At 34.7% G+C, this 138,624-nt stretch overlaps 18 protein-coding genes and 1 long non-coding RNA gene across 23 annotated transcripts in view; 9 read left to right on the plus strand and 10 right to left on the minus strand.

Annotated features, from left to right (window-relative positions):
* The window catches only part of LOC111790418 (transcription factor HBP-1b(c38)-like), a 6,181-nt gene extending 672 nt beyond the window's left edge, over positions 1-5,509 (minus strand). The window contains exons 1-10 of the mRNA XM_023671303.1: positions 4,598-5,509; positions 3,679-3,779; positions 3,143-3,216; positions 2,833-3,027; positions 2,578-2,655; positions 2,425-2,484; positions 2,177-2,254; positions 2,024-2,075; positions 1,679-1,950; positions 123-371 (exon numbers count right to left, since the gene is read on the minus strand). Coding sequence (XP_023527071.1) covers positions 123-371; positions 1,679-1,950; positions 2,024-2,075; positions 2,177-2,254; positions 2,425-2,484; positions 2,578-2,655; positions 2,833-3,027; positions 3,143-3,216; positions 3,679-3,779; positions 4,598-4,698 — 1,260 coding nt within the window. The 5' untranslated portion in view covers positions 4,699-5,509. The remainder of the gene's footprint in view (positions 1-122; positions 372-1,678; positions 1,951-2,023; positions 2,076-2,176; positions 2,255-2,424; positions 2,485-2,577; positions 2,656-2,832; positions 3,028-3,142; positions 3,217-3,678; positions 3,780-4,597) is intronic.
* A 1,594-nt stretch (positions 5,510-7,103) lies between these two features.
* Positions 7,104-11,734, minus strand: LOC111790416 (amino acid transporter AVT1A-like). The gene is made up of 12 exons (XM_023671302.1): positions 11,502-11,734; positions 10,385-10,629; positions 10,065-10,285; positions 9,816-9,839; positions 9,379-9,559; positions 8,783-9,008; positions 8,548-8,683; positions 8,409-8,428; positions 7,959-8,104; positions 7,839-7,882; positions 7,455-7,517; positions 7,104-7,285 (listed from the first exon to the last, which is right to left on the minus strand). The coding sequence occupies exons 1-12, from the start codon at positions 11,729-11,731 to the stop codon at positions 7,181-7,183; spliced, it is 1,641 nt and encodes a 546-aa protein (XP_023527070.1). The 5' UTR covers positions 11,732-11,734; the 3' UTR covers positions 7,104-7,180.
* A 3,883-nt stretch (positions 11,735-15,617) lies between these two features.
* On the plus strand, positions 15,618-37,615 carry LOC111789977 (ferredoxin-dependent glutamate synthase, chloroplastic-like). Its single transcript, XM_023670723.1, has 33 exons — positions 15,618-16,178; positions 18,580-18,892; positions 19,598-20,040; positions 20,169-20,300; positions 21,842-21,940; positions 22,362-22,432; positions 23,092-23,188; positions 23,560-23,652; positions 24,756-24,901; positions 26,618-26,777; positions 27,766-27,876; positions 27,997-28,212; positions 28,696-28,853; positions 30,666-30,795; positions 30,953-31,011; positions 31,120-31,225; positions 31,504-31,600; positions 31,894-32,009; positions 32,132-32,329; positions 32,461-32,571; positions 33,071-33,313; positions 33,435-33,521; positions 34,213-34,308; positions 34,391-34,588; positions 34,764-34,838; positions 35,003-35,131; positions 35,261-35,359; positions 35,553-35,695; positions 35,794-35,887; positions 36,233-36,471; positions 36,568-36,646; positions 36,751-36,834; positions 36,926-37,615. Exons 1-33 carry the CDS (start codon positions 15,870-15,872, stop codon positions 37,085-37,087), a joined length of 4,893 nt encoding a protein of 1,630 aa, XP_023526491.1. The 5' UTR covers positions 15,618-15,869; the 3' UTR covers positions 37,088-37,615.
* Positions 37,616-45,184: 7,569 nt separating this feature from the next.
* LOC111790936 (kinesin-like protein KIN-7O) lies at positions 45,185-64,006 on the plus strand. The gene is made up of 32 exons (XM_023672067.1): positions 45,185-45,457; positions 45,578-45,667; positions 45,799-45,917; positions 46,278-46,391; positions 46,487-46,568; positions 46,832-46,899; positions 46,984-47,058; positions 48,593-48,738; positions 48,834-48,936; positions 50,094-50,174; positions 50,338-50,406; positions 50,497-50,556; positions 50,634-50,795; positions 51,199-51,255; positions 51,715-51,960; positions 52,034-52,096; positions 52,203-52,358; positions 52,969-53,073; positions 54,125-54,196; positions 54,405-54,554; positions 54,631-54,744; positions 54,825-54,911; positions 54,999-55,202; positions 55,283-55,471; positions 57,072-57,275; positions 57,367-57,456; positions 57,921-58,061; positions 60,857-60,954; positions 61,429-61,507; positions 62,292-62,411; positions 62,507-62,578; positions 63,578-64,006. Exons 1-32 carry the CDS (start codon positions 45,334-45,336, stop codon positions 63,803-63,805), a joined length of 3,768 nt encoding a protein of 1,255 aa, XP_023527835.1. The 5' UTR covers positions 45,185-45,333; the 3' UTR covers positions 63,806-64,006.
* Positions 64,007-64,488: 482 nt separating this feature from the next.
* Positions 64,489-66,594, minus strand: LOC111790937 (ribosomal RNA small subunit methyltransferase nep-1). The gene is made up of 7 exons (XM_023672068.1): positions 66,246-66,594; positions 65,979-66,071; positions 65,728-65,872; positions 65,521-65,631; positions 65,357-65,439; positions 65,194-65,251; positions 64,489-64,802 (listed from the first exon to the last, which is right to left on the minus strand). Exons 1-7 carry the CDS (start codon positions 66,513-66,515, stop codon positions 64,723-64,725), a joined length of 840 nt encoding a protein of 279 aa, XP_023527836.1. The 5' UTR covers positions 66,516-66,594; the 3' UTR covers positions 64,489-64,722.
* Positions 66,595-67,410: 816 nt separating this feature from the next.
* LOC111791765 (haloacid dehalogenase-like hydrolase domain-containing protein 3) lies at positions 67,411-70,137 on the minus strand. The gene is made up of 6 exons (XM_023673235.1): positions 69,710-70,137; positions 69,513-69,619; positions 68,568-68,676; positions 68,311-68,472; positions 67,922-68,095; positions 67,411-67,704 (listed from the first exon to the last, which is right to left on the minus strand). Exons 1-6 carry the CDS (start codon positions 70,037-70,039, stop codon positions 67,675-67,677), a joined length of 912 nt encoding a protein of 303 aa, XP_023529003.1. The 5' UTR covers positions 70,040-70,137; the 3' UTR covers positions 67,411-67,674.
* A 3,410-nt stretch (positions 70,138-73,547) lies between these two features.
* Positions 73,548-77,179, minus strand: LOC111789964 (rRNA-processing protein FCF1 homolog). The gene is made up of 10 exons (XM_023670705.1): positions 76,937-77,179; positions 76,497-76,587; positions 76,344-76,409; positions 76,139-76,244; positions 75,915-75,957; positions 75,747-75,819; positions 74,908-74,995; positions 74,480-74,536; positions 74,322-74,400; positions 73,548-73,768 (listed from the first exon to the last, which is right to left on the minus strand). The coding sequence occupies exons 2-10, from the start codon at positions 76,565-76,567 to the stop codon at positions 73,755-73,757; spliced, it is 597 nt and encodes a 198-aa protein (XP_023526473.1). The 5' UTR covers positions 76,568-76,587; positions 76,937-77,179; the 3' UTR covers positions 73,548-73,754.
* A 1,548-nt stretch (positions 77,180-78,727) lies between these two features.
* LOC111791711 (protein STRICTOSIDINE SYNTHASE-LIKE 10-like) lies at positions 78,728-81,982 on the minus strand. Its single transcript, XM_023673181.1, has 3 exons — positions 81,594-81,982; positions 80,354-80,617; positions 78,728-79,497 (listed from the first exon to the last, which is right to left on the minus strand). The coding sequence occupies exons 1-3, from the start codon at positions 81,890-81,892 to the stop codon at positions 78,927-78,929; spliced, it is 1,134 nt and encodes a 377-aa protein (XP_023528949.1). The 5' UTR covers positions 81,893-81,982; the 3' UTR covers positions 78,728-78,926.
* A 5,444-nt stretch (positions 81,983-87,426) lies between these two features.
* Positions 87,427-89,214, plus strand: LOC111791023 (two-component response regulator ORR9). 2 transcript variants are annotated; one of them, XM_023672198.1, is made up of 5 exons: positions 87,427-87,710; positions 87,801-87,916; positions 88,002-88,079; positions 88,628-88,698; positions 88,801-89,214. In XM_023672198.1, the coding sequence occupies exons 1-5, from the start codon at positions 87,491-87,493 to the stop codon at positions 89,090-89,092; spliced, it is 777 nt and encodes a 258-aa protein (XP_023527966.1). In that variant the 5' UTR covers positions 87,427-87,490; the 3' UTR covers positions 89,093-89,214. The 2 variants fall into 2 exon arrangements, with proteins under 2 accessions (XP_023527966.1, XP_023527965.1); XM_023672197.1 differs by having other exon boundaries at positions 88,804-89,214.
* Positions 89,215-90,334: 1,120 nt separating this feature from the next.
* On the plus strand, positions 90,335-94,806 carry LOC111790839. Of its 3 annotated transcripts, none has more exons than XM_023671927.1 (8): positions 90,335-90,544; positions 91,797-91,930; positions 92,105-92,210; positions 92,464-92,643; positions 93,463-93,930; positions 94,095-94,163; positions 94,239-94,338; positions 94,562-94,806. In XM_023671927.1, the coding sequence occupies exons 2-7, from the start codon at positions 91,883-91,885 to the stop codon at positions 94,307-94,309; spliced, it is 942 nt and encodes a 313-aa protein (XP_023527695.1). In that variant the 5' UTR covers positions 90,335-90,544; positions 91,797-91,882; the 3' UTR covers positions 94,310-94,338; positions 94,562-94,806. The 3 variants fall into 3 exon arrangements, with proteins under 3 accessions (XP_023527695.1, XP_023527693.1, XP_023527696.1); XM_023671925.1 differs by having other exon boundaries at positions 94,536-94,765; XM_023671928.1 differs by lacking the exon at positions 90,335-90,544 and having other exon boundaries at positions 92,504-92,643; positions 94,536-94,765.
* A 152-nt stretch (positions 94,807-94,958) lies between these two features.
* Positions 94,959-102,535, minus strand: LOC111790838 (condensin complex subunit 1). The gene is made up of 17 exons (XM_023671924.1): positions 102,216-102,535; positions 101,796-102,118; positions 101,511-101,671; positions 100,238-101,426; positions 99,916-100,107; positions 98,644-99,300; positions 98,345-98,521; positions 97,863-97,930; positions 97,539-97,761; positions 97,353-97,452; positions 97,129-97,244; positions 96,944-97,001; positions 96,151-96,302; positions 95,872-96,073; positions 95,473-95,625; positions 95,298-95,370; positions 94,959-95,152 (listed from the first exon to the last, which is right to left on the minus strand). Exons 1-16 carry the CDS (start codon positions 102,346-102,348, stop codon positions 95,309-95,311), a joined length of 3,966 nt encoding a protein of 1,321 aa, XP_023527692.1. The 5' UTR covers positions 102,349-102,535; the 3' UTR covers positions 94,959-95,152; positions 95,298-95,308.
* A 574-nt stretch (positions 102,536-103,109) lies between these two features.
* On the minus strand, positions 103,110-105,552 carry LOC111790952. Its single transcript, XM_023672086.1, has 2 exons — positions 105,315-105,552; positions 103,110-103,518 (listed from the first exon to the last, which is right to left on the minus strand). Exon 1 carries the CDS (start codon positions 105,497-105,499, stop codon positions 105,353-105,355), a length of 147 nt encoding a protein of 48 aa, XP_023527854.1. The 5' UTR covers positions 105,500-105,552; the 3' UTR covers positions 103,110-103,518; positions 105,315-105,352.
* LOC111790951 (pentatricopeptide repeat-containing protein At2g35030, mitochondrial) lies at positions 103,114-108,759 on the minus strand. Its single transcript, XM_023672085.1, has 4 exons — positions 108,567-108,759; positions 106,418-108,522; positions 105,315-105,889; positions 103,114-103,366 (listed from the first exon to the last, which is right to left on the minus strand). The coding sequence occupies exons 1-2, from the start codon at positions 108,617-108,619 to the stop codon at positions 106,626-106,628; spliced, it is 1,950 nt and encodes a 649-aa protein (XP_023527853.1). The 5' UTR covers positions 108,620-108,759; the 3' UTR covers positions 103,114-103,366; positions 105,315-105,889; positions 106,418-106,625.
* A 3,999-nt stretch (positions 108,760-112,758) lies between these two features.
* LOC111790682 (uncharacterized protein At3g28850-like) lies at positions 112,759-115,940 on the plus strand. The gene is made up of 2 exons (XM_023671693.1): positions 112,759-114,037; positions 115,859-115,940. The coding sequence occupies exon 1, from the start codon at positions 112,979-112,981 to the stop codon at positions 114,020-114,022; it is 1,044 nt and encodes a 347-aa protein (XP_023527461.1). The 5' UTR covers positions 112,759-112,978; the 3' UTR covers positions 114,023-114,037; positions 115,859-115,940.
* Positions 115,941-115,961: 21 nt separating this feature from the next.
* Positions 115,962-118,054, plus strand: LOC111790683 (ganglioside-induced differentiation-associated protein 2). Its single transcript, XM_023671694.1, has 3 exons — positions 115,962-116,279; positions 116,595-116,859; positions 117,616-118,054. The coding sequence occupies exons 1-3, from the start codon at positions 116,030-116,032 to the stop codon at positions 117,848-117,850; spliced, it is 750 nt and encodes a 249-aa protein (XP_023527462.1). The 5' UTR covers positions 115,962-116,029; the 3' UTR covers positions 117,851-118,054.
* An 8,475-nt stretch (positions 118,055-126,529) lies between these two features.
* Positions 126,530-128,792, plus strand: LOC111790076 (regulatory protein NPR5-like). Of its 2 annotated transcripts, none has more exons than XM_023670874.1 (2): positions 126,530-127,127; positions 127,758-128,792. In XM_023670874.1, the coding sequence occupies exons 1-2, from the start codon at positions 126,669-126,671 to the stop codon at positions 128,739-128,741; spliced, it is 1,443 nt and encodes a 480-aa protein (XP_023526642.1). In that variant the 5' UTR covers positions 126,530-126,668; the 3' UTR covers positions 128,742-128,792. The 2 variants fall into 2 exon arrangements, with proteins under 2 accessions (XP_023526642.1, XP_023526644.1); XM_023670876.1 differs by having other exon boundaries at positions 127,761-128,792.
* Positions 128,793-130,563: 1,771 nt separating this feature from the next.
* Positions 130,564-136,100, minus strand: LOC111791350 (probable methyltransferase PMT7). The gene is made up of 8 exons (XM_023672643.1): positions 135,697-136,100; positions 134,068-134,482; positions 133,543-133,832; positions 132,735-133,115; positions 132,079-132,325; positions 131,634-131,772; positions 131,236-131,431; positions 130,564-130,988 (listed from the first exon to the last, which is right to left on the minus strand). Exons 1-7 carry the CDS (start codon positions 135,866-135,868, stop codon positions 131,273-131,275), a joined length of 1,803 nt encoding a protein of 600 aa, XP_023528411.1. The 5' UTR covers positions 135,869-136,100; the 3' UTR covers positions 130,564-130,988; positions 131,236-131,272.
* Positions 136,101-137,181: 1,081 nt separating this feature from the next.
* Positions 137,182-138,624, plus strand: part of LOC111791012 — a 14,126-nt gene continuing 12,683 nt past the window's right edge. The window contains exon 1 of the mRNA XM_023672182.1: positions 137,182-137,740. Coding sequence (XP_023527950.1) covers positions 137,375-137,740 — 366 coding nt within the window. The 5' untranslated portion in view covers positions 137,182-137,374. The remainder of the gene's footprint in view (positions 137,741-138,624) is intronic.
* The window catches only part of LOC111791013, a 2,667-nt gene continuing 2,292 nt past the window's right edge, over positions 138,250-138,624 (plus strand). The window contains exon 1 of the long non-coding RNA XR_002814606.1: positions 138,250-138,624. This exon is cut by the window's right edge and continues 695 nt beyond it. This is a non-coding gene — a long non-coding RNA (uncharacterized LOC111791013).

Raw genomic sequence — 138,624 nt, forward strand, 5'->3', positions numbered from 1 at the left:
GAAGAGTTGAAACCTGAGATTTTTATTTTATTTGAAATAATTTCTTCCATTTGCAAGTGATCTCCAGTAATGAATTACAGGTTTTTCGATAATAATGATTCCAGCTCGATAGAGTGGCATACCTGGCGTAGGAAGCCTTCAAGAGTTCCAAGCTTTCCCATTGCCATGGCCATTTGACCCATATAGTTTGCGACATTCCCAGACGATCCCGACGTTGCAGGTGTGCCACTGGCCAATGTTTCAGCCAAGGATTGCTGCAATGCATCCATTCCTTGCGAGAGAGCATCTTCTGCTTGTTGTGATAATTGTTGCAGGTTACAGATGCCCATTAGCTGCTGCTCAGTCAAAGGCTCTAATTGGTTTATAAGAAGCTGCATTAACATAGATGCAATTTTAGGTGAGGATGCTATAAAAGAAACCATGCCTACATAATTAGGTGGACAGTTAAATTGACAGCAATTTAAGATAGCGGTCGCGCCCTTTAAAGATTCATCCAAACCGAAAGAAAATACGAACCCTATAGGTATTAGAAAGATTAATGGTGAGTAGTGATAACACATTACATAAAAGGACAGCATTCTTTAACTACAGGAATGATGTGCATCAACATGATATTGTGCCAAGATGCTATCAAGCCCTATTCATTGAAAACCAGAATGAAATGGTATCTGAGTCGGACCCCAGACGATGTGCCAACAAGGACGCTGGGCCCCCAAGAAGGGTAGATTGTGAGATCCCACATTGGTTAGAGAGGAGAACAAAACATTTCTTATAAAGATATGGAAACCTCTCAAACGCATTTTAAAACCTTAAGAAGCCCAAAAAGGAAAGCCCAAAAAAGACAATATTTGCTAACAGTGGGCATGGACTATTACACTAAACTTCATAGATTTGAGGACTAACATCATTGCTAACCCAATCTAAAGACAAAAATGGATTGGGCCTACAGTAAGAGGTATCACCATACGAGGACTGAGTGGAGCTCAAAGGTGAAAAAGAAGCAGACAAAAAAAGGTGAGGTGGGAGGCGGGTGAGTGAAGTTACGAGAAAGGTAACTGCAACGATGCCACCAAAGATTTAACAACCCAAGCCCACCACTAGCAGATATTGTTCTCTTTGGGCTTTCCCTTCCGAACTTTCCTTTAAGGTTTTAGCAGACAAAAAAAGGTGAGGTGGGAGGCGGGTGAGTGAAGTTACGAGAAGGTAACTGCAACAATGCCACCAAAGATGTAACAGCCCAAGGCCACCGCTAGCAGATATTGTCCTCTTTGGGCTTCTCTCAAGGTTTAAAAAATGTGTCTATTAGGGAGAGGTTTCCACACCTTTATAAAGTATGTTTCATTCTCCCCCTAACTGACGTGGGATCTCACATGAGAACTCCCTATCGAGAATGCTAATACCTTACTAACCACAACAAGGATACTAGTATTTATTTAACTCGAATTATCACAAAAGATGAACGGGGTAAATTGCAAACGATGATTAAACTCGGTGGCTGGTGGGACATGCTGAATCAGTTTTGGACTTGAGGTTCTTAAAGGCCAAACCGATCAACTGAAGCGTGGAATATAGAGTTGGGGAGCAATTAACTTTTTGTTCTTATACTCTTAGACGTACATGCACCATACAAACATTTTCTTCTCTATTTTCACATGCAAATATACAGAGAATTTCGTACCTTCAGGATCTCTGATGAACGGAAGCCACCAATCCACAGGAAACACCGCTCTGCTGGTGTCTTCCACATTCCTGACAAGATGTGGAACACATCAGCTTTGGCTGCAATGCCTTTCAACCTGAAAATATCGTCGAACTGTGTAGTCACGTTATCAACGACAGTTCGAAGTTCAGTGTCGCCCGCATGTGAATTCACTGCAGCTCTAAGCTCATTTATTAGCCTGTTATGCTCCTCTAACCAACGTGAATATTCTGCATCAAACGCTAGGGCCCCTACAAACCCCCAAAAAAAAAAGATGTGAAAAAGAATCACATGCCATAACATGCAAAGAAAAAAGCTTCATACCATTTCCACTCATTGAATGAGCTTGATCTCCAGAATTTGAAATAAATATACCCTGCACAAATTGTGACAGAGATTTATGCATCTTAACACTTTCCTATAAATTGAAAGATAATGTGCTATGATGGTCAAGCACAAAAATAAAGATAACTCGACCTGCTGGCGGGCCCGCTGGAGTTCTTGCTCAAGTTGAGTAAGCTTCAGCCTGCTACTTTCTAGCTGCTGCACATACGCCTACAAAAGTACGGAAATTCAATGCATAATACGATAAAACTCGTCGAAAATTTCTAAACAACTAAGTCAATGTCAGTTATAAAGCAGGACAGCTTTTTCAATACTAGACAGTTTATAATTTTAGAGAATTTGTGAATGAGACATAGAGAGCAATGATAATGGAAGCTTACTTTTTTCCTTAAACGACTTTTTCTAGCAGCTTCACGATTTTGGGCAAGCCTTCGTAAGCTCTGAAAAGGATGCTAAACAGCATATTAGCTGCTGCTAATATCCATCAAGATGTTCAGCTAACAATGTAAAAATATTTTAGTTTAAAACATAACCTTCTGATCAGGTGTTTTTTCTTTCGATTTGTTGCTAGAATCGTACACGACAAGTGAGTTTCCTTGATCCTTGTCAAGCTACAGAAGACAAAAGAACGTGAGGTTACGACCCAAGAATACTAAACAGAAAGATAGGCACTATTACCTGGGATATGAAAACATTCAACCACATTGATTATTGATATCAGGAAACTTGCACACATTGATTATTAAACAATGTAAACCTAATCTCATAACATACTCAAGGGACATTACCCTTTGACTTTTGTCATCTGTGTCATCCGTGGAGGTATCAGTTCTTGTGCTGACGTCGGCCATGTTAGACTCTCCCCAGTTTTCATGAGGACCACCCGACGTAGAAACCAAATTTGGATTTGATTCTTTCTGTAATGGCAATGTTTGAGAGCCCATGATAGCAGTTGGCAGATTTACATCAGTGGATGCAAGTGGCTGAATTCCATTATAGTTATGTCAGGTGGGTGTTAATGTTCATCAAATACAAGTACGAAACAAAACCAAATGAAGCTTTCTATTAAAAAAAAAATGAGAACAGGTAAAACAGTACCTTAATTAAAGAACCAAACTGGATGTTGTTGTTCAGAGTCGAACTATTTGACTTTATCTGATTATACAAAGGATCTAAGGCAAGTAAATTTGGAAAGAAAATATATCAGCAGAAGAAGAACAACAGGAAGAACAGAGAAGAGAAAAGCAGCAAGACTTTCAGAGGCTTAGATTTTATGAACCAAGAGAAAATGTAGCTCTTGCTCTTCTATAATAATACATCAGCCTACGGTTTTAAACGCGTCTACTAGGGAGAGGTTTCCACACCCTAATAAGGAATGCTTCGTTCCCCTCTCCAACCGATGTGGGATCTCACAGCCAATCAAAACATTTCTTAGCACACTAGAAACCTAGCATAGGAATTATCCAAGATAACTTTGTCAAAATCATAAGAAGTTCAGAATGCAGAGTGTGTACTCAATAATGCAACATCAAGAGTGACATGAGATGAACAGATGATTAGTGAAACTACTTTGGAAGTAAACAAATAATCGAAAGGCCTAAAACTCCATAACAAAATAAAACATTGTTGCATACTTCTAGTAAGGTCTACATTTTCTATGTGAAATCCAAGAGTTTGCTCGAGCGTTCTTAAGTCCGAAATCCGAGATGAAGGAATAGAGCTCCCCTCTGCACCCCTGAAAATCAAAGTGAAAAAAGACAATCAAAGCGTGAAAGAGAAAATTCCAACAATAATGCAAAAGATGAACAAAAGATCCTAGCAAGGAAAGGGATGCCCATGCATCCACAAACCTATAACTAAGGTCAGGAACAAAATGTTTCTTGAACTCAAGGATGTGAATTGACTAAGAAATTCTGTGTTTGAGTCATACTTGACATTCAACTAAGGATTTAACATAACAAAGTTGGAGATGCTCTATGTAACGGTCCAAGCCCACCGCTAATAGATATTGTCCTCTTTGGGCTTCCCATTTTTAAAACGCGTTGGCTAGGGAGAGGTTTCCACACTCTTATAAAGAATGTTTTGTTCTCCTCCTCAACCGATGTGGGATCTCACAATCCACTCCCCTTCAGAACCTGACGTCTTCACTAGCATTCGTTCCTTTCTACAATCGATGTGGGACCCCCCAATCGACTCCCTTCGAGGCTCAGCCTCCTCGCTGACACATCGTCCAGTGTTTCGCTCTGATACCATTCGTAACACCCCTAATTTTCTTAACCTAATTAGTGACGTAACCCATGAAAAAATTCTTCAATGTTGCTATAATCAACTCATGGAATTAAACAAAGTGCTCCCATTGAAATTAAAGCAGGTATTAATGAAGTCTTATGGTCCTATTCCCCTCCATGAATTAATAAACCATCAAGTAAGGAGTAAGTACAAGCAGAAAGACAGACTCATCAAGAAGCCAAGTACATATACTGCAAAGTTAAATTCAAACAGTGAACACTACATAGTCTAGTAATTCAAATTAAATAAGATAGAGAAAGTTACATGGAATTATTGGCTGTGGGCATCGAAGAAACGAAGCTAGGCATCCCGTTCACCTTTTTGTTTATATCGTCGGCACCAACCTTCACTGTTCTACTACCCATCAATCACCATCATCACCACCACCACCACCACCACCAGTTCAACAAAAAGAAACAGAAACCACTGAACAAGAAGAACAGGAAGAACAGGAAGAACAGGAAGAACAAGAACGAGCTCTTCAAATTCAAACAAAATAACTCAAACTCAGTTCGCTGAAACTCCTAAATCCCAAAGCCCTAATCAATTTCTCCAACCCAAATCAAAATAATCCTAACAAAAAATTAATNCGAAGAGCTCAAAACAAACAAGAACCCAGCAAAACTATGACCCGTATCGAAGTCAAAAACCTAGCGAAAACAGGAATCGCGAGATGGGAGTTCAGTTTGAGAAATGAATCGATGTCGGGAAGGTGGAAAAATCCGAGGAACAGAGGAAAGAAAACCCTACCCAGAAGGGGTGTGGAGATAAACAGCGAAACTTTTTTTGACTTTTTGATCGAAATTCTTAGGTAAAGGCATTTAAAACCATGGGGGAAAAAGAGAATTCCCTTTCTCCCACCCGCACAGAGAGAAATTTCAACAGGCCCACATTGAATTTTGAGCTTTGGAATAAACTTGTTTTAAAATCAAACTCGGCCCTGCACTTGTTGGTCTGGTCAGGTCAGGTGAGAGAGAGAGAGAGAGATAGCGTAGAAGATGCGTGACGCTTAGACCATTCCAAATTCTAACCCCTTCCTCACGTCCTTTTCCTTCAAAACCCCTTTTTATAATCATATTTCATTGATGATGCTACCACTTTCTTCCTTCTTCCATCGCTGATTGTGATTCTTGTGTAGTGGGTACACCACCGCCTTCCCCACTGCAACTCCGCCACACCCTCCACTGAATCACTTTCCCATTGCTTTATAAACCCTAAACCCTCTTTCACGATTTTCTCTTTGATTAATGATATATATTCAAATGATTGAGCTTTAAATAGGGTTCAAAGACAAGTCTACCTTAATGTGAGGACATGTTCTTGATACTCACTGCGACATAGTGTTGTCTTGTCGAGATGAGTCAGGGTAATATGCACTTCGCTAGTGATTGTTTGAGCTGAGCCTGATTTGCTCGTGTTAAGTCTCGATTTTTCAGTTCCATTTAAACGAGTAACATGGGAAGTAATGGAAATATATTTTTTTCCTTGTTAGCTGAACAAGTCCAAGGACGGAAATCTCCCATCCTCGTCTCCACCCTGCCCCACTACACTCTACATACATTAAAAAAACACGAGCAAATACTTCTACTTGATCATGTAGGTGTCTACGTGACCTATAAATAATAATAATAATAATGATTCTAAGTACAAAAATGTCTTCATGCTAATCAATAATTGGAATAGGTCATGAGGTCAATTATGGAATAATTTCCACCATAGGATAAAAGGAGTCAAATTAAGTATTTAAATAAAAGATTCTATTATAATGTTCTTCAAACTTTATATTATTTTCGTATAGTATCTTTCCATTTAATAATAATTCATTTAATTAACGAATCGAGAATAATTTTTAATCTCCAGAAAATTAGAAATATCTGTTAATTAAAAAGACAACAAACCCGTTTTACGTAACTCACGGGATTGTTGTAATAGATACATATCGCGATCACATGACGGGTCAGATCCTTCTCAAAGTTATTTTAAGTTCGAGATTGAATAAAATTTATAAAAAAAATATAATGGGTGTGATTCGAAATACAAATATGAGTTTTATTCAACAGTGATCGAGATAAAATTTAAGAACTAGATATCAAAGGTCGTAAACCGATTAAACCCTAAATTTAATAAATAAATAAAAATTAGGGTTATAAGTTTCTCGAAAATCAATTATTATTATAAAATATATATTTTATAAAGTTATTGCAATAATAACCTTAAACTAAAAGAAAACGAAGGATACCAGGATGTAGAATTACGTATATACCCTTAGTCAAAGGAAAAGTCAAAATTGGTGACGTTGTCGTCTTGGCTTGGCCTTGAAGAAAGGCTATAATTGTCAATTTCTTACCCACCCCCAATGGGCCCCACTGACCAAATAAATAAATAACTAATTAAAAAGCTTTTAAATTTTATATTTATTTTCTAGCGTTTCAATAACATCTTTAAATTAAAGAAAAAAAATTAAAAATGTTAAATGAAAATGGTTAGTATTTTATTTTTTAAGTATTTAAAAAATATCTTTTAATCTTTTAAATTTTTTCTTTAATCTTTACTTTTAAAAATAACTCAAAAATAAAAATTAAATTAGTATAAAATATTTCAATAATTTGATTTAATAAAAATAAATTAACTAATTAATTATTAATTATTAATTAGTTAATAATTGGCTAGTGTATCTTCGTGGAATAACCATAGCCAACGGTAACGAAAGAGCTTCAAACCCTTTTTTGATAGTGCACCCGACGTACAATTATTCATAACATTGTCACTAGCAAAACTAAAAACGAATCAATACATGAGTTTAACATGTACTAAGAAAATAAAACGAGAATAATCTTATTATATGTTTCACCTACTGATCTCTGGTTTACGAGCCATCTGTGAAAATGAAGAGTACGTTCCAAGCACGGCTCCAACTATGCCCACCAAAATTACCACCTTACACGAAATTACCTAATTTTCATGCAACCACACGTCACCAACTTCAATTATCGATTAAATTATCAATTTAATCTCTAAGCCCGTATTTAATAACAACGTCTAATTTAATAGCTTTAAAATTTTAAAATTTGTATTTAATAGCTAAATTAAAAAAAAAAAAAAATGCTTAGAACATAATTACCTGTAGTCTAGAAGCTTCCTTCCCCATGATCTTCAAAAAGCAGGAGGCTGGTATTATTATTGCCTGAGCCAAATGTCATTATATTTTTTAGGATATGGTATTTAAAATAATGTTTTATATGTAAATATTTATCCTTATTAATACATCACAATTTAATTTAATTAGGGGAATAATTCAAATTATTACAATTTTATTATTTATTTAATTATATATATATATATATAATTTACCCACTAATTTTAATAAATCCCTCCAAATTTATTAATTTCAATAATATTTGCATAAATTCAAGTTAAAAATAAATGGATATTTTTTTTTATATTATTTTAAATTATTTTCATCCCTAATTTTAGATTTAAATTTTTTTTCCAAAAAATGACTTACAATGAGTATGCAGAGAAGGGATCCAATTAAAGCCAACACAAGACCTGCAAAATAATAATTAATTAATTAATTTAAATACAAAAATAGAAAATAAATAAAATAAAAAAATCCAAACCATACCAAAAAATGGGAGAAGAAGAGCCACAGTAAGGGAAGAGAGAACAAGTGCAGTTCTTATAAGAATTGAACACCACAAGCTATTTGAAACTCTGGCTGGTAACCTCTCCTCTATACTCTTTGCCAATGGAGTCATCAATAGTGCATATTTGAGCCTACGTTAAGGATTCCCGATTCATTTCAAAACGATTACGATTACGTAACAGCCCAAGTTCATCACTAGCCGATATCGTTCATTTTGGCACCGTTACGTATCGCTATTAGCCTCGTGGTTTTAAAACACGTCTACTATAGAAAGGGTCTAGCCCTACTCCAACCAGTGTCTTGCACCGTCCGGTGGCGAGCTCTATTACCATTTGTAACAGACAATAGCGATAGCTGTGATTCTTTTATGGACAGGGTCTAGCCCTACTCTGACTAGTACATATAATTTATAAGATTAGAAAAGGATATTTAGTCAATGGAATGATAACCTGCGAAGAAAATGCAACACACGTCAGTTTAAACATCGAGTATGCGAATATCGATCCATTTTTAGTGATGGGTTTTCTTAATACACGTCGATCACCGTTAAGTCGAGTTAGAAACTGACCGTGGTCCACTTTGCAACATTGGAGGCAAGAGCATGTTGTGGCATGTTCAAAGTTATTTGGGACAATATAGTTTGGCCAAACATGAGGAATCCCATCACAGCAACACCTCCATATATTAGAACACAAAATACAAAGCTGCCAAATATAAACACAATTTGATGGATTAGGATCACTTTCGAACGACGATGAACGAGTTATGGACCGAGTGATATGGGATTCGTAACGCGTACGTACCACACTAAGAGAGCCTTAGTAAACTTGGTTTTATCTGCCATGGAATGGTAAAGATTTGGGAAAAGAGTATGACCAGAGAAGCAAAATCCATAAGCCCCAATGGCAAATGGAATGCCCTTCCAATTCACTACTTCACCAGCTTCAACTTCATGAAACCCTATTCCTCCAAGTGTTCCCAAATATGCTATGGTTAGGATTATCACTGTTGTTGCTACCACCCCACCAGCTGAAATATGATATACTAAACGTGTGTGATCATTTTGGGCTCGTTACTATTCTACTAGGACTCGTATAACGACTCAAACCCACTGCTAACAGATGATGTTCTCTTTGGACATTCTCTCTCGGGCTTACTCTCACAGCTTTTAAAACACGTATGCTAGGAAGAGGTTTCCACATTCTTATAAAAAATGTGGGATCTCACAATCTACCTGCTTCGGAGTCCGGAATTGATGTGGGACCCTCCAATTCATCCTCTTTCCAGACCCAGTGTGCGTGAGAGGAAGCTCGAAAGGGAAAGTCGAAAAATGACAATATCTACTAGCGGTGAACTTGGACTTTTATGACTCGGTCTCTGTAAGGGTATGAAATGTTACCGGAGAGATACGAGATCCAACGGAGATCCCTGAGGCAAACTGTGGGCAAAACAAGAAGAGCAGTAACGATTCCAAAGAGGTGGTTAGAGTCCAAGTGAAGGCCGCCCAGATTCAACCGCGCATTCGGAAATAGACTGCTAAGGTTGTCCTCTTCCAAGATTATGAACTCAATGCAGCAACACTGTAAATTTTTACTTTCTAACCCATTAGACACTTTTACCGTGTTTAAAAAATAGTGTTGAGTTTAAAATAATTTAAAAAATCCCTTTTTGTAATTTTAATAAAACCTTTAATTTTTTTAAATAAAAATAAAAATAAGAACCGAAAATAATAAAAAAAATTAATGTTTAAAAATATTTTTAAAATAAAATATTAATGCTTTTTAAAAACAATAAAATTTTAAGAATATTGAGAAACAAGAGAAGAGAGAGACTTACATATAATTCCAAATATAAAATGATCTGAAAAAAAAAAAATAATAATTAGCTAAAAGCAAAAGCAATCTTACAACTAAAACAAATAAAAAATTACTAAATTTTATGGTAAATTTTTTAATTTTGTAATAAAATTTTAATATATTAAAAAATATAAAACTTTTAATTGATTAAATAGACGTAAATAAAAAAAAATTAAAGAAGTAAAGGGGTAATTAAAGAAAAGGGGAGGGTTAAAAAGGTAAAACTGACCGATACAAAAAGACGTCCAAAAGTTCCGAAGGCAGCTTGACCCAAATCTGGAAACGTAACGATATTGATTTGGCCTCTGTTCTCAAAGCAATGTTTCATAAGCATAGCTGTGAAATAGCACATAATGGCAAACACAAGCAGCACTCCCAAGCTTCCCCATCCTCCTTCTTTGACCGTGTATGGTGTGGACAGCAGCCCTACTCCAGCCATGAAGTTCATTCCTGCCGCACCCGAACCCGAACCCGAACCCCAATCGTTTTAATAATATTCTTGAATTTCAAAACTTGACTTAAATTTTTAAGAATTAGAGGTAACTTTACCGTTAAATATGGTTTGTGTGAAGGTGCAGCCGTGAAGAGAAGATACTGATGGGGTAGACGAGAGTCCCTCGTCGTCGTAATAATTGGTTAATAATGGAGTCTTTTCATTGGAATCGACATCGTCATTGATCTCAGACTCTAACAAACTCTCGATTCCATTTTGAAAGCTTGATTTTATGATCGTTGGAATCCGTAGAATCCCGAATGTTGGTGAATTTGTTATTGCGTATGAATCGCTTGCTTCCCTACCATTTTTACATAAATGCTGATCATTATTTAAAGATTCTAAATTTAAATCTTGTGATGTCCCATATTGGTTGGGGAGGAGAACAAACCACCCTTTATAAAGGTGTGGAAACCTTCCCCTAACAGACGTGTTTTAAAGCTTTGAGAGGAAGCCTGGAAAAGTTCAAGAAGGACAATATCTGCTAACGGTGGATCTGGGTAGTTACAAATTGTATCAGAGCCAGTCACCGAACGATGTGTCAGCCTTCTCGCTGTTCCCCGAAGGGGGTAGACACGAGGCGGTGTGCCAGTAAAGACGCTGGCCCCAAAGGAGAGTGGATTTGGGGACAGTTCCACATCGATTGGATAAAGGAACAAGTGCCAGCGAAGACACTGGGTCCCGTGGATTTGGGGGCGGTTCCACATCGATTGGATAAAGGAACGAGTGCCAGAGAGGACACTGGGTCACGAAGGGGTGAATTGTGATGTCCCATATTGGTTGGGGGAGAGAACAAATCCTGGCCCCAAAGGAGAGTGGATTTGGGGACAGTTCCACATCGATTGGATAAAGGAACAAGTGCCAGCGAAGACACTGGGTCCCGTGGATTTGGGGGCGGTTCCACATCGATTGGATAAAGGAACGAGTGCCAGAGAGGACACTGGGTCCCGAAGGGGTGAATTGTGATGTCCCATATTGGTTGGGGGAGAGAACAAATCACTTTTACAAGGGTGTGGAAACCTTCTACTATCAGACTGTTTTAAAGGTTAGGGAAGCACAAAAATGACAATATGTCTAGGTGGTTGCAAGTAGTGAATTTTGAAATCAAATTATAAAAAAGACAATAAATTAATTAAAAAAAAGAGAGAGAACATTAAGCAGTTTCAAACGCACCTGAAACTTTGCGGCCATTGTTGAGAAGCGGAGGCGGAGCTGCAACCTCGACGGAGGCACCGATCAACGGCGGCGGAGGAGTTATCTCCGTCGCTGAAACTGCCGCAACTACTACCACTACTTTCCGTTCCCTTATTGTTCATCTCCATATCGTCTTCTTGATTTTCTTGGCCGCCATTGTACGGTGGCTCGAGGAAAAGCTCCGAGTCTTGGTCGCGGCGGTCCGCCATGGAAATTATTTGGAGCTTTATTAATGAATTGGTAGCTGCTTAGTTATTTTATTAGTTATTTTAATATCAACCGGACTTTCTTAAATTCCCATCTCTTTAAGGTTACGTATGGGATCCTTATTTATCTTATTATCAACATTATCCTGTTTGGACGCCCTCTTTGTCCCGTTATCTTATTTGGGTCATTTCATCGTAACTATTAGATACGTGTTTAAAATTTGTATGTTTGTCTTGAAAAATTTGACAATAGTTTATGTGACGGCTCGGTGGAGCTATTTGTTAGTTGGTTGATGTTAAAAAACTCATATTTGTCAGTCGGTGGAAATAGACTTGTAACGTCCCAGATCCACCGCTACCAGATATTGTCTTCCTTGGGCTTTCCCTTTCACGCTTCCCCTCAAGACTTTAAAATAGGTGAAGGTTTCCACACCCTTATAAATGGTGATTTGTTCTTCTCCCCAACTAATGTGGGACATCACAATCCACCCCCTTCGAGGCCTAGCGTCCTCACTGACACTCTCTTCTTCCTCCAATCAATGTGGGACTGCCCCAAATCCACCCCTTTGGGGCCAACGTCCTTACTGGCACACCGCCTCGTGTCTACCCCCTTCGAAAAACAGCGAAAAGGCTAACACATCGTCCGATGTCTGGCTCTAATACCATTTGTAACGCCCCAGATCCACCACTAGCAAATATTGTCCTCTTTGAGCTTTCACTTTGGAGCTTCCTCTTAAGCTTTAAAACGTGTCTGTTAGTGGAAGGTTTCCACCCCTTATAAAGGCTGATTTGTTCTCCCCAACCCATGTACGTATATAATAAATATAAAAAATAAAAAAATAAAAAAATAAAACATCTAGATTTGGGATACTTATCCCTTTTTCAAATGTCTTTATAATATATAATAAATGCATATCTTTAGTTATTTTTCCTTCCTTGTCGTTTAGTACACCGCGACCTTTTAAAAAGTCCTTTTTTTCTCCCATTTTTTTAGTCTTTATCTCGTAATTAAATTAATATATTTATCTACACAATAAAATAATATTTGACCATTTATTAAAATTTCTAATTTAATTTCCTCCTTTATCATTTATATCTAAAATAAAATATACGAAAAGAGAATAATTAGGATAACATTTAATTTTTTTCATGAGGTCATCGACCTTCGCCATAGTTATTGTTAAATTCATTAATACATCTGTATATTCTAAATTAAAAGCCTGTTTCGAATGCTAAGTGTTTAAGTGCAAAAAGAAAGTAGTTTTAAGTACTTAGATTAGTCGATCTAAACTGACCCTAAATTAATAACCGACAACTCTCAATAATGTAAACCTTTTTATCTTTTATGCTTTATATCTAGAGAGTGACGGTGTTTGTACCTTTTGTAAAGATAAACGATAAAGAAAATGTATAAGAAATCAACTTCGACATCATTAGCCATATAAAAAAACATGAGAATTAAGCAGGCAAATAATAAGATTAATAATAAATAATACAATATATTCAAATAGAAAACAAATATTTTTATAAGTGTCTTTCTTTTTTATAATTAATTAAGTTTTAGTTTTATAATTTTGAAAAAATGGGGTAAATCTTTTTTTTTTTTAACACAATTTTTTATAATTTCTTATAAATTTTAATGTAATTTAGTTTTAAAAATATTATTAAATGAGTCTGAATCAAACTCAACCTATGGGCTTAGCTATCGGAAGGTTGGATTTGCCCAGGCCCAAACAACATCAAGTCGGGTTGGGCCGGGTCGGCCCAGTAAAAATTGGTGCATGATTTTCTTTTATCTTTTTATAATAAAGAATATTAAATAAAAGAAAATCAAGTGCTCCCAACATTATTTAAGTTTATTCTTTAAAATTATTTCTTGAATTACTATTTATTTTTCAATATTTTTTTTTAATGGTAATTTTAATGTTCGTAATTGATGTTAGTAATAAATTATGACCGGTGAATATTTGATATTTGAATTTTTTGAAATTTTAATTATTAATGTATCACGTATATATTATTTTTATAATAAAATTGAAAAGAGAGACCTTTCAAGGGTTGAAAGGGCAACTGGATCCCAATTTGTATGGATAGGTTGGTTGGTTCTCCTCCACACCCACAATATAACATATTATACCCCACAATAATAATAAAATAAAATAAAATAACAGAATTTAATAAAATTATTTTTATTATTATTATTATGGGAAGTAATTTTAAGTTTTTTTTTTTTTAATAATGTAATTATTAAATTTTTATCTTTTGTATTTTATTTTTTAAAAATGACGCTTTTGTTTTAATATAAAATATAGATTATATGATATTTAAATAAATTAGGACAAACATTAACAAGTGATTATGTCACGTCACGTATACGATGAAGATATGATTAATGTCGTAGGAACTTTTTGAACCATGGGTAANTTGTATTTTATTTTTTAAAAATGACGCTTTTGTTTTAATATAAAATATAGATTATATGATATTTAAATAAATTAGGACAAACATTAACAAGTGATTATGTCACGTCACGTATACGATGAAGATATGATTAATGTCGTAGGAACTTTTTGAACCATGGGTAAAAGCGTAAAAGTGATCCTATTTTTGTATTTTTGCTATTTCACTTCTCTTGTGATCTAAAAAACGTAATTATTGCATGCTTTAATTATTGAATTTTATTTTAATTAACATAATATTTTTAAAAAGTTAAAATCGCACCAAATATCATCTCGAACCCAAATAGTTTTATCCATTTTTACATCTACTAAATTAAATAATTTAACTGGACAAGCTTTTACTTTAGATATAATGTAAATTGTATCATATATTTATTCTAATTTTTACGTCATAATGAAAAAAAAATATATTAATTCTAATTTTTTTTTTCATTTAATAAAGATTTTCACGCATTTACGGTACTCATTCTCTCTCTGTGACAATCTCTTATTTCTCTCTCTTAACTAATATATTTCATATTTATCAGTAATTCTTAAACCTTAATTATGATTTTAATTATGATTAAATAAACTAAATCATTTCATATTTACCATTAAAAAGAAAAAAAGTATTTACTTTTTATCTTNAACCAGATATTTCATATTTACCATTAAAAAGAAAAAAAGTATTTACTTTTTATCTTTTTAGATTTTACACTGGAAAAAATATATTGAAAAATACAAATTATACCATTAAAAAAAATCGTAAAAATATAAAATGATTTTTTTTACAGTTAAGCTATTAATGACGTCATTAACTTTCTCAAACCAATTAATTAAATACATTTAATTTATAATAAATTTTATTTTTTTATAGGTTAGGATTGAAAAGTTTGTGCAGTTATTTTAAGGCATAGATAACGACAACAAATAGTAGGAAATAAAAAAATAAAATCAATTTAAAAAATAAAGTGGTTTATTGGATGACCAATTCCTTACAAAATTAAATAATGCAATAATTTCCCTAATTTCCCTTTTAATTATTACAAATTGGGATTAAATTCAGTTTAATAAGTGATTTAGTGGTTGATTGGGACCATGAATCATCTACTCGGTAGTCGTTATTACCTTGTGTACCAAGATCGGTTAGGGCTAGTTTCGTTGTATTCACGATGTCGTTCTATTTTTCACCATCTTTTTTTAGTTTTTCTCGCATTTTACCCGAGCTTAACTTCATAATCACTTAAGTCAACGAAAATTGTCATTGTCGCCAATGAACGACATCATTGCCAAAATATTCCTGAACAGAACAATTCGTTTATTCTCAAGTGAGTTATACTTTTGAGAGTTGAATGTGTAACTTTTAGATGGGGTTAGTCTGATGTTAAAAAAAGAATATAATATATATTTAATTATTTGAAGAAAGGAAAAAAAAAAAAAAATTGAAGATAATTGTGAGGGGAGCCAAAAGGGAGGGATGAAGGCACGTGGAGGCAGAAGAACAGTAATGGAAGTTTCCACCGTGGAAAGCGGCCATTGAGAGGTTGTCCACGGCGAGATGAAAGCGTCGGCATCAACGGCACAGAAGCTCCACAACAATTGAGTACAAACCCATCAGCTACAAGAAGACGAGGTTGAGAGAGACCAAATTCCGCACTTCTTCTACCAGCTGACCCTCGGGTGGTTCTCCTCCTCCTCCTCCCATGGCGCTTCCCTCTGCTTCCTCCTCCATATCCCACCTCCGTCCTTCTTCTCCGTCGCTCTCTCCTCACTCCCCTCTTCTCTCCCCCAATCACGGTCTTTCCCTTCTCGATTTCGTCGCTTTCTATGGCAGGTCCAACAGGACAAGAAGGAAATCATTCCTCTCATATTCATCCTCATCCCTGTCTAATCGGAACATTCCTCACTTCAGTTCTAGGAAGTTTTCTTCCTCGATCAAGGCTGTTCTCGATCTTCCACTCCCTGGTTCTGCTCTGGACAACTCCGATGCTCCTTCCGAACCCGTACCTCAGGTTTGTTTTTCATGTTTGCGTGGTTTCTCATCTGGATTTCCGTTTTTTAGTGAATCGCTTCAAGTATAGATGGATGCGGGATGATGGTTTCCTCATTTTGTTTATCATTACTGTTTCCTTTTGTTTTGTCTGAGGTGGTTGAAGTCTGTGGACTAAATATTGGGAAACGTCGCGGAGAACGCTTAACTGGGTCTTATTATGAGTCTCTTACGTAGTTAATGAGTTTGTAATAATAGTCATTTGTGGATCGTATTCAATTTTAAGTATCGGAGTTGAGATGATTCAATGGGGAAGATGATCAATGCATTTTTGCAGTGTGTATGTGAGGGGTGGTTTTTTGGACTGTCGGGATGTACTGTAAGGTAGCGGCTATTAGTTTGTTCTGCCTCTACATTGTATGATAATTGATGTGTGTGAGCGTGCGTGTCTCTTTTCCTCCGTGGAAAAGAAGAGAAAGTTGATTATTCTATTGAAGAGATATTTGTTTGAGTATTGGCATTGATGTCAAAAGTTATTTCTTAATGTTGCTATGGCGGACCATTGCCTGTCAAGAATTTTTGGAGTAGCATTAACTTATTTGCAAGTTTTTGTTCCACAACAATTTCTTTGTATTAGTGACTAGAAAGCCTATTTTGGTATCCATACTTGCCAAGATTGGTGCTTAGATGAAGAGGTCCGTTTAGGAAAAAGACAATAGATTATATGTGTACGATCCGGAAGGTTGAAAATTCCTAGGTCAGGGTAACATTTTGGTAGTTTTTGACAACTATATTCAGAAATAATCATAGAGGATGTGATAAATTCTTGTTGTAGAATTTGAGAATCACATGACCATCAATTCTATCAAATAATTTCATGGAACAACCGCCTGACACTGTGATACTTGGATGTCAAGAAACTTGTATGATTTTAAAATCTTAGGTAGGTAGCCCCCAAGGCGTTTGAACCCATTTTCTCAAAGTCTCTTTACCTTTTTCACATCTCCCAATGTCACTAGGCCTCAACCCATGATGGTTCATATGGTCATTAATTATATCGCTAATAAAAAGGATATTTATCTTACTTCTTTAAAGAAAAGTTCTACACCAATGTCCGATTTCAATCCAGTTCATTCGAAATGTTTTAGGACACTCAACTGGAAGACATTCTTAGGAGGAGCCCTCTTCCCCTATCCCTCAGGTTGTTCTTCCTTTGTTGGATAATATATTGTGACACTTGGGTAAAAGAGAGGTACATGAACGATAGTGATCCTGAGGTAAGGAGGTTAAGAAGTGCTTAAAAGAATTGAAAGTTTCTTCCTATACTAATAAGGCGCACTTTCCTTTTCAATGACTCAATCATAAGAACTCCATAATCAAACGTGCTTAGCTTTGAGTAATCCTATGTTGGGTGATCTTTTGGGAATTTTTTTAGGAAAAAAGGAGTGAGTACAAAGCACATTGAGAGGATAAGTAAATAACTGGTCATGTTGCAGGGGATGCAGAGAATGGTGAGGCCATCATGTGTTGAATTGTGATTCCAAATTTAGCTCTAAATCTTGGGTCAGAGGCATTACATATATTCTCCATATTTCTTACATAAAAAAGAAGTTTTAGGATAGGTTGTGATTGCAAGGAAGAATTGTTCCTTCGGGGATTGACTTTCAATGCCATTAAGTGTTTGTGGAGGTAGACTCTTTTCAGTTCTAATGGAAGGTGTGCGAAAAAAAGTGTCCCTACAACTGGCAATGAGTTTTTCTAAGCAAGCACATGAACTTCTTGATCATCTATTATTATGTCCTTGGACTTGCAATCCAAGAGTAAAGTAGTTCAAAGTTTTTAGCTTAGCTTTGGGATTTGAGGCATGTGAGAGGCTTGCTTGTATTGGGTATCAGCAGTAGGTCATGTTTCTTACAAGTGCAGTAATTCTTTGAGGCCCAAAAAATGCAAAGCGAAAGAAAGGCCAGGACTATACTTTTGAAGCACAAACTAGAGAATTGTGAATAAATTTGTCATATATGAAAAGTATTTGAACATTAACAAAGATTTTAAAATAGTTTAAGAAATCAGGATTCTTTAGAGAAAGATATTTGGACATATTTTAAATTAATAAAATTCTCCTTCCTCCCCTTTTTATTTGTTTAATTTTTAAGTCACTGTAATTGTTTTTATTAAAAAGATAGAAAAAGGTGCGAAATCATGTAGGTATTTGGGACTTGGGAAGATGTTTAATCCTTCACTTTAATCTCTGTATTCTTTGTTCAAGTTAATACTAATTTCTTATGAATTTGTTTAAGCTTTCTCAGAATGTCACACTTTTGAAAATCATTTTATGTTATGCCTTTAATCAAAGCATTTAGTTATGTCTGTAATCAGAGCATTTAGTTATACCTGTATACATGATATAATTTGGTGCTGATCAGGTTGCAAATTTGAATGACATAATATCAGAAAGAGGAGCGTGTGGAGTTGGATTTGTTGCCAACTTGGAAAACAAAGCATCCCATAAAATTATACAGGATGCTCTTACAGCACTAGGCTGTATGGAACACCGTGGTGGATGTGGAGCAGATAATGATTCTGGTGATGGTTCAGGATTAATGACTTCCATCCCATGGGATCTTTTTGATAATTGGGCCAACGAGCAGGGGATTCCTTCATTTGATAAGTTGCATGCTGGCATTGGCATGGTTTTTCTGCCCAATGATGATGGTCAATATAAAGAGGCAAAAGAAGGTGATTGTTCAATTACAATTGATCTAGTTGAACCAGATTAATTGTTTCTTTCTTTTATCGCTGTTACTATTTTAACTCAAATGTCTTGATTTACTTATTTACTTTTTGACAATTAACAAAGACTTTCGTTGAGATGCGAAAAGTTACAATCAGTCAACTTTTGTTTTAACTGTTGAACTCAGTGCTATTATTTTGAACTCTACATTTGTAAGGGTTTTGTATTTTTATCACTTTAGCTCAAAAAACAATATTTTATTTTTTTGATCACCTTATGGATAATATTTCCTACATAGCTATATCTTGGTGTAAATTGTTACTATGTTTTAAATCTTACACTTTTGTATCTCTTAATACCAATTAGAAAAGTCATTTGTCCTTTGGTTTGAGATTTCTTTCCCATCTTTTTGTAATTTCATACATCAATGAATTTTTTATCCAAAAAAATAATACATCAATGAATTTCTTTCACATCTTCATAAAAAAAGTTAGAAAATTAAAAGAAGAAATAAGAGGCGTGCTTCAGTCTTTAGTGAGGGGGCCTCGCTTCTTTGAAGTGAGGAGCTCACCTCTTGTGTTTCCGGGGGCCAGGCCTGCTCTTCCAATGAGTATATCATACTGATAATTTATTTATCCAACTTTGCTTTATGTGGACATCATTTTTAATGCACGTATAATTTGGTGACACTATTGATCCTTGTTTTGTAGTTATTGCAAGTATCTTTAGACAAGAAGGTCTTGAGGTGCTTGGTTGGAGGCCCGTTCCTGTGAATGCTTCTGTGGTTGGTATAAATGCAAAGAAGACCATGCCTAACATTGAGCAGGTATTCGTCCGAGTAGTTAAAGAAGAGAATGTGGACGACATTGAACGAGAACTTTACATTTGTAGGAAATTGATTGAAAGAGAAGCAAACTCTAAGATTTGGGGAAGTGAGCTATATTTCTGTTCTTTGTCGAATCAAACTATAGTTTACAAGGGAATGCTTCGCTCAGAGGTTCTTCGGTTATTTTACGATGACCTTCAGAATGATCTCTATAAATCCCCTTTTGCAATTTATCATCGAAGATATAGTACAAATACTAGTCCTCGATGGCCTCTTGCCCAACCAATGCGATTATTGGGTCATAATGGAGAGATCAACACAATCCAGGTAATTGTTGTTTGTTTTTTTGTTTTATTTTTTGGGGTTCTACTAATTGTCTTTAATCTTATGTTGTTAATATGTTTGTGGTATAAGTTCAGTAAATTCCTTGAAGCTAACTATGTACTGTTAATCAGGGGAACTTAAATTGGATGCAATCTCGAGAAGCCTCCTTAAAGTCATCTGTATGGCGGGGTCGTGAAAATGAAATTCGTCCGTATGGCAACTCAAGGGCATCGGATTCAGCAAATCTTGATAGTGCGGCCGAAGTAAGTCTATATACATTATTGGTGAAAATGCATATCCATGGAGATGAGCAATATTAATTGTCTTATATTTAATTTGGTTATTTGCATATTTTGAACGTATTACTTGTAAGTTTGCATGTGTATTGTTAAATAGATGCTTCAGTGATTCGACATTTGTGCCAGAGTGTCATGCCCAAAGGTCTGTATAATAAGAAATGAAGGATGCTCCAAAATTAGCAGCAACAAAATTGTACAAAATAATTTAAGAGGCCACAAATATTGAAGAATCTAACCATCGAACGATGAACAATTTCGAAGAATCAAGAGATCAAGCCCAAGAATCATGTGAATTCCCCAAGGTGGCCAAAGATAAAAGGTTACATAGATGAGCCCATTCCAAAATTTCAGCTTCATTGAGATTCCTTTGAAGACCTATATCACAAGCGGATTGTGTTGGATTGCTAATTGGAGCAACCCTTTTTAAATAAGAGTACGAATGAGAGCAATAATGGAGCAATACCTCGAAGGTGATTTTGAAAAACCCCTCAAAATAGGAGACGACCCCATACAATCAGAACTTGATGAATAATATTTAGCCATGATAAGTTGTCGTCAAGAGCATTTTCCTCATGGAGCAATGCCAAATCCATTTAGCTCCCCTAGGCCTCCTACAGGTTATTTTGCAACCAACATTTCTAACTACTGTTTCTATATCCTCCACAGAATTATTAATGCCCAGTAGTTCACTGTTCCCAAAATTGATATTCAATCTGGAGGCTAACTCAAAGACTTTGGTAAGATTAAAAAGATTATCCAAAGCAAAAGACTCCATAATAGAGAACAGTAACGTATCATTGACAAATTGTTAGTGATTTAGGCAAGAAGAAGAGGCACCAATAGGATGTGTCAAGGTTTTGTCCAAGAAGTACCATGGGAAAATAACTAAGGCAATCCGAAACAACAATAAATTGGAATGGAGAAAGTGGATCACCTTGCTTAATGCTCCTTATTGGAATGATCCACCTCTAAGCCTCCCATTTATAGTTACCAGGTAATTAACACTAGAGGTGCATGCAAGGATCATTTGTGCCATAAGGTCCCGAAACCTTTCACTCTTAGAACCACATCTGCAAAACCCCATCAACCTTATCAAAAGCCTTTTTAAGACCCAACTTGATAGCCATACCTTGCTTATGAGAGCTACGCCAATCATCAATCAACTCAATTGCCATCAAAGAAGCATCTAGAATTAGGCAATTAGTAACCCAAGTTATTGGGTAGACTTAATTATTTTGTGTAATATTGATTAAAGGTTGTCTCTTGTTCACAAAACTATTGATCAAAGGTCAGTTTTTTAGATTTTAGTATTTTATTTGGTTCTTTATGGTTTGACTTATAATGTGCATTGTATTTCTATTATTATTGGCAATTCTGTGTTTCTCTTGTAGCCTGAAAGATAAGATATCCTATGCTAGTTTATGTATTTGCTGAATTTCTGCTTAGTCTGATTCTACATCCTCCTCCTCCTTTATTTTACTAGTTGTTGTCTTCTACTTGTTTAGTTGTTAATAAGAAGTGGCCGTGCTCCTGAGGAGGCTCTCATGATCCTTGTTCCTGAGGCTTACAAGAACCATCCTACGTTGATGATCAAATATCCTGAGGTACCATTCCTTTTGACCTAAATACGTTGATGATCAAATATCCGCAATGTACCATTCCTTTTGACCTAAATACGTTGATGATCAAATATCCGCAATGTACCGTGTTCACACCTTCTTTTGCATCAAAATAGAATTCACAGGACTCACTATCCATAAAATTAAGTTTAACATGTTAAATTCCATGAGGGTTAGGCTACTTCGGTTCTTTTCTTAGGGATGGATTTCCATTTCATGGACTGCATTCTTCCCTTATATTCCTGTGTGCTTTTGTAAGAATGGGTCTGGTTTTTTTTCCCGTTGCCTTTTTGTATAATTTTAACTTACCTCTCAACTATATTTTTCACCAATCTTAATTAGTTGTGTAATTAGATTAAAATTACATTGCTGATAATTTTCTGCTGCCTTTTGAACGTTCTCTTAGGTTGTTGACTTTTATGACTATTACAAAGGTCAAATGGAGGCTTGGGACGGACCTGCTTTATTGTTGTTCAGGTAATATCTAAAAAAGGTTTCTAGTAAGTTTTTGGTTGTTATGATATGAAGAAGTGAGTTAATAAATTAAGTCTCACCTTGTAGTCTTAAGTTTTTTATTTTTCAGCATAGATGTAGAATACAAGCTTTGAGTTCAAATTGTTGCATCCCTTTCATCGCTTCTAAAGCAGATAGTCTTCATGTTGGCCTTTATCAACTAAAACGTTTAACAAAATCATCTTTTAAACTTAGTTCTCACCCTTATTTGTTTTCTATTTTGTTACTCTTCCTTTTCTTTCATTTATTTATTTACATTTTCGGATAAGGAAGAAAACCTATTTTATTAAGAGAAAGGAATATACAAACGTGACCAGAGGAGTTACTAAAAGGTCTGCAATTGATTATGGAGGCAAGGGTGTAACTAAGAACTCTTTGCAACTTGAAGGTCAAAAGTGAAGCCAACTTGGCTTTTTGGTGGCGCTCATATCTCACAGATTTCTTCTGTAATTATAGTTTTTCCGTTTTGATTGCAAATTAGAATGCCTTTTTGTGATAGTGAGATTTCTCATCTTTAAATGTTAACTTTATACATATCAATGGAAAGACTTTCTAGCTTTTCTGAAAAAACTATAGGTTCATGCTGATGTCTGATCATCGCTAATGCAATTGATATTGTGCAGTGATGGAAAAACAGTTGGTGCATGTCTTGACCGTAATGGATTGCGCCCAGCTCGGTATTGGCGCACATCAGATAATTTTGTTTATGTTGCATCTGAGGTGTGTTCTCCATCTTCTCTTTGTTTTCGTTGCACAACTTTAGATGTCAGGTTTGAAAAGTTAAAACCAATTTCAGTATGAATGTAAGTACCTTATTGTTACTTGGCCTTGATGACACCAAAATAATTAGTTTGTTTGGTAGTTGCTTCAATATTTTGTTAGGATCTCAATTGAAGTTCTTGTTATTTCGTTTATTTATTCATATTTAGTTTGTTCCTTTGTGCATGTACATCCAAATTGTGGAATCCAAACACTTTTAACCTTGTATGATGCATTTTCCTTATGAAACAGTGAGAGGAACATGTTCTTCCGAATTTTTTGAGGCACTATCGATATTCCAACTTTGTATTAACTGCCATCTTCTTTATCAGGTTGGCGTCTTACCAATGGATGAGTCTAAAGTTACAATGAAAGGCCGTCTTGGTCCAGGAATGATGATTACTGCTGATTTGCAGACTGGACAGGTTTATTTTGATTTTTTGCTGGTTTAAACTTTTGCATTCAGAGTTTAGTTACGTGGTCTTGTTTGTGAGTTGTGGCCATTATTTGTTCAGTGGTGCATGATAAGAACTGCTAGACCTAGTTATCTCGTTGGAGAGTAATTTTCATGTTTAATCTGTTGCTTTCTTAAATTACAATTATTATTATTATTTAATAAGAAAAAAGCTTCTTAAAAATGTTCAAAGGAATAAGCTGCCATAGGAAGTGAGAGGAGAAGGAAAATGACAAAAAATACGTAATGAAAGCCTCCCAATTCCAATTCATACAAATATAGCCAGGAGAATAAAGAACGAACAAATTAGAAAGAGAGTGCTATTTGGAGGCTTTGAATATTGCGAAGTCAAAATGCTCCAACCAAATGCTGGACTTGTCATAAAAAATTCTCTGGTTCCTTCCAATCCAAATGTATGAGATTTTGGACTTAACTGCATTAACCCATAATATGCGCTCATTGAAGCCTGAGAATTAAGTTTGTTATATTTTAATTTAAAAAAATATAAACTCAGGCTTCTTCACCACTGACTGAACACCAATCTTTCTCCTCCTCTACCCTCCCTCCTTTCCCCCTTCAATACAAACTTAATCTGCCTCCCGGATCTGCCAACCCCTAAAACTCGAACCCAGGAATCCGATACAGTGTGTCTTTCTCCGCAACCTAAACCTTTCTTCCTTTTCTTTTTTTTCCCTCCTATGTTTCACACTGGTCTTCAAACTTCTCTCTATGACTTTCTTTTCCCTAATTTTCGAACTTCTCTCTCTCAGAATTTTTTCCCCATCTTAAAAAGCAACTCATACATGGCAATCATATAAGGTCTAGCTAAGTTTTCAGTTTCATTTCTCAAACAAATTACGAGTCTAAGTTGCACTCTAAGGAATTCCACCCCAAATAATAACCAATGAAGAATAATTTTTGAACTCCTTTGAAAGACTACATGAAGAACCAACGATACATTTTATCAAATCATATCTATCTTCTCACGAAGATATTTTTCATTTAAAATTCTATTGTTTCTTTCACCTCAAACTTCCAAAGTAGTGCTTTTATTGAACTGATGTCAATTTGCAGGTCTTTGAGAATACAGAAGTTAAAAAACGTGTTGCTTTGTCATATCCATATGGAAAGTGGATCAAGGAAAATATGCGCTCATTGAAGCCTGAGAATTTCCTTGCATCAACACTATTGGATACTGATAAGTTGCTGAGAAGCCAGCAGTAAGTTTCTTTTCAATGTCTCTTTGATGTTTTCAGACAGATTATTCAGCATGTCCTGTTCATAAAATCTGTAAAGAAAAACTTTATTCAGATCCTATTACTGGAATCTAGATGAACTATGTGGTTTTTTAATAATTCTCCAATAGTTCAACTTTGGCTATTAGTGTGGAAATGTGCGGGTTGTTAAGCATGCCTCTCTACAGGGCATAGTTTGGGCAATTGACCACATTTAGATCTTGGCCTTTCTTTTGGGGTAATCCTTCTTCTGTGTAATTGGTAGCTTGTCATTGATTAGATTTGTTAGATAGGATTTGTTTAGGGTTTGATTTGTCTCCTCTGGTTGGGCTATCTTGCAGGCCCATATCTAGGAGTCTTACGAACTCACTAACATTAGTTGTTGACTAACTCATGCAACTATTATCTAGTTGTTAGTAATGGAATGAATAACTAAGTACAAAATGATTCATATATTGGGTACAAAATGGGGTAAAGAATATAAAGATTAAACTATAAATAGGATTTCAAATGATTTGAATTTCTGTTTCTTTGTTTTACAAAACCTTCCTTTCTATTGACATTCTATCATATCATTCAGTTTCCTTTAAAAGTTAAAAAAAAATTTGCAATTTCTTTTGAACAATTTTTTTTGGTCCCTTACCTTAGCTTGGGCCTGAATACTAACGATAGTCTTACCGTAGCTTGGGGTTTATCAATAAATTTCCTTCAAAAATTAAAAAAGAAAAAGAAAAAAAAGAAGCAATTTCATTTGAACAATCTTTCTTTGGTTGTCCACTAAAAGTCAACACAAATAATCCCCAACTTCCCTAACGTCAAACAAGGTTCTTTCTAAAGGAACAGAAGAATGTATGGAGAGTACACGGTTCATTGGGCCTATTGGACAATAGGTTCACAATATAAGTTTTTTTTGGTCATCGAGCCATTGAATACTTCAGTTTAGTGAAATGGAGTACTTTTAGGAAAGTGATTCACTGATTCTGGATATTTTCTAATATCTCTTTTTCCTTTTAAGTTTCAATTGTGTGCTTTTTGAGTGTGCAGAAATAGTTTGGTTTCTAAAGATGTTATGGTTGCTTTTTCATTGTAAGAGTTTATTGAGGTTCTAGTTCTTTTAGGTATCAACTTATTACTTGCGTTTGTCTGTTAGAATAGGACAATTGGAATAAAAACTCTACATAGAGGGAGGTTTGGAGGAAACTAAATCTACAATTAATGTCGTATCTTTTCTTACTTTTTGTAGTTCTTGTTGCTCCTTTTCATGCACATCTTTGTATGGTTTAGAGTTTCAGAGTTCATCCAGAAGTTCAGAGTTCTTAGAGTCCTTTATAACTTTGTCACCTTTCCAATTTTGTATGGTTTGGGTGGAGTGGGGGGTTCTTATAGAAGTTAGACTGGTTTCAATCTTTAGCTTTGGTAATAACTTGATATACTTGTGATTTGTTGCATAAAGGTATAATTTATTCTCTTGTTATACTATAGTCAGGTTCCACATTATTGCACCGTTTTTATTGCTTTTTCACTCCTCTTGGAGTTTATATCCTTAAACATTAGTCTCTTTTCATTTCCTTGATGAAAAGTTTTGTTTCTTGTTATTAAAAGAAAAAGTCAGGTTCCACATTATTTCAAGACTTTTTCCTTCACATGTTGAGATACTTCGCTATTTTTAGTTGTTCTAATTAATTCAAATTGTTGCATCAGGGCATTTGGCTACTCCAGTGAGGATGTCCAAATGATTATCGAGAGTATGGCTGCTCAAGGAAAGGAACCTACGTTCTGCATGGGAGATGATACTCCTCTGGCAATATTGTCTCAGAAGCCACACATGCTCTATGATTATTTTAAGCAACGGTTTGCACAGGTTCACTGGAAGTTTCCTTTTCCCGATTATTGAAATACTTGTTAATGTCCTTCAATCTGTTGTGGGCTGTACCTTAGTGCATGTTTTCTTGTTATTCTTACTTATCATGTCCAAACATTATCATACGGCAGCTTGCAGCTGATGGCTTGGCCAACCACAAAATTATGGAACCATGAAAAATTATAATTGATATTGTTGTCATGCTTGCTGGTTGGTCAATGCTCTCTATTTAAAGAAATTGAGTCAAAACAGCGTGGATGCTAACATAACATACATGAACACAGCTTCATTTCATCTTTTTTAAAAAATAAGACCCAATTTAATTGTATGTGATGTTCACATTTCTGTTTACTTGCTTGTTCTTCACTCTTTTTTTTTTCTTCTTTTTATTAATTTTAACTTTATGCAATTAAGTTTTATAACTAAATTGTTCTTTTATATCTTTTTACTTCTTAACAGACATGAACAAAAATTTGAAACCTTAATTATTTACTTGTACTCGATGTGGTTCCTAGACATGGCTTTATTCTGAAATCCAAAAACAAAAGGCATGCTCTAGATGAGTTTGATACATATCAGATGTTTGTTTGCGCATGTTTGTGTTGTGTATGTTTACAATGACATTTATCATAATATAGTGTTACTTGTCGTAGAACAACGTTGTTGAGAGGAAATCTGAAAATGGCTTCTCTAGTAGTTTCATCTACCATTGACATGATAAAATTTGCAGTCAATGTCAACTGGCACCATCATTTTCTTCTCCTTTCAACTTATAACAAAAGCAAATTAAACTGTCCATCTGCTCTGATTTCCGTTTCCTCTATGTTGCCTGACTTCATTTTATTTAAAGCTCTTGAATATATATATATATATATATATATATAAACATTTTATGCCCCTGCCTGTTTCTCCAAATTTTTTGTGCTTATGGTTTTACTAATTATTAGTACTTCTCTAATGCAATAAATTCACTATGTTGTACTTTTAGGTGACAAATCCAGCAATTGATCCTCTCAGAGAAGGACTAGTCATGTCTCTTGAAGTCAATATTGGAAAGCGAAGAAATATATTAGACATAGGACCCGAGAATGCTTCACAGGTTGCCAAGCCTTCTTTTTTCATTCTTTCTAGTAATTTTATATTTTATAGGTATCGGAGAGTTCTTACAATTGAATCTTTGTTTGTGTTTTCTGATTGCCGACTGAATATCATCGACCAGGTAACTTTGTCTAGTCCTGTTTTAAATGAAGGAGAGCTTGAATCATTGCTAAAGGATCCACACTTGAAGGCCCAAGTATTGCCGACATTTTTTGACATACGTAAGGGGGTTGATGGTTCTCTGGGAAAAATTTTAAACAGACTTTGTGATGCTGCTGATGAGGCTGTTCGTAATGGTTCTCAACTGCTTGTTCTATCTGATCGTTCTGAAGAGCTTGTAAGATCCATTCTGGTTTTTATTTGTATCTGGAAGACTTTGTTGATATAATTTCCGACATTAGAAATAGAAATAAAAATAACGCACTTGAACCTAATATATAATTTGTGAGAAGAACCTGAAATTTTATTGATAAATTGAAATAGAAAAAAGGGTGGGACCTTCCAACCACCGAAGGTGGATTACAAAAAACTATAATGCACACGAGCTATTGAAGTAAGCTAATCTTTTCAATTTTTCTGTGATTCTGGCTTCTGTGTACTTGATATACTTGTGCAAGGAACAAAAAAATTAATATGCATTGCTAATGTTGTGCTTAATTCTTTTTTGACATGCTTAATATATTTGTTTGTCATGTTCATTTAGTGCTAAAATTTTTCTGCACTAGGTCCTTTCTTTTTCTGCCTTATTTATAATTATTATTCGTCGTCATCATCATCGTTGAAGGCCTTTTCCTTATTTGATGCTGTACCCATCTTCTAGGAAGCAACTCGCCCAGCTATTCCAATTCTTCTTGCTGTTGGGGCTGTTCATCAGCATCTTATTCAAAATGGCTTGCGAATGTCAGCTACTATAGTAGCAGATACTGCTCAGTGCTTCAGTACTCATCAGTTTGCTTGTTTAATTGGATATGGTGCAAGGTAATTTTCATTCACTGGAGTTTTTTAGATCCCTTAATATATTATGTTTCCTTTTAAGGTGATGGAATCTATTGCATTTAGGATTGAATTAGGTGTAGGAGGCAGACTAAATGGTTTTGAAAAATAATGTGCATCAGTCAACGAGAACGAACTGTCTTTGGTTTTAATTACTAATCAGATCATTGGTGAGTACTCAAGTATGATGAAAAGGGGGATTGTATTTAACTCTGGATAAGCCCATGGTCAAGTGAAACATAGAAAATATCAGAGAGGAGATAGAAAAGAAGTTAGAAAAAGTTAGAAGTAAGATGTTGAATGCTAGGAATAGAGAGAAAACATGAGAGAGAAGAAAAGTTGTTGAGACAAGAAGTGTAAAGAGGTAAAACTGTAGAATGAAGGAACCAAAAGAGAAGAAGAAAAGTTGTGGAAGAAGAGGTATAAAAGGGGAAAAGACGAAATTAGAAGAAAGAGAAGATGAAGTTGAAAATTTATAGTGGACAAGCCCATGGTCAAGTGGATTTTGACATTCCTAGACCATATATCAAGTTGTAGTTGTAAAGGATTCGTTAATTGGATTTTGATGGGATACTGGATGTTAAATTTTCTTTATCTATCTGGCTTCCTTTTTTACATTATGATAGGCTTGAGGGTAAACAATTGCAGGATTTTATGCGTGTGTTGCTACATTTAGTTTTGTAATGTGTTTCTGGCAATTTGATACGTAGATAAACTTCCAAATTGGTGTTTGGTGGTTTGTCCAATGGAGAAAGGGGAGTGGGTGGTTTCTCATCTTCAATATGATGATGTTAAAGTTTTCTTCCGCTTGCGAGAGCAGAGGACAGGAAACTTAGTAACAAAGACACGAGCAAGAGCTGTGAGAGAGATCTGTAGTTAGCAAAATGAAAAAAAAAAAAAAAAAAAAAAAAAAAAAAAAAAAAAAAAAAAAAAAAAAAAAAAAAAAAANAAAAATAGAAAATAGGTTCCAAATATAGAACTCACTTGAAAGCTATACAACACGGCAAGAAGCTATACAAAGGCTTCAAACATAGGCTCCAAATAGTTAACAAAATTAAGGTATCTTATACATGCCAATAGTTGTAGTCCTAAGCAAAGTTTTGCAATTAGTCGAGCTTGGTAATTTTTTATAGCCATCTCCTTTTTAGAACTTAATATATTTAAAATGTTTGGTTCCATCATTAGCGTGGGCACGGAAAAACTTCTTATATTTCATTCTTGCATTGAGGTGTTGCAACTAATATAAACCGAGGTGTGATTTTCCTTCACATAGTGATCAATATGGTTCATGTATTAGGTATCTGGGGCTGGATGCTAGATATTGATTAAAATATTAACGATGCTATTAGGACATATATTATAGGATGCTAGAGGCGTACTAGTCAAAGCGTTCTAGTCATTAATACACCATGTTGAGGTTAGATGAACAAATGGTGGGATTAATTTTGGGAGAAAACTAAGCCTTTCAATTAGCTAGTACTAGTTTATTTTATATTTGATATTACAAAAGATATCTGGAAGGAGATTTGTACGTGGAGATAGTTAAGGAGATTATTTGAACTAGTTTGAAGGTCATATGATAATCTGGACCAGGTGAACATTGTTGGCTTATATCTTGGCGAGAAATCTTGAGTAGTTTCGTTCTCTTCGTTTATGCTTAGTCATATTAATTAAAATATAAATATTTCTTATCTTGTAAATAATTAATTTGAATAGAATTATTTCTTTAATAGTTTTGGCATAAATTGGTTCATGAGTAAATATGCAGCATATTACAACCTAAAATCATCTTTTCAGTGCCATATGCCCATACCTGGCTCTGGAAACCTGTCGGCATTGGCGCCTTAGTAACAAGACTGTTAATATGATGCGGAATGGAAAGATGCCTACTGTAACAATTGAGCAGGCTCAAAAGAACTTTTGCAAGGTTTGGGCCTTTGTATTTCAAGACATTTTTAAATGGGTTGAACTATTATGTTTTAATCGAATCCTTGAGTTACTTTAGATTTTATGACTCTTTGTTGAAATGCTGTCTTTGGAACTGAACGGTGTTGTGTTGTGCTTTGGATGCATATCCAACTCAGGCAGTGAAGTCTGGTCTTCTCAAAATTCTTTCCAAAATGGGCATTTCTTTACTATCAAGGTATGCTAGTTGTCCTTTCCCATTTTCCGTCTGTTTCCAAGTTGTTTCCTTCTTTTTCCCGGTAACCCTATGAAGTTTTTGACAACTTTTCTTGTTTTCTGTTCTTAGCTATTGCGGGGCACAAATATTTGAGATCTATGGATTAGGAAATGAGGTTGTAGATTTTGCATTTCGTGGGAGCATATCAAAAATTGGTGGATTGACGTTTGATGAGGTAAGTAGTACTGTGTGAGGTTAACCCATAATTTTCTTATGTATCTGGAAGGAATTCGTCAGGGTAGGGTAGCCCTTGAAATGCTGATCCAGAACTTCAACTTTTTGCTCATATTTATATATTTACATTTTATACGCAGTAGCAATGAGTGTCTATTGGTTGTTGGAACACTTATAGCTTGAGTCAGTATGACTGGCATTATTGAACTTTAATTTAGAGTTTCAAGTTTTCTGTGTCTCTTTCATTCTACTAAAAGATTTTTCAATGCCTTGCTGCAGTTGGCCAGGGAGACTTTGTCTTTCTGGGTGAAGGCATTTTCTGAGGATACAGCCAAGAGACTAGAAAATTTTGGATTTATACAATTCAGACCAGGAGGTATGTGTTAAAGGTCAAACTTGACAGAACTGTAATCGACATTTGTATATTGGGTGCAGATCAATTTCATGTTATTAGTGCCTTGTGTACTTTCTTCATATAATAATGATACCTAGTTGATAGACAACTTAAATAGTTGTTGGAGTGCTTTTCATCGTTATGCTTAAAAGTCAATTCCAAGTTCAACGATTATTCCTTTTCTTTTCTCTTGTGTGTTGACACATGGTTATAGCTCTTTTTGGTTGCGTGGAGGAAAAGAAATGTTCTTAAAAATCGTCTTTTGTGTGATAAAGGAGAGTATCATGGAAACAACCCTGAGATGTCAAAATTGCTCCATAAAGCAGTGCGCCAGAAAAATGAAAGTGCTTATGCAGTATATCAGCAGCATTTGGCCAATCGGCCTGTGAATGTAAGTGCTGAAGCCATATTTTAACCTTTTCTTTCAAGATTTTAACGTAAGTTTCTGAGATTAAAGAAGTTCTATGTTGAAGTTAACTGGATTTCTAATTTTCTTCTCCTTGAATCATATAGGTTCTTCGTGATCTTCTGGAGTTCAAAAGTGATCGTGCTCCAATTCCTGTTGGAAAGGTTGAACCAGCTGCATCTATCGTTAAACGCTTTTGCACTGGTGGAATGTCACTTGGAGCTATTTCAAGGGAAACTCATGAAGCGATTGCAATTGCAATGAACAGAATTGGTGGTAAATCCAATTCGGGAGAAGGTGGTGAGGTAGTTCATTATCCTTTTACAGCAGTGTTTCATAAAAGTTGCTGTATTATTATCTACTCTTTTAGCTGCATTAAAACCATAGGGAAAGTACTTCCAGACATGCTGACATGCCCAATATTGTTATTATTCAGGATCCCATTCGTTGGAGACCTCTAGCAGATGTTGTTGATGGGTATTCCCCAACACTGCCACATCTTAAAGGTCTTCAGAATGGCGATACCGCTACTAGTGCCATTAAGCAGGTAACACCTCTAAACTCCTCCCTTTTCATTCAATAATTTGTATCAAAACCTTGATTGTGTAATATTTTTCTGACCTTAATTAATACTATTCATTTAATGCTGTATCTATTGTGTTGAGCTCGAGGATATTATTATTTATATTTTACTTTGTATGTTTTATTGTCAGGTGTAGCAGTTTTGTTTTAGTTAATACCGGTTAGTTAAGTTGTTAGTTGAGGGTCGGTTATTTACATCGGTTCTGTATGTTTTTGGGCCTTGGTTTTAGCCTATAAATACTTGGCTGCTCTGTATTTTGAGGGTTAATCTGAAATTGAATAAAATTATCCATTTGTTCTACACCATGGCCTAATCTTGTAGCTCTCTAGTAAAGAACATGAATGTACACTTTTATCCTATGTTGAGGTACCTAGTCAATGTGCAGTTGAAAATTGTTGGATTGTCAGTAAGGAAATTTAGCTGCACTTTCTTTCTAAAATGTGGTTTATTTTATCTTCTTCAGGTTGCTTCTGGACGTTTTGGTGTCACTCCAACATTCTTGGCCAATGCTGATCAATTAGAAATCAAAATTGCACAAGGTGCAAAGCCTGGAGAAGGTGGCCAATTACCTGGAAAGAAAGTTAGTGCTTACATTGCAAGGTTGAGAAATTCAAAACCTGGTGTTCCACTTATATCTCCACCTCCACATCATGACATTTATTCTATAGAGGATCTTGCACAGTTGATCTTTGACCTTCATCAGGTAGTTCTTTGCGGCTTGCTCAATTTAGTCATTTATATTTAGTTAGTGATGAGATGCGCCTGGAATTCTGATGAAAACCATCGTCCATTTCACCAACAAAAAAAAAAAAAAAAAAAAAAANAAGGCTAAGGTATCGGTAAAGCTTGTTGCTGAAGCTGGAATTGGAACGGTGGCTTCTGGGGTTGCTAAGGGTAATGCTGATATTATACAGGTATCTATATTTCAAATTTCCATCAATTTATGGAGCAGTCTGTAATTTATGTTCTACAGTATAACTGATGTTCTATACAAGTTGGCTGGTCTCAATCTCTCTACATTTGGTAGTGTTATAGTTTTTGTTTCCAGAGTTATAATAGTATAGAGCATTTCGTTTTATAATTCAGAACATTGATGACTTGTGCATGCTAGACTTGAAGCATTGATTATTTTGAGAACTAAATTGAAACCGTTCAGAATTTCCCTGTGTTTTGTCTACTAAAGTGCACTTTTCTTTTTGAAAGCTTAACCCCTTCCCCTCGGGTTGCATTGCTATAGAAAACACAAGCTGACAATTTTCTTCTCATTTTGTCAAGCTGCAGGCAGGAAAGATATATTAATTTGAAGAATAGGAAAAGAAGAATGCTAGTTGATTAATTCTCTTAGTAGTTTGAATCTTTGAATAATGGTTATGGCCTGCAATACCATAAAATATATTGTCAATATCATATCTTTTCAAATGAGCGTATGTACTTCTATCATCTTCCAACTCCTTTTAATTTAAAGCTTGCAAGCATTAAATTTGTAATCGGCAGAATAGGGAAAGATGAACGTGGATGATATTCAGGCCTAATTCTCTTATTAGTTCTGAATTTTTAGTATTTCAGTCCATTCATTTGGTTGATTTTATCTGATATGCCTTACAGATATCCGGGCATGATGGTGGAACAGGAGCTAGTCCTATAAGTTCCATTAAGCATGCTGGTGGCCCTTGGGAACTTGGACTGACAGAAACACATCAGGTTCTATTCATTATCTTATTTGTAATCATTACTTTGTTCTTTTTGAAGACATGGTTTGTGATCATTGAATGATAATATACAGACCCTTATTGAAAATGGACTTAGAGAAAGGGTCATTCTTAGAGTCGATGGTGGCTTTAAAAGTGGAGTTGATGTCTTAATGGCCGCAGCAATGGGTGCGGATGAATATGGTTTTGGTTCAGTTGCCATGATTGCTACTGGTTGTGTGATGGCCCGCATATGCCACACTAACAACTGCCCAGTTGGTGTTGCTAGTCAGGTAATGAATACGGAGTTTCAGAACTTAGATGCTGTGAAAACTGTGTGAAGTGGCTTGTAAGAGCTAATTTTATTGTGGACGTTGAAACCATTCATATAGTTGCGGCTTAACCTCATGTTCATATTTGTATGTATTTGATATGTGACCGGCAGCTGCTATTTCGTTCTTTTTTCAGAGAGAGGAGCTACGTGCACGTTTTCCTGGTGTACCTGGCGATCTTGTCAACTATTTTCTTTATGTTGCTGAGGAGGTTATTTCTCTTCCTGCCACTGTAGTTTTACATTTGTTTATAATTTCACTTGGTCATCTTTATAGATCTTAATCTTGGAAGCTTCCTCGTTTCATTTTGGTAATTTTATCTTGCTCAGTTTTTGTTTCTATGGTGAGTAATCGAATTTTTATTGTTTGTTTCAGGTAAGGGGTACACTGGCGCAGCTGGGATATGAAAAGTTGGATGATATAATTGGAAGAACAGAATTATTAAGACCCCGAGATATCTCTTTGATGAAGACACAACATCTCGAACTTGATTATATACTTTCTGTATGTATTTATATGAAACCATTTGAACTTTTGATTTTGCATACTGGGTGGTTTATAGGATTATATCACTATGCAGTTATGTCCTTGATTATTGGTGTTCTTATATAACCATCTTAAACTTATTTCTAGAATGTTGGATTACCAAAATGGAGCAGTACTGAAATCCGCAGTCAAGATGTTCACACAAATGGTCCTATTCTTGATGATATCCTACTTTCAGACCATCAGGTATGAATGAAGATGATAAATGATCCTCATGTGAAAATGTAGTAGTCTGTGAGTTTTGTTCGCCATTTGTTCTATTTGCAACCACTTTTACTTCGTACGAACCTGTGAAAAGTGAAATGATATTAGCTGGACTTATTTGACCATGTCCTGATTTTTTCTTTTTTTTTTTTTATGTTCCAATTTATGTACCCAGATATTAGATGCAATTCAGAGTGAGAAAGTTGTACAAAAGACAGTGAAGATATACAATGTTGATCGCGCTGTTTGTGGGCGTGTAGCAGGGGTGATTGCAAAGAAATATGGCGACACTGGTTTTGCCGGCCAACTGAACATTACGTATGATGCAAATTTTGAAAACTTTTACTAATGTCACGAGAAGTAAATTGGAAGCATAGCCATATGTTGGTGAACACTATTTTCTTTCATGTATTCAGGTTCACAGGTAGCGCTGGACAATCATTTGCGTGCTTTCTTACACCTGGAATGAACATTCGGCTCATAGGAGAGGCCAATGATTATGTGGGAAAGGTACTTCAAATATTATTATACTGAAAGAGTTGGTGTCTCAAGTAGAGATGAAGCAACTTGATTCACGACCCCATGTTTGTCATGTAATGTTTTGAACTATTGGAGGAAGAGAAAACTATTTCCTTTACAATAAGTAGTCAAAAGCCTCTGCCTTTAAGATTGTTCATAGGTCATAGGATAATTTTAATGACATTCCAGGTTCTCATGAAAATATCTTGTGTGTTTTCCTAGTTAAGAATATCTAAGATGGATACCCAGTTCGGACATGAATCTCATTGCCCATCTTTGTGTTGTGATTTTATGCATGAATGTTATATAGTTTCTTACTTCATTTATATCTGCAAGGGTATGGCGGGGGGTGAATTAGTCGTAACTCCAACCGAGAATACCGGTTTTGTTCCTGAGGAAGCAGCCATAGTGGGGAATACATGTCTGTATGGAGCAACTGGCGGTCAAGTTTTTGTTAGAGGAAAAGCCGGGGAGAGGTTTGCTGTTAGAAATTCACTTGCTGAGGCAGTGGTTGAAGGAACTGGTGACCATTGCTGTGAGTACATGACCGGTGGTTGTGTTGTTGTACTTGGCAAGTATGTAATTTCCTTTTATCCAAGTTATCAGTCAGTATATTTGGTTGGTATCACAGAAAACTATGTTGACCATTTTTTTGCATCCAACTTATTCAGAGTGGGAAGAAATGTAGCTGCTGGAATGACCGGAGGCTTAGCTTATATTCTTGACGAGGATGATACGCTTATTCCTAAGGTTTGTACGCCTCGTTCTAGCCAATCTTCACCTCTAATTGCTAACCTTGTGTTTATGTTAAAATAATATGAATTATGTGGATAATTCATGTGAAATATGAGCAGGTTAACAAAGAAATAGTAAAAATTCAGAGAGTAACGGCGCCTGTGGGGCAGATGCAGCTGAAGAGCCTCATTGAGGCCCATGTTGTAAGTATTTTCCAATTCATAACTCCATTTGAAGATGGAACCATTGATTCCATTTGAACGAACTGAGATATGTACTGCTTCTGATAAATAGGAAAAAACTGGTAGCAGCAAAGGCTCCGCCATCCTGAGCGAGTGGGAAACTTATTTACCACTCTTCTGGCAACTGGTTCCACCTAGTGAGGAAGACACCCCAGAGGCTAGTGCTGAGTACGTGAGAACAGCCACCGGAGAAGTGACCTTTCTGTCTGCATAAACAGTCCCAAAACAACCGTTGCTGTGATCATCTGATTTATTTGCCATGCTGCAACTCTACGACTTCTGGGATATGAATGGGAATTCTTGATACGAAAAACGCTCGCATAACTCGGCGGTGAAGGCTATCACTTGGTGGTGAAGGAGCCCTGATCTACACCACCATTCAGCAAGTAAGCCTTCTCTCGTATCGACCTCTCTGTAAATATCAATTGCAGCATAAGAAAGAACTATATGTAGATTTCATGTAGTTCATTAGGTTTCCCAATTCTTGTCAAAGCAAAGCATCTGTTAATACTGTGATTAAAAATAAGCTTAGTCTTGGCTTGCTATTGTTGGCCATTGTTCTATTTCTGCTTTCTTGCATTTCAGGTTTCAAGAACTCTCTGAACAATGTCATTTCTTATTATAAACTACTTCTGAATGCTTTTATTTTGAACTGAAATTAGTTGGGTCCCTTTTGAAATTGAAGTGGGATTGTAATCTTAGCAAAGAATCAAAGGAAACGTGGGTCACTTGGTTGACTAAATCACAGTGGTTTAGTGGAAGTGTGCTTTTCTTAGCTTTTAATCTTAAATTATGAGAGCTTTCACCAAATTGGTGAATCTCTTGGTGCTGCCTCCACTTCAGTTTTTTTTTTTGTCTCCTGGTTCATGCACATCCCTGTCTTCTGCCTTCCATATCTCTAACTATGAGTAAATTTTTGTATCTAGGTTCTCTTTCGGCTTTCCTTTAAAATTTTAAAATATGTATATTAGGGAGAAGTTTTTCCTACCTATATTAGGGAGAAGTTTTTCCTACCTATATTAGGGAGAAGTTTTTCCTACCTCCCTCAATTCATCCCCCTTCGAAACCCAGCATCCTAGCTGGCACATCGGCTGTCTCCCCCCTTTGGGGTTCAGCCTCTTTGCTAACCCATTGTTTGGTGTTTGACTCTAATACTATTTGTAACAGTTCAAGCCTATTGGTAGTAGATATTGTCCTTTTTTGGCTTTCCTTTCCGATCTTTCTCTCAAGATTTCTCAAGATTTTAAAATGAGCATGCTAGAGAGGTTTTCACATCTTTATAAAAAAATGTTCCGTTCTCTCCCAACCGAAGTAGGATTTCACAATTTTAGATTTAGTTTGCCTACTATGATTGATAATTCTATTTCAAGATCAAAAGCAATATATGTTTTTGCTCCTCATTCAATGAATTAATCAAGGAGCCTAGCTTAACCAAGCCACTAGGTTAATTAAATAAAATAGTGTTGAATTTGATGCCAATACTAATTATTTAACTACTTTATACTATACCCTACCATATTAATTATTTTATAAATTATTTTGAACTTAAATCTACCATCCATTTAGCATCTATTTCTTACTTGCCTTTCTTAAGTTTATGATTTTATACTTTTAAATAATTTAAGCTTATGAAAACTATTTATGCCTATATTTTGTTATTTATTTATTTAGTTACATCTAATTCTTTCTCAATAAATAGAGAAAAATAAATAAATATATCTAAATGGAAGGCTCTAAATTGATGCCATGAAGTTGGAAACTTTATTTATTTATTTATTTTTGGTACAATGAATATAGAGTCGTGAGAATTTTAAAAACTACATGTCATTATGCTCAACATTTTTTAGTATCTCTCTAATAAAATCATTGTCTTCTCTCATTTCATAAAAAAATAAAAATAAAATAAATAAATACTTTAGTTTTTTTTTTTCTTCTAAAAAGTCAACTTTTTCTATTATTTTCTTAAATATCATATTTTAAAATCATGTAAGTCAATTGATAAGGATCCATAATTGATCATTTATAGAATTGATTGGTCAAATATATATTTGATTTAACTTTTAATAAACCCCAATATAATTAATATTAACAGAATATGTTTACAAAATTAATAAAGTCATAATTTTGTATCATTATTATTTTACTTATATTATCCTTTATAATATATTATACCATACATATTTTAATTAAATTTAAAAGAAAACAAAAACAATAATATATTTGAAAATTTAATTTAATTTTTTATTTTTTTTTTAAACGCACTGAAAACATAAAAATATTATTTTTTAAATTTACACTATTTAGATCACGTGGTCTTTAAAAAAAAATTAAGACACGACTCTCCACAGTGGTATGATATTATCCACTCTGATCCTAAGTTTTGTTTTGGGCTTCCCCAAAAAGCATCATAACAATGAGGAGAGTATTCTTTGTTTATAAACTCATAATCATTCCCTAAATTAGACGTGAGACTTTCTCCTCCCACCTAAAAACATAAAATATAATCAAAATGGAACTAAATTGGGTAACATAATAAGAATTAAATTTAAAAAAATAAAAAAGAGCTTAGAAAATATATATTTATTGAATGATCGGGAAGAACAGAGAAGATGGTGTTAAAAAATTCCAAGTAGAAGATATTATTTTTTTGAAGTTCTCTGAATCAAGACAGTCTCCCAAGCCTTTGTGGGCCATACCCTGACCCCAACATGCGCCTAAGATCCGCACCTTGGTCCTTCCATATATATATATATATATATATATATACACACACACACACATAAGTTCCTCAGCCCGCCCTCCATCGTTTCATTGCTCCGACCACTGCCTTTCCCGCCGATGCGGTGGCGCGTATGGAAGAGGGGGAGTTAGAAACCTACGATGATCGATGGTGATGTGTTACAAAGTCTTCTCCGGCGTGGTTCTGGTGCTGTGGACGATGGCGCTGGTGGTCCTGCCGGTGGTCCTGCCGCCGCTTCCTCCGCCGCCATTGCCGGTTCTTGTTGTGCCTGTTTTGATATTAGGGGTTCTTCTTTTTTGTGCTCTCTCCACTTCTAACTTACCTGATACGGTTAGATGAACACGACTCTCTACAATAATATAATATTGTCTACTTTAAACATAAGCTCTCGTGACTTTGCTTTAGACTTGTGAGATAATATTCTTTTATTATAAACTCATAATCATTCTTTAAATTAGCCGACGTGGAACTTTCATCCAACATCGTCACAGTCGTTTTCTCTGCTTAGATTATATTCAAACGGTTTATTATTATTATTTTAATGTATATACCAATTTTCCGTCTTTTTTTTCTTTTATATATATAAAAATTAGTGTAATGAGATGAAAACTTGAGCATGTTATTTCCTTTTCTTCCTTTTATTTTAAAATAAATCAATTTTTCAATACATTTTAAAATTTTGAATTTTGAATTTAATTAATCTAAATAATTTTTAATAATTTATTAGACGTAAAATTAATTAAAAAGCTTATTAAATATCTTTTTAATTTAGTTTAATTTCTATAATTTTAAATTCGTAACGTTTAAAATAACAACATAGACTTTTTCTTAATATAAATAAAATATTTCATTAAATTTTAACCATTTTTTCACGGTAAAAGTTATATAGTTTACTTTTAAAATTTAAGAATTAAATTATTTATACTAATATTGGATAATAAATAATTATAAAATTAAAAATATAATTCAATTAAATAGGCATAGAAAGGATTATTAATTAAAAGAATTATCCACTTGTGCTTTAAATACCCAACAGCACACAGTTTTATACGTATTTTTATATAATATTTATGACATATACTTACATTAAATTATAATTTTTTCCCATACTTTGTTTTTAATTATTTTATTTTATTAAGAATAATTAGTTACTAAGATAAATATAATTAAATATAATTATTTGACGAGAAAAATAAAATATAGCTAAAATAAATATTTTAAAAGTTAGACTATTAGAATAAAATAAAATAAAAATTTATAAATAAATTAAATTTCCTAAATATTTATAAATCCCACTTGAAATTTACAGCATTTTTTTTTATTAAAGTAATTTTTTTTAATTTTTTTTCTTTACTTTAAATTTTGAAAAGAGAAGCGAATTAAGGGAAAGTGCATGCATCTAAATGATGACACTGCCTCTCCTAAACATCAACTTGCATTTATTTTATTAAATATTTGGAATTTGGAATTTAAATATGTGGAAAATAATTAATATTTATGGTTAAATATTTTTCTTTTTAATCAATTTTATATACGATATTTAATATTTAATTAAATCACATGTCAACGATCCGTTCAAATTTCTCTACCCCGAGTAATTATAAGAATATGATAATTAAAAATATTTAAAAGAATTAAAAGTCTCTGCATGTACCAACAAAATAAACCTTTTTTTTTTTGTGGCTCGATCGAGTAAAACTTTGAAAACGTGCTTGAGTAATACTATGCTAAGTGACTTCATGAGAATTTTCCTAAAAAGCACGTGCATGAAGACAAGACATGCTGAAAAAACTGTATCGGTATGCCGATATAGTATCTACTCTTACAAATACTTCAAATTTTCTAATTAACGTGATCATGTTGTTAGAGTACGAAGGCGTAAGGCGTAAGGCACGTTGATAATTTTCATAATAAAAAGGTAATAGTCATGCCTTTCAATCCAAACCATGATGATGGCATATCGAGGTAATGGGTGTGATGATTCTAACGTAGGTATGATAAATGATGCTTACAATAATGTCTACCCCACATTTCTCGTTTTATTGTCCTATATATTTTTCTCTTTGAAATTCTAAGAGCGTTACTTAATTCATAGCACGAGACACTGTTGTAGTGTCTCGATGTTACCATTGTTGCCTTAGGGCACAAGAAATGTACGTGAAGACTAGTCTATGTTAAAAGTACTATGAGATTCCACATCGATTGGAGAGAGAAACGAGTGTCAGTGAGGACGTGGAAATCTCTTCCTAGCAGACACGTTTTAAAAACTTTGAGGGAAAGTGTGAAATAAAAAACTCAAAAAGGACAAATACGTAATATCTCGACCCTATTTCGAGTTTTATAAAATATTCATTATTTCTTGTAACGACCCCGATTTTTTAAAACCCTGAACAGATTCAAACCCAATTCAATTTTAGAAAGGCGACTCGGTATATTACTAGCCCGAAAGAAGTATATTCCAAAAGAAGAAGTGGTTTGTTTTCTAATTAGTCCTCAAGCTTTTGATTATTACTATGTTGGGTACAAATCTTGTCTCCCACACATTGTCTTCCACTCCTAATGAAAAAGCATTGATTTGGATGCACAACAACAACAAAAAAAAAAAAAAAAAAAAAATAATAATAATAATAAATAAATAAATAAATTATATGTATATAATTTTCTTTTTTATTAATAAGTCGTAACAAAATTTCATTAACAAATAAACGTAATTACTCGGGATTATTAGTTTTTGTACTAAATGAGAGTAAAGCAAGTTGTCAAATCAATGTGATGTAATCGTACTCGTTCTTTCTTTTTTTGTAAATGCTTATTATTCTCGAATATTTTGAGGAATGATTATAGTCATCTTAAATATCATTTTTCGACCACTCTCAACAAAAAACAATATCGTTACCGTACTGAATTAAGATTGAAATTCACATTTATTTATCGATAATATATATATGGATAGATTTATATTCGCTCGATTAACTATTAAATAGTCATGTTATCTCATATTTTTTGTATCGAAAAATTAAAAAAAAAAAAGTGCATTAATTATCGTTCAGCTGCGTATACGGACAAAAGAAATTCTCAAAAAAGGAAAGCGTTTGTGAAGTTGTTTTGTGATTGTATAAAGATGTTGTCTCCCACTCTGGAGGAACAGTCTAAATTTGACATATAAAGGAAGATGTTCATGAATCTTCATCATTATCATATACTTAGCGACTAAAATAAAATGAGATAAGATGAAGTGATATGTACTGACTTATTAGTTATATTAAATTGAAAAGATTATAATTGTTCGAGGATGAAAGTCCTGCATCGACTATTTTAGGGAATGAAGCTTTCTGGAGAAGTCCAAAGCAAAGTCATGAGAACTTATATTTAAAGTGGACAATATCATATTATTGTGGAGATTGTGGAGATCTGATGGATTGACATTCCTATATATGTTATCATCACTGTAATATCCCACATTGGTTCGGGGAGGAGAACGAAACACTGGATATAGGAAAGGGCTTTCTCTTGCTTGTTAGTGCTTTAGTTTGAAATAAGGACGTTTAGGCTTGACTAAGAGTTTCGTTAGGGTAGCTGCTCGTTTAGTATTTGCTTTGGCTTCGTCGTATGTATCTTGCTGGCACGAGAGCTATTGCAACTAAANTAAAAAATCAATTGAAGTAGGTTGATATTGACAGCTAAAATCTTCGAGCATGAAAAAGGTTTTATCATGATGTTTTCCCTCAAAATTCCNTTTCGTTAGGGTAGCTGCTCGTTTAGTATTTGCTTTGGCTTCGTCGTATGTATCTTGCTGGCACGAGAGCTATTGCAACTAAAAGCAACATTAGAAAGACAAAAAAGGCATTTCAGGTCGACTACAAGACTAGGACTACAATACAAGTCATGAGCGATAGCGAAGTCAAGCCGGGTCGGATTTTTTATGTCGAAAGCTCCAAAACTAGCTATCTTATAGCAGATAACTAACCATGATAATATTTGGATGAATACTAGTTCCGGTGACAAGTAATAATTATTAATTATTGTGAAACATTTGTTAACTATCGTACTTTCGTTTTACTATTTTTTGTGAGTTTTTCTCCAGTAATTTTACCATTTATCAGCGATGATTATAATTTTAATTAATTTTAAATTGTATGCAATAGTTTTTTTTTTTTTTTTTTTTTTTTTTTTTTTTTTTTTTNACAGCTAAAATCTTCGAGCATGAAAAAGGTTTTATCATGATGTTTTCCCTCAAAATTCCTCACCGAATAATTATTATTTTATAAATTTAATATTTTTAAATGTTTAATTTGAACTTTCTAGACATATAATTAAGGGCCGATTTGGTTACTAAATAGAAGTTTACTCATTAGCGGTGAACTTAAGCTATTACTAGCTAGACACGAGGCTATGTGACAGGATGTTAGCGGTCAACGATGAGATTGTTAGATAACAAAACTTTCCACAATAGTATAATATTGTCCACTCTGAGCATTTATGACTTTGGAGTATTCTTTGTTTATAAACTTATGATTATTCCCTAAATTAACCGATGTGAGACTTTCATCATCCAACACCTCCCATAGAACAAAATACGCCTCCCCTTAATTAAGACTCGACTCCTTTGGAGTCTTAGTCATTTTTTACCGTCTTCGATGAGATTTGACTCATTTTCTTCTGGATTCATTTGTTCGACATTTCAGAATTTACCAATCTATTGGCACGACTAAGTTTAGGGCATGACTCTGATACCATGTTAAGAATCACGACTCTCCATAATGATATGATATTGTCCACTTTAAGCATAAGTTCCTATGATTATAAGTTTATAAATAAAAATACTATATGGTATGAAGCTTTTTGGGAAGGTCAAAATAAAGTCATGAAAGCTTATGCTCAAAGGAGATATAATATTATATGAAAGCTTATGCTCAAACTAAATAATATCATACCATGAGAGAGAGTTGTGTTGGTCTGATCACACATGAACGGTGAGATACTGAGTTGGAGATCAGAACGAAACTCCCCAATGCCGCCGTGGAGGGGCGTCGAGGAGGAGGGAGCTTCTTATGTTGAACAAACCCTAAAAAATCGAAATTATAACATAAAATCGGAAGCTCAATCTTCTGGCTTTATAACAAGAGAGAGAGAGAGGAGATTGGAAGAAGGGCGGCGACATGGCGGCGGAGAGCGGAGGTGGAGGCGGAAGAGGTGGCGACGATGGCAGTGGCTGTTGCAGCAGAAGAAGCAAAAGAAGAAGGAAGTGGGGAAAGAAACCGGGAAGAAGAAGAAGAAAAGGAAGGGAGCCAAAAATTATTATAATAATTGGAGAAAAAAAATAAAAAAATGGTTAATAATAAAAAAAAGAAATTAAATCATTTAAAATTTTATATATCATCCATAATCGCAGTAATAACTCATATTTGATCGTTTTTTATAATTTTAATTTGATTAAATTAATAAATAAAATGCTTTTAATGTGTTATTTTTATATACTTAAGTCATTTAAAGTATATATTTTAATTTTAAAATTAGAAAATAAAAATGCAAAGAATGATTTATTTATTTATTATTTATTATTTATTTTGTTAGCTTCATTTTTGAAGGCGCTCTAATTTGCAGAAGTGCGAGGGCGGGAAAACGAAAACGAAGAAGAAGAAGAAGAAGAAGAAGAACAGGTTCGAAGAAGAAACTCAATCCTCCCGCTCTCTGGAAACTGGACTGAAAGAGAACTAGAAATGGAGAGGATTCATGTAACCGTCCGAGCCAGGCCGCTCTCGGCGGCGGACGCCAAAACGAGCCCTTGGAGAATTTCTGGAAACTCCATTTTCATTCCCAATCACCCTAACAAGTTCGATTTTGGTATGTTTCTGCTCAGTTATCTTACTTACATTTCTGTTTTTCTCGCAAATTTTGCTCTCCTAGGTGTTTTTTTTGTTTACTTACCTTGGCTGTCGATTTTGCTTTCTTTCTACTTTGCAGATCGAGTTTTCGGCGAAGATTGTAGCACTTTCGAAGTTTATCAAGCTCGTACTAAGGAAATTGTTGCCTCCGCAGTTCGTGGGTTCAATGGTATCTTCTATGGAATTAGTTGATGGTTTGGTTTGTTTTATGTGCTTGTACTATTTGGCTGACTACTCTAATATCACTCCTTTGTGTTGTTGTCTCCGTTTTTATTTTCCTTCTTCTCTTGCATAATTCAGGGACGGTCTTTGCTTATGGGCAAACTAATAGTGGTAAAACTCATACAATGCGAGGCTCACCAACTGAACCTGGGATCATTCCACTTGCTGTGAATAATTTGTTTGATGTTATACATCAGGTATTTCTTCAATTTAGTCATTGTCATCGTAGGCCACGGCCAGGCTACACGAAGAGCGTCCTCCACTTACTGTTCTTACTTCTGTGTTGGTGCTTGCATTTAAAAATGTACTAGGAAACACTGACTTGTGGAGCTTGTTTAATATTCAAATGGAAAAAAAAAAAAAAAAAAAAAAAAAAAATGGTTTTCCACAATTGGACTGTTAAAACGAAAATTCAAATTGTATACTGTTGTAGCTGGGAGAAAGAAAAACAATGAAGGTCAATATAATGAAGCATCGATCTTGAGTTTGACCCAACTCCTGCTCATCTAATTTATTGAACTATGAGATATGTCTAAGTGAAATCTTCTTGTTCAAAGGATGCGGATAGGGAGTTTCTTCTGCGAATGTCCTACATGGAAATCTACAACGAGGAAATTAACGATTTATTGGTTCCTGAGCATCGAAAACTGCAGATTCACGAAAGTTTAGAGGTGGTGCTTAATTTTAAACTTGGTGCAACTTATTGTTCCATGTCCAAACTTCTGTTTACTTTTGTTGATGTTAATTATTTCCTCCAAATTTGCAGCGGGGAATCTATGTTGCTGGTTTGCGAGAAGAGATTGTTGCTTCTTCTGACCAAGTTCTCGATCTTATGGAATTTGGAGAATGTAATTTAATTTTCGAAATGATAAAGTCTATTGCTTCCTCCTTTCTTAAAGATCTCAATAAAATTCTACTTCGTTTCCAAATTTCTTTTATATTGAAGAGTTCAATAGAAAGCATATTTGTTATCCATTACTGTTTAATTACTGGTTCTATGAACTATTTACCCCTTGAAATCGATGCCTCTGGTTTTTTAGGCTTTTGTCTGTCTATTCTTATATATCTTAGTGATTTCATGCTAATTTTAATATCTCGTTCATACATTCAGCTCATCGTCATATTGGAGAGACAAATATGAATTTGTACAGTAGTAGATCCCACACTATTTTCCGCATGGTAAACTCAATATTCTTCAAATTCCGCGAGTCATATTGCCATTATATTCTTTTTCCCTCTCTAACTTACCTAATAATCAAATAGATAATTGAAAGTCGGGATAAAGTTGAAGATGGAGACACTGGAAATTCTTGTGATGCTGTTCGTGTTTCAGTTCTGGTACGTGGTTCCTGCAGTTATCAATTATTTCTACATGTTTTTTGCTTCCGGTATTCGTTTATCAATTACTTTATTATTGTGATTAGATGACGGACCCATCATCTCCCCTTGTTAGCTAAAAGCTTCTCTCTCACTTTCTTTCTCTCTCTCATTCAAAAAATTATGGTAAGAGAGAACCGATTGGAACTATGGGGTGTTGTCCTTTTTAATTGAACGCACGACTTTTAGGATTTCTTTTGATGTGAGATATAATGGAAGTAGAGTTGATAGAGGAGTATGGAAAGATGGTGTCCTCTTTTTTCATTTAGCTTGCAGTTGCAGGCTGGTTAGAAGAGGGTATTATAAAACTATTGGCTTTATCTGCACTTAAAGTTTTGATGATTATATGGTGTGAAGGGAGGTCGTCAGTAAAAGTGGAGTGGTGGAGGTGTATAAAATCAACTCAAATGGGGTAAAGAAAGGATTGTCATTCTGGAAGGAAGTATATACCCAAAGCGGGGTCGGAAGATTTTTAAGAAAGCAGTGAGGTGTTTTTCTTTGAAAGAGAAGGGGCTTTTGGGAAGTTTGATGATGTGGTGGAAAGGAGGATGCATAGAACGAACTTATAGTATAAATGAAAAATAGGTGTTTTGTGGGATTGAGTGGAGCAAGGTGATTAGAAAAGCAATGTGGAAAAAGGAGGAAAGAATAAAGGAGGTAAAAGGAGACTTTTGCGGGAATATTGTAATTGAAAGAAATTGTATTTAAGTATTCGAGAGTTAAGGTTAGGAAATGGATTGAAAATGTAGTTTTGGGAGGATGGTCGGTTGGAAGGAGGGTCCTTGTTGATTAAGTATCCAAATTTGCATGATCTGGTGTTCAAAACAGTGAATGATGTGTGGATTCAAGTGTATTGAGTTGTAACAATAAAACAAGAATGGCTTTTGAAGTAAAGGAGAACGATTTAATGTTGCTGCTGGATTTGTTGAAGAATTTTGGATTATAGGAAGACGCGGGAAAGAGGGTGCGATTGCTGTAAAATGGCGGTAATTTATCATGTGGTGTTTAGCGCAGAGATTGGTTAATGGCATGATCTTCTTTGTTTAACTATTTGGATAAAATGTATTTGTGTGGATAGGTTGTCTTGTAGGTCTCAATTAGTGGAAAGAATGCGACGAAGACATACTTTGTGGATTTTAAATCCTTCCCAGTGGTGCTTGTGTTATTCGGATAGTGAAGATTTGCCTCTTTTTTTTTTTTTCTTTTGTTATTTTAGTAGGAAATGAGGAATTTAGTACTTCAATTGGCTGAACTTGATTAAATATTTGGTCGAATATAAACTGTTACTATTTAATTCATTAACATGTTTTATGTTATACATTTTATCATGGTATACATGATTTATAAATATATTATGTTTTTAATGTAATCCTCCATTTTAAAATTTAAAATTTAAATTCACTGAAAATATAAAAATTCTTCTTTAATCTCCATTTTCCGAATTTGTCTTTCATAGGTGTTTCTTATTCTTCCTAGTTGTGCTAAATGCTTGCAGAATTTAGTTGACCTTGCTGGTTCGGAGCGTGCTGCAAAAACTGGTGCCGAGGGTATTCGTCTTAAAGAGGGTTCCCACATTAATAAAAGCTTGATGACACTGGGAACTGTCATTAAAAAATTAAGTGAAGGTGCTGAGAGTCAAGGGTAGGTTTCTTTTTTTTTTTTTTTTTTCACTTCTTTGCTGCTTAAAAGAAGGATTGTTGCTGGATGCATGGTTGCTTATTTGATTTATGTTGCAGGAGCCATGTCCCCTATCGTGACAGCAAACTTACTCGTATTTTGCAACCTGCACTCGGTGGAAATGCAAACACAGCAATTATATGCAATATCACTTTAGCACAGGTATCATCTTTTTCCACCAGAGGGATTTTCTTTATTGTTCTTTTAAGTAGTGATACTTTGTTACATCAATTTCTTTGAAGTAGGAAGGATATAAATTCAAGTTACCATTCAGAAAAATAAGGCTTTACTCGTGAAATGGGTATGGGAATTCGTAAAAGAACCTAACAAGTTGTGGCACATGTATTCTATGTTCAAAAGTAAAAGAAGATATCAATCATCTCCTCTTTCCTTGTAGTATTGTAATTTCAGCTGGAAACTACAGTCGGCGTTATTTCAAAATTTCGGATTTTCATGGGTTCTCAAGTCTAGACCAGAAAGCTATCTTTTCTGGTAATTGGTGGGCATAGAAAGCAAATAAAATATTGTGGATTAATTTCGTCAAAGTTTTATTTGGGTCTATGATCTGGAAGGAATTTCAGAATTTTGTAAGGCAAAAATTTCTAGTGGGGAGAAAGACTAGATTTCATCAAACTCTTTGACTTCTTGGCGTGTTAGTTTCCTGCATTTCAGTAATTTTCTTCTTTAGAAGTTCACTCTGGCTAGACTTCTCTCCTAATGTTTTTCATTATTAGTTATTCTCATATCCCATTTGAAAAGTTTCTTGTAATCTTCCTTTAGATAGGATTTTCTCGCACTTTTGTAATTTCAATTCATCAATGCATTTGTTTATTATCCAATTTTTTTTATAGCTATTTTGTTAGAAGAGTTCTGTATAAGTTTTTTGTGGCAGCTTTATTAGTTTGGTTGGATGGAGAGTATTGTAATTGGGGATATTTTAGAGAATTACATATTTGCATTTGTTTTTGAGTTAGATGCTAGAATCTTGTGACATTTGGTACCTTTCAATGGTAAGTCTGTTTCTGTTTCTATAATCTATAAAACAATTTCATAAAAAATCTTGTTACCATTTTGGGTTCAATTCTGTTTTTAGCTCAATAGCCCTTCAAGGCTTAAAGTGTGATTATTTGATTTCGTGTTTACAAATATGAAAGGTATATCTATTTAATTTTCTCTTACTGAAGTGCCTCGAATTGGTTGTAGACTTCCTAGATTTTAGCAGTCTGTTGAGCACCTGATTGCTTCATTACATATGTTTGAAGGAAGTGTGTATATCTATTACTTCATCCTGATTGCTAAGTTCCTTGATTTGGCGACAGATTCATGCAGATGAGACGAAAAGTACCCTCCAGTTTGCTAGTAGAGCATTACGTGTCACTAACTGCGCTCACGTGAATGAGGTTTTGATCTATACTTAGGTTTCATTTCTTTTTTCCCTCGTTCCATCTCAGATATTTATGCTTTCCTCTGAATAAGTTGATATTTCTGGGCCCACATTTGCTTTTTGTCATTGTGCTTATCCACTTGGTTCATCCAGTTCAATGCTTTAATTCTTTCCTGTAGATTTTAACTGATGCTGCTCTGTTAAAGCGTCAAAAGAGAGAGATTGAGGAGCTTCGAGCCAAATTGCAGGTTAGACCATATCTTCTTTTTCTTTTTCTTCCTTTTTTCCCTCCTAATAAAAAGGTCAGACTAATCTTTTGTTCTGTTTCTATGTTTCAGGGTTCCCATTCAGAGCATTTAGGGGAGGAGATCCTCAACTTGAGAAATACATTATTACAGGTCAGCAACAAATGTTAATATGATGATCTTTTGTAGGATGCACGGACTTATCCTGGAAGTTTCTATATGCATGTCAGATTGAACTGGAGAGGGAGCGAATGGCTCTGGAGTTGGAGGAGGAAAAGAAAGTGCAGTCCGAATGGGAGAAGAGGGTGCAGGAGCAAGCTAAGAAAATTGAAAATTTGAGTTCTATGGTGCTTTATTCAAAAAGAGATGATAACCATGATGAAATTAAAAAGGTTCACAAAATAAAAGTGTATTGCATTGATTACAGTTTTCTAATTTCATCTTTTTACAGATTTATGCCTATTGGGAGGTTTCTTATGATCACCTTGGCCTTTGGGGATTTCTCTCATCATTTTTTTTTTGTACATTCCCTCTTTTTTTATTATTAGAAGTTCGTTTCTTATCAAAAAGAAAATATTTTGCATTAATATGTTTTTCTGACTTCTTTTGTCTAGTCTGTACATGTTCCATCTCATTTTTGTTATACTGCTTTATTATTTTCTATCTGACGTCATGTCTAGTTCTCTGCTATTATCCTTTGCTTCCGATTAGTCTTCTTATCACATCTATTCAGAGTTTCTTTTTAAAAATTGTACCTTTTTTTTTACGTAAAAATTGTACTCTTCAATATTGTAGAATAAGAGAAGGGATACATGGTGTCCAGGAAATATTTCACGGAAGCCCCTTGGAGAGGTAAAATTGTTCTTATTATATTAGCACATGGTTTATATCATGTGTCGCGATTCCCTAGTATTTGAATTTTGAACACTAATGAAACCATCCTACTGTATGCTTTCCAAGTAGTTTAATAGATTTTGAGATATTATTTGTTTTTGGTTGCTTAGCTAATGATTGCTAGAGATAATCTAATGATGTGTAAGCTAGATGGTTAGAGTAGAGTTCACAAGATGGATGTTGGTTAGAAAAGAAACCAACAACGGAGAGAAGAATAAATGTGAAAATATTTGCATTAGTTTTGACACTGTAGTCATTAATGGGAGAGCTGAGGACTCTCCTGAAAACTCCTCAAATTGCATCTTATATTCGTCTTTCCTTTATTTCGAGTAAAATTAAAGCGGATATCTCTTCCGTACTTTTTCCATACATTTTTTTGTACTGATGCTGATATATGAAATGTTCTTGCAAATTTAGGTCGATTCAACCATCCAATCTATTGCTTCGGCTGTGAAGCCTGTAAAATCCAACCGTGAAATGGGACCACTTCTTCCCTTCGAAGAACTGATGGATGACACTGACGTTTCTAAGGGGGAAACTTGCAAAAAGGGTGAGAGTGATCAAAAGAATGTATTAGAAGGGTGTGCTTTTCCAGATCCCTGCGCATTATTGCATGTTACCAATAGGAGAAAAGTGGCATCGAAGAAAAAAAGCTTACCGGGAGTATGGCACTTGTCTTTTACTCTTTAGTTTTTAAATTGAAATTATGGCATTAACATTGTTATAAATTTGGCAGGACAGTGATGTAGTAGATGTCCAAGAAGCATACGAAGATTTGCTTTTAAGGTTTGAAAGTGAGGTATTATTTAGTCTCTCTACCCCAATATTAGCATGACCTCCCCCCTCCTAATCTTTCTTTCCTTTTAATCCTTATTTATTTGTTTATAATTTTTTTTTTTTTGTAGAAAACTGTGAGTGATATAAAAATTGACTGCTTAACAAGGAAGCTTGCTGAAATTGATGATCACTATCATGTCAAAAGAGGTGACTTTAATGGGGACAAACAGATGAGTTTACGGGAATCGGAAGCCATCCTTGTTATCAAGCGACTTCAAGAACGGGTGTTTTGATCATCTCTTTATTATTTTATATCACAATTCACTTGCGAGCCAAACATAAATTTCTTAAAAAGTAGGACACGAACATGTTGGGAATACATTTATATATACGTGTCTATAGTTATATATTCACTTCTTTATTGATAAAACATGTAAAATTGACATAAAAACAAGATATACTAAACAGTCACTGAATCTCAAAAACAAGATAAGGATATGATAGTGTAATACTTTAGGATTGATTGACATGTAAGGATTCAATCTGAATGTCATTTTGTTTTTCCTAATTTTTAGGTTAAATAATATTTAGAGTCATGTTTGCGCTGTATTTTAGCCATGCCTAAAATTTAATATATATATATATATATATATATATATTTTTCAAACATGCCTTTAGCATGTCGGACGTGTTCGAAGCGTGTTCGAACATATCCCTATTCGACACGAACACTTTGCCTGGCAAGGTGTCCATGCTTCGTAGCTAATATATGTACATTATTCAGTCTTTCAATTCATTTACGGTATTTTCTTAGTCGGTACATGCCATCGCTTATGTTGGGATTTCTTTTTTATTTTTCATTCCGCCCTTTATAATTTGTTATTTATTTCACAGATAATGATTTTGGAAATGGAGAGATCTTCAAGTCAGCAAAATCTTGATAATGTTGTGGAGCTTGCAACAGAGCAAAATATATGTGCTAGGGAAAAGTTTGACGAGGTAAGTACGGTTCAAATGCCCCCATCTTACTTTGTTTTGCTATTTAACTTGCTATAAATATCTTTATAGGTGCTTTGTAAGGTTGAAAATATTGATGTCAATATTAAAGTTTGATATTCATAACTCATATTTAATTATTTATGATATATCAATTTATAATTTATGGTTTGGGAAAAATCACAGATATCACAAAAGCTTTTAAAATTTTTGTGAATTTCTTAAAAAAGCTACAATAACTTATTTAAATCATGGCACTATTATATTATTTAGGAACATACGACTTTAAAGTCAAAAGTTAAAAAATTCCCTTGTTGTAATATTGACAGAAATCGTAAGTTTGTTTAAAAATGTCCTTGCCACTAATATATGGACAAAAACCTTTATCTATACCCCATCATCTCCCTCTTTCATTTTCTCTCTCCTCTCACACTTTCCCATTTCTCATATTTTTTTCTCCTTATTCAATACCATCTTAATCATTTTCTTTCATTCCTCAATCTCTAAAACTTACTTAAAGTAAAAAATATGAAATCTCCCATTTATGAGCAAGTGTCCAAATATAAGAAATTTCAACACCAAAATTGTAAATTTCTTTAAAATTATCTTGAGTTGAGAAGTAACCAATTTGGAAAGTCACAAGATATTCTTATTTTTTCACCCAGATACTCTCTTTTCCCTCATTCATTCTCTTCTTATCTTTGCAATCAAACGTGACCCAAACTTTGGGTTAAAGAATTAAATCCAACAAAGTCCAAAGATCAAAATCTCCTCTCAAAACACAGGAAAACGATAGAATCACCAAATACGAAAAGGGTCGATAAAAAAATATCACCTTTGCTACAAATTTGGTTATGTACATGTTTTTTTTTTTTCTTTTCCTTCCCATTGTACATAAAAGGTACCTTTTTATTGCAACATTCTTTTTACAGTTTCTCTCAGTAGTTCACGTTTATCTTGATAGTAGTTATTTGGTTTTTGAGTTGAGTTTATCTTATATGGCTTTGTTGTTAAGTAATATTGTGAGGTTGAGTAAGTTTTTAAACTTTTGTAGCTATCTGAAGAGCTGCATTATGCACGTGAAGAAGCCAGGGTAGCTCGTGAGAAGCTTAATTCCCCGGTCTCTGTAAGAAACCTCCATAGACCTTCCACCTTCGATTATGGTTTTGAATTATTTGGTCTTGCCTTTCTCTAATTTTCTGTGTACGTTTCTTTATATGTTAGAAGTTNGCCTTTCTCTAATTTTCTGTGTACGTTTCTTTATATGTTAGAAGTTAATCAGTTATTAGATGAAGTAATTTGTAACAATCTTCCTGCCAACATGCTTCTTTCAGGAAGAAAATTTTGACCTATTGTCAATACTTTCAATGGAACTCCAAGAAGTAATTACAGAAATGGAAAACTCTAAACAAATTTCCTCTAGTGTTTCTTCGCTCATCAATGACACGTCTCAGTGTTTTTATGCTATATCTGACATGTTGCTTGTAAGTATTCTGTTCTCTTACTCTTGTCCAGCTCGAGGACTTTCCTCTAGGGTTCATTAGTTGTAACAAAATGCAGGATTTGAGGACTACGATACATCAATGTGCTGTGCAAGAAAAGCTAATTTTTAATGATCATGAAGAGTTTAACTCCAAAATGATGCAGAAAGTTTCCAAAATTGAGAATGAGAAGGTGTGTATATTTAATGTATGTGGTTCTAATCCTTCTGCATCTTGTAAGCCAGTTTTAAATATTATTATCTGGATACACAGCTTCTTCTTCAAAGTTACTCGGATGATCTCCAGAATCAGATAGAGTTACTGAAGCAGCAAGCTCATAATTGTGAGGAGCTATCAATGGTAAATATTATTTTTTACTTTTTTATTAGATGTATGCGTTGCAATCCTTCTAACAGATGTGCGTTTGCATATTTGTATTTCCTACAGGCTCTTTCTGATCATCAGAATGCGGAACAAACTGATTATCTTGCTCAAATCCAAACTCTTCAAAAGGAAATTACATGTTTGTCGTCTAGTTCACTTGCAAGGGAGAAGGAAAGTCTTAGAAAAGATCTTGAAAAAACAAAAGGAAAGTTGAAAGAGTCGGAGGTTAAGCTAAAAAATTCTTTACAAGAGAAAACAAAACTTGAGGTTTGATGACCTTTTTTCTATTTTTCTCCGAATAAAATTAAGTTTGGGCCATCAATTTAATAACATTTTTATACTTCCAGGGAGAGAAAGCTGCGGCAGAACGAGAGATAAAACGGCTAGTTGGACAAAATTCTCTTCTCAAGCGTGATATCAATAAACGTGACTCCATTGCTGGTAGACGGCGTGATTCAATTATTGAAAAGAGTTCAAAGGGGCTTGATCCAGACAGAGCAAAGTCCTTTGTACTTCCATATGAACAAATACTGGAGGTAACAGTAGTGGTGTTAAGAAACATATTCATTACTTCTATTGGTTGACTAATGATTGGTAAGTTATAAAAAAAAATCATACTTTCAATGTTTATACATATTATATTTGCAAATATTTTTGAGAATGATGCAACCCAGTTAAATTTTCCTAAAAGGTGAGCCGGTCCACCTAAGGGGAGTCAAACATCTTACTAATAACTTTAATAGTGTATCTCTTCTAAATCACCTGTGGACTTATTCGATATTTTCTATTATTGTCAATTGGAGTTGAACATCTTACTAAAAACTCCAACAGTGTATCTTGTCAAAATCACCTGTGAAATTTTTCGATATTTTCTATTATTGCCAATGGGAGATCGTCTCTTAAACTTGGTTGCTGTCGTTTCTCTTAAACTTTGCCAATGATTTATCTAAATGATTTAATAATTAATGGACTATAATTGTAAACTTTTCTTTAGTGCATACATATATTGGTTGATTTTATCATAGTTGAAGCTTTTAGAGTGGTTGTTCTTTGCATATTTCCCCCCCACCTCTTCTTGTTCTGACAGCCAAATTAGTTTTGTCTTGTTTGGGTATTTCGCCCTAACATACACACTTCTCTTATAAGACAGTTCATTTTCCTTTGAGGTGCATAAGTCTTATCATCAACCATGCTCCACATCCATCAGTGTCATTGAAACTGTTGGAGAGTAAATTCTAGTATATTATTGAGTGAGAAAATAATAATATTTTTACAAGATGAAACTCAATCATAGATCCAAAAATCAGCAATTATCTCAAGTCTAAAAGGAAATTATAGCTATAAATACGCAAAGAAATTGTAGCAGGATGGTATATGCTAGTCATTCCTAGCTTGGAAATCAAATTTCCAGGCTAGTTCAATGTAATGTCTTGGTCAAAAGGTCTGCTGCTTGATATTAGGAAGGTACATATCTCAGGTTGATTGTATTAGTCTCAATCATTCTCACTGATGAAATATGTTAGCTAGATCCGGCTACTCCCATCCCCAAGAAATTTCCAAATTCTTTTGAGAGAAGTTGCTAGGCTATTTCTTAAAAAAGATCGTAGTGAGAATTATATCATCAACACATACTATTAACACCATGTTCTTACTTGGTGAGGAGTTTGATGAATAGAGTGTGCTTCGATTGACATTGCAGATTGCCATCTTTTGAATAAATCTCTCGAAGATGGCACCTGCAAGGATGATAACCAGCGGCTAGGGTTTCAATGGCTTGATTTTGATGGGCTAGAGTTTCTAACTGCTAAGCCTCTGATACCATGAAGCTATATATAAGAGTGACTTTCAAGTATATTATTGAGTGAGAAAATAGGACTGTTTATACAAGAAAGATCCCAATCATATATTTGAAAAAACAGCAATTAGCATTAGTCTAAAATGGAAATTACAGCTATAAATATACAAGAAAATAATATGCCTAATTTACAGCTTGATATTCTACTATCGTTCTAACGTGATTTTTTTTTTCATGACAAATTTTTGCATCTAGGAAATAATTATCATCCTTATTCATTTAAAACTTGTCTTGGAGACGTGTTGGATGATGATTTGCGAATTCTTTTGAATGTTTATCAGGAAGATCACAAGGAGTTGGAAGTTCTTGCCTTTGAGTTAGAAGCGAGGATTGCTTCTCTGGAAGAGCAATTAAGGGCCACATCCGATGAGAAAGAAGAGGCAATATTTAGAAATGAATGCTTGCTTTCAGAATTAGAAACTTTAACTGAAAAACTGAGAATAGCAAACATACAACTGACTGCTGTTCAGGATGTCTCCGAACTTGTAAGCTTATGCTTTCATTTCAATAATCGGACATTGGTTCTGTGTGAACTTCTCTTTTCTTTATGAAACATAATATTGTGTTGCTCTCCAGAAACAAAGCTTAGAAGAAGCTCAAATTAAGCAGAAAAACTTGGAAAGCTCCATAGGACTTCTGGAAGAGCAAAAAGAAGAATTGGCCATGGTAATTTGTGATTTTACATTCGCCTTTTTATAAAATAATAATAAAATTACAAGTTTGGTTTCTAAACATCTAAGATTTTGTCTATTTGGTCCTAAACTTTTAATTTTATGTCTAAACGATCCTTGATATGTTTGAATTTTTTTAAAACTAATCGATCTGTTAGATATAAATTAGAATTTCATGTCTAATGGAACTAATAAATTTTTCATTATGTGTTAACTGGGTCCGTGGATTTCAATAAACATTGAATCAGTCATGGACCTCTTAACACACCAAAATTGACAATTTACGGACTTATTAGATACTTATTAGATATAAAATTGAAAGTTCATGGACTAAATAAAAATAAAACTCAAACTTTGGGTACTAAACTTGTAATTTAACTTAAAGTTGAGTTATTCGGAAAACATTTTTGGCTGCGTTTCATGGTTGAACTTGTTGGTGCATTTCCACTGGTTTTGTAGCATCTCACAGAAAGCCTTCTGGAAATGGAGGAGCAAAGAGCAGTATGGTTATCGAAGGAGAAAGCTTATGTTGAAGCAATAGAAAAGAAAGTAAAATCACACGACCTGGAGGTGGCTTCCGCATCAAATGAAATATCAAAGGTATGAACTTTGTGACTCAACTTGTCAACAAATCTGCAGTGGCTGTCTGCATGTTATAATTGGTTTCTCTGTTTTCTTTCAGTTTGAAGTTTTGGCTCTTTATTATGCATAGTTTCATCAAAAACCAGTTTCCTTGTTTTTTTTATCCACTTTGTTTTGGCATCGCCGATTGAATTTTCTAGCATATATTTCATACCTTTTAGATGGAGGCAATAATTATAATTTCAAAATGCTGGTGGATAATTAATAGAGCTGTCCTTAAGTTATCGAAAGACTTGATAGGGGATTGCATATTGATTTTGCAAACCAACACCTTTCTATCAGTACTAATATTTCGTTGAGGTCATTTAAAACATATATTGTGCTGATTGTGTTTTGTGATAGCATAGATAAAAGCAAAGCTAACTTTTTTAAATTCTATTAGCACTGTCGTTTCATTATCATTTCTCAAGGGCATATAGTTCTCTAAACAAGGGAAATACAGGAGCCATTTATTTGTTCAACTTAAGGCTTTTATTTAAATGATGTTATCTTTAAACAAAATTACTGTTAGAACATTTAAATTTCATTTCCTGAAATATTAAATGTTTTCGTTAAAAACGCACTGTTGCCTTGTCTCCTTGACTTTGGATCTAGACTAATATTTTTTACTTTTGGTCTAAGTTCTCCCAAATAACATTTACTGTGTTGGACTAAGATGTACCCTACCAAATACGGAATTTACTGTTATTGTACATGGTACTCCCAAATATGAATTTATTTTTCTGTTTAACCTATCAGCCCTCCTAGAAGAAGCAACATCATCCTAAAAAGTAGAAATAGCTCCCATCCTAATGGAAATTCTTCTATTTATATTTAAGTCAAATATTACAATAAAAAAGTAGTTTTTATCACCATATCTAAAGAATTCTGACGTTGTATTATCTAGAAGAAAATTACACTCTTGGTCCTTGAGGTTTGGTCTAGGTTGCATTTGGGTCCTAAGTTTTCAAACCCACCAATTTGATTCTTGAGGTTTGTACTTGGTAGCATTTTTAGTCCCTCTGTCAGTTTTTTCATTAACGAACGACAGAAAGCTGATGTGACACCTATTTTTTATTAAAAAGATATTTTTTTTAACCTTTTTAATTATTAAACTAAAAAAAACATTTGTTTCGTTTTCTTTTTCTCTCTCTTCGTTCTCCCTCTCCTCCTTCGGTCTTTTGTCCTCACCATTAATGGTAGCCACTGTTGCCTGTGCGAGCGACTGTACTTTTGTTTCTTCTTATTTCCTCTCCATTCTTTTTCCCCTTTTCCTTTTTTGAAAAAAAAAAAAGGACTGAAATGTAATGGGAAAAGGAAAGAGAAGAAGAAAAAAAAAGACAATTGCAGGCGACAGGTGGTGGCAGTGACCATTGATGATGAAGGAAGAAGATGGAAGGAGGAGAGGGAGAATGAAAAGAGAGAAAAAAGAAAAAAAAAATATACTTTTTTGAAGTATAATAATTCAAAATTAGGTTTTTTTTTTAATAAAAATAGGTGTAAGACATCTTTTCGTTTGTAACTAACAGAAAAACTGATGGAGGGACCAAAAATGCTACAAAATGCAAACCTGTTAAAATTATTGAGTTTTAAAACTCAATGTCCCAAAGACAACCTAAACCAAATCTGAAGGACCAAAAGTGTAATTTGTAACTTTTCCTATTATCTATGAAGACCTAATAACTTAAAAAGCCTCATGTGGATGTTTTTTGTTTGTAAAAACTGAATTTTTTTACCAATTAAGATATTCCAACCACATTTCTTCACTCGATTATGCTACGGTGAATTGAAATATTCATTGTGTAAGGTAGTTGGAAATAAACTTTAACTCTGTTTTAATCGTACTGTTATAACACCAGGTTCAGTGTAGTGTAGTAAGAGTTACACAGATAACTCAATAGGGATAACGAAAAAATTAGAAATAATACATTTTTAGTGCGTCAAGTTCAAATCATCTCAGGAGACCATACCCAAAGGATAATGCAATTTGATGGAAGTAAAAACAATTGTAATACCAATTTAACCTACGTATTAAAAGACTTCCTCTTTTATTGAGTTAGAGGATGAGAGATAACTGGAAAAGTTCTTGTATAGTCCAGACCCTTCTAAGCAGTACTATGTAACATAAAATTAGACGTAAATCACTAGCTAAAATACAGTAGATGCTATGCAAATATATTCTTCACAATGCATAAAGGAGATTGTTCGCGTGAAAAGTTTGAATGATTTATTAATGTTTGAATGGTTCTACATGTTTAATATCGAAGCCTGTAGATATTGTTCGCAAATGTGGAAATTTTTATCTCACTGGGAAAATATTGCTGACATGCAAGTGCCCTTTAATTTTTTCCCTCGAATCTCTGGGTTACCAACATTACCAGAAACGAGATGAGTCATTATGGTTCACAAGCACAAGTAGACTTGATATAGTAGTTGTAGTGCTAATATAACAAGCTATACATGAACCTTAAAGCTGAAAATGAAGAGCTAGTTGTTCATCAAGTTATTATACCTTTCAAGCATTTGAGTTATCCAATAAAGGCTTAGACAAAGTCATAAATAGCCATCAGATTGTTTCGTGAATAACTTCTTACCAGTAATCCATTGATGGATTGCGAAGACAAGATGGTTAGTCCATTTTATTTTACAGTATATATTGTGGCCATTGCACTTTTCTTGTCCGATGTTCTTACAACCTTCATGCACTTTTATGTCTAAAATGTGCCGTGCTTGCTTGTTATGATAGTCTAATGATTATAGATATTATAATATAGGTGATGAATGATTTGGAGTCTTGTCGTGAAGAATGTGAGGTACTTCAACACAGATTGAGAAGTTCAGAGGAGAGTGAGAGAAGAGAAAAAGAATTCAGGTTTTTTCTAGACTTTCCTCTCAGTTGTATCTTCATAGAGTTTGGTACATCATGCATCTCGTTTTTACATATATTAATTGATGTCAAAGTTAAAGGTGGTCTAATCTGTAACTTCGTTTAATAATAAATGTAGTTGTATTAACAGCGAAAAAATTGTTCATTGTTCAAAAATATATTACAACACTGATGAAGGTGCTTAGGTTCTTCTTAGCATTTGTATTACAAATCCAAAGATGTATGAGAATTTCATTACGCTCCAGTTGTGGAACTGATTTAATATAATTTACTTTAGATTTGTCTATTGAACCTGTCCTCGTGTTCTGTTCTTGTCGTAATTTCTTAGGCAATGATGTATTGGAGCATCTATGTCATGTTGTATTTGTGTCTGTGCTTAGGCTCCAGTAGCCTATTTGAAGAACAAGTGATGTATATTACATTTATTTGTGTTTTGTTAATTTTGCTTATTTATTGCAGTAAGGAGAAGCTAGATATCATAGAGAACCTAAAAAATGAGAAAAATAAAGCTGAGGTTGAAAATGAAGCGATTCAGCAAGTAAGTTCTGTTACTTTAAGCACTTTTATTTATGTGAACGTGACTTGATGATACAAATACTTCAAACGATTTTTTTNGTCTTATATAATGTGGAGCACATCAATCTCTTTTAACAAATTGTCAAGTGTAAAATGAACGATTTTGAAGAACAATGGATAAGATTTATTTTCTAAAACTTTAATGAGAGATTGGGTATGAGATGAGATCTTTGTCGTGAATTTTATGTTCAATTATTCATTCAAACGTATGACTTCCACTAATATCAAGATCTTTAGACTATTATATCATTAATACCTAGTGAAATAATACTGTATCTTTGTGAAAAGGAAAATTCTTAAGAGGAGGTTGTGCTTGCTTTACGATGGACTTCAGTGATTATCCTTCGTCTCTCATTCTTCTGATTTGGATTCCCTTTCTGTTATTTTGTTCTAGTGTTTTCAGGGATCTTTTTGTTCGCTTTTTTTGGCTCCTTTTGTTCTTGTTCTTTTCTATAATGTCTTCTATATACTTTCACTTGTTTTCAATAGAAGTTATCTTCAGAGAAAAAAATCAAATATATTTAGAATCAAACAAAATATCCAACCAAGTAACACATTAAAAAAAAAGGAATAGTTGGGTTTGGACACCCTAATGGTTCACATGTGAAGCTTCATCGATAAAGCAAAAGACAAATGTTTGAAGAAATAATAGGAATGAAAAATAAATTATGCTTGATCTTATGTGCAAACTTTAGGATTCGGGTAAGGTAATATTTGTAGTTAATCACACGTCTTTTATGTTTCAGAGTATTAGAAACCAGTTGCTTCTTGTAACGAAGGAAAGAGATAATCTGATGATTCAGATTCAAGAGCAGCAAAGTCATTCAATCGAAATAGAATTGCTAAAAGATAATACCAGTGAGATGGTGATGACGAAACTTGCCTGCTTTTTTTTATTTCTTTCTCATGTTTAACCAAGTTTTTTTAACCGTAACATAATATGCTGATGAATTTAATGCAGTTAAAAGAAGCAAAACTTCAAACGGAAAAATTGGCCACGAGAATTTCCAGCTTGGAAGTTAAGATGCATGATGTAAGTTCTTGAATATATAGTGCTCCTCGCTAAATCTATGTTGCTTTCACTTTTAATGGGAGGAAAGAAAATCCTACCTCTTTATTGAACATTTTTAAATAGATATAAGAAGCTGCTATATTTTCATGATTATGTTTTATTTGTTACGAACATATTGTGTGGTGTTGTTGGTGTCATTAAGTAGGAAGTATCAGACAAAACTGGATGCTAGATCTATGGTGATAAGTTTTTAAGTTCTGTTACTAAAATGGGTTTCTCTCCAAAATGAAGAGTTCTTGGTGGAAAAGATGGAACACACCTTTCACATTTGTAGTTGCACAGTTGCAGCCGTTAAATTCTTTGAGATGGTGGAATGAAGATTGTTTAGTTATTCAATATAATTAAGTTCTTCGAAATTCCTTTTAGGATTAGAGGTGAATTGGCCTAGCCTTCGGTGATAATTTAAGGACTTCAAGATTGCTTGCTAGAACTAGCACAAAAAGTGGTTTATAGATTTGAAACTCTTCCCTTTTCCTATTTACAGTTTCCTTTGGAAAAAATCCCAATGAATTATGGTATAAAATGGTGGTTGCATTTATGGGAAGAACAAAAGGAAATTTGGTTAGTTCACATAATCGAAGAAACTGAGCTGTTCAAGAAGCCTCTGGCAGTACATTACTAGGCTACCTTTGAAAGATTCTCCTTCACTAGGGCAGGCAATGGCAAGAATACATTGATTAACCTTTAGCTCTAAGATCTCCTAGGATTTTATAAATTTCTAGGAAGAAAAACATTGCACTTCTAAAGGTGATTTGCTAATGAGATATTCTGATTAATAAGATGGCATTAGTTACGGATTAGCAGACAGGAGTAGGGTATTTCCTGCATCTAATACATATTCATGCTGATTGATTCCCTTTTGGTTCTACACTAGCTTTGCGAGCATAAAATAAGACAGCATATGTATCTACCATTATTATCTTACGTTGTTCAAGGGAAATCTAACATGCTTGCAAACAGGATGCCGTGCAGAACGGCAAAGAGAAGGCTAAGCTTCGAATGAGGCTGCGAGGAACTCAAGCAAAGTTGGATGCATTCCGCATTAGATATCAGGGAGCAGTGGATGAGTCTGATCTTATGGATAGAAAGTATGAGAAGGCTACTGCAGACTTGAAGAAAAAGTTGGCTTCTGAATGTATCGAGAACCTTAATCTTAGGAAGCAGCTTGCTTCTGTACAAGGACTATGAAGGTAAATACTTATTCATGTGTATCCATAATGTTAAATTTTACTAACCCTTTAGCTCAAGTCTAAGTCCTCATTCATTCATCCATCAATGCACCTTGTTTGTACATGTTTCTTTGTACATCAGCTAAAACTGTATCTTTATTTCTTTTACTAGGTTGTAACCTCATTGACTGTTTACATCGTGTATATATTCCTTTTGTAATAGCTCGAGAAACAACAAATTGTTTCTATTTATCTTCTAGGTTTAATTACAAAAAAAATACTCTTCATATTTGAAACTATACTTTTGACATTTCATTGTTTCAAGAATGCATAGTGGCAACATCCTACTTGTTACTGCCTGGTTGTCAAAAGGGATCGTCTTATTGGTCTAATATGTGTAGAAAATAGCCTCCTTGCAATAAATTACTTCCTTTCTGGCTCATATTTATTCATCTAGCATCACATCATATCAGGTAAACTCAGCAATGTTAATCGCAAAAACTAGGGATTATTTAAAATTTAGAAGCATAATTAGAACTATTTGCCATTTGAAAACTAAATTTGTAACTTATTCACCTTGAGAGATTAAACACATCAATAAACTGTACGATTTCAACTTCAAACTTATTCATGTTGGGCATGAAAAAGTGAACATATTTGCCTTTCACAATTGATATTCTAACGCACAGCAAAGAACTTCACTTCTGATCGAACTTTTAAGAACTAGAAATCAACTGCTTACAATTATATTTAGAAGAAGAGGCATTGGTAACATAATCGACTAAGAATTCGCTACACAGAAATAGCTATGGTAAGGTTTAATACGCCTAAGACATCTGCAGGCAGATTCTCTGAAATAATGACTAATAAATATGAAACAACAGAGTTGAGACACTGATTATCAGACTTAACTGGATGCATAGTTGTAGGTATGGTTCACCCTACATTCCATTTATCTGCCAAATCTTTGCAAATATCCGCAATACAGCAACTAGCACTGAGAGGATATTCAGAAACTGCAAATATAACACAAAAATTCGTCAAACAATTCAGGATTGCACGGCCAAGATAATCTCTTTTCTTTTCGGATAAGAAACAGAGTCAAGATAATAATGCCCAGAAATAACAGTAAAAGTTCGAGCAATTTGCCAACTAGTCAATTTTTCACAAATGTAATGCTTAAACCACTCTATGATATCTTTGGAAGTGCTTTCAAATGGTCAAAACTTAAAAAGCCCTTCTATCTCAATGCTTATGCTTGGCTACAATTTAGAAGACGTCCTTGAAAGTAAATGATATTAAAACTTCATCCTTCAAAAATCTTCTGAAGTTAAAAGTAAATGTACTAATGTAGTCATTTCCTCCTATCCAATTACTTGAAATAAACACGAAAGAATACGAACTTACTTGCTAAAAGATCATCGGTGTAACCAGTCTCAATTTTCCCATGAGCCATTGCACCCACCTAATACACATTGCAGTAAAGGGAAGTAAGGGGGAGTTGTCATATGTATAAACATAACAATGAAGCATGTAAAAGTGAAATTTCCAGTAGGGAGTTTAAAGATACCACAAAAACAAGGTCTACATCATCTTCAACAGCGTCCAGATAAGTTCGCACCTTGACCAACTTGTCTGAACTATGCGAGAAGCCTGATATGCAAGAAAACATTACGAAAAGTTTCTACCAAACCCCAAAACTCACAATGGGGAAACAGCATTATATAGGCTTACCCATTTTACGAGAATTGGAAGGTAAATACTGTGTTACAGGGTTTTTTATCACCCTGAAAAGCTTCTCACGCTTGCCCGCAGCTGTGATGCTTAACTTTTGTAGCAATTGCACTGCAAAGTATTTGGCAAAACGCCAATGAAAAGGATTCAAAACAGACTCCAATTCGATAGATGTTCAGCCAAATTAGAACAACAAAATCAACTTACACATAACACCATAAAACCGCTTCTGCGTCCTTGGAAGACGAACATATGGTTTGATTTCAATTAATAAACCTTTCTCAGTTTTCACATAAACAACTTTCAACCTCCCAGCCTTTGCAATGCGGCTATCGAAAATCGCCAAGAGAGCCTGAATCATTTATATTTAATATCACTTATGGTACTCAAATATCAACATAAACAATTCGCTCTCTCCTATCCAATTGGAAAAACAACAGTGAGCTACAGCTGCTTACTTGATGCAGGATGTCGGGTCTGTAATCCCCAGGATTTCTATTGTTTCTCCGCAAAAAATTGGAGTGGTCATCGGAATTCAACAGCTGGTAATTCTAAAACCACGAAAATTGAAATCCAGTTTACAAAAACAGAGAATGGAAAGTAAATAGTAAGTTCAAACTTCAAAAACGCATAAAAAAAGCTCAGTTAAACGCCATAATTGAATTAAATCCTAAAACTCCAAAGCAGCAAGCCAAAAAACGATGCATAAAAAAGAGAATACCTACCTTCCCAACTTTGGCGACCTCCAGAGAAGCTCGTTCGAGGACGAAGATGACACCAGCCTTACTATCACTCTTGGGGTCTTTCGGAACGATTGGAATACCTTCAAGCTCGTGGAAGGTTTCTTCGGCTGCTTCATTCTCTGGTTGTTCATCAGGTTCGTTCTCCACCATAGCCTTCTTGGCCGAAGCGGTCGATTCTTCGCCATCATCGTCTCTGTCGTATCTTTCCGTCTTCTTTCTCTTCTTCCCTTTCGCCGCAAACGGTCGAACCATTGTTCTTCTTTGAGCTCGAACTCGCTTAACAGTAGGCGCGAAGAGAGGGTTGTAGCCGAAGCTTAGCGCTGAAACCCTTGAACTCGATATGGTTTTGTCATTGAAACTTTAAAGCGTGCCCTGCAGCTGGGCTTACGGGCTGGCCTCTCAATTTTTTCTTATTGCGCCCTCGAAGTTCTTATTGGGCTTTCAAATTGTTAATATTGGGCTTTCGAATTGTTGATATTGGGCTGGGGCTCTCAGTTTTATCTTCTTGGGCTTTCGAAATGTTAATATTGGGCTTGAGCTCTCAGCTTTGTATTATTGGGCTTTCGAATTGTTAATATTGGGCTTGGGCTCTCAGTTTTATCTTATTCGGCTTTCTAATTGTTAATATTAGCTTGGGCTTTCTCATTGTTAATGTTGGGCTTGGGCTCTCAGTTTTTTCTTATTGGGCTTTCTAATTGTTAATGTTGGGCTTGGGCTCTCAGTTGTCTTATTGAGCTCTCGAAGCTCTATTGGGCTTTCAAATTATTAATATTGGGCTTGGGCTCTCAGTTTTGTCTTATTGAGCTCTCGTAGTTCTATTGGGCTTTCAAATTATTAATATTGGGCTTGGGCTCTCAGTCTTTTCTTATTGAGATCTCAAAATTATTAATGGGCTTTCAAATTTTCGATATGGGCTTGGGCTCTCAGTCTTTTCTTATTGAGATCTCAAAATTATTAATGGGCTTTCAAATTTTCGATGTGGGCTTGGGCTCAAAATATTCTTATTGGGCTCTCAATTTTTTCTTATTGGGCTCTAGAGGTCCAAAATTCTACCAAACTCGTTGGATTTTTGGTACTCACTGGGGGGAGAATCCAAGTTCAGTTTACCCAGAAAATGAAATATCCCAAAATTGAAACTCCAAGCAAATAATGGTACTGATATAGTGAATAAGCATAGAAAAGAGAAGGATGTGGAAGCCTTTTCAGTCCAAACAGTTCAATGCATACATCATAAAGATCGTTCACACTTAAGCGACAATGTCGAGTAAGTGTGCTTGGTACAAACTACAAACTACGAACTACAAACTACAAACTAAACACGCCACACAGTATATACAAACACCTGCGCTCTCGGCTAAAACCTGTACATTCAGAGACCTTCCATGAAAACCCAACAAGTTCAAAATCCCCTTCACACTTTCACTCCTATCCTCTCTGCAACCTGCATCACCAAAGAAAGAACAAAAAGAAGAGCCAGAATGTCAATACAAGAAGCCCTTGACGACGACGACGAGAATGATATTAGAATATCAATACAAGCCATGGAGAAAGGCAGTAAGTCAATTAACTTGGACATTAATATTGAAGACAGATCAATGAAAGCAAACTACATCATATGGTAGGTTATTTCCTTCTACAGTAATTAATTTGGATCATACCTCTTTGAAGGAGTGTACATCACTTCCCCAAAGCCATGCATCACAACCGGCATCTCTTGCGCCCCATACGTCATTTCTACGATCATCCCCAACATGTAAGGCTTCCTCAGGTCTCACTCCCAACAATTCACAGGCTTTTAGGAATATAGTCGGATTCGGCTTCTCAGCTTCAACCTGTTAGGAAGAACAACTGATGTAATTTCATATGTACATGTGAAAATAAAGAAGTTTGTAACCAAGTCATGTCCAAGTAGTAGCTATGACAATGGTGAATACAGAGGCTATTAAACCTGGCTCATGAAATACACATGAAAAAGAAGGAAGAGCAAGGAGCAAAAACATATAAACGAAATCTCAATAGAACCAATGAAAAGGGGTTAATAACTCACTTCAGCTGACACTGCTACAGCGTCAAACCAGTGATCACATTTCAAAGCCCGCAAAAGAGGCCTTAACCGAGTGTCGAAGTTTGACACAATAGCTATCTTTACACCTGCTTGTCTAAGAGCTTTAAAGACTCTCTCAGCATCAGGATCACAAAGGTGCCAAGCCTGCAAAATCAGCACAAAAGATCATAACAATAAGAACAAAATCATCCCAAACAGTAGAAATGCCAGAGGAAAAAGCGGCTGCCAAAAATTTTAACCTTATTAGTCGTATAGTAATTGTAGAGTTCTTCAAAGTACTGAGAATCTGAACAGCCCGTGGAAGAACTGACGATATATTGCCAAAAGGGTTTCCCGTCACTCACATATCTGCAAAGTTCCATCAAAACAGTTACTTTCATCACGCCATTAATTATAATGGAATTGAAGAAGAATTAAAAAAAACTTTCGCTGTCTCTGGATCTGTCATACAAGACAGTCCTCAAAAATCAACAAATGAATAAAGGAAACATGTTTAGAATCATTTCCCCAGGACAAAACAAAATCTTTGATGTTATGCTCATAGTAAACCAAGATCTCACTAGATCATTAACGAGCAAGCAATTGCTCCAATAAAAAAGAACAGAAGAAAAGAGGTGGTAGTTTTTAGGCTGATTTACAATTAGTAAAGATATTTAGACCAATTTAATATTTGGATTGACCAAGAAAACAGAGGCCATGACAATCAATTCTGATTAAAATTTAAAGGTTCAAGTCCACTTAATTCTGACAAAAGCACTTTACAAAACTGGCTAATCTACTGGGTGGCCACAAGCATAAAGCTAGAATTATAATGGCCAGTGACCTAATTGTGCCAAAAAAATCATTAAATACACAATAATTTCCTTGAAATTACCCCGATTAGGCCAAATAATTTTCTTCTGAACTATAAACCCAAATGGCACATGCACTTCAATGAACAGTTATTCACCTAACAAACAATATAAATGCTTCTTAATTATACTTTCGAGTTGATGTAGTCAACCATTAAATGGTCTTTTAGACAGTGTGGAGAGATGCAAGAGACTTTTCTTTCACAGAACATAAGGTCTACGAGATCCATCCAGACAAGATTAAGGATAATAAATACAAAATTAGTCATAGTAAACTGAAATTCGAAGACAGTCCAAAAGAAAAACCCAGAGAATCGAATGAGAAAAGTGGACCTGAGACGAGATCCTCCCCAAGGCTTCTCGTAAGCCCTTCTGTATCGATTAAGAATCTCCCCTTCCGAGTAGTTCACACCATACTTCTCACCTATTTCCCTATATATCTGTAACAAAATCCACAAAACATATCGGAAACATTTAACAAACTGCAACACAGAAATTGAAAACGAAATTCGAGAGAGAGAGAGGGAGACCTGAGCCATGGGCTGAGAAGGAACAACAAGAGTGCCAACAGCATCAACAAGCAAAGCCTTGTGAGTGATTTCGCCATAGAGAGACCTGCGATAGTCCTCGTAATCCTTAACACCCAAGATTTCAAATCCCATAGCTCTGGAACCTAGGGCGTCGTGCTCCACGGAAGCGACAGCAGAGGATGCAAATGAACGCCCGAACCCTCCCAGCGGGTGGAGACGATCAACCGGCTGGACTCCATTGGAGAAAAACGGAGACCTAGAAAGGAAATTGTTATGAGAGAGAGTAGAGAGGATCCTGGAAATCTTGGTTCTAGCGGAAATTAGCGCCATTGTCGAGCTTCATTAGAGTGCAAGCTTCAACAGAGCTCTCTTCTTCGTATCGCGATTCGTTCGGCTGCGAAATGGAAAGTGTTTCAGAGGTTTTCCGAGTGGCTTAAATAAGACGCCTGCTAAAGAAGGAAATGACGATCCTTGTTATGCGGAGTTTCCCAATTTGCCCTTCAACATTAACGTTATTACCACGATTTAATAAACGGTACCACTACCAATTATCATGTAAAATATTTGTAATATTTTAATTAAGTTAGTTTAATGATTGATTTTATTATTAAAAAAAATTATAAATTTGACTTTTCTACTCAAAAGGGACATTTTTTAGTCATGTTATTAGGTAAACAATTTATTTAAAGACAAAAAAATAAATAAATAAATAAAAACAAGCTTGGCCACAAGATTTTAAAATGGGACCATATTGTCCTTGACAAATTCCAAGATTCTTTTATGTGTCATAACTAAATTAACTTACAAAACTATATCATAAATTTTTCAAATTTATAAATTAATTACTCATTAAAAGATTAGGAGAAATCGAGACTCCTTGAACTATGAATTAGAGATTCGCTCGATACTTAGACCATTTCAAAGGGTGAACTATAACCTTCAATTTCAAAAATTAAGTTTTGATTATTAGTTGTGTGATATGACACTGGTTGGAGAAGGGAACATAGCGTTGCGGGTGTAAAAAAATTTCCCCAACAGATACATTTTTAAAACGATGAGACTAACAACGATACGTAACGGCTCAAAATCGGACAATATTTTCTAATCATGGGTTTGAGCTGTACAAATAATATTAAAAACATACATTGAGCAGTGTGCCAATAAGGACACTGGGTATCCAAGGGGGGTAAATTGTGAGATTTATCATCGATGGTAGAGGATAATGAAGCATGGACTTGGGTTGTTACAAATGATATCAGACCAGACACTGGGCATGCAGTGTGCCAGTAAGGACATTGGGTCTCCAAGGGGGTGAATCGTGAGATCTAACATCAGTTGTAGAGGAGGACGAAGCATGGGCTTGAGTTGTTACAAACAATATTAGAACCAAGAGGGTAGATTGTGAGATCTAACATCGGTTGTAGAGGAGAACAAAGCATGGGCTTAGTATGTTACAAATTATATCAAAACCAGACACTGGGAGCAGTGGGCCAGTAAAGACACTAGGTCTCCAAGATGGTGGATTGTGAGATCTAACATGGGTTGTAGAGGAGAACGAAGCATGGGCTTGATCTGTTACAAATTATATCAAAACCAGACACTAGGCAGGCAGTGTGCCAGTAAGGACATTGTGTCTCCAAGATGGTAGATTGTGAGATCTAACATCGGTTGTAGAGAAAAACGATCCATGAACATAGGCTGTTACAAATGATACCATAAGCAGATACTAGGCGGTGTGCCTACGAGGATGCTAACCCCAAAAGAAGTGGAAGGTAAAACTTCTCCGATAAAATCATTCGAGTTAATAAACGCTCTACATATTCATTATTTTCCATTTACGAGACTAAAGTGTAAGGTCTTGAAAATGGAATTTAAAGGCAAAAAAGAAAAAAAAAAAAGGTATTGATTCTAAGTGATGGATTCTATTATGATTGAAGGGGAAATGGACAAAGGACAGATCATCCAGCCATTTTCTTCGCCATTCCATTTGATTATGAACGTCTCCGTCACCGGAGAGATGGCGAGGTAGGCTTGTAATTAAGCTAAAATCCCGACCCTTTTAACTCAATATTATTCAGCCAGCTGTTGAATGCGACAGGTCAGACTCGATTACGTGGCAGCCCATGTAGGTTGTTGGGTCCCACGTCATCAGTTTGCCCCATATTTCATTCACAATATTTTCTTCCCCATACTTGAATTAAAATAATGTATTTTTAATTAAAAATTATAATATTAATAATAGTTTTAAAAAAAGGAAGCTCATCACTTCTCTCCATCCATGTGAGTTTGCCAAATTTTATGTATAAATAATAAATAAATAAAATTGATCCGAGTAGCAAATTTATTCTTTATAATTAAATTTTATAATATTTATTTCTATACTTTATTATATAATAATTTAGCATGTTTTAATCTAAAATGTATAATTTTTAAATCAATAACATCTACGTTTTTTTATGTAATACAAATTATTGTTCGAAATTCACGAATATTTTTAAAAATTAGGTTGGAATATTAATGTAACTTTTTAAAGAGGAGCTCGATCCCACATAAATTAATTACGGGTCCCGCCCGCATTACCGTTACCTCATGGGAGGAAGAGTCATCCGTTTGGGTGTTTCCAAAGCATTGAGATGGAAAACGACAACCAAAACAAACATATTCATTATTCAAAGTTTTTTTCTTCTTTCCTTTTTTTTTATTATTATTTTTTGGTATTTTTAGAAAAATAAATTATAATCATATAATTGTGACCAATTGTTCATTCATTTTGGGTATTTTATTTGAAAGTTTGTTAGGTTAGTTTTTATTTTTCTATTTTTTGATAATGAAATCATTTTAAGTTTAATTCCGACTCTGTTATATATATATATATATAAATAAATAAGGAAAGTTGAGTGGGTGAAAGTGGAAACCGGGGAGATAAAATGTGGGCACGGATTGGAAATTGATAGAAAATGAAGGATGAAATTGCAAAGAGAACAAAATTTGTGGTTAAGCGAAGGCGTAAAGGAAAATGAGGGTTTCAATGTCACCAACGAACACATAAAATAGACCACTTATCAAATCCAATGGGCCTCAAATGTTTTATATTCACAAGCTCAATGGCCCCTACTTTTCCCTTGAAATAAGTAAGGTTTTTGTGATAAAGATTCTCTCGACTTTGTGACCACATATCATCATGTCCTATTGCTTTCTTCTACACCGCCCAAAATCAATTCTAATTTCAAGTCTCAAACAAACGACCAAGATAGAATTTGATTGGAAGTAAAAGTCGTCCAAACATGTGAACCATTCAATAATTAATATTGACCCGAGTTTGCACGTAAAGTTAAAGTAGAGAGATAGAACTTGATTGAAAGTAAAAGCCAATGATCTTAATCGTTATGTTTAAAGAGGACTATTATGAACGTTGATAATTTATATGAATCATCCAAAAGAAGCTCGATCAAAATTGACCAATGTAGATGGTCATGTGACCCGAGATTACTCAACTCAAACATGCCCCACTCTAATGTTGAGTTGAGTTCTGATATCTATTTAGGTCGGTCTAGAATTGGTCTAGAAATTTCCAACCCACGCAGACCTCTATCATGAAGATTTGAAATTCGAATTAGGGTGCTCGACCTCATCTACCTATTGAATATACCCTAAGATCATATTCATGTAGATAAACTTGATGAATATGGTAGGGTGAGAACCACAAGTGACAACCCAAGAACTCCGCTACAATACTATTTGCCTCAAACTAAGTGCTTAGACATGGTCCAAGACATTAAGTTTGACCTTTAGGTGGATTCACACCTTGTGGTGAGCTTGAGATATTTTTAACTTGTGGTGGAGAAGCAAATCCACCATATATGATATGGCTGATATTCATTCAAACAAATATGTGATTAATTCTATCAGACTAAGCTCATGCCAGTCAAAAATATAATCTTAAACACCGTATAAATACAGCATTAACCTAAGGCCAAAAGTAAGTTACATGGGGAAACCTCTTCAAAAATTCTTTTCCTTTTGTCATCCTTGCAAACTGCCACAATCACATCCTTGGAGCTGCATCAACCATAATAAAAATGTCAAATATTAGTGTACAAAAAATATAAAAAGACTTCGTCACCGCAACTCAAACAGAGATACAGAAAGTGTAACGGCCCAGATCCACCGCTAGCAGATATTGTCCTCTTTGGGTTTCCCTTTCGGGCTTCCCCTCAAGGCTTTAAAACACATATTTCAAAGTTACACAGCGGAACGTCATCCAGATACTGTCCTCTTTGGGCTTTCCCATCTGGGCTTCCCCTCAAGGTTTTTGGGCTTTCCCTTGTGGGCTTCCCCACTAGGCATCTACTAGGGGAAGGTTTCCACACCCTTATAAAGGGTGTTTTGTTCTCCTCCCGAACCAATGTGGAACATCACAAAAAGAAAGACCCATTCATTATCACCACCAATTAGAAATAAGATAAATCAAAGGACCATAAACGAATTCAATCGTTGGGTTGAATGACCGAACAAGAACTTGAATAATCCTTCCATCATTCTATATGGGTTAGACAAATAAGAAACTAAGTCCATTAACATTTATTATATGGGTTAGACATGTTTAGCCTACCTCCTCCCATTGTTGCTTCAGGCAACCGCTCAATTGAATACTGATGTCGGGTTATGTACATGATTGGTACACCAGGAATCTGCAATAAAATAAACACGTTACTTTATCTAACTATATTGCCAACTATTATGGTCGGATTATATCTCTTTTCATTATACCTTACGAATCCTACGCTTTAAATCTCTGTCACAAGTGGCAACGATATAACACTTATGCTGCACACAAACAAAACTTCTGTTAAAAAGATACCAAAACAGTGAAAGAGAAGCATTTAGCTCACTATGAACATTTCAATTTCAAAACAATAATTCACCCCTTTTTTCTTATAATTTTATCCATCGTGAGAGCTTCGGTACCCGATTCTTCCTTGGTATCTTTTTTAAAAAAAATGTTGACTAGCTTACAAATATAATAACCATACTATAAGTCTGTAGCTAACTATATGATAGTTTCTTTATGAAGATAAGCTTAAAGAAGAGAGATACAATTTAAACTGGTTTGCGACATGTATAACGATGAACAAACATGAAGTCGGAAAACTCATCGTTTATGAACATGATCATGGGCAAAAAGCTTTCAGTCTCACCTGAGTCACCCTTTCGACAAGGCAATCATCAGCATAGGTTCCTTTATGAGTACATGGTAGTCTCTCGAATCGTGGGTCCTTAGCTATTCTGCTCGAGCCCAAAAATACTAATCAGTACCAACAAGAGAGATGCAAAAGAAGGAAACAAGCATTGATCTTTAAGAAAAATATATTTACAAAAGTAACAAGAAAGAGAACACCAAAGAAAAACCAAGAATATAGTATTGTTTGCAAAGAATCCTATCGCCATGAAAGTATATGAAAACCTTATTTTATTTCTTTCCATTCATAATGTGCAAAATTAAGCTTTCACCGTGTTCGTCCAAAGATTTTGGCTGTATGTCCAAAAATGTTGTTAATGGAGGAGCTGTTTATTTCAGATTCTTGCTCAAATCAAGGGTAAAGCTAAGACCTTTTCTAAAAGACAAATAAAGATAAGACTGCTTGGATTAATATTGAGCCAGAAATTTCTTGAGAAACTGTCAAGGAGAGTAATAAAAAATGAAAGTTGCTTCTTACAGGTAGCCAATCATAACACTAAATTTTTCATAGATTTTTTTTTTTTTTTCATGATCTTCAATCAACAATTTGATTAGTGCTGCCATTCAAAATTCTAAAAAGTTAAAGACCAGATGCGCACACAATATCGACTAACTCTAGCGAATCTCAAAAAGCATCTGAATGTGTACATACATGTGTATAGTACCCAAAAATGAGAACATAAAAATTCATGTTCTGAAATATCACAAATTAAACATGAATTTACCTAACAGCAACGCGATACTTAAGAACATAGAAAATTCATGTTCTGAAATATCACAAATTAAACATGAATTTACCTAAGAGCAACGCGATACTTCTGACCTAATCGCTCAAGTTCAGCCATCACGCAATCTGTTATACAAGGGGTGCCTATAACACGATCACAAGTAAGCACACATGTCAGCTAATTATCACTTCTCATATTTCAAATTATAATAAAAAAAAATTCTGCAAGTGCAACTTACATTTTGCATACAGACAATCCATCATTCCCTTCTCCAAGTCCAACTGCACCAGAACGAAAAGAAGAAGAAAACCACTTCAATTCAATTCAATTCAAATAATCCATAATAAAATGAGCTTTACATATCGAAATCAGACAGTTATAAAAATTTGAAGCACTCACTTTAGTTATATACACGATAAAATGAGTCGAAATCAGATAGTTATAAAAATTTGAAGCACTCACTTTGTTTTGAATGGAGAAATTGATGAAATTTGTATCCACCAAAACCCGATAAGGGGGCCCCAATGCAGTGTTGTATTTGAAGAAAAGTGCTGAAGGAACATTTGGACTGAATTAACAACAATGCAAGCATGAATTAGTCATAGACAACGAGTAGAAAAAATTATTAATACAGAGCACATAACAGTCAGCTCAAAAGGTTCCTTACACGTTTCTCGGGAGATTTTCTTTCGTTAGATCTTTCTTTTTTGGATTCAAGACCTCTTCCTTGTAGCTAAAAACAAAAAAACAAGAGAAAAATAAAAGATTGAAACAAAATAGGATAAAGTTATCAATTCAAAAGAAAATATAGAAGGCATACTTTTTAATCGCTTTAGAAGAGATCATCTTCTTCACGACTGCAAATTTGGGTCCTTTCTTGGCCCTCCCCATTGGATTTTGAATTGGTTAATCTGAGTAAGAGAAGTTCAATTCAATTAAAAACTCATTGTCTTCTCCCCAACTATAATCTATGAATATACAAATAGGATTACAAGAGAATTGGATAATAGGATAGATTACTCCCACTAATTATCTGATAAACATAAAAGGGAGATGCTAGAAATTCAAGGTATCAGAACAACTCCGTTTCCAGCAGAAACCAAAGAGATACAAAGATGATCGAAGTCTATTCACAGACGTGCAACAAATCAACAGCAAGTCCCAATTTAATTCGCCGCAAGCTTTTTTCTTCTTTTTAATATTAGGGTATTGTCATTTAAAAAAACTATAAAAACAACTAAGAGGAGATTTGGAGAATACCAGTAACAACGATATAGTTGAAAATCAGTACAAGCCCGCTGGAGAGAGACTGCGGCAGAAGGGAAGACGATGGCGAAGGCGACAGGAAAGGGAGAATGAGTGCAAACCGCTGGTAGAGAGGCTGCGGCAGCAGGGAAGACGACGGCGCTGCAACAACCGGAGAGAGGCGGCGGCGACACGGAGGGAGAATGAGAGAGGGAGTGGTGAAGAACAAGGGCGCGCAGAGCGAAGACGATGGAGTTTAGGTTATACCTCCTCCTTATATATTTATTATTTTACAGCTTTATTTTTTTTCTTTTATTTAGTTATATCTTTATTTATTTGAATGATATTTCAAATTTTAAAATTCAAAATATTATCATTCAAAACATTTAAAAATTAATTCAACCTTAATTTTCTTATATCTATATATTTAAAAATTTATATCTCCCAAACGACCCGTATTAAGCTAATTTAATTAATTAATTAATACTCCTTAATCATATTAATACTATTTAATTAATAACTAATTATTAATATAAATATATCATTTAGATTTAGCAAATTTAAACAAATATTATATTTTTTTTTAACTACTTAATAAAATTTTATTATTAACTATTAATATTCTACCATTAATTTTTAAAAACTTATATTTATTTTCTCACGTTTGTTAAGAAAAATATTTAATTCTTGATTAAATTTCAAAAACAATAAATAAAATTTAATTTTGACAACATTTTTTTAAATAAAATTATAAATGAATTCATAAAGGGATAAAAAAAATTATGTAAATAATAATTTTCTGTGGTTTATTATATCAAATATGTAGATCGATACAGTGAATCTCTCGTATACTGTAACTAATGAGCCAGACTCGGGTATTCGTAGATTAGGTTGATATGTAGATCAATACGTGAATCTCTCATATACTGTTACTAATAAGCTCGACTCGAGTATTCGTATATTAGGTTGAATTGGGTTGAGACATTTTTTAGTTGAGTTGGTTCAGTCATTCGAATGACTCTCTCAGATAAATTCTAAACAAAATTCAACTCAGATAAATTTAATCACCCAACTCAAAATATACGAGTTGAATTTTGTGGAACGGGTGACATAAACACAAAAATAAATAATAAGCGTATATTAAAAACATTATAATTCATTCATATAATATATATAAAAAAAAAATCTCTAAATACAGCCCGTAAGTCACAGATATGCATTAGAAATCAAATAATGGTTTAGTTTTTGAGGATGTGAGAGGGAGGAGGAAGAAACGCCGTGGAAATAGAGGCTCCAACCACCGTCTTGTTCATAGCCATGGACGCCGGCGATGCTTTGGGTTCGTCCACCGACTGCTCACCCTTTTCATCTTCAACTGTTCGGCGAAGCGGCAGCGTAGCCAAGATTTTAACGGAACTAGGCGGCGGCGGCGTACGAGGGTAGTAGAAATCTGTGGGGAAGAAGTTGTATTGCATTCCGGCCATGGCTGCTGGATTTCCAAGGCCTTCAAATTAGTTTCTATGCGAAAGAGAGCGGGATGGGATATATTATATATAAATTTTCTATTTATTTATTTATTTTTCCTCTAAGGAAAAGGAAATTGGAATAACGAAAATTATAGAATCCATTTCTATTAATATTCTCTTTAATTAATTTAAGTTAAAATTTAAAACTTCGCTTCGGTCGTAAATTTAGTTCATAAACTTAAAAATAACTTTTAAATTACGTACTAAACGAATATTTTAAATAAATAAATAAATAAATCAACACAACTATACTATAATCTACTAAAAGTGAAACGATCATTCCAAAATGAGGAGAGATTCAAAACCCAAATATATTAACTAAAAGTTAGATCAGACAGAACTTATGCTTCTTCCAACGCCTTTTACGATCTTCTACACAAAAGTTACTCTATTTCGAAAAGGAAAACTATAATTATGAAAAACAAGAACGAACTATTTATTCGAACGACACTTAAAGAAATGGCTTACGATGAACGAGCCTACTTTGGTTCATAAACGCCCACAAACGGCACTAGAACCGACCCAAACCACAGCTTCCCATCCTTCTCTTCCACTTCACTAATGAACTTCAAAGTTTTCCCTTCACAATCTTCCAATATCTCCAAAACCTTTCCTTCCTCACTCAACTTAACAGCAGTGGCATGAGCCTTCCCTCCCACCACCAACGCATGCAATTGCTTGAAGTCTAAAGGAAGCTTCAACAGCAGCTTCCCAAGCCAAGAGGTTGAAGCAACCAAGTTCCCAACAATCCCCTTTTTGGAATGCAAAGCAACCCAATATTCGCCTTTGGAATTCCTTCTAATGTTGTCGGGAAAGCCCGGAAGCTGAGCGAGGACATCCAAGTTTCCTGTTTTAGAGCCTTGAAGCCAATATCTGAGGATCCTGCCGGAGGTGGACTCAGCAACAAGCACATGGGAATGGTCCTTGCTTAGCTGAACTCCATTGGTAAACGCAAGGCCGTGTAGTAAAACCGTAACTTGTTTGCTAGCTCGGTGGTACTTAAGTAACCTTCCTGTTCTATCTCCGCTCAAGATTGATGTCATGAACTGCCTGCAAGTATACAACATTCACTGAAATCAAAGTGTAATTATAATACCATAGCGAGTTAATAGACGCAGTTCCTGTTTCAAATATAATGAAGTGTTTTGTTAAAACAGAGATAACCAACGTGAGATCTCACATTGGTTGGAGAGGAGAATGAAAGTGATGAAACATTTTTTATAAGGGTGTGGAAACCTCTATCTAGCAGACCGTTTTAAAAACCTTGAAGAGAAGCTCAAAAAGGAAAGCCAGAGAGGACAATGTATGCTAGCGGTGGCTTGGGCCGTTACAAATGGTATCAAATGGTATTAGAGCCAGACACTGGACAATGTGCTAGCGAGGAGGCTGAGCCCCGAAGGGGGTGGACACAAGGTAGTGTGTGAACAAGGACGCTGGGCTCCGAAAAGGGTGGATTGAGAGATCCCACATCGATTGGAGAAGGGAACGAGTGCCAGCAAGGACGCTGGCCCCGAAGGGGGGTGGATTATGAGAACCCACATCGGTTGGAGAAGGGAACAAATCATTCTTTATAAGGGAAAGTCACGTCGGGCCTCAAAGGGGGGTGGATTGTGAGATCCCACATCGGTTGGAGAAGGGAACGAAACATTTTTTATAAGTGTGTGGAAACCTCTACCTTGTAGACGCATTTTAAAATCTTAAGGGGAAGCCTAGAAGGAAAAGTCCATAAATGACAATATCGGCTAGCGGTGACAACCAATGACATGAGATACATATCAACTCAGCAGAACATAACATAGAAAACTCAGGAACCAGAAGAACAATTAGTTTATGTTCATCAACAGATTTTCTTCTCTAAGATCAGTTGCTAAAACGAGGCATGAATATGATTTTGAGTCTGAATTACCTTCTTTGGAAAACTGTGCTACTGTCAGTGAAGTATATGGTATCACTGTCCTCATCAATATCAAGATCATTGGTGAAGCGAAGTGGGATGCCTTCAAATTCACTCACAAGTTTTGTTGCCAAGCCTCCACCAGGTCCCACTACATGAAGGCCGAGATAGGCGTCGGCGATGTAGAGATCACCAGTTATCTTATCAAAACGTAGTCCCAATGGCCTCCCACATATATGCTCCAATTCAAGTGCAAATGGCCTAACACACTCACTCCTTCAACAACATAAAACCAAACCAATTATCAGATGAACCTGAAAAATGAATAACATTTGCCAAACAATCATATGCAGAGTCAAACCAGTTTTAGATGCCCTGAGATACAATTATGTCGAAGCCCACTACTAGCAAATACTGTTCTCTTTGAATTTTTCCTTCTTGACTCTCCTAAAGGTTTTTAAACACGTATGCTAGGGATAGGTTTCCACACTCTTATAAAAAATGTTTCGTTCTTCTCCCCAATCGATGTGGGATCTCACAATCCACCCTCCTTCGAGGCCCAGCATCCTCGATGGCACTTGTTCATCTCTCATTGTGGGATCCTCCAATCCCATGTTGTGTAAGGGTCCCACATCGATTGGAGAGAGGAACGAGTGCCAACGAAGACGTTGGGCGTCGAAGGGGGGTGGAATGTGAGATCATACATCGGTTGGAGAGGGGAACAAAACATTCTGAAGGTGTGGAAACCTCTCCCTAGAAGAGGCGTTTCTAAAACTTTGAGGGGAAGACTGAAAGAGAAAGCCCAAACTAGACAATATCTACTAGCGGTGACCCGGAGAGAAAAGCTTAATCATACACATTTTCAAGACAAGGCCTTAAAATGATTACTCAAGAACTTGATATCCAACCATAAGGGCACCAAAGTTAGCTGCCTCTGCCCCCAACTCCTCCTGCTATGGGCGTTATGGCAAAGAACAAGAAGAATCCAAACAAAGAACAGGTCCACGCAGGAGGAGAATTTGACAATCAATTCTCCAAACCAAGCAATCTTAAAACCATACGTTAATCCATCAATCTATGTATATACTCACAATTTTTAAGAGAAAAATTTATGATTAATCAGCCATCTCCAAAATATTTCATATAATAACAAAATTCAACAATGATCTGCTTAATTCAACAAGTTGCAGCCAAGCAGCACCATTCCATTCCACGATCATATTACAGAACATCCAAAATGATAAGATTATACCTCTGAGAGCTAGTGACAGCGTAATCAATCCAGCCACGGCCATCGCCTTGCCACTTGAGAATCCGGCCATCAGCGACGCCAGTGTAGGGGCCTTCTCCATTCGGATCAAAAACCAGGCTCTCCGGTCCGCTTGCTCCGGTGACCGGGATAACGGTGGCGGAATGAAGATAGTCGTGGGTTCCTGGAATCTGCGGCGGCTCAAATACCTGATTTAGCTTGAGAAAAGGGGTTTGGAACGAGAAGAGGATGGCGACGACGGCTGCAAACGTCGCCACCGTCAATGTAAACATGAAATTCATGTGTTCTTCCTTTGCTGAAATGGGAGTGGATGGAGTGGAAAGACGGCCTCTAGAACTCTGTCAGTGGTGAAAAGATTGCTTCCCATATTCCATTTTGATATCATAATTTCTAACCACCTTTATTCTATTTTCAACCCCACATTGATGGGTGCATTATTTATTGCAAATTGTTCCTAAATTCAAACATTTCTGTGTCTAACATTCAAAATAGGACGCCTTGGGGTCTCGACATTCTCGTATGACATGACATCTCATGTCTAAGATTTAAAAGCTGATGTCTCGTGATCTCGACATTCTCGTGTGACATGATATTTCATGTCTAAGATTCAAAATCCGACGCCTCATAGTCTCGACATTCTCGTATGACATGACATCTCGTGTCTAAGATTCAAAATTCAACGCCTCGTGGTCTCAACATTCTTGTATGACATGACATCTCATGTCTAAGATTCAAAACCTGGCACTCAGTGATCTTGACATTCTTGCATGACATGACATCTCATGTCTAAGATTCAAAACCCGACACCTCGTGGTCTCGACATTCTCGTATGACATGATATCTCATGTCGAATATTCAAAATCCAACATTTTGTGGTTTTGACATTCTCGTACAACATGACATCTGGTGTCGAAGATTCAAAACCCAACACCTCGTGGTCTCGACATTCTCGTATGACATGACATACATATGTTGTCTACTTGTCTGACGTTACTTCTAAAATTAAAAATTATTTTCACAAACCATTTCACCACGCTTCCTCATTACTCACACGAGCGTTTCGAATATAATCTCAGTTCATTCATATATCATTTCGTTACTAAGAACATTACAAAATTTCAACTCCAACTTTAACAAGAAAAGAAAAAAAAAGTAAATAAAAATGGCATTGAATTAAAATATAATTTTATAATAAAACAAAAATTAATATTTAAAATCTTAAATTATATTATTAATAACCTTTTTAAGAGTTAAATTAAATTGGAATCACTTTATTGATTTGATTTAATGAGTTGACAAAGATAATTTGATGCCAATGCTTTTACATTATCTCCCACTTTTTTAAGATGATGCTTTTATAATATTTCATTTAATAAATAAAGTTTACTTTTTAAAAAAAAATTTACATAAAAAAAAACATATATTTCCCTTAATAATAATAAATCTAATTTTATAATATATTAATAAAATTTAAAAAAAAATTATGGGAATTTTAGAAATTGGATTTAAATAATTGGCTACCAACATTAATATGGGCCTTCCAATGAAAGGAAAAAGTATATGGGCCGCCATTAAAAGCCCAAAAAAGGGTGAAGTTTGCTAAATTGCAAATTAGTCCTCAACTTTTTGAGTTATTGTAAAATAGTCCTCTAAACATTTAATTATATATTTAATAATTCTTTTTGAAGCTTAAAAGGTGTATTTCTAAAATTTTAATGGTGTGTATCGTAATTGTGTCTAATAAATCAGTACTTTGAAACGATTTGAGACGCTATTTATGAAATTGATTAAAAGAACGATCCAACTTCATCTGAAACCATACTATATCTCGAAATATTTTAAAATTTATCTCGTAAGTTAGAAAATATTAAGAAAAGGTATGATTTAGAACATAAAAGTTGGGATTTTGATATTGATTTGGTGACTCAAAGTGGTTTCCAAAGGGTATTGGAAATATTATATTTTTAGCAATTTTATATTAATTTTCAATGGATTTGAAAGATTTTAAATCTTAAAAGATGATGAAATGTTTAGTTGTTTCATGTTCGTTCATCTCGATCTTAAAATCTCTGCCTAAATAGATTATATTGGAAGATTTTGAGAGCTTCAACGTAACTAAAAATATAATTTTTCTTCTGTCAAAGTTTGGAAACGCATCTGTAAGAGGAAAAAACGAGTCTTTATCTAAATGCCTTGATCAAGGGCAGATGTATAAAACCTTTCAACGAGCCATTCCGCCCATTTTATCGAGATAAACAAGACGTATTCTATCATAACTTGTTCCCGGGAGAGGTTTCCATACCATTTATAAAGAATGTGGTCTCTCAATCCATCCCTTGGAGGCCAGTGAGACACTGACTCACTGCCCAATGTCTAGCTTGGATACCATATGTAACATTGTGATGTCTCACATTGGTTGGGAAGAGAACAAACCACCATTTATAAGGGTGTGGAAATCTTCCCTAGCAGACGCGTTTTAAAGCCTTGAGGGGAAGCCCAAATAGGACAATATCTGCTAGTGATAGATCTGGGACGTTATAAATGATATCAGAGTTAGACAGCGGATGATGTGTTAGCCTTCTCGCTGTTCCCCAAAGGGGGTAGACACGAGGCGGTATGCCAATAACGACGTTGGGCTCCAAAGGGGTGGATTTGGGGGCGATCCCACGTCGATTGGAGGAAGGATAGAGTGCTAGCGAGGACGCTGGGGCTCAAGGGGGGTGGATTGTGATGTCCCACATTGGTCGGGAAGGAGAACAAACCACCATTTACAAGGGTATGAAAACCTTTCCCTACCAAACGCGTTTTAAAGCTTTGAGGGGGAAGCGCCCAAAAGGAAAAATATCTGTTAGCGGTGGATCTGACCCCATGTTGAAAGCACGGTCATATTGAAAAATGAAAGTTTGGTTCGAGGGTTATTTTAATTTGTTAATAATAGATATTATCTAAAATTATAAAATTAAAAGAAAGTAGATATAATTTAAAATATAATGCGAAGATATTATTATTATTATTATTATCTAATAACGTGCAGTTTAAATAAATAAAATGTTGGTTTGAGTTTCCATGTGAAAGCATTAGACTTATGGTTTAATTATTTAATGTAAGAATTAAAATAATAATTAAAGAAACATGGAGAAAAGCTTGTTCCTTAGTTGTAAAATTATAATATTAATATCATAATTATATTTTAAAGATATGAGATTACAAATTCACCTGATTTTCTTCATGCCTCATTAAAAAATTTGATACTCCTTGATTTCATGGTGTCACACCTACATAATAATAATAATAATAATAATAATAATAATAATAATAATAATAATAATAATAATAATAATAATAATGTAGGTATACACGAGTCGGGTTGAAAAAATCTTTTAAACCAGTTCGAAATTTTGAATTGATTAGGTTGATAACTCGAGTGGTCGAGTAGATCTCATAACCAAATGAACCTTTTATTTTCGGGTTGAATTGAGTTGTCGGGTTATTTTTTTTATTATTATTTTAAAATAATTTTACTTTGTAAAACTCAAATATCAAACATTATCCTCGGTTACAAAAATAAAAGATTCTTAATCACGCTAATATATTAAAAAGGGTATGTTAGGTTGAGTTGGGTTGTAATCCTATTTTCGAGTTATTCGGTTTCACCAGTAAACCGAACATAGAGTTTTGGCTTTCTAAATCTGATCCAATCCAATCTGAACCGCGAACAACCCAACTCAGCCTTGATGATTTGTCGCTTTTTAAAAAAAAAATAATAAAACGTGAAATTATCGACATTTTATTAATATTTTTGTAAAAACGAGACGTTGAGTTGAGTCAATTATAATATAATAATTTATGGTATTTGAAAGGGGAAAGAATGAGAAAGGCATGTGGGGGAGAGCGTGAGAGATGCGTGGGTGAGGGATTGAGTGGTAATGTCACGTCTTCTACGTGATGCCTCTCATGCTTTTCGTTCGCCGTATCAACTTCACGACCTAAGTATATAATTTACTTTTATTTCCAATAAATTATATTTGCATTCGCTAAAAACAAATTAGATTTTTACCGTTCGATATAAACATAAGAGTAATTCGTCACTGTTATCATATAATATAAAAAAAATCGACGAAAAATAAAAATATAGTTTATATACTTAATTTATAAGTTAAGATAAGATAGATTCAGTGACAAATTTCATCTTTTTCTACTTTATTCATTACGATTAAATAGTTATGGAAAAAAATTGATCGTTGTCCCGAACGAGAGGCCCACGAGCTATTAGTTCAGTGATAGAGCGTGTCTCTGATATTTACGATCTTTGTACTCGGGATAAAATGATGCAACAATAATGGAATATAATATTTGTGGAGAAAAACTAAAATATTGTAATTGTTTTTTTATTTAATTATATATTATTAGATTGTTTTATTTGGTTATAATGTTTGCTAACAGTTAAATGTCACAATTTTCAAATCTTTCATCTTTAATGGGTGAATCTTGTGTGGGCCCCACTTATATGTGAATAAGATGACTTCAAACTCCATAACAAAATTTACAAATTTTGATTTATTTTTTATTTTTTATTTTTATTTTTTATTAAGATGTAAATTATTAATTCATTTATTAATGTTTTTTTTTATTTATTTAAAGAAACAAAAATAAAATATTGATTTTACTATGAATCTAGCATAATTTAGATAACATATTCAATTATTAACAAAAAATAATGATAAATTATCGCAAAATATAGAACTTGGGTTAATTAATTATAATTAATTATAACAATTTAATTTGTAGGTTAGTGACTGGATTGCTATGTTTATAGATAATTATTTATAAATACGTAATCGATTTATACAAATCAATGGCTACTATATAAAAATAATATACCAATACTACCATTATTAAAGTTACTTTTTTTTCTTTGTACTTTCGAGCATTACAATGGTATCAGAGTCAAACACCGGACGATATGCTAGGCTTCTCGCTGATCTCCGAAGAGGGTAGACACGGGGCGGTGTGCCAGTAAGGACACTAGACCCCAAAGGAGGTGGATTTGGGGGTGGTCCCACATCGATTGGAGGAAGGAAAGAGTGCCAGCGAGGACGCTGGGCCTTGAAGAGGGTGGACTGTGATGTTCCCACATTAGTTAGGGAGGAGAACAAACCACCATTTATAAGAGTGTGGAAACTTTCCCTTACGAGACGTGTTTTAAGGGGGAGCGAAAGTGAAAATCCAAACAAGACAATATTTACTGGGATGTGGGCCATTACAATTATATATATATATATTATCTTTGGAAAATGAAACTATTGTATTCCCACGTCTTGGTACGGTAATAAATTAAATAAAAATTGAAAGATTACAAAAGATATTTAAAAATATTTGATAATATTTTTTAAACTTCGTAGGTCAAAATCAAGTGGATAAAAATTATAATTTAATGGAAGAAAGAAAGAAAAAAAAAAAAAGCATGGGATGAAAACAAAATTAATTAAAAAGTTAATAGGAAGAAATCTTGAAACAAATCCCAATTCTTGTGTCCATTATAGAAAAAATAATAATAATTGAAGAAGCATGTCCCACTTCCCGATCACTTGGGAAGATATTGGGGACGATTCGTCTCATATATAAATAATAATAATAAATACTATTCTCCCCCTTTTCTTTTTCTTTTTCTTTTTTATTTTGTTGTTTTCTTATATCTAATATATATATATATATATATATATATATATATATATATATATATATATATATATATATATANTATATATATATATCAATTGCTTGCCTTTCAATTCAAAAAAATAAAAAATAAAAAATAAAAAATAAAAAAAATTCGGGGAAGATTTGCAAAAAAATGCGGTCGGATCTTGCTTCGTGAGATGTTAATCGTGGTGGGTCATTTTTTTCCCCCTCCTCCCTTCCTCTTAAAACCAACGCAAACCCACCAATTTCCCATTCTCTCTCTCTCTCTCTCTGATTCTGAATTTGGGGCAATCATGGTTATGGCTGCCGATTCTCAGTTCCATGTGCTTGCCGTCGATGATAGCCTCATAGATAGGAAGCTCATCGAGAGGCTTCTCAAAACCTCCTCGTATCAAGGTATTTTTCTATCTTCTGTCTTTTTTAATCCAATTTCTGTTTGTTTAGGAATTGGTTTGGTGAATTCTTTGTTTGATTTGGTTTCTGTAGTTACTACGGTTGATTCAGGGAGCAAGGCCTTGGAATTTCTGGGTTTGATTGAAGAACATCAACATACAAACTTCAAATCTCCTTCTTCTTCTTCCTCCTCCAACATTCATCATCAGGTTATTCTATTTCGGATTTGGATTCGTTCCTTTTCATTCCATTTTCTTCTTCTGTTTCTGAAATTTTGTGAGTTTTTGTTTTCAGGAAGTGGAAGTGAATCTTATCATTACTGATTACTGCATGCCTGGGATGACTGGCTTCGATTTGCTCAAGAAAGTTAAGGTAAGAGGGAAAGAAAGAAATAAAGGAAGATGTTCTATAGTTTCTTAGTTCTACTCTTTGTTGTTGCTGTTGTTCTTCTTCTTTCTCTGTTTTTTTTTTTTTTTTTTGGGNGTTTGTCAACCCGCCACTTGTTTGAGGAAAATTCTCAGAGAATATTTTCTCACTAACTTTCTTCTGTTTCCTTTCTAGTCAATTAGATCTGTGTTATGCTGTTATTCTCAATACTTTCCTGGAAAATCTGTTTTTCTTTGGAAACAAACAGAGAGACTAATTAGGAACTTGCTTATTCACTACTCCTGGAACTTTCCTGGAAAATCTGTTTTTCTCTGGAAACAAACATAACTAGTTAGGAATTTGCCTAATCACTACTCCTGAAACTTTCCTGGAAAATCTGTTTTTCTCTGGAAACAAACAGAGACTAATTAGGAATTTGTCTAATCACTACGTCTGGAACTTAACTGGAAAATCTGTTTTCCTTGAAAAACAAACAAACACAAACAGAGGACAAATGAATGGACGTAAATCTAACAATTTCTGTGAATTTGCAGGAATCGACGTCTCTTAGAAACATACCAGTGGTGATAATGTCATCCGAAAACTTACCTTCGAGAATCAGCAGGTAAGGAATCAAGAATCGATTTGCAATTTCTTCTTTAATGGATCGATCTCTGATATCGCTTGATCAGAAACTGATGTAATTGAATTTGATTGATGTTCGAAGTAGATGTTTAGAAGAAGGCGCGGAAGAATTCTTCCTGAAGCCAGTTCGATTGTGCGATGTGAATAAACTGAAACCACACATAATGAAGACGAAATTAAAGGATCAAAATCAAGAAGAAGAAGAAGAAACAACAGTGGCCAAATTCGAATCGGTTGAAAAACAACAACAACAACAACAACAGATTCAAATGAACAGTAACAAGAGAAAGGCGGGGATGGATGAAGAAGGTGTAGGAGAGGACAGAAGAAGAAGAATAAGGTACAATAGCAATGGCGTCGCGACTGTGAATTGATGGTGTTGATTAATGGTGAGGCGCCATGAGAGAAATTGTACATGGAGGTTCTGAAAATTAGAGGAAGTTTTTTTTTTCTTTTCTTTTTTTTACTATGGAGATTTGTTATACAAAAATTTCAATTTTGTGTCTTCTAAATTTATATTTAATATTTTTTTATTTTAAAAAGTTTAAATTCGACAAAAAAATAAAAAAAATCGACCTTTTATGTTTTTATTTATACTTTTAATTATTTTAATTAGTTTAGATTATCTTCTATCTATTAATCTAATTATGATTAGTTTAATTATCTTTTAATCTAATAGAAAATGAACTAAAAAATAAATGGTAACTAAAATTAATATTCCGAAAAAATGCCTATTTAATAATACTCATAACTATTCCTATAAAATATCAATTACTATATTAAAAAAAATTGTATTTGTATTTGATTTTAATTTATTTATTTTTATTTTAAAAGTTTCAATATAATTAATTAATTATTTATTTATTTTTAAATACTCTTAAAATTTATATTCATCTATTTTAATTTTTTTTAGTTTTAATTATATCCTTATACTTAAAAATAAAAAATATATTACCTTTAGATGAAAACCTTTACTATTTTATCTCCAAAATAACCTTAATCTTTAAACCGTTTAATTAATATTTCTTTTAAAATAAAAAATATTCAGTACCAGAATTCTATTTTAAAAATATTCATGAATTTTTAAAATTAGTATTAATATCCTTAGCGTTTATAAAACAAAAGTTAAAAAAATGGACGAAAATGTTTATCTGTTATCTTTTGAATGTTACTCTTGAAAGTGTCGAGAATTATTGGGAGTGAGTCCCACATTGGTTAATTTAGTGGAAGGACATGAGTTTATAAGTGAGGAATACTATCTCCATTAGTATCAAGCCTCTTGGGGAAGCCCAAAGCAAAGCCATGAGAGCTAATTGTGAGAGAATTGTGAGTCTGGAAGTATAGTCAAAAGTGACTGAAGTGTCTAACAAAGCGTTTTAAAAAAAAAACTCACACAATTTACTGTGAGGGGTAAAAATGGGATTTGGATGTAATTTTATAAATGGTCCAAGTTTCGATCATGCGAGGCCGTAGCCACTGAGTTTATCCAGTTGGGTGTTAGGTGGGCCCGGTTTGCTCATTTCCACGTGGAAAAGCTGTACGTTTTTTCATTTAAAAAATACAGCTTGGATATAAATAAATAAATAATAATAATAATAATAAAAGCTTGGCCAAAATATGAAAACTATTACCGATGAATGGAATCGAAACCAGAGGAAGAGGCGATCAAAGCACACCCAAAAAAAGCAAGAATAAATAAATTCATTCATTCATCAAATCCTTCATTTCTACTCGATTCCTTCGTCACTTTCTCTCTCTCCCTGTTCCTAATTCTTCCTCTTATGAACTTCCCTCCAACTTGTTTCTCCTCTTCCAATCCGATTCAGGTATGATCCCCACCGACTCTGAAACTGGACTTCTTAATTTTCGCCCAATTTACTTTTTGATTTTTGCTTCTTCTTCTTCTTCTTCTTCTTGTGATTTTATCTCCGCTTCTTCTTATTACCGCCACTTGTTCGTTTATTTTTCCCAGTTTGGAGCTCTTTTAGGGTTTTTCCTCCCCCTGTTTTAAGTTTTATGGTTGTTGGACGTCATTGAGGTGGAATCGTTGAGGAACGATGTGATTTTTCGACTATGACCTTCGTGATAGTTTATTCTTTTGACTGTGGACGCTCGTTTTAATTTTTTTGGATTTATGGTTGTTTGATTTTTATTGCCATCATTGTTTACGCATGCGGAATTAACCGCAAATCTTGTGCATCACCGTTTCAGGTCGAGGGTCGAATGTATTAAAAAAAAGAAAGAAAAGGATATTGGATGTCCGAATCATTATTTGATAGGGTCAGGTGATCAACATGAATAACAGGGTTTGGTCTAGGTTTAAGGTTGTTCTGAATAGTTCCTTTTTTTTTTTTTTTTTTTTTTTTTTTTTTTTTTTTTTTTTTTTNTGTTACCGAATTCAAGGATTTCACTTGATTGATTTGCATCGTTGGAGTAGATTGTGTCCATAATACATCCTTGTCAGTTTAACGCAAGCCATTATATCATTCCTCTGCTAATAATAATGGGATTCTCAGGGTTGAGAGGTCGTGTGTTGAGGCTTGTGAGGGGGTGAGGTTTAATGGTCTTAGGCGGACTTGGATTACTAGGTCTTTTTGTAATTATGATATTGTTTGATTTTGTTGAATTAGAGTTTGTTTTTGTAGTTAGTTCTTGAAGTCCCTTTTGTTTGATTTTGTTGAATTAGAGTCTATTCTTTCATTTTTCTCAATGAATTTTTGGTTTATCACCTGAAAGAAAGATAGCCAACATGCAGACAGTGTGGACATGAGAGAAAATAGTAATGAAAAGTTAAGGAGCAGTGCAAGAAAATAGTATTTCTTGATGATTCCACATAGGACAAGTGTTTTACCTTCTTCCAAAATATTTCTTTTTCTGATTATTTAATTTTAACCTAGAATTTATTCCTCCAGTCGACTTTTCTACAGTATTCCCTTTGAATGAAGAATATTCCTTGATGCATGACATGATAGATTTGTTCTTTCATTTCACGTGTACTTATTTTACACTTTTCGACGTGAACCTTGATTATATTTTCCTTTTGGTTTTGTCATTCAACTTATTTGATGCATTGAACAGCCTGCCTTGGTCCCATACTATCCATCTCCAGTAATTGGTATTCTTCAGAATCTGTAGTAGAGGAAAGTGGTGAATAATCAATAAGAATGTCGAGTGGATCAATGAGAAGAGTCTCGCGCCAAGATATCCAACTGGTAAGCTGACGTGTTCTTGGTCAGTCACTTATCAACTCCCCCTCCTGCTACTTTTCATTCTGCTGCAGTTTTGTTTGTCCTAATCGTTATGAAGACATTTTTTTCTTTGATTATCCAAATTTACTTTTATGAGATAATGGTGTGCTACATTATTTCCTTTCTGTCTGCTGCTAGGTGCAAAATCTTATTGAACGATGCCTTCAGCTATATATGAACCAAAAGGAAGTTGTGGAAACACTACTGAACCAAGCAAAAATCGAGCCTGGTTTTACAGAACTTGGTAACGACGAGTTTATGTTTCTTGCTACCTTTCTGCTCCCTTGCACATACAATTGAAATTGTGAGAGGTGTTGATGAGAGGATTATTATATCAGAACTAAAACTGTCATGCTAAATTTTTTGTTAGTTTGATGTAGTATTTGCTTTGTCACTTAGCTGTTAGACAGTTGATAATAATAATTCTGGATTAGTCGTTTTCTATGGTAGATATTCCTACTGTCTTACAGCAATTTAATGTATTTCTTGCGCTCTAGTTTGGCAAAAACTTGAAGAAGAGAATCGTGAATTCTTCAGGGAGTATTATCTGAGGTTAATGGTGAAGCGTCAGATAGTTGAATTCAACAGGTTGCTCGAGCAACAAGTTCGAATGATGCAAATACAAGAAACTGGAATTACTCCCTTGCCTGCCTCCAATGGATCACTCGTCCAACAAAGTGAGTCTGATTCAATTGTCCTGCTTTGTTTGCCTTTTTCTTTGTTTTTTTTTTCTTTTTTCTTTTTTCCCTTCTTTTGTTAAGTTTCTAATGGTTTTCATCTGGAAATGTCCTGCATTTGTAATTTATTATAGTTATTGCACGTCACTCCTTTTCTTCTATAATATAATAATGTCAATACATAGTGTGATTTATCTCATTTATTTTGTCCAATATAAAATAGTTGGTGGCTAGTTGAAACTGGAGAAATGAGACAAGGGAAGACATGATCATCCGTTCATGTCATGATACTCTTGTACTCTCTTTTTGATCCTTAAACTGTGGGTTCAGATAGTTGAGTTAAATTGAAATGAAAAATCACTATTTTTTTCCCATGTAATTCAGATATACAACAAATCATATCAAGGAAAAGAGGCCATGACTTCTTTTGCTGTGATCCCTTTTTCAGCAAGTAACTAATAAGTAGTAAACATCATTGACGATCCTGGCTTAACTTTGCTTCACTTACTGGACGTGGATAGTTAATTTCTGGCAAAAACGCTATTGTGTTAAGTTGTGATATTTTTATCTGAGGTTTTATACTTTTTTTAATAGATAATGCTCTATATGCATTAGGATATGCCCAATCCGTTAGAGACCTGGTTCAAACTAAGCAAAGAATTGTCAAGTTAATGTTTCAAATCTTCTAAACGTCTTAAAAAGTTTTCACAAGCCCTTAGGGAAGGAGCTTTCATGCATGTTTCTCAAGTTATTATTTTATCTTCTAGACCAAATATGAGGATTAACTATAATAGATGTTGGCATTCCATCTTTGAACAGTGCACCAGAATCCAACATATACAGTATCTTCATTGAAGCAGAATAATGTGCAGCATCCTTTTGGCAACAGCATGCCCAACAATGCGTTTCCCAATGGTGCTGTGTCATTGCATTCAAGAATCCATTCAACAGTTGACATGTCTGCACGTGCGAGTAGGATCGAAGCACCAGCATCTGTACTTCCAACCCAAAGCTCAAATATAGGTATGAATGGTAGGACAATAAAAACAGAAGTTGGATATTCAGGCAATTCCTCTTACATGTTTGGGGGCTTTGATGGTAATGTGGTGGAAGCACGCCAAACAATAGGGGACGTATCGGTGGTACCTTACTCTGGCATGGAGTCCAGTGGTCAACCCATAAATGAAGCACTGCTGGAACCGGATACTTCCTCTTTCGGATTTCTTGGTCAGATTCCTCGGAATTTCAGCCTATCAGATCTAACTGCGGACTTTTCCCAGAGTTCAGGTCTGTGGTGTTTGCTTGCTGTTCTTATACCAAGCTGGCAATCGTATGTTAAAAAATCCGATATAGCATTCTTTGATAAACATTAGAGGGTATAACTTTGTTTGATGGTATAAAATATAACAAAACTCTGCTCAATACCAATATCTTGCTTTTGTTAATATCAGATATACTGGAGAGCTACGCTAGATCTTCTTTTCTCGCTACAGAAACCGAGAACTTCATGGATCATCAAGGTGCAAATTATGTGCCTAAACTTGCCATTTGTTTTCTAGAATGATTACTGACTCCATCGTGTTTTGCATGCTTAGGAGATAATAAGAAGTCGTTGGATACCATATCAGAAGGCTTGAGTTGTGAGGACTTTGGAAGTGATTCATGAGTCCTTAATATCTGTTTGGTTAGATTAAGGTATACTCTTTTTTAACCCTATTTCATCTCTCTGAAACTCGGCTTTATTCCATCAGTCATTTTCAAATATTTTCACTGTAGACGACTTATGTATGAAACGTAATGATGATCGAAATAGGATTCTAGTCTAATTTGTAAGTTTTGAATTTCTCTGCTGATGCTCGACTTGTCGTGTTCGTTTTTAATTACTAATGCAGGTCTTTAATTTCTTTTGGAGGAAAAGGGGATGGACTAATAATGTTTGGGGAAGTATCAAACTGGAAATGCATCAGATTTGAATTTTTTTTTTTTTTTTTTAAAAAAAAAGGAAAGATAAGAAAAAAAAAAAACACATGCTTCAGATTATACTGACATCACAATATGTAGTGGTAAAGCTTTGTTTGGGTCAACTTCAGAAATGTATGTAAAGGCATAATTCTGCTTCTCAGCTTTGGTTTTGGCCTCTTCAGTTAATTATCTTTTCATTTTCATAGGATTATTTGTAGTTGTGTTGTTTCTTTTTCCTTTTCGGTCGAAAGTAAATGCAACAATATTTGGATGACATTGTATCTAAACTATCTTATATTAGACTCATTTTCGTTTGTTTTGTTTAGTTTATGATCTTTGAACGAACGAAATAGTTTATGATCTCAAGCGAGTTGAATTTTGATCAAAATATTTTACGACAGCACGTTTCCTCTTCACAAAACCATTTGATAAATGCTTTTGGGTCTGTTTTTAAGTACAAAAGTATATCAACCTTGCTTCGTATTTCACATAATCCACAAGACCTAGTTTGCTTAATTGCTTCTCACATTCCTTGCAACTGAAGAACCTGAATGATTAGTCAACAAATAAAACAATATTACATAACAGATGAGATCAGATTGAAACTTAAAATACTCTTATAAAATCAAGCTACATAGTGTTCTAAAAGAAACTAATTCATTAGATTTGTTGCATAGTCAGAATGAACTTACAAGAGACGACACTAAGTTCTCGCTGAAGTGTCTCGTCTACGTGAGCTTCTCGTAACTCGCAATTTGTAGGACCCTGCAAGACGGCAGACAGGCAACGTATCAATGGAAATTCTTGATTCTTGATTCTTGCAATCTCAAAAGAGATAAAACAATCAACTTCTTGGGCTCACAATACCTTCATTCTTAACTTGGAAAGGTTTAATTTCAGTATTACATGTTTCCGGGCCTGTCAGCTCACTGAAGGTGCCAGAATCTTCCGACTCGACGAACTTAGCTTCTGAATTGTCATTTATAGATTCAGCATCTTCAGATGATTCAGTGTTTTCATCTGCAAGGATGATCTTCTAATGTTAAAAATTCCTAAAAATTATGGTATTAGACTGTTTGAACATAAAAAATAGGGGCGGGGGTGCATATTTTGTAGTATTCCTCGTACTAGCATATTCAGAACAAAAAATTAGGCACGAGAACAATAATATGCAAGTTTAATGCTTCCTAATCCGTATTTAGAGCCAAGGAACTGAGGAACACGGGAAAAAAGAACAATGGAAATGAGTTAGTGGCTTAAACCAACCTTCAGTGATTTCGGACTTCGGAGCATCTTCTTCATTTTTTGCTGCCACAGAAGAAGTTTCAATATTACCAATCCTCTGTTGATGAACTTGGGCGTTTCTAGCAGTAGCTTCCTGCTCCTTCCTTTCTATATGAGTCTTGTTAAGCTTTTCTTCGAATTCTTCAATGCACAACTTCAGTTCTGGTTTAGCAAATTTCTTGCTCTGAAATAAAATATGGAGAGATGAGACTTCATTATTCAAATCTCAGGGTGTGTACGTTCTAGCCAATAACCTCATACCTTGCTTATGATGCTTTTGAAATGTTCCATTACAGAGTCCTCAGAAACAGCATGTTCGTATGTCTTGAATGAATCTATCAACTTTTTCATTCCCTTTTCGGTGAAGCCTAGTTGAGAAAGGCAATATGAAATGTATTCCCACTGTTTAACATCTGCAAACGGAGAGGAGAACAGTCATAAGCTTCAAAACATCATCATATGGTTAGTTGGAGAACTTGATACTTGATACTAAAAAGTAAGATTTTAGCCAATAATGGTTGGTTAAGTAGAGAAGACGTTAAAATTCAAAAGAGATGGTTTATATTTTCCTTCTTTTTGGCAAGAATCCTATTTTCCAGCAAGCTCCTCGTATATCTTGGACGATCCCGTTCCAATTGGACCTTGAACTAATGTCATCTCTTATCAATTATTAACCCCTACTCGGGATGACCTTGAATGACTTTTGGCATAAGTAACTTAAGTTTATTGACCTTCTAAACGAAATAACTTTACTTGACAGTTGATACATTCACCAATGGACTAACTTCAATAATGCATCACAAAACTATGACCCATAGCATTTGAAAGCTTCCCTACTACTACTATTAAAGTACTTGAGTACAACTAAACAAAATAAAAAATGCATCAACAATAAAGTATTGGGTATTAACTATTCTGTATTATACAATTTGTTGCATAAATCATAGAAGTCATACCAAGAAGCAAGTACAAAATTCAAAACTTAGCTAGTATTGTAGTGGGACATTATAAATTGAAAAACGTGCACAAGGAGTGAAAAGTTGAAAATTAATACCTGAAACTCCACTAAACCTATTGCAAAGCTTTTCGACGAGTGACTCCATTTGTTTGTCCTAGAAAAACATAACAAGTAGTCAGTTTTAGAAACACATTTGTTTGTCCTAGAAAAGCGTAACAAGTAGTTAGTTTTAGAAATATAAGTTAAGATTAGTTACATCTCTTCGATCAAATTTCCCTTACCTTCTTGATGGAGCCAATCAAGAATTGCATAATATTACAGAAGGACTCTCTCGGTAGGTTCTGATTAGAGAGTTTTCCTAATATATCTGGTAGTAGATTGTATATAGGATTTGCTCCTGTAGATAAGGGGATGAGAATAAGAATTTTGTATGACCAAAAACATGTTCAAGTAGTGAACAGAATGTGAGCGTTATTAAAAAGTTCATTGATGTTATAAACAATACCTTTCTTAGACAGCTCATGAAAAAATAGTTTCGCCAGATTCGATATTCTCTCATCATCATCTTCTAAACGTAGAGTCATTTCATTTATGTAACCTTTTACCTAAGCACATGCACAAGTATCAAATTAGTCTACTTCAAATATGATAGACAAATTAAGACAAACTAACAGTATTCCACCATTCAAACCTTCATCATATCATTTAATATGAGATGAGAAAGCACCAATACAGCATTCTTCCGAACAGAATTTGAAGGATCCTTCAATCTCCCATACATATTCTCAGTCCACGGTTCCAAGAGATTAGGGAAACGAACAGCCAAATCTCCTAATGCAATAGTACAATTGGAACGGACAATATCTGATGGTGCGGTTTCTACAACCGTGAAAAGAAGTTGAAGATTTGCATTGCTGAAAGTTCATTTTCATGAAAGTTAGGAAATCTTTACACCAATGATAACTCACAAAGAGAGAGAGAGAGAGAGAGAGAGAGAGAGAAAGAGGGGTCTCACCAAAAATCTGCATCAATGATCATTAAACGACATAAAGCAAGCATTGCAGATGCTTGTAGATCTGGGAACTGCAGATGGAAATAACAGACAGTAAGAACAATTCAAATTACATTTTCAACATTCATAAAAATAATAGAAACCAAAAATAACGTTGGTTTTAATATTTGAAATCTGTACACAAAGCACAAAAGTAGTATGCCGCTAACATGTTACAACTTTCCATACAAATCATACGACTCAAAAGCTCTGCATTTTTGCAATTACTTGGACATATTTGAATGTATAAAGGAATAAACATAATGTAAAAGTTCACATGGCAAAACATCACAACCAAAGAGAAACAAATGAACATTCCCACAATATGGCGAATCCTGAGCAGTGTCTCAGTCCAGTGTGCCCAAAAGACCAGCTAAGCAACGAACAAACTAATGAATAAAACATTCATCCATAGTATAGATGTAAAATGGATCACAAACATTCACCTTATGCAGTAGGCTGAAATTTCTGCAAAGTTTGGAAAGAAACGGTGCACATTGCCCTATTAAATTCTTCCCTCCTGAATTACCAAAAACAATTTCTTTTTCTGCCTTCTCTGAAAGAGAATCAATAATTGCATCTTCAGAAGCAGCAAGGCCTAGCTCAGCATTTATGCCATTTTCCTGCAAGAATCAGTGTCACATTTTATATTACAAAAATAAAGTTGGTAGATAGTAAAAATAAATGGAAGACGTAACTTTATCCTCGTCCCATAACTGACTCATTATACAAACGGAGAACTCACCTTCACGCCATTAGCCACTGTTGCACCATTACCGTGTACAGTCTGACCATCAGCCATTTTATACTTCGCTTTTTGTTTCTGGATCTTTCGGGTGCACGATTCGATATATACTAGCTGGTTCATGGCTACATGACTTGCAATAAATAAATATCTACTAAGTTTCTCAATTTGGACAGTAGTTAATATGTCACCTTCGCCACCTTCAATGTCAGTTTGCAGGTGAACTTCCTTGTTACCATTAAAAACAGAAGTAAGAGATTTTTTAACCAAATTTGCTGCTATGTTTTCAGGAGACGGATGAATTGAATATATAGCTGCTATGGCTTTATCAACAGCAGCATACCATATATTCTCTGGAAGCCAAGAACTAGTAATCAAGCTTTCCAGCTTATCGAACACCCGGTTGCCATTACCAGCCAACAACTTCTTTTTGTCATCTTCAGACAGTTTTTGGATGGCAATGCAGGCTGTCCTGGCAAGTAAAGGGTCCACCTTAGACCATCGACCAAACCCGATGTCTATAATATCCTGTATATGAGAGCCAACAATAGCAGCAGATGATTTTGATGCCATGCAAAGAACAGATAAAGCACCCCGGCTTTGCTCTGCTGTGGTTCCACCAACATTAAAGCAAAAGAAATCCCATAAAGCTGATATCTGGAGAGAAGAAAAAAAATTAAAAATAAACACTTCATTAATTATCTTATACACTCCATGGTAGAAACTCATAGACCACGGATTATTGTGGAGATCGATGCACCATTAACAAGCAAGCTAAAATCACGACAGCTAACAAACTAACTTTTCAGATGTCATCATAAGACAACCGAACTTAAACTCTGTACCCCATCATAGGCATGTCGATCTAATTAGTCACATCTGATATCTGATATCTTCAATTACTTGAAGATACATATATTCACATATCATTCTAATAAAGTTCGTATTCTTTAAATTATTGTGGTAGTATATGCCATACTAAAGTTAAAAATGTTCCATAAAAGAAGTGAATACCATAGAGATGAATTTTTTTCTCTAGTACTTTATCTTTTAGAGTCCGAGCTACTATTCAACTCATTCAGATGCTACTCAGACTGTAAAGTATAATAGGAAATGAATTTTTGTCGACTACCTTTTTGCTATTTTTCTAACATTATAAAATATCCTACAAGTAACTGGCCCCTTATAAGCACGATTGTCAGGCCAAACTTCCAAGAAAGTTGTTAACTTGCGAAGAAAAGATGAGAAACAGCGATATATAGTGAGACATACCGTGCTACCAGATATATCACCCTTCGATACCAAGGCATCAATCATAAACTCCAGAGCTGCAAGATCTCCAATGTTTGAATCAATGGCAAGATGTAGGAGACTTTTAGCAGTTTCAATTGGGTTTTTTGTTATATATATTGTTATGAAGGCGTTCTCAACGGCTTCATAGATGGATTTATCTTGAGAAAATGCCTACAAAAATAATAAAATTTTATTCTACAAAAGAACTGTTCGACAAATTAATGATGAACGATATCTAGCAAAAGGAAATAAAAATTGACAACTTTAAGCCCTGATAAAAAAAAAAAAAACTAAAGCATACCAATGGCAACATTTTACGGAGACAAGCCTCTGAACCATCAATTTGGAATTGTCTGCACCTCATCAACAAAAGAATTGTATTCTCAACGTCAGTGGCGGAAGAAGAAGCCATTAACTGAACTAGTATTGGCATTACTTCTGATATACATGTCGAAAACCTCAGGCCAGCCTCTAGAGATGCAACCAAAGCCCTGATTTGCTCCAAGTTTCCAACATCCAAAGTCAAATTGTCCTTCTGAACAGCCTCTTCTTCCATTTGAGAAGGATAGCTATCAGTCAAACTATCTTGCTGGTTCCCTCCCCCACCTTCTGTAAGGCCATTATCAACTTCACCATCACCATTAAAGATATCGTCGTCAAATGACAAGCCACCTTCCACATTTTCTGAGGACTTTTCTGGTTCAAGCTCGTCTAATTTCTTCTTATACTGCTCTAAAGTTGCTTCAAATGAAGCTATTCGCAGCTGTGGACCAAATGGGTTATGCTGCAACATAGTGATGAGCAATTGCAGCGCAGATTTTCTGACAATTGCACTCTTATCCTCCAACCTTCCAGCAGCAACCGCTGCCACTTCATTCCACAAACCGATAGAAACAGAATGTGCTTCACATAGGTCAGCCCAAACCTGAATAACTCGACTCCTAGTGTAAGCTGAAACATCCCGACAACGTTCAAGCAAGATTTCTAGCATTGCCTGCTTGCTTCGAAGACGAACAGATTTACAACTCAGTTCACCTTCAATGTCGCAAAACGCTTTAGCAATCAACTTACCAAGCACCCCCACAAGAGCATTCCTTATTTTATAGGATTCACCACCAAAATGTGGGATCAGAAGTCCAATGTTGGTGGAGAATAACTTTGGGAGCCTGTCAGCGAGCTCTACTAGGAATCGCCCTATGTTTTCAGCCCCAGCTGTGTCTTTAACATAGTCTTTCGGGTTAGTCCTTCCAACGTCTCTAATAAGAGAGATTGCCAGGATTCCATCAGAATATTTCTTCTCTGCCCCAGCAACAGCATCAGCGACGTGAGTCACAACGTAATCATACTTGTGAATAAGGTGCATAATTGAGGCACATGATTGGGTCGTAAAGTGATATTTTGTAGAACAAGCACCAATTATACGACACAGAGCATCCTTCGAATCAACATCCTTCAAAAGGACTGGATTCTCGAACATTGAGACCACGTTTCTAAAGAAAACCCAAGTAAAAAGTGTTAAAATTACAAGTAAATACCCAGGGAGTTGTTTTCACCAAGTAAGTTATAGTACGTACTTTGCAATAAAAGACAGATAATTCTCATCCGGGTCTGATGAACCAAAGAGCAACGAGATGTTGATCTCCATTGAATTAGCAATCAAGTTTAATATACGGCCCCTCTGGAGTTCCCAATTCCACGAACTTCTGGGCATTTTCTTCCGAGTACTAGCGGTGACCTAAAGGCATGATTGAAAGAGCTTGGGTGAAATTCGATTCAAGCTAACAAAACCACAAAATTTATCAAACTAAAAATCATTACGAAAGCAAAAAATGACCAACGTAGAGGAATTAGCAGACAACCTTTGAATTGTTGCTACTACTACCACTGGATTCCTCACTGGTGACAATATTGAGAAGGAAAAACGTATAGATTTTAAAAGCATTGCGATAAGAAGCAATCTGATCGAGAACCGGAGCGTCGGCATCATTACTTGAGGAAGCTCGTGCAAGCGAATCAATGTTGGGAAGAAGAACACTGAAATTAGAGCGGAGACTCTCAACAATATTCAATTTACAGGAGGGAGAGAGGTTACTATAGTCCCGAATCAAAGAGTACACACGATCGAAAATATCCTGCTCTTCGACGCAGAAGAGGTCCTTGTCGGAAAGATCAAATGAAACGCCTGTTGGAATTGGAGCAAATGAAGAGTACAGATGGGAAATTAAGGGTGAATGTGTTCCAAAATGGAAAAAGTAGTGAAACAGTGGAAGAGGACGAACCTTTGACGAATTCTTCAAGTTGAGATGGAGGAAGAGATGCGACTTCTGTAGGATTCTGTACGCATAGGCGATTATCGTCGTAGTCTTGTTCGAGAGATCGAAGGGTTTGGGGGAAGACGAAAGGGGAAGCCATTGGAGGGAAATCAGAGAGAGACAATGAAGCTTCCGAATCAAAGTTGAGAGTCCAAATTCAAATTGAAAGGGGTTTTCAATGAGCGGGAAGGCACTGTCAGTGCCCGGTCTGTACCGGGTCGGGTCAGATTACGGTCGGTCGGGGCTTCATTATTATTTATTATTATTTTCTTTTTGTAATTTTTAATCTATAAGAAATTAACAGATAAATTGCTTAGAATCTTCTAAAATTCTCGATTAAATTTATCCATAAAAAACATATTAACTTTTTTTTATTATTAAAATGTTCAACTGTCAGTAAATTATTAATTTCTTAATTTAATTTTTTAATATATTTAGACGCACGAATTAATCAAATGCATAAATTAAGTTTTATATGTCAAATAAGAGAGGTATAATTATCAACTTTTATTAATTAATTTATAAACATATTTTGTTATTAAATTTTTTACAATCATGAATTTATAATATTATATAATTTATTTATATCATATGTTATATCCGCTTTAATTTTGAAAAAAAAATACATATATAAATATTTATCTACATTTCATCATCTCCCCTTCCAATTCATGTCCCCTATTCCTGCTCTACATAAAGCTGGCACAACTCCGTGAAACTCGACTCAACTCAGTGGGTATGAGGCAGTGTCAAACCAAAATATCCGACAAGCATTATCCGAAGGAGGTAGAATGAATTGCCCTAACACATATCTGACCAAGAGTTTGTTCAATGTATATAAACTATAGTAAGAAGAAATCGAGAATACTAAAACTACCAAAAGTTCTTAGGAATTAAATGTTTTAACAAGATTGTACGTAAGTAATTGATACGAATATTTCAAACTAACATGTTCTCGTGGTCAGAGCTCCAACGAGCTAAAACATGCAGATGACTCAAGAATATACAATTTTTACCAATTCAGGATGGGTGTGGAAGCAGCAGCCATAGTCCAACACAGTAACTTTTGTTCCTCAGCTTTCACAGTTCGTACTCATCTACTAATAGTTCTTTTTTACCTGCATATGAACGTATTATCGTTCTTCACCTATTGAGCATGGAAGGCATGGAAGCAACGGTAAAATATAATTTTATCTACAATTCATTGCTGATCATATGAGTAGGATCTGGGGATTTATAACCAGAAGTGTGCAACTATAGCAGTCTGTTCCTGCATTAATAAACCATGACATTGTCATTGTTATTTATTTACATGCTAGGTTTTTATAGATATTAACGTACAGAGCCTGTTATCTTGAGCAGTTATACAAATAAGACCAGAGTCGAACCTAACCGTTGAGCTTGAGGGTTGTGTATGTGCTCCCATTGGATAGACAAAGAGTCGTAGTGAAACATACAAAGAAAAGGGATAGTTGCCTTCGAGTAGAGGCTCAACCCGGCTAGCACGCTTAACATTCAACTACCAAGATCCAAAAAAAAAGAGAGAGAGAGAGAGAGGGTTGAAGGCTCGAGCAAGGAAGGGTGGCGAAGGAAACCCATACTAGAATGTGGGTATCTAGACTCGAAAAAGCAGGAAAAGCCATTCCAGAAAGCTTTAGCTCGTCAACTCTATTCCTGCTGTGTATCTAGTTTATAAGGGATGCTTGACATCCATTCACTAGCTAGCTTAAGGTGATTAGTCCTCAGTTATAGGCAAGTCTTCAGCCTCAAGATTTGTCTAAGCACCTATTCCAAGATGAACCTTCTCACTTACCTTGTTAGGTTTGCGTGCTCAACTACTCCTATCTTGCACTCATTGTTTTAGAAGTATACGTTCAAACCTTACTTTAAGCTAAGAATATTTGCTAAAATTTTCACACCGGAATGGTAGTAAAACTCTCCATTTATAATCATCAAATAAATTACAAAAGAAATAGAAAAAACAATAAATGGGAAGAGCAATAAATGGATACAAGATATTTGCTAGGTCAAATATGGTAGCTATGGTAAACCATAATAAAAGCCTAAATATTTAGATATTTGCCTATAATAAAAGGTCAAATATGGTAGCAATGGTAAACCGTAATGGAAAGCTAAATATCTAGATATTTGCCTGTAATAAAATGTCAAATATGGTAGCTACGGAAACCGTAGTGGAAGGCTAAATATATATAGATATTTGCCTGTAATAAAAGGTCAAATATGATAGCTACGGTAAACCGTAATGGAAGGCTAAATATATAGATATTTTGACTATAATAAAATGTCAAATATGGTAGCTATGATAAACCGTGATGGAAGGCTAAATATCCTTAACATAAGCTATACTCATCATCAATTCCTAATAATATCCATAATATTTCTCTACAATCTTCACAACAGATCTATACAAACAGCCCAGAATCAGCCATCTTTTTCTAGTTTTACAAGGGAAATTAATAGCCATATTTCCAGTGTCATTTGATATAAAGACAATTGGTATTTCAGAAAACGAAAGAATATCTTACAGAGACCCATTGAAGAATAGATCATAAGACAGTAGAAAATATCAGATATTGACGTATAGATAATATGTTGAATGAAAAATGATCAAATGTTAAACACCCAATGGAACTAGAAGCAGAATATATCTCCAAACTTGATGATATCAGTTGAATCAATGAAGGCCAAACCAATTCATACAGTTCCTATTTTAGCTAGCTATAATTTCTGTGTAAAAGAAAGCAAGAAATAAACAAGAATAGCTACTCAAATTGCAACCTCTTCAATTTCTTGAAAAACACAGGACTCCAATTGTTGCGTAATGGCATTCCTAATCACACTTCACACGATTGAGAAAGAGAAAAATGATTGAACGGACTCTAGAACCCTATAATCAAGCACATGGAGAGCATAATTTGCAGAAATCCGAAATGGGAAAATCAGACGATTCAAACAAGCTTTTTGAAACAAACATTCAAACTTCAGAAGTGAAAACAAAACACCAAAATGGAAGACAATCAGAAAATTCCGAGTTAGGATACATACCAGAGGGTTACGAATTGACGAAATCGAAGAATCTCCGGTCAGCCGATGTGAAAAGGGCCAATATCACCAGTTCTGATGGAGCCCGCGACCTCGTCGGCGATGGCCAAACAAGAAGAAACACAGTCGCTCAAGGCCACCCAAACCATGTTAGCGATCCAAAACGCCATGTGCCATGTCATTGCCATGGCCTTTCCGGTGTGTTGTTCGAGGTAGAGGCGTGGACTGGGAGTTTCAGAGCATATCCATTGAAGGAATTGGACTAGATTTAGAGGAAGCCATTAGAGAACAGAGGCAGAGGCTATTGGGCTGAGTAAAAGATAAAGCTGCAAACTTTATGGTTGAAGAAATGTTACCCGTAGCGTGTAGCTAAAGCCGATTTCACCACAATTTCCTTTTTCAGGTTATCTTATTTTACGGGGATTTTTTTTTTTTTTAAAGAAAAAATAAAATTTATAGTAATTGTTCTATAAATGTTAAATTTTTGCCCATATATTTCGATATATTATTCCTTACTTATCCCCCACCTTCTGATTTAGTTTGGGTTGAAAGTGTTGATATAATTAACATCAATCCAACTGAAAAATAAGAAAAATATGGGTCGGTATGATGTTGTCCACTTTGAGCATAAACTGAGATGAATTTCTTACTTATAAACTCATTATCAATTCCTTAATTAGTCGATGTGGTATTCCCTACCAACGATAATTAAAAGGAAAAATCACATGGAGAGCACTACCAATCTTTAAAGCACAAAAGTATCTTCTTTAAACAACTACTTTGATTGCTACTTTACCATGTCCATAAGTTAAAAAGTACGAAAACAAAGAACTTAAAAATGGATGGACTGTTCAAGTTGCCAAAGCACAAAAGTACGGTTATTGAAATGGATAGAAAAATCTACCGCTAGCAAATATTGTCCTCTTTCGGCTTTTCTTTCTAGGCTTTCCTTCAAGGTTTTTAAAACGCATATGCTAAGGAGAGATTTCCACACCCTTATAAAGAATGATTCGTTCTTCTCTCCAACTCACGTGGGATCTCACATTTGCTTCCCACTGTATCCCTTTCTTTAAATAACATAGTTCATAGACTCAAAGAAGACAGACCTGTAGCAAAGGGCACAAGATTTAGCTTAGTTGTTGACGGTGGAGGCAATCTCATCAGTACAAGCCGCTCGCTTCCCTGCTTGCCATTTGCCTGTGAATATGGCAGGGAAGAGATATGGAGATGAACATAGGAATTGAACCAACCTCTGGGTGTAGCAGCGTTGAAGAACATATGGTTGGCCAAGCAAATTTGACACCAATTACAGGCTCATGGAATCACAAGATTCAAATCCACTGTTAAATCTTCATATAATGTATGACCAATCTTCTTCATTTTCATATGCAGATCATGAAGTAAAGGATAAATATTTTCAGATTGGCAATGAGAATTGTCGCCCACTACGAACACGTGCACTGCATTACCAACTTCTATCCAACTGCAACCAGGTTGCTTCTTCAATCCCTTATCCTTCATTTTCAACCTTACTTTGGCAGCTTCTCTCCATTTTCCAGTTGAAGCATATATGTTAGATAGCAGCATAAAGGTTCCTGCATTCTCTGGTTCTGTTTCCAAAAGCTTTTCAGCCGTTAACTTGCCCAAATCTATATTGCCATGAACATTACATCCAGCAAGAAGAGCTGCCCAAACAGACGATGAAGGCTTATCCTCAAGCCCCTTGATGAAATCAAATGCCTCTTGGAGTCGTCCCGCTCGGCCAAAAAGATCGACCAAGCATGTGAAATGATCTTCTCTTAGCGTTATAGACCCATCTCTTACGAGATTTTCGAAGTATTTCAACCCCTCATCCACAAGGCCAGCATGACTACAAGCAGAAAGCAACGCGATATAGGTGACATTATCTGGACGAAATCCCAATGCCTGCATTTCATCAAATAAACGAATTGCTTTGTAGCCATGGCCATGATGAGCATAGGCTGCAATCATCCCATTCCAAGAAACTACATCTCTGTGGCTTGTCGATCCATCATCGAATATCTTGCGAGCCATATCCAACTCCCCACATTTTGAATACATGCTTATTAAAGCTGATACTACATCTGTAACTTCTTGGTATACTGACTTACTTATTATCTGGTGAATTTGTTGTCCCTCGCAAAGACCGGCTAAGTTACTACAAGCACCCAACACGCTGACAAAAGTACCTTCATTTGGTTTTACATTGTTGGCTGCTTGCATTTCTGAAAAAATCTTCAATGCTTCTTCACTTTGCCCATCTTGTACATGTCCAGAAATCATTGCTGTCCAAGAAACAACATTTTTGTTAGGCATTTTATAGAACAAATCCACTGCCCTTTCAAGCTTACCGTTTTGAATGAACCCTGTAATCATGGCGTTCCATGAAGGCACATCCCTCTCTGGAATTTTCTCAAACAGTTCAAAGGCCTCATCCAGCCGCATATTCTGAGCATACCCAGTAATTATTGCATTCCAGGAAACCACATTTCGCTCAGGCATTTTATCGAACACTAAACGGGCATCATCAATTCTCCCATTTTTTGCCAAACCAGCCACCATGGCCGTCCAAGAAATCACATCTCTCTCCGGCATCTGGTTAAAAAGCTCCTGAGCTTCATCTACTCTCCTCCTTTTCATCAATGCTGTAATAACAGTGTTCCAAGAAACCACATTCCTCTCGGGCATTCTTTTAAACAAATCAAAAGCCTGATCGACCCAACCCTTTCGCGCATACCCTTCAATCATAGTGTTCCACGAAACAACATTCTTAACTGGCATGGCATCAAACAAGCTTCTAGCCTCCTCAATCCGGCTCAATCTTACATATCCACTAACCAATGCTGTCCAAGTAACAACATTCTTTATAGCGTCATCTCTATCAAATAGCTTCTTAGCTTCCTCAATCATTCCACATTTGATATACCCTGTAATTACTGCAGTCCATGAGACCACATCTCGATCGGGCATTTCCTCGAACACCCTACGTGCCTCTCCGATTTTTCCTTCTTTACCAAGCTTTGTGATCAGCCAGTTCGTGCGTGCAACATTCGAATTGGCACTATAGTCTCTATCTGTTGATGAGATTTTCGGCACAACCTGATAGGTAGAAAACGGCGACGATAACCTGGAGTTGTGCGAATTGCACAAGACACGCACATATCTAGCAAAGCAAGAAAGAAAAACTCTGGTTGTATCTTTAGCATAAATTTCCNGCAAGAAAGAAAAACTCTGGTTGTCTCTTTAGCATAAATTTCCCTAATCGGTACCTGATACAATAAAGACATTTGTATCCACTTATTGCGTATCCCCGCCGCCTAAGGCTCCCCGGAGAAGAAGATTGAAGAAACAACGGGGCGGCTGCATACGCCGTGGCTCGTGAAAGACGGAGAAGAAGACAATCATGCTTTCCATTTTTGTTCTCTTTCCATTTTTCCCCATTTTTTCTTTTTCAAAATAAAATTCAATTTATAAGTTTTTTTTTTTTTTAATACAATTTTGAGAATTAAATTAATTTTAAATTGCATCAAAATAATTATAAATTACTAATAAATACTTTATATTAATTTACTAAAAATTTAGATTTTAAAGAACTTTTAATTGAAATAATTATTATAAAAAAATTCATTTTATTTTAGTCGTATATAAAATTCAAATTAAATTCCAAAAATGCTCTCTAAATAAAATTAAAAGAAAAATAAATTATCAAAATATTGAATTTAAGATTTCATTAAAATTCTAAATATTAATCTTAGAATATGATATTGTCCCTCTTGAAAATAAATTCTTATAGTTTTGCTTTGGGCTTCCTAAAAGACCTCCTACAATAGAGATATATTTCTTTACTTATAAATCCACAATCATTCCCTAAATTAGTCAATATAGGACTCACTCCCAACCATCCTCAACAATTAAATATTTATTTTAATATATATAATTTAAAAAATACGTCATGTTTCTAATGTTGAGACATATATCATTGACCAAAATAACATTCCAACATTTTCCTCGACAAATTTTAAACAAAAAAAAAATTAAAAAATTACACATTATTTGATAACGATAAAAATAAAATAAAATAAAATAAAATAAAATAAAATAAAATAAAATAAAATAAAAAAAAAAAAAGTAGAAGTTTAGAAGATTCCAAGCACTTGGTCAATTAATTTGTTTGAGTTGTAAATGGGACAACCAAACCAGACAACCCTTAATAAATGCTCGAATTCTATTGGCTAATAGAATTTGGTAAACCATAGATATCAAATATTTAATGTGAAAAAAAAATTTGATCCATAACTTTGGTACTCATTATAATCAAAAGACANAAAATTTGGTAAACCATAGATATCAAATATTTAATGTGAAAAAAAGAATTTGATCCATAACTTTGGTACTCATTATAATCAAAAGACAATTACCACATGACCCACATTCATTTGTGGGTGGTTGCCCCAAAGATTCATTATTAAAGCCCATTTAATATCTTACATCAAACACTTTCATATACTAATAATTTAAAAAATCAAGCTCTATCCGAGTGGACTGAATGACATTATCGACCAATGATTCGAAAGTGTGAGATATATTTACCAACTAAGGATATTAATAGGTTCGGTTGAATCTGATTGTTCGNTGTCTTACATCAAACACTTTCATACACTAATAATTTAAAAAATCAAGCTCTATCCGAGTGGACTGAATGACATTATCGACCAACGATTCGAAAGTGTGAGATACATTTATCAACTAAGGATATTAATAGGTTCGGTTGAATCTGATTGTTCGGGTAAAATTTTTCAACCAAAACAATTGTTATTGAATAATGTACCGAAACGAAGCCAACTATACTATTTTTTGGATGAATTGGTTCGAGTTGTTTGAGTCATTTATTCAAAATTTATAGTCGTGTGTAAAAACATTTATTTATTTATTTTTAAATATTTAATTAAGATTGATAATTTATTTTGAATATATATTTTGAAAATTTACCTAATTAGTTTATGAAAAATAAATAATTATGAAAACAAAATAAAATAAATATACGTATATTTAAATGTATCGAAAACAAAAGTATATTTTTTTAAATTTAGTCGTCGAACTTTGTTGTTTGTGTCAAATACGTTTTCGAAGAAATTATATAAATTTAAACGCTTATATTCTTTCACTGTNAATATTTTTTGGTTGAATTGGTTCCAGTTGTTTGAGTCATTTATTCAAAATTTGTAGTCCTTTGTAAAAATATTTATTTATTTATTTTTAAATACTTAATTAAGATTGATAATTTATTTTGAAGGTATATTTTGGAAATTTACCTAATTTGTTCATGGAAAATGAATAATAAAAAATAATTATTAAACAAAATAAAATAAATATATGCATATTTAAATGTATCGAAAACAAAAATATATTTTTTAAAATTTAGTCGTCGAACTTTGTTGTTTGTGTCAAATACGTTTTTGAAGAAATTATATAAATTTAAACGCTTATATTCTTTCACTGTGATATTCAAGTAAAGGAAGTAGTGACTGAATCAATATCATTAAAAGTTAACATCTAATACTCTAAATCAGGCAAGTTTTATTTAAAATAATAAAATAATTTAGTGTTTGACGTTTTAAATAGGTGAAATCTCATGTGAATCAGCAATGACCACCTTACAAGACTAAATACTCCTGGGTGACCGATAGTGAAGTAGTACCGTGAGGGAATAGTGAAAAGAACCCCCATCGNAGTCCAGTAGCCGAAAGCATCACTAGCTTACGCTCTGACCCGAGTAGCATGGGGCACGTGGAATCCCGTGTGAATCAGCAAGGACCACCTTGCAAGGCTAAATACTCCTGGGTGACCGATAGTGAAGTAGTACCGTGAGGGAAGGGTGAAAAGAACCCCCATCGGGGAGTGAAATAGAACATGAAACCGTAAGCTTCCAAGCAGTGGGAGGAGACCAGGACTCTGACCGCGTGCCTGTTGAAGAATGAGCCGGCGACTCATAGGCAGTGGTTTGGTTAAGGGAACCCACCAGAACCGTAGCGAAAGCGTGCCTGTTAAGGGATCATATTTTGAATTAAGATTCCAAATTTAGAGCAAAGTAAAATATTAGTTATTAATAAATAAATGAGTGTATTGTAAAAAAGTCAAAATGTAGAAATTATTTTATTGGTTGGTTGGTCTTAATTATTAATAAAATACTCCATTGGATGCATTGGATTTGATTTTTTAAAATAAAAAATATATGCGTACAATTGAATTCAGCCGATATATTCCAAAAATACAGACAGGTAACATTTAATTTCCTTGGGAATGCACATTTTAACGTTGCTTTCTATTTTTTCATCGCAGTAATTATTTTTTAAATTAATATTAATTTTTAAGAATATTTTTCAAAAATTAAGATTATTGTATATTCAAAAAGAAATTAGTGATTATAATTATAAACTTAGTTGAGTTTAAATAAATAAAAAATTTATGTATTGAATTTATTTGAATGAATGATTAATTTTATAAAAATGAATTTTTATTGTATGATGTAATTATATATACATATGTTTATTTAATTTTTATAATTATTTATTTGATTATCTATTCTTCAATTCTTTGTAAAAAAAAAAAAAAAAAAAAAAAACTAACAATTTAAGTGGTAAATTTTAATTCTAACATTTTACTTTTATTTAATGAAAATAATCGGAACAATTTGAACAAATTCAACCCAAAAAAATTATAATTAGATTAAATTGTGTCTTCATTATTTAATAAGAGTTGTTTCGGTTAAAAAAAATTTAATTTAAAAAATGGCTTTAAGGCTTCCCAAAATGCTTCGTAATAATGAATATTTATAAAATCAGGATCATCTCCTAAATTAGCCAACGTGAGACTTCCTCCTAATAATCCTCCCTTGAATAAAGTACATTATAGAGCCTCCTTGAGGCCTATGGAACACTCGAACAGCCTCCCCTTCATCGAGACTCAACTCCTTCTCTGGAGATCTCGAACAAAATATACCATTTTTCAACATTTTAGTCACTTTTGACTACACTTTCGAAGCTCATAATTCTTTGTTCGTCGTTTGAGGATTTTACTGACATGATTAAGTTTAGGGCATGACTATGATACTATGTCAGGAATCAGGACCCTCATGATGACTAAGTTTAGGGTATGACTCTGATACTATGTTAAGAATCACGATCCTCATGATGACTAAGTTTAAGGTATGACTCTGATAGTATGTTAAGAATCACGACCCTCATGGTATGATATTGTCTACTTTGATCATAGGTTCTCATGATTTTGTTCGGAACTTCCTTAAAAGGCCGGTAACAGTGGAGACGTAACTTATAAAGTTATGATCATTTTCTAAACTGTGGGCTCTCTCAAAAGAAATTGATATATATATATATTAATTACTTTTAAATAAGGCAATTTCCAAGTCCCAACCGCGTCTCTTCTGCAGCTTGTGGTGACTGTTAGAGAGAGAGAGAGAGACAGAGAGGAGAGAGAGATTTCATCTTCTTCTTCTTCACCGAATTCAGTTCCTTCTTTAATCCGCCATTTTTCTCAGCCAGTTTGAACAACCAGAACCAGAAGAAGAAGAACCAGAAGAAGAAGAAGAAGAAGAAGAAGAAGCTGTTTAGTTCTTCGATTCCCTCTCTATGGGCTGTTCTGCTTCCAGACCCATCACTTTCCCCTCCGCCGACCCTGAAACGGCTTCCCCATCCTCTCCGCCGCTTCCCAGAGCTTTCTCTCTTCCGACGCCGCTCATCCACCACCCCCCCATCAAACACGGCGACACCCACCATCTCGTCACTCTCACTTCCACCACCTACGGTTCTCTCCTCCTCATCGACCGCCCCAACCCCAATGCCTTCAAATTCCCCGCCCCAGAACACGCCGACCACTCTCAATCACCCACCGCCGCCGATTCCGACCACGGTTTTTCCCCCGATTCCGTCATCAACACCTGGGAACTAATGGACGGCCTCGATGACCCCATTCCAAACCCCAACCTCGCGATTCAGAAACCCCCTTTCAAAACCGTCGGATCCGAGGATTTCGATGCGCCGTCTTCCTTAGTCAAGCCGCTCTGGCAGCATTTGTCCGAAGAAGCTCTCCTCGCTAAATTAGACCCTAACGTCGTTTTAAGTTACCGACGAGCTCTCTCCTCCCGGCAATTAGCCTCCAATGGCTACCAAAAAACCGCCAAATCAGTCGATTCCAGTCCGATATGTTCTTCATTCCCCGGCGGAGAAGACAAAGTCGTAATCTATTTCACGAGCTTGCGAGGAATCCGGAAAACCTACGAGGATTGCTGCTGGATTCGCACGATCTTCAGAGGATTCAGAGTTCCGGTGGACGAACGCGACATTTCCATGGATTCATCGTACAGAAAAGAGTTGCAGAGTGCGATTGGAGGGAAGAAATTAAGTCTACCACAAGTGTTCATACGAGGAAATCACATCGGCGGTGCCGAGGAAATCAAACAGCTAAACGAGTGCGGGGAATTGGGAAAGCTTTTAGTGGGATTTCCAGTTCGGGAGGTGAAAACTGTGTGTGAACGGTGTGGGGAAGCGAGGTTTGTGCCGTGCCCTAACTGCCATGGCAGCCGGAAGGTGTTCGAAGAAGAAGAAGGAGAGCTGAGAAGATGCCCTGATTGTAATGAAAATGGCTTGATTAAGTGCCCTGATTGCTGCATCTGAGTGCAAAGAATTTAGGTATGATATCAAAACGCTTCTTCTTTGCTGCAGCTTGTTCTTGTAAGATTTATTTGTTCATATTGGTATGAACACTGTATAATCATTATCTATGTGTTCTTCGAAATATATCTAAGTTATGAACCCTAGATCTTGGGTTCGTTCCTTTCGAGTTTTTAAGATGTTTGAGAATAAGATAACTTAAATTAGATTGAGCTTATGTTAATCGATCCAAATGAACCTAAATAGATGGAAAATACATACAACAACAATTTGTGGTTTTAGGGTACAATTGTGAACTTATGGTGTATTAAGGGAGGGGGAGGACGGGTTTTGGTTGCGTTAAGCAAACAATGTCGTAGATAATTGGACAACGTTTTTGTGATGTTCTACATTGGTTGGGGAATAGAACAAATCACCCTTTACAAGGGTGTAGAAACCTTCTCCTACCAGACTCGTTTTAAAGTCTTGAGGGGAAGTCTGGAAGTGAAAGCCAAAAGAGGACAATATTTGCTAGCAGTGGATCTGGGTCGTTACAAATGGTATAAGGGCCAGACACCGATGTGCTAGCTTTCTCGCTCTTCCCTTAAGGGGGTAGACATGAGGTGGTGTGTCAGTAAGGACATTGAGCTCCAAAGGGGTAGACACAAGGCGGTGTGCCAGTAAGGACGCTGGCCCCAAAAAGGGGTGGATTTGGTGGTGATCCCACATCGGTTGGTGGAAGGAACGAGTGCCAGCGAGGACACTGGGCCTAGAAGGAGGTGGATTGTGATGTCCCACATTGGCTGGGGAGGAGAACAAATCACATTTATAAGGGTGTGGAAACCTTCCCTTAACGCCCTCTTAAAGCCTTGAGGGAAAGCCTCAAATGGAAAACTTATTGTCCGCTAATCTAGGTCGTTACAGTTCTGTTCGGTTTAAAATCATTTTTAAATAAGTATTTAATCATTAAGATTATACTTTTAAGCATGATTGTCTTACTACGAAAGTGATTTTAATCGTTTTATTTTGGATATATATACACCCTTGTATTTTCAAGATAGACACGAGTTGGTGTGCTAGTATGGACGCTGGCCCTAAAGGGGTGGATTTGGTGATGGTCTCCCGTCGATTGGAGAAAAGAACGAGTGTCAGCGAGGACGCTGAGCCTCGAAAAGGTAGATTGTGATGTCCCACATTGGCTGTAAGACGTTTTAAAAAGCCTTGAAGGAAGCCGGAAAGAGAAAACTCAAAAGATTATACTTTTATTTATTTATTTTGGATATATATATATATATATATAGCCTTGTATTTTGAAGATAGGGTTTTTGTCTTTTGTGCATGGTAGGTAATTGGTTGGCCTTTTATGATGACAAGTAGCACCAATACTTTCTATAGCTTTTATTATTTAACTATTTAAATTATTATTTTCCTAATTTATTAATTGAATTATGCTCGTGTTAATATAATTAAATAAAAAAATAAATTGATATGAGAGTGATTTTATAATTAGTAGTTTTAATAAAAATGATTTGTTTATAAATTATTTATTAAAATTAAAATTTATAATTATTTTGATATTTAGTTCTAGGGGGTGGTTTTAGAATAAATATTTTTATATTTAATAAATCAATTAATTTTAATTTAAAAATTAATAAATTATGAGTTTTTTTTTAATTAAAAATATTCATAGATTTTTTAAAATGTAAAATTAAGGGTAAATAAATAAAAGTACATTTAATTTAAAAAAATTGTAATTTAATATACCCATCGATCTTATCTTCTTCACGATCTTGACGTCACAATAAAAGAGGTTTTTATCGCCTAAAACTCTGATACCGTAAACCCTAACACTGAATTCAGCTCTCCTCCAATCAAAGCTCCAACAATGGCGATCTCAGCATCATCCGGTCCATTCATGTAATTTTCTTCATTATTTCACGAATGCGAGCTGTTTGTTGATTCTGAACTCGATTCCACCTTTAAATAGCGAGAGACGAATCAGGGGAAAGTGAGAAGAAAATCGAAGCAGATATGGGCAGCACCCCGAACGATTTCTCTGTCATCATTCTCCCTTCCGAATGCGGTATTGATTCGCGGCCACTTTTGGCGGATAAAGGCAAGGACAAGGAGTCTGAAGAGGCTGAAAATTGGCACGATTGCGTTCAAAACCTTTCATCTGATGAGGATTTCTCCGATCTCGATCTCTTGCAGTTTGTCCGTCTCGAGGGCTCCGATAAGGCTGGGAATCGCATCCTCCGCGTCGTCGGGAAGTACTATCCAGGTAAAGCAGCGATTCCGTATTATGATTTTTCTTCTGTTATTGGTTTTTGAGGTTTCATTGTTTTAGTTTAACAATTTCGAGACTTAATTGAAGGTTGGACTACTTAGACCCAACAAAGGTTCATGACAAATTTACGGTTAACATCTTCTTAGTAGTAATGTTCTTAGCCTCTGTCTTCTCTTGATATCACCATAAAATGGATGGGGCTAACGTTTAAGCACAAACTTCTGTTCAGAAATATTGTTTAATGTTTTCTTGTATTAGAATTCAATAACTGCAACTTGCTTTCTAAGCACGATATTTCTTCGAACACAGCTGTGGTTGTAAGTGGAGAGCGGCTGAAGAAATATATCCTCCATAAATTTCAGAACGAATTGTCAGAGGGTCCATTTTGCGTTGTGTACTTTCATACAACCGCCCAGAAGGACGATAATTGTCCTGGCTTAACCATCTTGAGGTGGATTTATGAAGAACTTCCGTCTGATTACAAGGATAGACTTCAAACTCTCTACTTTGTACATCCTGGTCTCCGTTCAAGGCTTGTCTTGGCGACTCTAGGCCGGTTTTTCCTCAGTGGCAGGTGAGTGCGTTCACCATATGTTGAATTTGTTGAGATTTGATCAATATTTTTAATTAAATTAAGGTTTAATATTTGCAATTACTGCTGCTGCTTCTTTATGGATAGAATTCAGATTCTTCTTATTAGTGCTTCAATTGGTAATTGTTTATCTTCTTTTTGATTTCACAAACTTTGAGAATTTTACCATTGCTCTTGCAATATTATTATCATTTATTTTTGCAGCTGAAATTTTCATAGTTTTCAGTTGACACTTTTACAATCACGCCTTTTCTTTCATCATACTGTATATATATGTATGTATGTATATGTATATGAACATGAAAGCAGTTACATTCTCATACCCGGTTTAGTTAGTTTAGTTATTATATATATATATATATATATATATATATATATATATATGTATATAATAATAATATTTTTTATTGATGTATTCTATAAGCGAATAACAAGGGAAGAAACAGGTAACCGTTCGTCTTCGTTAATCAATATGATGCTACCAGAAATTATTAGTATCTTTGGAAATATATAGTTTTTTTCAATTCTTAAAAGCATCTCACTAGAAAATATAATCTTTACGGTAGTGGGGAGAACCTATGGTATGAGTTACTATGGTTGTTTAACTTACTTGAAATTTTGTGCTATCCGTCTCCTCTAATGCTGTATATCTTGAATGATTTATGCCTAGAAGTTTGAAAGCGTTATAAACATACATCTTGTGTAGTTTGTTTGATAAGATTTATTCTCTTTTTGTAGTTTGTACTGGAAAATCAAGTATGTGAGCCGCCTTCAATATCTTTCAGACGATATAAAGAAGGGTGAGGTTGAAATTCCTGATTTTGTGAAAAGTCACGATGAAGTTCTTGAACACAGACCATTGACAGATTACGGCATTGAACCTGATTCTCTCAATGTCACAGGGGCACCTTATTCTGCCCACTCCTTTGGGAGATATGAGGAGAGATGGACGTCAAGGCAGTACATGATGTAGTAAGCCTGGTTAAAGAAGTTGTGTTTGATCTCAGGCAACTCCAAGGCTTATGGGCAATTAACATGAGCCATGGCTAAACAATAAAAAGTTTGTACATGTGTTGTGTAGCTTGTATTAGTAACTTCTCTAGTGTTGCTTGCAAACTGAATGGGATGTTATTTCTGATTGCCTGCCAATGTTAGATGCTCATTTATTTTCTCCTTACCAACTGGTTCAAATGTTTAATTATCTGTCAATGGGCTCTTGTGTTCTTCATTATGGTTGTAGTTGATAGCTTATTCAAATTATTTTATCTTGTGTCATATAATGCAAGGAGATAGCGTGACCTTGCATCTAATCACCCTAAGGTATATTGAGGGCGAGTTCGACACGATTTTTGAAAGGAGATAAATAGTGCCTTTCAGCTTATTTAGAGCATTTTTCAAAACTTTTATGAAACTTTAAGAACTCTGGAAAGTACTTTTAGAGTGCAAGTATTTCTTGTAGAAAAAGTACGAATTTTGCAGCACATTTAAGTCATCAAGGTAATTCACATTGAGATTAAGGCATTTGAGTTTCCTGCTTTTAATTGGTTTGTTCTTCTACATGGCAAGGAGCAAGAAAATGCAAAGGCTACAGGCAGGAATGTTGTTTATGGATATGATTGCATTACAATACACACCACAGAATCATAATGGAGTTTCAAATGACCAAATCTCTGTCTTGACTCTGGTAGTTGCATTGGGTGCGAACAAGTCATGACAGTAAGGATTCAGGGCTGTAAATTTCTGACAAACTTGAAAATTCCTTGGATGTCTAGTTTCCTTCACTCTTTATATGTAAATTATTCATCATGTTCTTTGTTATATGATATTATATTTTGGTTTCAGATTATTTTAGGAGTGAATTTTCATGGTGTGAAGGAGGAAGAAAACCCTGAAGAGTTTATGAACCAGACTGATTACCCAGAGCATTGGAAGAAGAATAAGCACATCTCACTAGCCAAGGAAGGTTAGTTCAAATATATAACAGTGACCAAAAACTTTACAATTACAATCTATGTTATATAACATTTTTGGGATTTGAATTTATATTTTCCTCATCTACCATGTCTTGTTAGAAAGATTGGCCTTTTTGGTACAAAGGAATAATGATATGATCAGAATCAGGTCTAAAACTCTTGTGTATGCTCAAGAAAATCTTAGGCAAGTACAGGTGCAAGTCTCTATCTCGTAGATAAAAGTTGATTTATACAATACACTAGATCCCATGTTGCTGATATTGATGAAACATTTATAACACTAATTACAATAAACAGAACAATCACCCAGGAGGATCAGCAGCATGCCTCACAAAGCCAACAGCAGCACAATGCAAAAAGACTGCATCCAATCCACAAGTTTATCAGGTAACATTTGGTTTTTCCTTGAGTGAAAAGTGAGGGGGTTGGGAAAGGATAGTGAAAATACTCACCATCCTTCAATAAAACTTCTATCTCCTCGTTTCTTTGTAGTGTCCCAGAACCGTTTCTTCCTGCCTGTCCTGGCATCCTCGGTCGGGTGCCCTATAGTTTAGAACAGTTAGATTGAGAGACAGTGTGAAACCTTTGAGGGAGAGGAAGAGAGAAATAACCTGGTGGGTGATGGTCTTGTTTTGCTTCTGATATGGGCATCTTTGAAGCTTTGAGGTAGAATATTGTCTGCTATTACCCATATATATATATCGATCCAATCCTCACTAAAGCTTGTAGTGTTTCGTGGGAATAAAGCTTAGGAATATGATTCTGATACTGATGACCAACTTAACTTCAACTTGATTGGCTTCCCATTTCATTTTTAAAGCTTTAGATTCTTTAGAAATCAAACCATTCACACTTCGTTTTAACCTTGCCAATAACTATCATATTCTCGAAGATTTTGCCATGGAAATAAGGTAGCAGTTTTTGCTTATAATACCCACGAAAAATTCTCTTAGAAAGCTAGATGAAGATCTTGTGGTAGAAAATAAACTAAGTGGAAGGGATGGGTAGGTGTACAAAAATTAGACTACATGCCCATGTATATCTATTTGGTTCTCAAGTTTTCAAGACTAATTCTTTTGATCCTTGAGATTTGAATTTGGTTTTCATTTGATGTTTGATCATTGAAGTTTGAATTGCTTTCTAATTGGTCCTTGTAGTTTGAAGATCAGTTTTTATTTAGTCCCCCACATTGTTATTTCTCTATATTAATCAATAGAAAGTGATTTCATTAGATTAAGTGTTAGTTTAGTCATATAGAAGATATTAAGATTCTATTTATTATATTGTCATTTCCCTGCTGGGATAAGCTGGTTTTTATGGCTGAGTACGGAGAGTGGGCTGAAGCCTTTACAAATTGAAAGCCCAAGAAATGAGTTAGAGGTCCACAAGTCCAAGCCAAAAAAAATTAAAAACTAGAGTGCTCCATTAGAATTTGTAGCATTTGAGAACAAGTTAGTTAAAAAGATGTTCACAAAAGTACTAAGATCCTAAAATTTCTACCATATTCAACGATTGCCCGTAAAACATTATGTCAACTATATGAAGACTAACCTAATTGATTGGAGATCAATTACCTAAAGTTGGATATAGAAGAGAAAAATCTAAAGTTTTTTATGACCAAAGTTCGATGAAATTCTCTCTTGTACTTAGGACACAATAACAAAAGCGTCAGTCACATTGTACCAGCTTCACCGAGTAATTTCTCCATGACGAGAAATGTAGGTAAACCAGCCAATAGGGCTTGAAATTCCTCACAAAACTAGCTTTAGTTAAAACAACCCAATAGTGATACAAACACGATGGACAAATGTACATTTAATGCAAATACCCAATGGAGGGTTGAAGCTCTTAAACATGAGTTAAAACTTGGGGTTATTGCACAAAACACAGAGCTGATTAGGGGTAAGGAAGGGGGGAAGATGGAGCAACCCAATGAGACAGGCAAATCCAGAGGGAACCAAAAGACAGCAAAAGGAATGAAACAAAACCCTGAAAGAGAGATGAGACTTGTGAAGCCTCTTTCTACATTTCTCTCTCTCTCTCTCTCTCTCTCTCTCTCTCTGTTTTAATGAAGTGTCCCATTACAATCACCAACTGTGTGGCTTCTCTGTACGCAACATGTTTACCAAAAGACAGAAAACTGAGTCCGACTCAGAAGGGTGGTGGGTGGTGGGTCAGAGCTATTAGCCATGTGAGAATCAGTGCCCTGTTTTCTACCCATAAAATTTTAGCCAGCAGCTTCAAATTATAGAACTAAAGCTTATTATTGGATATGAGTATTAGATAAACACTAGGTTCCAAACTCAAAACTCAATGATAACTATAGGACTATAGGAGTAACTCATAAGTTTTGAAATGGAATTTCATGCTTATCTAGTATTCCAATCATCGATTTTTGTTTTCAATAAATTCTTTCATTTTTTTAATTTTTAGATATGTCAAATGTCCATTAAACTCAAAATCAAAAGTTTTAAGACTCAGAATTTCATTAGGAGATTAAGAATCTATCGGATATCCGACACAGTAAGTATGGTTAAAAGTTCATAGAGATTTTTTTACACAATTTGATTTAACCCACAATCATTTAACCTTCTTACAGTGGGAGAGAGAGAGAGAGAGTTTTGTTTGTTTAGGGTTAGGGTTTATGGGGACAGTTTTAGAGAGGGTGATGAATTTGTTTGTCTCTTTTTTGTATTTTTTTGGTTTGTTGTTTATTGGGGTTGAAAGGTCAGCTCAAATGTCTGCATCTCATTACCTCTTTTGATGCCACTACTTTCCTTCTTCTCGTCTTGTCAAATCACTTCCAATCCTTGGATACTCACATGCGCATCTCTGCCTCATTAGGCTTGGCCATGCCTTTGGATTTTGGAAAACTCTTCACCCAACATTCCCTTTTTTTTTTCTTTTTTTCCTTTTCAATTTTCTGAACTTCTTGGAAAATTTATAGTTTCAATTGGGTTTGAGTAGAGCTTAAGATCTTCCTTTTCAATTTTCCTAAAGATCTTGCAAGAACAACATAGATTTCAAAAACAAAAAACAAAGTCGTCACTAAACGGTACCTAAATTACTCGATGACTGTACTTCAACTTTGAATTGGGTCTTAGTAGAAGTAGATTGATATTTAGGCTACTTGATAGCATATGTTTAATTTCTCCACCAACTACTCTTTTACAGAAGCTAGTGGAGGTCTAAGCCTCTTCCCAATTATCATACACAAAATAATGTGATGTAAAGCTGAAGAAACTGAGTGCAAATTGTAATGGCATCATGATGATGCTAAGTTTAAGCTTATTGGTGGAGAGTGAAAGGGGGAGAATAAGAAAGTGGATGTGTTATAGCTTAGATTCTACTTTGAGTGGTGCCAACCTCGCCATCTTATTTACAAAACAATTTTGTTACTCGTGTGGTAGATATTTTATATTCATTCTTGCTATCTTTTTTTTTTTTTTTTTTTTTTTTTTTTTTTTTTTNTAAAAGATCTCATTTTAAGTATTTTATTTATTCAGCATTGATCTTTCTTGTTTTATTTTTTTAATAGTGACAATCTCAAAATAACAGGGGTTAAGGTCGGCTAGTGAGACGATGAGGGATAAGCTTCAACGTCGAGAGTGAAACAACCCGGATCACCAGCTAAAGCCCCTAAATGATCGCTAAGTGATAAAGGAGGTAGGGGTGTAGAGACAACCAGGAGATTTGCCTAGAAGTAGCCACCCTTGAAAGAGTGCGTAATAGCTCACTGATCGAGCGCTCTTGCTCGAAGATGAACGAGGCAAAGCGATTTGCCGAAGCTGTGGGATGTAAAAATGCATCGGTAGGAGCATTCGGTCATTATAGTCGATATCAGAATTCCATCAATGATTTGTTTCATTCGATAGCATTCTTCATATCAACACGATCAGATCAAACAGGTTCGTAGTAAAAAAATTTTAAATCTTTTACACTATATTTAATTGGATTGAAAAAAAAAGAGTTGCAAAGGGGAAGGGATGCATGGGGTGTGTGTGCAGGTCAAAGGTGGCATGATTTGGGAAAAGTCAAGATTGAGTGTATAAAACTTTAGGCAATCATTTCCAATCCATAGGTCAAAATCGGTCAACCTTCCATTTCTAAGGTTTTGTGGTTGAATTTAATTTAAGATGATTTTAAATCCAACTTTTATATATTTTTTAAAATTTTGTTAATGTCTTTATTTTTTTATTTTTTTTATTTTTTTTGTCCCGGTGGTAAATTTTTCGACAAAAAGTAACCTTTATTCAATAATAAATTCAACCAAACCCAATGGTAAAATATTGGGTTGGTTTAGTTCGAGTTGTTTGAAGTATTTATTAAATTTTATGTTCTTAATAAAATTCATGGAAAAAAAAATCTATTTATTTTTAAATATTGAACTCAACGTCATTTCAATATATATTTTGAAAAATTATGGTGTAGACTTAAATTTTAATTTTTAAGAATTGTGGGAGGATAGATAATAAAAAATAATTATAAATTTTATTTAAACTATAATAAACGGTCAACCAATTCAAAATTTTAATTCATTTGAATCCAATCTAAATTCAAATTTAAACTAAAATTTTAATTGATTTATATAGATTTAGCACAAAAACAAATGTTTATTGAAATTGATGTATTTTGAGGTTGACGCAATGGAAGAAAAGGATTTGAATTGACTCCAACAATTTTATTGCACCATTATTAGGAATGGAAATTTTGATTAGGTTGACTCTATTTTCCTCCACTAAATTTATTTCTTATAAAAATAAAAATAAAAATAAAAAATAAAAGTTAAATGTATTTTCTTTGATTGGATTCTCATTCATTTCCCATTTATAGAATTTTTTCCATTTCCATTAACATTACATCCAATTAATTACCAACCCACCCTAATTTTGGCATCACAAATAGACACTCCAACATGAAACAATCATACATGATAATCGGGTGAGAGAGGGAAGACAACGAGACACAGACTTTCACACTCTTATAAACAATGTTTCGTTCTCCACTCTAACCGATGTGGGATCTCACCATCTATCCTTCTTCGGGACCAGTGCTCTCGCTGACACTTGTTTCTCTTCCCAATCAATGTGGGATCTCACAATTCACCTCATTTCGGAGTCCAACGTCCTTGCTGGCACCTGCTCCTCTCTCCAATCACATAGGATCTCACAATCTACTTCTTTTAAGATCAACATCCTCACTAGCACTCGTTTCTCTCTGGGATCTCACAATCTACCCCTTTTAAGATCAGCATCCTCACTAACACTCGTTTCTCTCTGGGATCTCACAATCTACTCCTTTTAAGATCAGCATCCTCACTAGTACACGTTTCTCTCTGGAATCTCACAATCTACTCCTTTTAAGATTAGCATCCTTATTAGTACTCGTTTCTCTCTTAAATCGATATAGAATCTGAAAAAATGATAATGGGGAGAGAGAGAATGAATCGAAGTCAAAAGTCAAAAGTCAAAGAAGATTTGATGATTGTAAGCAATGGACAGACAAGATATAGTTGGAAGAAGGTAACCTAATAAATATCAAAATCTGTCTTGTCTTTGTGTTTGTTTTTTTTTTCTTTTTCTCTCTATTTATGTAATTTTCAAAGAGAGAATAAATAATTGTTTATACACATATTGTTAAGGATATNGATTGATAGCTACAACCATTCAACCCTTTCACACCTCCATTGGCTCTATCTCCTCAAATATACCGTTTCTTTTTTTGTTCGTTACTCTAAAATGCCCTAGTCACGTGTCACGTAATTTTATATACCATTCGAAAAGAAAAGAGTTTTCTAATCGAACATAAAAATGCTCCACTCACACGGCTTCGGTTTCTTATAAATGTTATGGGCTCTTGTCACTATGTAGTACATACTTCGTCTAGGAGTGTAGTCCCTATCAATCCCAACTATGATACATGTCGAGTCAATTTTGATAAACCAAGTACAATTAGGGCTAGCTGGCAACCACACTTAAGTTTTCCGATCTATCCCAACACAATACCTCATGAAAATCATACAAAACAGATAAGGAACGGCTCAATTCTTGAATCAACTACTATATGTAGGCCCGTCATGATATAACACTATATTTTGATAATATCATTAATAAACGACTTGATAACGTGAAGGGGTAATCTAGATCATCTTTCCTTGAGGTTTCGGTGTCAAGGCTCTAACTACGTCGAAATATTTTATCGACTAAACTACGTCGGAGGGACTAAAAAAAAAGATGAATAATTTTGTGGGGGTGTGGGAGTAAATATGAGAAAATTGAGGGGGTTTAGAGAAAAGTAGTGTAGAAATAAAAGGCACTAAAAGAGGTGAAGAGAGAGAGGGAATAAAATGTGAAAAGACAAGTCAAATGTGAAGTCCATGGTCTTAGACATCATAAGACAGACAGTGGTCTGTGCTGTCAATCCAATGGATTTTATTTCCTCTCTCTTTCTCTCTCTACATTACATACAAAAACTTTATTATAAAATTAACCTATAGTTTGAGGTTAAAATATTCCATCAAACCCCTACTCAATAATTTGATATTCCTATAGTTTTGTTTCATAAAATACGTGAATTATATACCTCTACAAATGTCTGTTTAACTTGTAGAGTCGAACTCAGACAAGTATAAAATCTCTCCTTATTAACTAAATTGGGATGAGGACGGAGATTATATTCTCATCTCTATCTTCGTGTTTGCCAAATCCCTACCCCGTAGGTTTCTCTGTCTCAATCTCAGCCCTTGCACGGAAGGTCTACATACATACATATATACGCATACACATACATATATACACATACACATATATCTATATGCATGCATACACACGTACACATACATATATATACATACATACATATTATATACACACATATGTACACATACACATATATCTACACACATACATACACACGTACGCATACATATATATATATATATATATATATATATATATATATAAATACACATACATATATATACATACATAAATACATATATATACATACATATATATATACACATACACATATATCTACATATGTACATGCATACACACATATACATACATACATACATACATATATATAGATACATACATATATATACATATATATAGATACATACATACATATACACACATACATACATACATACATACATACATATATACATATATACATATATATATATATATATATATATACATATATATATANTTAAAATTGATGAATTAATGGACTTTTTTGGGTTTTGTTTAGTAATTTGGTTGAACACGTTCTAAATTTGGGTTTTTTCTTCATTAAATCGACAAATTATTTGATTTCCTTTTTGGGTTTTGAGTTTTTTCGATTAAAATTGAAGAATTAGTGAACTTTTCTGGGTTTTTTTTAGCAATTTGGTTAAACACTTCATAAATTTGGGTTTTTTCTTCATTAGATTGAGAAATTATTTGATTTCCTTCTTGGGTTTTGAATTTTTTCGATTAAAATTGATGAATTATTGGACTTTTTTGGGTTTTTTTTAGTAATTTGGATGAACACTTTCTAAATTTGGGTTTTTTCNACATATATACATATATATATACATATATACATATATACATATATATATATATATATATAATCAATGGTTTTTAAAAATTAAAAAAAATTAAAAAAAACCCTTTATAATACCTCAGCCGCCCAAAAGAGGCATCCATTTCGCAATTCTCCACCGTTGTTAGAAAAAAATATCTGATAGCAACAAAGCGCCACCACAGCTCCTCCATGAGCGCCGCCAGGGGGGTTTTAAATTGATCATAATCCAGGAGCGCCGCCATGAGCCTGGAAGACTCCCTAAGATCCCTTTCTCTAGATTACCTTAATCTCCTCATCAACGGCCAAGCCTTCAGCGATGTCACCTTCAGCGTGGAGGGCCGTCTCGTCCACGCCCACCGCTGCATCTTAGCCGCTAGGAGCTTGTTTTTCAGGAAGTTTTTTTGTGGACCGGAGCCGCCAGGACTCGATCTCCTGAGCCCCGTTGGGTCGCCGCCGTCCAGGGCGGCTACTTCCCAAGTAATTCCCGTGAACTCGGTGGGGTACGAGGTGTTTTTGTTGGTGTTGCAGTTTTTGTACAGTGGACAGGTTTCGATCGTGCCGCAGAAGCAAGAGCCGAGGCCTAATTGCGGCGATAGAGGGTGCTGGCACACGCATTGCTCCTCCGCCGTTGATCTTGCTCTTGACACTCTCTCCGCCGCTAGAGCCTTCGGCGTTGAACAGCTCGCTTTGCTCACTCAGGTTTTTTTTTTTTTTTTTTTTTTTTTTTTTTTTTTTTTTTTTTNAAAGTTTTTGACTTTCGAGCTCAAATCCTATTATCTCATGTGGGTTTTGAGTTTTTTCGATTAAAATTGACGAATTAGTCGACTTTTTTGGGTTTTTTGTAGTAATTTGGTTGAACACTTTCTAAATTTGGGTTTTTTCTTCATTAAATCGATAAATTACTTGATTTCCTTCTTGGGTTTTGAGTTTTTTCGATTAAAATTGATGAATTAATGGACTTTTTTGGGTTTTGTTTAGTAATTTGGTTGAACACGTTCTAAATTTGGGTTTTTTCTTCATTAAATCGACAAATTATTTGATTTCCTTTTTGGGTTTTGAGTTTTTTCGATTAAAATTGAAGAATTAGTGAACTTTTCTGGGTTTTTTTTAGCAATTTGGTTAAACACTTCATAAATTTGGGTTTTTTCTTCATTAGATTGAGAAATTATTTGATTTCCTTCTTGGGTTTTGAATTTTTTCGATTAAAATTGATGAATTATTGGACTTTTTTGGGTTTTTTTTAGTAATTTGGATGAACACTTTCTAAATTTGGGTTTTTTCTTCATTAGATCGAGAAATTATTTGATTTTGTTTTTGGGTTTTTGGCAGAAGCAATTGGGAAGCATGGTGGGTAAGGCCTCCATTGAAGATGTAATGAAGGTTTTATTAGCTTCAAGAAAGCAAGAAATGCATCAACTTTGGTCCACTTGTTCTAACCTTGTGGCTCAATCCGGCCTCCCGCCGGAGGTGCTTGCCAAACATTTACCGATTGATATGGTGGCTAAAATAGAAGAATTACGGCTGAAATCCTCCATGGCCCGCCGTTCTCTAATCCCCCACCACCACCACCACCATCACCACCATGATTTATCGGTTGCCGCCGACGTCGAAGATCAAAAGATTCGTCGTATGAGAAGGGCCTTAGACTCCTCCGACGTTGAGCTTGTAAAGCTCATGGTTATGGGTGAAGGGTTGAATCTTGATGAAGCTTTGGCCTTACATTATGCTGTTGAGAATTGCAGCCGGGAAGTTGTCAAGGCTTTGCTTGAGCTTGGCGCTGCCGACGTTAACTACCCCGCCGGTCCGACAGGCAAAACCTCGCTCCATATGGCGGCGGAAATGGTGTCGCCCGACATGGTTGCTGTCTTACTTGATCATCATGCCGACCCGAATGTCCAAACGGTCGATGGTGTCACACCGTTGGATATCCTAAGAACCCTAACTTCGGACTTCCTTTTCAAAGGCGCTGTCCCTGGACTAACCCACATCGAACCAAACAAGCTTAGGCTCTGCCTCGAGCTGGTTCAGTCCGCTGCATTGGTTCTATCTCGAGAAGAAGGAAATATCAATGTCAATGCCAATGCCAATGTCAATGTTAATATCAATGATGTTTCATCGTCTCCAATATATCCACCGATGAGCGACGATCACAGTAGTAGCAGCAACAGCAACAACATCGGCAATCTGAATCTCGATTCTAGATTGGTTTATCTAAATCTCGGGGCATCAGTATCGGTTCGAGAAGATGATAACAGACATGGATCACAAGGAGGGTGTGTCCCAACAATGTATCATCGTTCCCATGACTTTTAATGTAAGCAAAATCAAAATCTTTTTTTATATAAAATTCACATATATCATCTATCTATATCTATATTAGAACTCACAAGAACAAATTGCAAGCTCATACACGAATTCACGACGAGCTCGAGTCATTTAAGCAAAATTCAAAACTCGTTAAATAGGCTCGAACAGGTTTTGGATTGATCGAACGACATTGAAGGACGACGTTTGAGTAAGAACTAAGATTGATTCTTTTTTGTTTAATTAGTTCAGTTTTGTAGGGCTTTTGAGTTGAGTGATGAAGGTATGAAGCAGACAAATAAGCATACTCAGATTTGCTTCAAAATTTGTTGTTTTGTGATTGGGAGACAGTCTTTCAGGTCAATCTTTTCAAACCCTTTTGGTTCTTTTTCACAATTCTTCCCATTAATCAAATATATCTCTTTACATTATCAAAATCATATATATATATATATTGGATTCTAATTATAAGAAATATGCAATTTGTAGTTGATTTTAGTTTGTCTAGACAATTATGAGCTAAAATAGCTATAGCGATGTATATATATGATATCAGATATCAACTCGATGTTGTATATATATGATATCAGATATCAACTCGACAACGTGGATTGATTGATATCTTTTTGGGAGATTAATTTGATTTTTTGATGAACAACTTAGATGGTTGGACATAAAAAATTATAATTATAATTATAATTGTGTCCATTCTTTCATTCTCTCTCCTTGTTACATATTTAAGTTTTTTTTTTAAAAAAATTGATGAGCTTAATTTAATTGGTTAAGACATATATTATCGAGTTTGAATACTCGGCTCCCTGTGTTGTTGAATTGATAGATATTTTTCGTTTCCCTTTTTTTTTTCTTTTTTTCACGGATAAATATGTGGAGGGGAAAGTAAATTGTAAAGTTTGATTATATGGCCAATAANTGAGTGTGTGGATTTCAAACTTGACATTTTGTTGAAAATAATGGAATGTGTTATCATTATTTTAAATTTAAAGGACGGGTTTACGATAAAAAAAACGGAAAATCGAATTGGATGAAATTACTTCCTTAAGGCTCGTTTGATGACGTTTTCATTTCTTGTTTCTAGTTTTCGTTTTTTGCTTTTAGTTCTTGTTTATCATTTTTTTAAGAAAATGACATATTTGATATCTATCAATGATCAATGTCTTGCTTCTGTACTTTGAATATACCATATTATTTGACAATGCATCTTATTTAAGTGGTTTGAATATTCATCGAATAAATTTTAAATAATATTAGTAACAAAAAATTATATCATTCATGTACTATTTTTTTATGTCGATCAACGATAATGTATATCATTCATTGAATATATAATGCTTAAAATCTAATCAAATAACAGTTCTTTTAAAGGGAAAAGAGGGCTTAAGAACCCCTGTTTGCATAATTTTAGGTTTAGTTAGGCGTATGGATTTGGGAGATTAATTATTCTGTCTTGGCTTTCACAAAGCACAAAAATTTGGTCTAAAATGGAAGCTGGGACATTGGCTTTTTCAGTGTTTGGGAACATATAAAGATACTGAACCAACACAAATTAGCAATCTGATAGACAAGCATATGCTAATGTTTCATCAAATCATACTTATGCATTATTTAAAGATCTTAAGTTGAGTAACTTACCATGAGCCTTGTTGGAAGAAGTAACCCTTGCACGTCTTAGTCCCTTACTCGAACTTAAATCAACACAGTTTGGAGGTCTTGGTATAATCACTAGTCTCTAGATCCCACCTTATTAGATCATCAATAGATATGAGAGTCCGACATTGTAAAATAATTAATAAATTGTGAGATTCACAAAATAAGTAACCAGAGATTACCGTTTTCGATTGACAACCCCTAAACCCATTTGGTTGTCTAGTGTTGGGAATAAGAACACTAGAATTTAGAGCTTATTTGGAATGACTTTCCAAATGTTTTAAAACACTTTTTTAAGAAATTAGAAAGTCATTCCAAACACACTCGTACTCGTAAATAAATAAATAAATAACAATAAAGCAGTTCTTAGAAGATGGGTAGATTAATCTCAATGTTTTAGACATAATTCTAAAATATGGTAACATGGAAAGGGCAGTTATGTCACAGGGACTTTCTTTTGACAATCCATTTGAGAGGTGCAATCTTGTTTACTTGGGGAAGAAACTCAGGAATCAGCCAAAACTCCCATTCATTCAGCCTTCTCTTGGACACAGTCTTCTTAGTGAAAGATTGCATATTGACACTCAAATCCTGTCAATCAAATGCCAATCATGTTTTTAATATGGCAAAAACTAAACACTACAGAGCAAGAGATAGAATCTTTAAATTCTACTTTGGTTCTCAAACATTCTTTCATGGTTGTTTTATTTTGATTACAGAACATGGATGGGGGGAGGGAAAGTTGTTGGATAAGTGGTTTTTTCTATGCATATAAGTTATAAATGGTGGGACTTTTTTAAAACTGTGGTTTCATCTGAGCACAAGTTTGAGAGAGAACCTGTTGAAGAGAGAACATTTGTACAACAGCCAAGAACTTAGATAATTGCCCAAAACTTCTTTCTACAGATCAGCACAGATTCCGGGTTCTTTTCTTTAGTTTGCAGCGTATGCATTTCGACGTCCCATAGATATTTGGGAGCGATTTCTTGTATTCTTGACGTTATTGAAGGCTCGTCTCTAATGATGATGTATCCCTGTACATTGACATTATTCAAAGGCAATTTGAAGCCTAAATCAGTAACAGTAGCAGATTAATGCCAATAGCAAGAGATCTTCATTACAAAAAACTTTGACAACAGCAATGCCATGCCCATGAAATCTTATGAGAAGCAAAGACGGATTTTGTTTCTTCATGTGGGTACAAGCTTGCAAAATTACAGGAACCAAATTAATTACCTGAGGTCGTACAATGCGGTCCATTTCCAGCATTATATCCTCCAGCAAGCAACCCTCTTCACCACTTTTATACTGAGAAAAAAGATGGTATGCATGCAACAAATCGTATGTGCGCGGATAAGTTGAAAATGGTTCACACCTACATTACATGAGATACTTGAAGACTGAGCTTTCGCTAAGACAAAGGAAAGAAACAAATTAGCAGTACATAATATATATATATATATATATATTTTAAATCTATTCAAAAGAGACACTGATAATAGTTACAAAGATCCTTAGACAGCAACACCAGAAGAAAGCATGAAAGCTGATCATGGCTCATACCTCTCCCAAGACAGCCCCAAAAACTTCTTCGATTTTTTTCCGAAGTTGTATAAAAGTTGTATGCCAAAAAGTATGATACTGCTCATATTTGGAAGATGTTGGAGAAGAAATAACTTACCAATCATGAAAGGCGCCAATCAGACCCCGGTCGTATATAGCAGACAGTGTATTTTGCATGTTTATAGGAACTACATTCATAACCCAGACTGGAAAATTGTTCAAAGCCACTGCAAATCCACCATAGAGAGCATTCATGTCCATGACATTTCGAATATCTGCGTTGCTGACATTCATCAATTTCCAGTACTGGTTAACTTGAGCTTTCCAAAACAAGGTATCCAAATCAAATTCCTCTTGACTGACACCTGTAAGTGAAGACAAGGATTGCATCATATACCACGGCAATTAAATTTCTAGGTAAGAGCAAATAGTCCCAAATTAGAATAATTAAGACACTTCTTGGGAACGTAAACTAACAAAGGTTCACCTCGCACCATTTGCTAGCCCAATGATGTTACCTGTTACGGTTAATAAACAAAGTTCCTATTTACTTAAATAAGTTGCCATTCCAAACAGTTTTTTAAAGTGACAATAACTCCAAAAAGTTACCAAAGTTATTGTTCAAAAGAAAGGGTATTCAGGAAATACAAAGATAACCCAGGAAAGTTATTGAAGGGTTTTCTAAGTTGATTAATTCCTGCTTTTGAATGAGAGCTTGGTGAACAGAAGAGCCAAAAACAACTAGGAGGATTTCTTTAGAAAGAAAAGAGTTACCTATTTTTCTGAGACTCCTTGAATATACTGAAACGCGTTCTGGTCTCGGAGGTAACTTCTGAGAATATGACTGATCAGTTACATGAATACAGTTTCTTAAAGGTATTTTCCATGATGGTTTAGAATCATCCTCAGCATCACATATTTGCACAACTTTACGATCCACGTTGATGATAAGGCATGATGGATTTTCCTGTTTGATCCAGATAGCAGTCTGAACCTTTCTGGCAATGAGCTTCCAACACATTGCTGTTGTCAGATTTACCAGCTTCTCCCATATCATTGGGAAATCTTTATCTTTTCTATAGGCAGGGGGAGCTGAATAGACAAAATATCCATTTGGCCGCAGAAGCCGATCAATTTCTTTGAGTAAAATACCATCTGCAGAGAAGAAGGACAAAGTGTAACTTCAATGAATTCCAGGTATACATCAAAGCAGTCAACCTGACAAGATTCAAGATGAAGGCATATAAGAGCCTTCATAAAAGAATTCAGTGTGTCACGTCTATTACCCGGAACAGAATCTGAACTTACACAGGGCTAGCAAGGTAAATAAGTAGCAACATTCATAAAGTTGGCAACCATAAATGTAGACATGGATAATGGCATCGTGGTTTTCATTATCTTACTACTGCTCTTGAGGTTTCTTAAAATTAGTAGTCATTTTGCTGTTATTTAAAAGATGAGACCTTAAAGTTTTTTTTTTTTCTTTTTTAACAAGTAACAACTACAAGAAGAGGACCATAGTAAGTGACTATAACAAAAATTGAATAACAAATGTTTTTGTGCATAAAAAGTACTGAAATACCATTTTCATGCCAATCAACACGGCACCTTGAGCAATGGACCATCTCAAAGGAACTTGAGGGATATGGCATTTGCTTTGTTGCCAATGCAGAAATCATTGCACCGATACCTCTCTCTAGTGCAAATTGAATCTGATTCTCATGCCCATCCTTAGGAGCAAAGGACATTGTCTGAATGTCAAATGGAAGAAGATAAGCTGAGAAACTAGCAACGCCACAGCCAACATCTAAAACCTGATATACTCCAGCAGAGCTTAGTGTGCCCGTCTCATTTGTAGTCATGTTTCCTAATCTGCGTTGCATAAAATAGGATAAATAGAACAGTCCGACAAGGAAACCTATTTGTTGTTCAGATTTATCAGAAATTACAAGGAATATTTTTTAATATCAGTTCCCAAACAGAAAATTAAATTAAAACTGCTGGACAGATTAATATGATCCCACTGATAAGGGTGTGAGTAGACTCACGTCCCAATAAGAAACAAATAAAAGAGGAAAGGGGAAGTTCAATAAGTCAACAGTGAAACCTTTGGATGTACTCAGGCGCCCCATGTTTGAAATGAGTACCACCTCCAGGAAACCACCATAGTTGGTCCTTCTCATGGACCCAATTTTGTCCTCCTTTAACTTCAGCGAGGTGTGTATGATTCACATTGCTTCGCCACACATAATCCCGGCTGGTTGGCCACTTTACTGGGATCTTGTAGTCTTCTGGTGGAGGTACCAAACAAAACAAGCGGTTTTCAAGTGGAGGGCAATGCCTCTCAAGTTCTTCTCTTCTTGAAAGATCCAATGTCGGAAGCAATTCTTTTAGGTAAGAAATGTCATGGCAAGGAATATACTCAGCGTATTTTAATGGACATACATCCATACCATTCTCTGGAATTGAAAGTGGTACCTTCCTGTAAGTGATTGACACTTGGTTTGACATTGAGGAATTTCCTGCAGTATAAGTAATAAACTTTGAGTCAAGAAATTGATTGCAGCAATAAAATCAGACCTTTGAAGTTCCCTAAAAGCACAAGAGTATGTCACAAATCCAGAAGGTACACACATGTTGATCTAAAAAGGAGAGTGTGTGAAAGAAGAAGGATATACAAAGAACAAGTCAGAGATTGTCTTATAAGTAGGTTTTACATTTCTTAGGCAGCATCGTTGACTTGAAATAAAAGAACCTAAATTCCATCAGAGGGAACGATCATTTGAACATTTGAAGACCACTTTTAATGTGAAACTGCAACCATATTTCCCGTGTTTCAGAGAGACAACTAATGGAATAGCCAATTTGTTAATTTGTTTTTTTTGTAAGTGAAAACGATGGATTATTAATATTTATAATAAATAGTATTTTAGTGAAGAATTAAGTTATAACTCAATAAAGAATTCTATCTCTATGAATAGGGAGATAGGAAAGAAATGAATATATGAATAGATGGAGATAAGAAACAATACAAAAGATCTCTTTTTTTGTTGTAGTTGGATTCTTTCCACTTTTTTTTCGTTCCTATTCTTCTTTCTGTGAGAAAGGGACTTACTAAATAAGGGATTATTTCGTTTCCGATAGTTATTTATTTAATTGGTGGATAGGCGCATACTCTGGATCAGGATCGTGAAGAGTACTGCCTGATAATTTCTACAAACTTAAAGCCCTAATTCGTATTCTTTCTATATTATGCATTTTGCATATCTAGAGCAAGAGCTCAATTTCATTCACCCACTAGAATAATTCAAAAGGTGGAAGTGGATGAATTTTGAGTTTTATTCCTACAAGCAGAAAAAGATAGTGGTGACAGTAGTCTTAATCCCCGTGGAGATAATTTGTTTAATAAGCATCTCCCTTCCAAGTGACATTTTCCTATACCAACCGATGGTGGGCCTTCCTTAAAGAAGTACAGCATCACGGCCAGAAACAAGGCAACACCCCAGACATGCTTAATTTTTTTTCTCTTAATTCCTGTACTATGAAAACTACAAAGGAATTGGTGCTAAAAGGGAGAAAAAATAACAATAAAACAACCTATCTACAAACCCAATCCAAAACGCAGAAATCTAGCAGTGCACGGGGAACAATCAAGATCTAAACGAAGAACTAAGCATCATTTTCATAGGAAAAAAAAAAATTACTAAAATTAGGAAACATAGAGAGACGAAAGTACCAAGTAATGATGATGAAGTGGAATTTGAAGGAAGGTGAGAAACATAAATAGGAACATTGTTGCCGAAGAGAGTGCCTAAATAGAAAGATCCAACCATAAGTAGCAAAGCAAACATTATCATCTGCCATGATTGCAGAGCAAAAACAGAACCCAACCCATAGCCGCCGCCCATTGTTATCTTCCCCTCGGACACGAGCTCTCTCTTGGAAACTCGAGAAATTCGTCAACACCGAATTGGCATTACCATTTGAGAGAGAGAGAGAGAGATCCGAGTATAAAGAGCTACAGATGTGAAGAACAATTTGGAGCCTAAAGCTGAGATTTGCGGAAGAACACTCTCAGTTTCAGAGATGGATTCAACCTCTCTTGATTTCACAGATCTTCTTCTTCTTCTTTAATTCAGAATCCATTTTTTTTATTTTCCTTTTCTATTTCTACTGTTTCCCCCCCTTTTTTTTTTTATTATTATTTTAATGATTAATCGTTTTACAAAATATTAAATAGGAAAAAAAAAACTAAATATTAAATAATTTAAAGCTTTATTTTTTTAATAAAAAAAGTAATAATATTTATATATATTCAAAAGGAAAAAAAAAAATAAATAACAGTTTTTTAATCTTATCTAATTGATTTTTTTTAGTTAATTAAATTCTATGTGTTAGTTTATTGGGATTTTCTATTATTTAAATTAATGGGCTTTTATATTTTATTTTACAATTATTTTAATGTTGCTTTTTTATATTAGTAGCCAAATATGATACATTATTTTTAGAAAAATTACAATTTATGCACTATAATGTACAATATATTAAATTTATTACTAAAAAATACCATTTAAAATTATAATGTATTTAAAAAACATGCTTAAATATTTAATTTTAGGATTAAATTAATAAAAATGACGTTCTAAAAATATATAATTTTAAAAATTATTAATAATATCTTTAAAATAATCTATTAAACTATACTCATAATTTTAAAAATTTAGACGAAAACTTTTAATACTTTATTTCAAAAATAAAATTTTAATATTAAATATTTAAAAAATAACGTTTCAATAATATCCTCTAAATAAATCTCGAGCTTTTTTTTTTAATTTAAAAATCATTTTAAACTTTTTTAAAACTAAAAATTGGATTTCATTGTTTATTTTATTTATTTATTTATTTTACCTTTTAATCTATGTTTTCGTGATTTTTATTGAAGATGTTTACTAGATTTAAAAAATATTAATATCTTGAACTAAAAAAAATAATATAATACATCTTTTTTAAACATAATAAAACTTTTTAAAATTTAAGAATATTTTTAAAAATAAGTATATATATATATATATATATATATATATTTAATTTAAAGGTATTATTAAAGTTTTAAAAAAATTAAATGTATTTTATTTTTCTTATTTTTGGTTATTTTGATTTTAGGTTTTTTAGTTCTTTACTCTTTTCTTTATTTTTTTTTTTTACNTTTTGTGGAGCGGTCAATTTCCGGACAGTTTTGGGAACCGCCAAGAAATACAACCAGGTTTTTCCAATTCGGCGCTCTATTATATCCTTTCAATTCGACGCATACCGTCGATCCGCATCAGCAATCCGCCATACTCAAATCTGCCTCAAATTCCCACAAGCAGCTGGTCCAGTACAGCAAAGCTTTCAAGATCCAAGCCCTTCCGGGGATGCCGACTTCTACTGCAGCAATTGCAGATTCAGGAGATTCGTCCAAAACTACAATTGGTTCTAGTGTTGAAGATAGTTCTCTCAAGGAATCAGGTTCTGCTCAATCTCAATCTTGTGCCCAAAATGAAGTGCAAGAACTTGAAAAGTTTGGCAACCAAATTTCTCCTTGTCAACTGGGAGAAGTTCATAGTTCTGTAGTAATCTCTTCTGATCAAGAGAAACCCCTAAGTTTTGGAAATGATCAGAACATTGTTTCCCATGATGGTGTGTTTAATATTGCTGTCTCGGCTTCTAGCAAATTCGGGTCACATGTCGATACCAGAGACATTGATAATGCTGTTCGGGATGCCGTGTTGAGGGAACAGGTATGCACGTTTAATATGTTTCAGTTTTTCAAATTCCTCTAAATGTTGTCAGCTTAGTTCTGAATACTATGACGGCGCTCTCTTCCATTGCTATCCCCATTCAGCCTGACTCTTTTTGCTCTCTGCATAGCCCTCATGTTATGTTTCATTTTTGATAGATGTTTTAGTTAATCTTCTTTTACAATTTTCTTCCTCCTATTTTCGATGGCGCTTCCCACTCATCACCTTCGTTCTGATGGGGACTAATTTTATGGTTTTCTAGAGTAGAGAGAATACATTTGGACGTTGCAAATAACATGAGTTAAATTAGAATTTGTGTACCGGATTGTAGTGACCAAAATGGTAGTTTAATAATAATAATAAAAAAAAAGTTCAGAACTTCTGTGGGGGATGGAGGAATGAAATGTTGCGTCTTCTTCCAAAAGCAATATGGAAGCAGCTTCTTCTGAAGATAATGAATCTGTTCATCAACGCGTTGATTTGTTGAAGTCAACATTTATTTCGTTGGGTTCGAAAAGGGTTCTTGGAAGAAGCCTTTTTAGTCTCTATTTGATATAATTTTCTTAGAAGAATCGGGAGGCTTTTATTGTTCTTTCTCATTAAGATGTTGGATCACTTAAGTCAACATTTGTATTGTTGGTTCAAATTTCAAAAGGTTTCTTGGAAGAAGCCTTTTTTCGTCCAACATGTGCTCTAGTTTTTTATTGGCATTTATGGTTACTCCAAAATTTCTTTTATTTCAGATAACTTCGATTTTAGCTTGTTCGGTTTTCATTAATGTTTACGAGGAAGAAGATTGTAGTCGTTTCTTAGTTCTTGATTTTGTAACCTTTGAACACTTTTTGCTTTTCATTATATCAATGAGATGCTTTTGTTGTTAAAAA

The sequence above is a fragment of the Cucurbita pepo genome, chromosome LG03 (assembly GCF_002806865.2).
Source record: "Cucurbita pepo subsp. pepo cultivar mu-cu-16 chromosome LG03, ASM280686v2, whole genome shotgun sequence".
NCBI classification, from domain to species: Eukaryota; Viridiplantae; Streptophyta; class Magnoliopsida; order Cucurbitales; family Cucurbitaceae; genus Cucurbita; species Cucurbita pepo.

Excerpts from the sequence above, each read along its gene's own strand:
- LOC111790838 (XM_023671924.1), bottom strand. The coding sequence starts at position 102,348 with ATGGCTTCCCCTTTCGTCTTCCCCCAAACCCTTCGATCTCTCGAACAA. Across the intron at positions 99,301-99,915 it reads GTGATATATCTGGTAGCACG|ATATCAGCTTTATGGGATTT; the intron begins GTATGTCTCACT and ends TCTTCTCTCCAG. Across the intron at positions 98,522-98,643 it reads CAGTGGCTAATGGCGTGAAG|GAAAATGGCATAAATGCTGA; the intron begins GTGAGTTCTCCG and ends TGATTCTTGCAG.
- LOC111790937 (XM_023672068.1), bottom strand. The coding sequence starts at position 66,515 with ATGGTTCGACCGTTTGCGGCGAAAGGGAAGAAGAGAAAGAAGACGGAA. Across the intron at positions 65,440-65,520 it reads TTCCAATTCTCGTAAAATGG|GCTTCTCGCATAGTTCAGAC; the intron begins GTAAGCCTATAT and ends CTTGCATATCAG. Across the intron at positions 65,252-65,356 it reads ATGTAGACCTTGTTTTTGTG|GTGGGTGCAATGGCTCATGG; the intron begins GTATCTTTAAAC and ends AATGTGTATTAG.
- LOC111790682 (XM_023671693.1), top strand. The coding sequence starts at position 112,979 with ATGGGCTGTTCTGCTTCCAGACCCATCACTTTCCCCTCCGCCGACCCT.
- LOC111790952 (XM_023672086.1), bottom strand. The coding sequence starts at position 105,499 with ATGGCAATGACATGGCACATGGCGTTTTGGATCGCTAACATGGTTTGG.
- LOC111789964 (XM_023670705.1), bottom strand. The coding sequence starts at position 76,567 with ATGGGGAGGGCCAAGAAAGGACCCAAATTTGCAGTCGTGAAGAAGATG. Across the intron at positions 75,958-76,138 it reads ATTTCTCCATTCAAAACAAA|TTGGACTTGGAGAAGGGAAT; the intron begins GTGAGTGCTTCA and ends GTTCTGGTGCAG. Across the intron at positions 74,537-74,907 it reads TTGTCGAAAGGGTGACTCAG|CATAAGTGTTATATCGTTGC; the intron begins GTGAGACTGAAA and ends GTTTGTGTGCAG.
- LOC111790683 (XM_023671694.1), top strand. The coding sequence starts at position 116,030 with ATGGGCAGCACCCCGAACGATTTCTCTGTCATCATTCTCCCTTCCGAA. Across the intron at positions 116,280-116,594 it reads CGTCGGGAAGTACTATCCAG|CTGTGGTTGTAAGTGGAGAG; the intron begins GTAAAGCAGCGA and ends CTTCGAACACAG. Across the intron at positions 116,860-117,615 it reads CGGTTTTTCCTCAGTGGCAG|TTTGTACTGGAAAATCAAGT; the intron begins GTGAGTGCGTTC and ends CTCTTTTTGTAG.
- LOC111790936 (XM_023672067.1), top strand. The coding sequence starts at position 45,334 with ATGGAGAGGATTCATGTAACCGTCCGAGCCAGGCCGCTCTCGGCGGCG. Across the intron at positions 45,458-45,577 it reads CCCTAACAAGTTCGATTTTG|ATCGAGTTTTCGGCGAAGAT; the intron begins GTATGTTTCTGC and ends TCTACTTTGCAG. Across the intron at positions 45,668-45,798 it reads CGCAGTTCGTGGGTTCAATG|GGACGGTCTTTGCTTATGGG; the intron begins GTATCTTCTATG and ends TGCATAATTCAG.
- LOC111789977 (XM_023670723.1), top strand. The coding sequence starts at position 15,870 with ATGGCGCTTCCCTCTGCTTCCTCCTCCATATCCCACCTCCGTCCTTCT. Across the intron at positions 20,041-20,168 it reads GAGAGATCAACACAATCCAG|GGGAACTTAAATTGGATGCA; the intron begins GTAATTGTTGTT and ends ACTGTTAATCAG. Across the intron at positions 20,301-21,841 it reads ATCTTGATAGTGCGGCCGAA|TTGTTAATAAGAAGTGGCCG; the intron begins GTAAGTCTATAT and ends CTACTTGTTTAG.
- LOC111791711 (XM_023673181.1), bottom strand. The coding sequence starts at position 81,892 with ATGAATTTCATGTTTACATTGACGGTGGCGACGTTTGCAGCCGTCGTC. Across the intron at positions 80,618-81,593 it reads GCTGTCACTAGCTCTCAGAG|GAGTGAGTGTGTTAGGCCAT; the intron begins GTATAATCTTAT and ends ATGTTGTTGAAG. Across the intron at positions 79,498-80,353 it reads AGCACAGTTTTCCAAAGAAG|GCAGTTCATGACATCAATCT; the intron begins GTAATTCAGACT and ends GTATACTTGCAG.
- LOC111790416 (XM_023671302.1), bottom strand. The coding sequence starts at position 11,731 with ATGGCGGACCGCCGCGACCAAGACTCGGAGCTTTTCCTCGAGCCACCG. Across the intron at positions 9,840-10,064 it reads TTGGACGTCTTTTTGTATCG|ATCATTTTATATTTGGAATT; the intron begins GTCAGTTTTACC and ends TTTTTTTTTCAG. Across the intron at positions 9,009-9,378 it reads TTGGATCTCGTATCTCTCCG|CTGGTGGGGTGGTAGCAACA; the intron begins GTAACATTTCAT and ends ATCATATTTCAG.
- LOC111791023 (XM_023672198.1), top strand. The coding sequence starts at position 87,491 with ATGTTAATCGTGGTGGGTCATTTTTTTCCCCCTCCTCCCTTCCTCTTA. Across the intron at positions 87,917-88,001 it reads CCTCCAACATTCATCATCAG|GAAGTGGAAGTGAATCTTAT; the intron begins GTTATTCTATTT and ends TTTTGTTTTCAG. Across the intron at positions 88,699-88,800 it reads TTACCTTCGAGAATCAGCAG|TAGATGTTTAGAAGAAGGCG; the intron begins GTAAGGAATCAA and ends TGATGTTCGAAG.
- LOC111791765 (XM_023673235.1), bottom strand. The coding sequence starts at position 70,039 with ATGGCGCTAATTTCCGCTAGAACCAAGATTTCCAGGATCCTCTCTACT. Across the intron at positions 68,096-68,310 it reads CTGTAGCAGTGTCAGCTGAA|GTTGAAGCTGAGAAGCCGAA; the intron begins GTGAGTTATTAA and ends TCTTCCTAACAG. Across the intron at positions 67,705-67,921 it reads ATGTACACTCCTTCAAAGAG|GTTGCAGAGAGGATAGGAGT; the intron begins GTATGATCCAAA and ends TTGGTGATGCAG.
- LOC111790951 (XM_023672085.1), bottom strand. The coding sequence starts at position 108,619 with ATGTCTTTATTGTATCAGGTACCGATTAGGGAAATTTATGCTAAAGAG. Across the intron at positions 108,523-108,566 it reads ATTTATGCTAAAGAGACAAC|CAGAGTTTTTCTTTCTTGCT; the intron begins CAGAGTTTTTCT and ends TAAAGATACAAC.
- LOC111790076 (XM_023670874.1), top strand. The coding sequence starts at position 126,669 with ATGAGCCTGGAAGACTCCCTAAGATCCCTTTCTCTAGATTACCTTAAT. Across the intron at positions 127,128-127,757 it reads AGCTCGCTTTGCTCACTCAG|AAGCAATTGGGAAGCATGGT; the intron begins GTTTTTTTTTTT and ends GGTTTTTGGCAG.
- LOC111791350 (XM_023672643.1), bottom strand. The coding sequence starts at position 135,868 with ATGGGCGGCGGCTATGGGTTGGGTTCTGTTTTTGCTCTGCAATCATGG. Across the intron at positions 133,833-134,067 it reads GCGCCTGAGTACATCCAAAG|ATTAGGAAACATGACTACAA; the intron begins GTTTCACTGTTG and ends TATGCAACGCAG. Across the intron at positions 133,116-133,542 it reads TGTTGATTGGCATGAAAATG|ATGGTATTTTACTCAAAGAA; the intron begins GTATTTCAGTAC and ends TCTTCTCTGCAG.
- LOC111790839 (XM_023671927.1), top strand. The coding sequence starts at position 91,883 with ATGTCGAGTGGATCAATGAGAAGAGTCTCGCGCCAAGATATCCAACTG. Across the intron at positions 92,644-93,462 it reads TGGATCACTCGTCCAACAAA|TGCACCAGAATCCAACATAT; the intron begins GTGAGTCTGATT and ends ATCTTTGAACAG. Across the intron at positions 93,931-94,094 it reads GGACTTTTCCCAGAGTTCAG|ATATACTGGAGAGCTACGCT; the intron begins GTCTGTGGTGTT and ends TGTTAATATCAG.